General features: G+C 37.9%; 6 protein-coding genes and 1 pseudogene across 6 annotated transcripts; 3 read left to right on the forward strand and 4 right to left on the reverse strand.

The window, feature by feature from the left end:
• Positions 1-2,665: 2,665 nt before the first annotated feature.
• LOC122749764 (NACHT, LRR and PYD domains-containing protein 3-like) lies at positions 2,666-67,943 on the forward strand. Its single transcript, XM_043996282.1, has 11 exons — positions 2,666-2,680; positions 10,518-10,775; positions 19,121-20,759; positions 23,605-23,820; positions 28,918-29,088; positions 34,017-34,187; positions 48,296-48,466; positions 53,652-53,822; positions 58,620-58,790; positions 59,297-59,467; positions 67,659-67,943. Exons 2-11 carry the CDS (start codon positions 10,520-10,522, stop codon positions 67,750-67,752), a joined length of 3,231 nt encoding a protein of 1,076 aa, XP_043852217.1. The 5' UTR covers positions 2,666-2,680; positions 10,518-10,519; the 3' UTR covers positions 67,753-67,943.
• On the reverse strand, positions 50,334-50,738 carry LOC122749765 (annotated as a pseudogene).
• Positions 67,944-78,864: 10,921 nt separating the features above from the next.
• Positions 78,865-88,028, forward strand: LOC122748018 (olfactory receptor 51D1). Its single transcript, XM_043993758.1, has 3 exons — positions 78,865-79,790; positions 84,749-84,779; positions 87,897-88,028. Exons 1-3 carry the CDS (start codon positions 78,865-78,867, stop codon positions 88,026-88,028), a joined length of 1,089 nt encoding a protein of 362 aa, XP_043849693.1.
• Positions 88,029-92,648: 4,620 nt separating this feature from the next.
• On the forward strand, positions 92,649-93,602 carry LOC122748019 (olfactory receptor 51E1). The gene has a single exon (XM_043993759.1). The coding sequence runs from the start codon at positions 92,649-92,651 to the stop codon at positions 93,600-93,602; it is 954 nt and encodes a 317-aa protein (XP_043849694.1).
• An 8,944-nt stretch (positions 93,603-102,546) lies between these two features.
• Positions 102,547-103,509, reverse strand: LOC122750509 (olfactory receptor 51I2-like). Its single transcript, XM_043997256.1, has one exon. The coding sequence runs from the start codon at positions 103,507-103,509 to the stop codon at positions 102,547-102,549; it is 963 nt and encodes a 320-aa protein (XP_043853191.1).
• Positions 103,510-118,776: 15,267 nt separating this feature from the next.
• On the reverse strand, positions 118,777-119,715 carry LOC122748020 (olfactory receptor 51M1-like). Its single transcript, XM_043993760.1, has one exon. It carries the CDS (start codon positions 119,713-119,715, stop codon positions 118,777-118,779), a length of 939 nt encoding a protein of 312 aa, XP_043849695.1.
• A 12,511-nt stretch (positions 119,716-132,226) lies between these two features.
• LOC122750119 (olfactory receptor 51I2-like) lies at positions 132,227-133,189 on the reverse strand. Its single transcript, XM_043996783.1, has one exon. It carries the CDS (start codon positions 133,187-133,189, stop codon positions 132,227-132,229), a length of 963 nt encoding a protein of 320 aa, XP_043852718.1.
• Between the last annotated feature and the right edge of the window lie 10,990 nt (positions 133,190-144,179).

The following is a 144,179-nucleotide window of genomic DNA, read 5'->3' on the forward strand; positions in this document are numbered from 1 at the left end:
TTGATGGGGGGGAGTGATTCTTGGTTGTAGTCCCAGTTCTTTTGCCCTCCAGAATATCATATTACAAGCCCTCCTGTCCTTTAAGGTAGAAGCTGCTAATTCTTGTGTTATCCTGACTGTGGCTCCACAATACTTGAATTGTGTCTTTCTGGATGCTTTCAATATTTTCTCCTTGATTTGGGAACTCTGGAATTTGGCTATGATGTTCCTGGGAGTTTTCTTTTTAGGATCTCTTTCAGGAGATGATAGGTGGATTCTTTCAATTTCTATTTTACCTTTTGCCTCTAGAATATCGGGGAAATTTTCCATGACAATTTCTTGGAAGATGATATCTAGCCTTTTTTTTTTCTTTTCCTTTTTTTTTTTTCTATCATGGCTTTCAGGTAGTCCAATAATTTTCAAAGTATCTCTCCTGGATCTATTTTCCAACTTAACTGTTTTTCCAAGGAGATATTTCACATGGCCTTCTATTTTTTCATTCTTTTGGTTTTGCTTTATTGTGTTTTGGTTTCTCATAAAATCATTAGCTTCTATTTGCTCCATCCTAATTTTTAAGGAGTTATTTTCTTTTGCTTTTTAGCCTTTTGTGTGTGTGGGGGGGGGGCAGGCACTGAGGGTTGAGTGACTTGCCCAGGTTCACATGGCTAGTAAGTGTCAAGTGTCTGTGGCCACTTTTGAACTCAGGTCTTCCTGAACCCTGGGCCAGTGATTTATCCACTGAACCACCTAGCTGCCCCCTAAGGAGTTATTTTCTTCAGAGAGTATTTGTACCTCCTTTTTCATCTGGCCAATTCAGATTTTCAAGGCATTCTTTTGCTCATTGGTTTTTTGTACCTCTTTTACCATTTGGTTCAGTCTGTTTTTCAAAGTGTTATTTTCTTTAGTACTTTTTATGTCTCCTTTACCAAGTTGTTGACTTTTTTTTTCATGATTGTCTTGTATCACTCTCATTTCTCTTTCCATTTTCTCCTCTACCTCACTTACTTTATTTTCAAAGTCCTTTCTGAGTCCTTCTTTGGCCTGAGATCAATTCATACTTTTCTTGGAGGCTTTGGATGTAAGAGCTTTGAATTTGTTATCTTCTGAGGGTGTATTTCAATCTTCCTTCTCACCATAAAGCTTTTCTATGATCAGCATTTTTTTCTCTTTGCTCATTTTCCCAGCCTATTTCTTGACTTTTAATACTTTGTTAAACTGGGGCACTTCTTCCAGGGTGGAGGGTGCACTGTTCTAAGCTTTAGCCAGTTTGAGCAGCTGTTTTCAGAGATACTTCTAGGAATTTGTAAGTTTTTAGTTCTTCCAAGGTGGTATGATTTAAGAAAAGGTATGTTTACTATTCTGGCCTGTGCTCTGGTCTGCAACCAACCACAGGCCTGATTTTTGGTCCTGGATCCATGAGCAGAATCATGTTCTACTGTGGCTGCAAGCTCTTGTATGTTTCTGCTCCTCCCCTTCCTGGAACTGCCCCTGAAGATGGTAACCTGGATCTGAGTATGGGCAAAACAGCAGAGTCCTGCCTCAGTGCTAGTAAAGCAATCTCTGTAATCTCCTTCTGTCTAATTGTTCAACCCCCTTACCCTGTGTGAGCTGAATTCCAGAAGCAGTTGCTGCTGTTGCTGATTCAGAGGCTCCAGAGGCCTGCTCCTGGTTTGCTGTGGTTGTAGTTGAGACTGTGCTGGTGCAACCTGTGCTGGGCTGCACTCCACTCTCACCCCAGTACAACAGACCTTTCATGTTGACCTTTTAAGTTGTCTTTGGCTGGAAAATTATTTCAGTCTGTCTTTTTATAGGTTCTGCTACTCCAGGAATTGTCATATGGCATTATTTGAAGATATTTGAAGGAGTCTTGGAGAGAGCTCAGGCAAGTCACTGGCTTTCTTCCACCATCTTGGCTCTGTCCTATACCCCCCCTACCCCCCCCCAGCCTCCAATTCTTTGGGTGAGTTAGTCTCCAGCCCCATCTGGGTCACAAGCACCACCCACAATAGTATCAGTGTGAGTTGGGGGAATGAGATCACAAGGAGTGATTACATATATTAGTACATATATGAAGAAAGCAGAGAGTAGGTTCCAGAACCTGAAACCTAGATATAAAGATATAGGCAGGGGCATCTAAGTGGCACAGTGGATAGAGCACTGGCCTTGGATTCAGGAAGACCTGAGTTCAAATCTGGCCTCAGACACTTGACACTTACTAGCTGTGTGACCCTGGGCAAGTCACTTAACCCTCATTGCTCTGCAAAAAAAAATATAAAACAAAGCAAAAGAAAAGAAAACAAATAAAGATATAGGCAGAAGATCAGGGAGTTAAGTTCTCAGTGTGGCAGACCCCTGAATCTTGGGAGCCAAGTTAGGATCCAGGAATATCCAAGAAACTTGGGGCCTTAAATTGCTTTGGGGTTTAGTGATATGTGAAGATTTAGAATGTAGGAAGAGATGAAATCCGAACATGTTGGTACAAAAACCTTTACATTAATTTCTAAATAAAAGAACTGGTATACTAGGAAATTGGCTAGATTCCCTAAAACTGAGTGCCCTCACAAAGAATCCTGCAGTGTCATTTCTCACTTCCTCATTCCAAGCATTTTTTCACTTCCTTTTTATTTCAATCTTCTGTGTTTCCTGGAGAGATGGTCATTTCTGTCATCAACAGGATAAGAGAGAAGAAGCTGTGTGCTTGGTGAGTACCTGGTACCCTTCCTAATCCCCCAGCTATAGAACCAGTACTTACAGTCAGGGCCTGGGTGTGGGGGTGAATATTCACAAAACTCATCTACTTACATTAGGAGAGGAAACCTGGACAGATTCAGCAGAAAGTGACCCTACCTTAAACTCATTCACTTGCTTTGAACTCTTCATTTCTCCCTCTGACCTTGTTTCATTTCTTGGGCTTCTGCATTTCTTTTCAGGGCTCCCAAAGTCAGCACAGAGCAGTTATATATATTCAGCGATCCTTATGCATTGAGGAAGGATGGGGCTGCATAATGTATTAACTTTTTCCTTGTTAGTGACTAGCCCAAATGGAGATGCTGGGGGCAAGCCTAGGTTTTCATGCTCTTATGGGTGATCTTGAATCAATTGTATATTTCATTCATGGGAATTTTATTATATTTTAAACAAATTAAATGATAAATTACAATCATAAAGAGCATTATTTTATTCATTAGATGAATGAAAATTAAAAAAACCTTTTTTTAACAACTTGAATGTTCTTTGAAAAATTCAAAACTGATATTGATGGAACACAGCTATTTTTCACTTTCTTTGGAGGGACGGAGGGATAAAAATTGGAATCCAAAACTATAAATAATAATGTTTATTACTTTAAAAATTCAAACTTTTCAAATGGCTCAACTCTCCCCATTATCCTTAAATAGAGAATAATCCTTGCACCTTTATTTTCTTGACTGTGTAAAAGGTAATTTCAAATTAGATGTTGTTCTGTTAAACTTATGCTTTTCCAAGGCCAGAGAAGAAGCTTAAGGACTGGTGTCCAGAGGCTCATCCTTTTTTAATTTGAAATTTTACCTTTTTGGTCATCTTTGCTTGTATCAACCATATCCCTGGAACTGAGCTGCAGAAAATAAAGTGGTCAAAGGAGTTAAAGGGAGTATCATGTCTATATGATTTTTCCCTATATCAGTTGTAGCCAGCCGCAGTCCAACTGTTAGAAGTAGGTATTTCAAGAAGGCAAAAAAGGAAGAAGCCTGACTCTAACAGGATCTGGATCCTGACAAGCAGAAATGTCACCAGAGTGAGTGAAGGAAGTGATAGTGACAGAGTAGAAAGGGGTCCTAGAGAGGGTCCCTGTGCTATAAAGGCCATGGAGACACAAGATGAGACTCTTTGTTCTTCCTGCACAAGAGCATTGTGAAAATGATAGAGGGGAAGTAAGTATGAGGCAGGGTAAAGATGTCTTACCCTTATTCTCCTCCACATAAGTTATGAACCAGGGACACTGTACTTCTTGCTCTTCCTCCTACATTACACTCCATCTCCATCTCCTGATTCCATTCTTTTGCACTCACTTTCCCCTAGGTCACAATGCTTTCTCCTCTCCACTGTGCCTCTTAGCTTACCAGGATTCTGTCAACATTCAACTCAAATCTTATATTTTGTAAGAGGCCTTTTCTAGGCTCTCCCTACCCAATCCTCAAATTAGCTTCCATTTTCACTGTGTTTATCATGTTAATACATAGTTGTTTACAGGTCGTATCCTACATGAGAACGTAAGTCCTCAAAGACTATGTTTTTTCCTTTCTTGGTGTCCTCATCATTTATCATAGTGATTGGCACATAGAAGTGTTTGTTTTTAAATGGTGATGGTCATGGTGATAAGTAACAGTGGCACTCCTTACAGGAATCAGATATTCTCAGTGTTTGAGGATGCCACCTAGTAGACTACAGATTCAGGACAGTCACACCACAGTGAGAAGCCTGTTTCATATTAGGGTGTGGATGGGCACACGAAGCTAACCCTGTGATCTAGTCTATGTGTATTAAAAGTATATAGACCTCCTAGTTGGTCTTTCTGACTTTAGTCTTCATTATCCTTTCTTTTTGGACTAGACTGATGATTTCTTCAGTATAGGGAGCTCTCAGAAGGAAAATCTTCTTACCAATGCAGAGCAATAACTTCATTGCAACTTCAAGTCTTAGAGAGTTATTTGGAGGCAGTGAGAAGTTAAATTGACATGCTCAGAGTCACAGAGGTAGCATGTGTGAGAGGTTGAACTCAAAACCAAAGTCTTCCTGGATCTAGTTTCTTTCTTTCTTTCTTTCTTTCTTTCTTTCTTTCTTTCTTTCTTTCTTTCTTTCTTTCTTTCTTTCTTTCTTTCTTTCTTTCTTTCTTTGGCTTTCTCAACAAACATTTCTTTTATTTTTCCAATTACATATAAGGGTAGTTTTCAAACATTAATTTTCATAAGATTTAGAGTTCCAAATTTTTCTCCCTCCCTCCCTCTCTTTCCTCCCTCCTCCACAAGACTGTAAGCAGGTTATATATGTACAATCTGCAAGTTCTCTTTTTATCAGTTCTTTCTATGGGGGTGGATAGTAAGATTCATCCTTAGTCCCTTGGAATTGTCTTGGATCATTGCATTGCTGAGAGTAGTTAAGTCATTCACAATTGCTCATTGAACAATACTGGTATCACTATGCACAATGTCCTCCCAGCTCTGCTCACTTCACTATACATCGATGTTCATGAGTCTTTCCAGGTTTTTCTGGGATCATCCTGTTTCTCATTTCCTATAGCACAATACCATTCCACCACATTCATATACCAGAGCTTCTTCAATTGATGGACATTCCCTTGATTCTCAATTCTTAGCAACCACATAGAGTTGCTATAAATATTTTTTGTGCAATTTCCCCCTTTTCTCTTTTTCATGATTACTATTGTTAACTGTTTCCCTTCCATCCCATTTCCTTCCCCATGATATTTATTCTATTATCCATCTTCTTTCATCCTATAGCTCTTCAAAAGAGATTTGTTTCTGTCTGTTCCCTCCCCAAATCTGCCCTTCCTTCTTTTGCCCCTCTCTCTTTATCCCCTTTTCCTCCTATTTTCCTGCAAGGTTAGAAAGAATACTCCCAACCAATTGAATGTGTATATCTTTGAGCCAATTCTGATGAGTGTTAGGCTCATTTACTGTCCTGATTAAATAGATTACTCCACCCCCTTTGGGTGTTCATGTTAATCCCTCCTTGAGGCAACTCTGATAAGTTTGAGGTCTTTGAACCTTTTCTGATAAGTGTAAAATTCATTTACTGCCCTGCTCCTCCCCCATCTCTTCCCCACTCCATAAGCCTTTTCCTGTTTCTTTCATGTAGGATATTACTTCTGTCCTTCCCCCTTGCTCAGTGCATTCGCCTCACCCCTCAATTTAACTCTAAAGATGTCATCACGGGTGATACAGTGGACAGAGCATCCACCCTGGACCCAGGGGGATGCCAACCAAAACCTGGCCTCAGACACAAGACAGTCACCCAATGTACGACCCCAGGTATGTCCCCCAACTCCAATTTTTTATGGTTCTCTAGGGTCTTGTATTTGAAAATCAAATTTGCCTTTCAGTTCAGGTCTTTTCATCACAAAAACCTGAAAGTCCTTTTTTCCATTAAAATCACATTTTTTCCTGTGAAAGATTATGCTGTTTTGCTGGGTAGGTGATTCTTGGTTGTAACCCCAATTCCTTTGCCCTCTAGAATATCATATTCCATGCCCTCCAGTCCTTTAATGTAGAAGTTGCTAGATCTTATGCTATCCTGACTAAACCTCCACAGTATTTGAATTCTTTCTTTTTTGGCAGCTTGCAATATTTTCTCCTTGACCTGAGAGCTCTGGAATTTGGCTATAATATTCCTAGGAGTTTTCCTTTTGGGATCTCTTTCTGGAGGTGATCGGTGGATTCTTTTGATTTCCATTTTAGCTTCTGCTTCTAGAATTTCAAGGCAATTTTCCCTGAGAATATCTTGGAAGAGGATGTCTAAGCTCTTTCCTTGATCACGGTTTTCAGGTAGACCAATAATTTTCAAATGATCTCCTCTGGACCTATTTTCCAGGTCAGCAGTTTTTCCCAGAAGATATTTCACATTGCCCTCTATTTTTTTTTTTATTCATTTGGTTTCTCATAAAGTCACTGGCTTCCATCTGTTCAATCCTAATTCTTAGGCAATTATTTTCACCAGAGAGCTTTTCCATTTGGCTTTTCAAGCTGTTGAATTTTTTCTCATGTCTTTCCTGCATCACCCTCATTTCTCTTTCCATTTTTTCCTCTACCTCTCTAACTTTATCTTCAAAGTCCTTTTTTAACGCCTCTATGGCCTGAGACAATTAATATTTTTCTTTGAAGCTTTAGATACAGGGGCCCTGACATTGACATCTTCCTTTGAGGGTGCAGCTCGATCTTCCTTGTCACTGAAGAAACTTTCTATGGTCTTCACCTTTCTCTGCTCATCTTTCCTTTCTTTTACTTGACTTTTAGCACCTTAAAATGGGGCACTGTTTCCAGGCTGCAGTATCCCAAGCTTAAGAAGTCCCAGGTGGTATGATTTAAGGAGGAACAGGTTCTTCACTCACTTGGCCTGTTCCCTGGTCCATAGATGACCTCAGACCAACTTGCTAATCAACCAGCTTTGTGTGTTTGGTTGTCAGCTCTGAAGAGCCTGTGCCCCTCCCCCACCTGGGCCACTGCTACTCAAGCCTACCTCCTGGTTCCCAGCAGGGGTGAAAAACCCAAGTTCTGTCTCAACACCATCATAGACCCCTGTATTCTCCCCCCTTCCAAGGGCTCAGCCCTCTCACCAGACTGTGAGTGTAGTTCCAGTTGACACTGACGCTTCAGCTGATTCAGAGACTCTGGGGGTCTCCTTCTCTGGTGAGGCCTTCCTGGGACTAGATCGGTATCAGGCTGGCTGTGGGGTTGGGCTTCACTCCTGTATCAGCACAGCAGCTCCCTCCTTCTGACCGTCCAAGCCATCCTTCATTAGATGATTTCAGCACATTCTTCTGTGGGTTTCACTGCTCCAGGCATTGTCCTATGGCCTAAAGTTAGTTTTCATCCATTATGTGACACAATCTTTCCATGAGAAGATTAGCATTACTAAAGTATTACCATGATCCTATTACCTTTGTGCCAGCAACCATCGATGGTTCCCAGTTCAATTGGATAAAATTAAATCAATTGAGTTAGTGTATTAGTCAAAGTCATCCACACTAAGGCATAAGGTTCTGTCATACCTGCTTGCATATTATTTGTCAGAGATTAATGTTTGTCCAGCTGTACAGCCTGATGTCAACTCTACCATTGCCATCCTTACACACACACACACACACACACACACACTCCAAGAATAAGGTAGTCACTGAGAAACTCCTCATTATTGAGATTATTTCTGGTTTGGTACTCACACTTTATCAGTACCTTCATTGCCTTAGCCTCGATAGCAATAGGGAAATTTATAGGGGCAGCTAGGTGACACAGCGGATAGAGCACCAGCCCTGGAGTCAGGAGTACCTGAGTTCAACTACTCAGGCACTTAACACTAGGCAAGTGTGACCCTAGGCAAGTCGCTTAACCCCAATTGCCTCACTTAAAAAAAAAAAAAAGAAAAGAAAAAAAAAAGAAATTTATAAGAGAGGAGTTCTTTAGGGAAGAAATAATAAATTCTGTTTGGAACATGTTGACTTTGAGAGGATTGGATATGGAATGTAAAATACAATAAACATTAGTTGATGGGGTACTGTGTCTCAGGAAAGAGACTAAGGCTAGATTGATCTAGAAGTTATCTCTTTAAATACGGTAATTAAGTCCATGATTGCTGATAAAGTTATCAAGAGACAGATCCCATCACACTGATTTAGTTCTTATAGTGTGAGCTTGGGAGAACTTAGTTCTCTGAACTTCAATTTCCCCTTCTGTAAAATAAGACTGAACTGAGAAAAAAAATCTATAATTTCATCAGCTAAGGGGAAACACCCCCATCAATATATAGAACCACTATTTATTATTTAGATAAATCCTAGGGAATTTCTTGAGTGACCTTTTGTACTTCCTTTTCCATTTGGCTAAATCTAGTTTTAGGGATTTATTTGCTTCAGTAAATTTTTGAATTTCTTTTTCTTGGTTCTCTTGCATTACTTTTATTTCTTTCCCCAATTTTTCTTCTACTTCTATGATTTACTTTTTAAAGTCCCTTTTAAACTCTTCCAGTTACTCTTTTTGGGCCTGAAACCAATTTGCATTTTCCTCTGAAGCTTCAGCTGTAGCCATTTTGTTACTGTTGTCTTCCTCTACGTTTATGGCTTGATTTTCCCTGTCACCATAATAACTATCAATAGTTAAGCATTTTTATTGTTGTTTTTTAGCTCATTTTTTGTGCTTTTGTTGTGCCTTGATATTTTTATTCCTTTTGGACTCTATTCCTAAACTGTCCCAAGTTTCTGTGCTAAGGTTTTGGTAGTTTTCACTGGGTTTCAGGGCTTAGCAGCTTGTTTTTGCTGGGTTGCTAAAGTTAGCAAACTCTTCCTGTTGGCTGGCCCTGGGGGAGTGATCTTGTTGCTGTTTGGCCTCAGGAGTGATGCCCTGCTGGGTTGCTCTGTTGGTAGGGCCTCTCTGTTAGTAAGCCCTGGAGGAGTAATGTTGTTTCCAAGCTGTTCAAGTTTGGGGGGGCGGGGGGGGGGGGGAAGAAGGTCCTGCTTCTGGGTTGCTGTGGTAACCAGTCACTCTGCTAGCAGGCCCTGGAAGGGTAATATTATTGTGATCTATGAAAGGTTGGAGTCTCCTGCTGCTGGTTTGTCCTGGAAACAGTCTGTCTCCTGGGAGGTTGCAGGGGCAGGAACTTGCTGTTGACCAGTCTTGAACAAGGCTTTACTACTGGTCAGCAGTGGGTTCAAAGCCTCCCTGGTGGTCTCTGCTAGTTCTAGGGTGCCTAGTGAGTGTCACTGCTACGCCTGCCAAGGGATCTGCTGGCTTGCAGGTGGGTAGAGCCTTACTGGTAGATTGCCCCAGGCTTAGAGCACTGGTTCAGGCCCCCTGCTGTGAGCCCAGAAGCTGCTACTGCTGCTCCTGGACCTCATTTCTCTCCCACCCGTGTAAGACAGACCTTTTCTACCAGGCTCCTAGGCTGCTTCCCTGATCCTAGCATGATTCAAAGGAATTTTTATGTCAGTTTGGAAGGGAAATTTGAGAGAGTTCCAGAGGATTGCTTCCTCACTTGGCCATCTTGGCACAGGAAGTCTGTGTTTGAGCTATATCTTAAAGGGAGAGACAGACCATATGATGCTGAGAAACAGAGAGAGTACATTTGAGGCACAGAAGATAGCCAGCACAGATCTATAGAGAGTTCCACCCAGGACTGTGACCCAGATCTGAGAATGGGCAAAGCAAGAGTGTCCTTCCTTAGTGCTAGCAAAGAGACCCTTGTAATTTCCTTTTGACCAGTTGTTTGACCTCCTTACCTTATGTGGGCTGAGAGCTCCAGAAGTTATAGCTGCTGCTGTCAACTCAGTGGTTCCCAAGGCCTTCTCCTGGTTTATTCAGGCCCAGTCTGTGCTGGCATGGAGTGCACTGGACTTTATTCTACTCTATCCCATATTTGAGAGTCCTTTTCTGCTTACCTCCTAAATTGCTTTTGGCTAGAAAAATTATTTCACCTCATCCTTTTGTGGGTTCTGCCATTCTAGGAATTATTTTATGGAAATAATTGAAGGGTTTTAGAGCAATTAGTAGGTGAGCTCAGGTGAGTTGCTGACTTTTCTCTGCAATAAGGAGGTGGGGATTTATGGGGAAGAATAATTGTGGGGAAGTATTAGAAAAGGAGGGTCAGCTGTAGAAGCTTGAAGTGGAGTATCCGTGGCATGTCAGGATTTGGGCAACCCTTCCATATAAAGAAAGTTCAGCACTGATAACAACAGAGCAGTCTCACTCAGTGCAGGTCCAAGGAAGGGCCCTAGAACTTTCTCTCTTTTAGGACTAACCTTCCCTTCATGTGCCAATCTGGGTTGTTGACAGAAATGCCTTGGAATGGAAGCTGCAGACTGGTCAAGTACCTTGAATACCTGACAGATGAAGAGATGAAGAAATTCAAGCTGTTCCTTTCGCACTCTCTTCCCCGAGGACTCATGGAAAATGCTGGCCGAATTGAGATGGCCATGTTAATGGTTGATCATCATGGGCAGCAGAAAGCATGGGATATGGCTGTCAATATCTGGGAGAAGATGGGTCTAACAGAGCTGTGGAAGCAAGCAAGGGGAGAAGACCCATTGATTTGTAAGTGTAGCCAGAAGCTTAGAGCTACTCAATACCATTGCTCTCCTTTTCCACTATTTCACCCTTTCCTCTTTCTCCTCACTCATGTCCCATTCCAGTCACTATCCTTCTTCCCTGTTTCCCCCATTCTTCATTTCCCCCTTTCCTCTTCATCTTAATATACTCAGTTCTTCCTGACTCCAGGTTTGGCACACCAGCCACTGTACCATAAAGCTGCTCCTTTAGTTAGGCTGGTCTCTCTGAATGACCTAATACCTTCAGTGAAGGCTGACAGGATCATTTATGACAATTAGCAAGATAAGAGAGCAAAAGCTATAGCAACATATGTGTGTTTTCTTCTGATTGACTGTCAATGACATAGTCAGAATTGAGATTACATCATTTGGACCTCCCCTTCTGAAGCCCTCTTAACCATATGTAAGGCATGTGATTCTAGTTACAGGACAAAGGTTCTCAGAGGATGGGAGTGGCTAACAATAGTTTAAAATGATGAGATTTGACCTTTTAAGGTTAATCAAGTTTCTCTGGAAAGTGGGTGATTGGGGGCAGCTATGTGGCATTATCTAGGGCACACCAGCCCTAGATGCAGGAAGACCTGAATTCAAATTCAGCCTCAGGAACTTGACACTTACCAGCTGTGTGACTCTGGGCAAATCACTTAACCTTCATTGCCCTGCAAAAAAAAAAGAAAAAAAAAGAAAAAGTGGGTGATATGTGGCTTTACAAAGGTGGAGGAAATTACAAGACAAAAGCTTAACTTTTAGATAGTTTCTCCAGAATGTGGGCGGTGCATGAAGATTACTAGGGGAGGGGGCAGCTAGGTGGTACAGTGGACAAAACACCGACCTTGGATTTAGGAGGACCTGAGTTCAAATCCAGCCTCAGACACTTGATACTTATCAGCTGTGTGACCCTGGGCAAGTCACTTAACCCTCATTGCCTCACCAAAAAAATAAATAAATAAAATAAAAATCACTAGCAGAAGGAACTATGAAGGGGAATATTTAATCTAGCCTTATAATTTTGTATTTTATAATTTCATAGGACTTTTCTTATTGGGCTGTTCTTTCTTCAACTACTTTTATTAGAGGGGAGAAAAATACAAAAGATTTTCATATATGAAAGAGAATAGGTTTAGAAAATCTGATGATTTAAATAAGTGTTTTCAGTATTTCATCTACTTCCCTTGGGCCTTTACACAGGCTGTCACTTTATTCTAAGATTCATTCCCTGTTTACCATTTAATTTTAAAATACCTAGTTTCCTTCATAACAGTCCTGAGAGGTTGGTACTCACTAGGTAATTCTGGCAAAAGTTAACCTTTTTTTAAGTCTTAGACCCCTTTGGCAGTCTGGTGAAGCTGATGGACCCTTTCTCAGAATCATTCTTTTAAATGTACAAAATAAAACACACAGAACTGTGAGGGAAACCAACTATATTGGAACATAAGTGTGTGTATACACACACATATATGTATATATATATATATATATATATATATATATATATATATAAACACATACACATACACATACACACACAAATAATGTTCATAGGCTCCAAGTTAAGAATCTATGAACTAGAATAAAGGTCACTCCAAAGGTAGAAGAAATTCCTTATACTTCCCAAAGGCAGGACCACAATATATGCCCATGTTTCCCCTTTGTTACCTTGAGGGAGAAGGGGTTAGATAATGAATCCTATATTAAAGGAACAACTCTAATCTCAAGATGTATTATATGTGTTATAGATGCTGCAGAAAATCTTAAACAATGTGAACAGGAACTGATGAAGAGTAATGATGCTATACCAGAATCAGGTTTGTTGTGGGGGAAATCTCTTGCTTGGCAGGAATAGAAATGAAGTGATTGAGAATTCTTTCAAGCTATCATTTCCCTAAGCAACTCTCCTCCTCCACACCTTACCTATCTCACCTGCTAGGTCTAAGAGACTCAACTTAACAATTCAGAAATATTAATGTGCCCAGGGTCATTCATAAGAAATGTTTTTTTTTTCCCCTGTGTGGGTGAGGAAATTGGGGAAGAGTGAGCAATGATCAGTGGCAGTACAGAAAATATTCTGACTCTTCATGGAGTAACCAGAGGAGAGGGGATCTTCTGACCCTTGGCCCTATAGAAGTTGGGAATAGTAATAGGCCCCTGGAGGGGATAGTCCAAGGGTCATTGTCCTGAGAAATTCTCTTTCTCTTGGTTGTTCAAAAATTGTTCACCTATACATAAGTCTAATAGGTAATATATTCCATGTTCTTCAAATTTCTTGTAATATCTCCCTTTATACCTAGGTCATGTGTCCATTTTGACCTTATTTTGGTAAATGGTATAAGATATTGGTGTATGCCCAATTTTTACAAGGCTGCTTTCCAATTTTCCTAACAATTTTTTTTACCAAATAATGAATTATCATCCCCCAAATATAAGTTTGTATACTCGTCAAACACTGGGTTACTATATATGTTTGCTGCTGTAAATTGTGTCTACTCTGTTCCACTGATCTACTTTTCTATTTCTTAGGCAGTAACAGATAATAATTTTGATAATAACTGCCTTATAGTTTAATATCTGGTACTACTAACCCTCTTTCCTTTATATTTTTTCATTAATTCTTTAGATATTCTTGACATTTTGTTTTTTCCAAATGAATTGTGTTACTATTTTTTCTAACTCAGTAAAATACTTTTGGTAATTTAATTGGGATAGCATTGAATATATAGATTAATTTTGAAAATTTGTTATTTTTATTATCTTGATCCTGTCTAGCCATGAACAATTTATATTTCTCCATTTATTTAAATCTGATTTTCTTTATATAAAAAGTTTTCTTTTTTAATGGTTTTGTTCATATAGTTTCTGGATTTGTTTTGGTAGGTGTATTCTCAAGTATTTTATGCTGTCTAAAACTATTTTAAAATGGATTATCTCTAGCTATCTTTTCCTGCAGGGTTCTATTGGTGACATATAGGAATCAGATACATTTCTCAATGTATACTTCCCTATTCTCCACTTTTACCTACTTAGCTGCCTTTTGCTTTGTTTAGATGCTGGACTTCCAATGTGATTTATTATATATTGGGACTTGAAGCCATTTTGTTTCTCATGTATCTAAGAGTTCCCTCAAACAAACGTTTATTAAGGATCTACTATGTGCCAGGCACTATGCTTATGTTGAGGAAACAAGAACAAAAATGAAATAGTTCCTATCCTCAGCTTACATTTTATTGATAGAGGCAAATGTATCTTTGTAATTATCTATCTATATATCTATGTCTATGTATAGATATGGTTATCCCTTCCACATCTTGACTTTACCCATTGTAGTTTTGATGTTTCATGTGTTGGCATCAGAAATTAAATGGGGATTTTGGGGGAGTTTTGCAAATGCTACAGATTATACGAGAAGACCAGGAAACACAGAAAAGGTGTAGAAACTCAGAAATGCATTTTATATATGCATATGTATATGTATATATATATGTATATACACACACACATATATATATAATATCAACATATTTTACTTTTAATACCATAATAATTTAGAATTCTTCTTTGGCATGATAAGAGTGTCAAAAATTTTTATGCAGATTATCCAGATTCTGGGGGCACCATTCCCTTAATCCATGTGATGTATAAGGGATAACTATATCTATATATCTATATCATAAATGCATGCACACAATATATACAAGACATTTTGAAAGTTTAAGAAACAGCTGGGTAAATTAGAAAGGATTTATGTAGAGAACAGACTTAGAAACCCTGATTTCCTTCAAAATAGCAGAGGTGATAAAGGAGGACATTCCACCAATATAGCATAGCCAGTGCAAAATGTCATAGAGAGGAGATCATGTGTCATATGAAAAGCAAGGTTAGTTTGGAATAGAAGGAGAATAATGTAAAATAGGCCAAGAAAGATAAATTGGAAGCAGATTATGAATGATTTTAGGCACAGAGGAGTTTATATTTTACCCTAGAGTCAGCAAGAAACCACTGGATTTTATTGAGTTCAGCAGTGATACTTTCAGACCTTTACTTTAGGGGTAGAAATGCTTTAGCAACTTTGTTGAAGTTAATAGTAGTGAAGAGAAATTTAAGGCAAGGAGAACAGTAATACAGATAATCCAATAATATAGATGAGAATGAGAATCAGTGAAAAAAATATGAAAGAAGGTAGTCTAGCAATACCAGATCTCAAATTGTATTATGAAGTAGTAATTATCTAAACAATCTGGTACTGAGAAATAGAGAGGGGTATCAGTGGAATAGAAAATGTAGAAATTACACTATAGTAAATGAATATAGTAATCTAGTATGTGATAAAGCTAAAGATTCAAGCTTTTGGAACAAAAACTCATTATTTGACAAAAACTACTGGGAAAACTGGAAAACAGTATGGCAGAAACTAGTTATAGACCAGCATCTCATACTTTATACCAAAATAAGGTCAGAGTGGGTACATGATTTATACATAAAGGATGATACCATAAGCAAATTAAGAGAGGATGGAATAATTTATCTGCAGATTTATGGGCAGAGGAGGAATTTAGAACCAAAGAAGATATAGAGAGTAAAACAAAATGTAAAATAGATAATTTTGATTATATAAAATTAAACAGTTTTTGCACAAACAAAATTAATGTAACAGAGATAACAAGGGAAGAAGAAAACTGGGAAAGAATTTTTGAAAAAAGTATCTCTCATAAAGGCCTCATTTCCCAATTATATAGAGAACTGAGTAAAATAAATAAAAATACAATTCATTCCCTAATTGTCAAATGGTCAAAGGTTATGAACAGGCAGTTTTCAGACAAAGAAATCAAAGCTATCTATAATCATATGAAAAAATTCTCTAGATCATTACTGATCAGAAAAATGCAAACTAAAACCACTCTGAGGTATCACCTCACACCTCTCAGAATAGAAAATATAACAAAAAAGGAAAATATTGATATTGGAGGAGATGTGGGAAACCTGGGACACTAGTCCACTATTGGTGGAGTTGTGAAAAGATCCAACCATTCTGGAGAGCAATTTGGAACTATGACCAAAGGGCTATAGAACTGTGCATACCCTTTGATCCAGCAATATCAATACTAGGTTTGCACCCCCAAAGACATCCCCAAAAAGAGAAAAAGACCTATTTGTACAAAAACATTTATATCAGCCTTTTTTGTGTGTGGTGGCTAAGAATTGGAAATCAAAGGAATGCCTATCTATTGAGGAATGGTTAAACAAGCTGTGGTGTATGATGGTGATAGAATATTATTATGATATAAGAAATGACAAGGCAGGCAATTTCAGAAAGGCTCGGAAAGACTTGTATGAACTGATGTATAGTGAAGTGAGCAAAACCAAGTAAACATTGTCCACAGAGACAACAATATTGTTTCATGAAGAACTGTGAATGACTTAAGTGATACAATGATCCAAAATAATCCCAAAGAATCAATGATGAAATATACTATCTACCTCCAAAGAAAGAACTGATATTGATTGAACACAGACAAAGCATGCTATTTTTCACTTTCTTTCATTTTTTTTCTTTTATGCAAAATGACTAATATGGTCATGTTTTACATAATTGCACATGTACAACACATATTTAATTGTTTTCTGCCTCAGGGAAGGAGGGATAGAATTTGGAACTTGAAGCTATAAATAAAATTGTTTATTTTTTTAATTTTAAAAAAATACAGGTGAGAGATAATAAAAGCTTAAACCAGGGTGTTAGCAATGGGCATGGAAAAAAGACAGGTGTGAATAAAGTTATAGAGGTAGAATTTTTAAACAAAACATTTTGCCTATTGACTGGATGATGGAGGTGAAGGAGAGTGAGAGGTCGGGGGTAATGTTGAGATATAAACCTGAGTCAATGGAACCAGAAATTTAGGAACCAACAAGAGTTTATTGAGGGTTTATAGAATTTGCCAGCAAGGGAACCTGACCTACGTGGTGAAGAAACTCGTCAAAGACAAAGCTTATATGGGTTTCAATGTAGGAAGGAGGTGAATTGGGGAGGGGGTGCCTCTGTATTGGACAGAGCTTGTTGCTGGGGTCTTGCATGGTATGAATAGAGGATGTAGTATCCCTTCACTGGAAAGATGCTAGTAACAGAAAAAGTTCTTTTTCTGGGTAGTTATCTTGTAACCCCACCCTAATTAGACAGGACTATTTCAGATACTGTTTCAGGGGAAAGAAAGGTTGAAGAGGGGACTGCAATATAAACAGGGTCTGGGGAAATAGAAGAACTAGAGACTAAATGAACTTGCTTTGGTTTTCCAAGCTGCCCACAACCTCAACAGAAATAAGAAGGTTCAAATGAGAAGCAAATTTGGAGGGAAAGATGATGAGTTCTGTTTTAGATTATGTTTAATTTAAGTTGTCCATAGAATATTCTATTTGAAATGTTTAATAGTCATTTTGAGATACAGGAAAAGATTAGAACTGGACATACATACACACCTACCTACATGCATGCATGCATATATACATGCACGCACACATGCATGCATGAATAAATGTGTAGCTGTAATGGCAATAGGCATAGACATATTGGGTGGTCATCAGCATAAAGGTGATAAAACCATAAAAACTGATAGGAGTCACTCAAGTGAGAGAATGGAGAGAGAGAAAAGGACAAAGGACAAAACTTTGGGGATACACCCCTAATTAGTGGTCATGGTATGGATTGAAATTCAGTAAAGAAGTAGAACCAAGAGAGAGTAGCGTCACGAAAACCTAAGAGGAGAGAGTATCTAGAGGGAAGGTAGTATACAGGGAAGGTGGAAAACAGTGTCACATGCTTCATTGAGGCTGAAAAGGATGAGAATTTAGAATTAAAAAATCCTCAAATTTAATAACTTTGGAAAAGGTGATTTCACTTGAGGAGGTCAGACACCAGACTGTAAAGTTTTGAGAAATGAGTGAGAGGAGAATTGGAAACAAGTATGAACATCTTTTTCTATCAATTGTTTGAAAGGGAGGAGACTAATAGTTTGAAGGAACTTTAGGGTTCTAATGTGAAGTTGTTTTTCTTTCTGTTGTTGTTTTTTTTAGAATGGGAAAACTAAGGTATGTTTGTGACACCAAGGAAGAAATCAATAGATAGGAAGAGAATGAAGATTAGAGACATTTGATAATTATGGGAATAAGCTTTTCTTGTTGTTATTGTTGTTTGTCCTTCATTCTCGAAGAAGACCATGATATCAAGGTGATGTAATGACTTGCACTGAATTGGATTTAAATGAGGGAGGACTGTACAAGGTCACTAACTCACTCTTTCCTCCAGAGCCATCTGGGTCCAGTAGCAGATTCATGTATCAGGATGACTGGAAATGGTTCTGGATGTTTAAGGTGATTGGGTTAAGTGACTTGCCCAGAGTGACTTAGTAAGTGTCTGAGGTGAGATTTGAACTCAGGTCCTCTTGACTCCAGAGCCAGTGCTCTACCCACTGAACCACCTAGCTGCCCTCATTTAACAAACACACACACACACACACACACACACACACACATATATACATATATATATATATGTATGTATGTATTCTTCATATTTATGAATTGGTGCACATGCACCTGGTACAACCCATTTCCAAATTGTAATGCCAGTGTCACCATAAAAAAAAGGTCACTGCTATTGCAAAGCTTTTGAGAGTTCATTTTAAAAACGAATATGTTATGAGAAAATAGCCATTTGTAAAATGCAAATCAGTAGATGAAATAGTATGAGCAAAGAGGCAAAACTTGACTTAATGAAATAAGAAATTAAGTAAAAGATATTGATATGAAAACAAGAGATTTTTAATTTTTTTTTAAATTTAAGCAGGCTTTATTGATGACTTTTGATTTTAGATCAGTTATTTCTGGAAACACCATGTCTAATCTTAATCCCTATTCAGATCCCCTCCCTTGTAAGAAAGAAAAACAATTAATATAAAACATCAGATAGATTGACTGTGAACAACAATGTCCAAAATATTCTGGTGTGCTAGTTCCCCATTTCACATGAGAAGGCACATAGGTTTCCTTAGATGTTCTTTGGATTTGTCCCTTTTCAATTACTCAGTATTCCTTTTACCAAGCTCTTCATTTATATTGTCAAAGTCATTGTATATATTGGAAAGCCAGAAAATTTCAAAACTATAATTAAGTCTAACTCTCATGGTCTTTTCAAAATGCAATGGGAATTTAAATTTTATTCTTTAAAGTTGATATCTATGATGCCTGTTAACTTAGGTCACTTTCAAATATCACATTTTCAATCTCCCCATTTCCCCCCATAACACTACAGTTCTTGATTAATTTTGATCCTCATCATTGATTTAGGTAACAGAAGAAAGTACAGAAGGCGCATGAGAGAAAAGTTTCAGTTGCTGAGGGATAGGAACTCTCGTCCTGGGGAACATGCAAACTTACACCACCGATTCACACAGCTCCTTCTTCTCCAGGAATATCGTCACAAGGAACAGAAAGAGCATGAGCTCCTGGCCACTGGATGGCAACATGCTGAGATAATGAAGCAGAGAGGGCAGTTTTTAGTAGTGACAGCTTTATTCGACCCTGATGAGAAGACTGGAGTTCAACCACAGACAGTTGTGCTTCAGGGGGCTGCTGGTATTGGAAAAACAACCCTAGCCAGAAAAGTGATGCTGGACTGGGCAGAGGGAAACCTCTTTCAGGACAGGTTCAACTATGTTTTCTATATCAGTTGCAGAGAAATGAATCAGTTGGTGAAAAGAAAAATAAGTTTAGCAAATTTGATTGCTAATGATTGGCCTGGCTCACAGGTTCCCATGACTGAGATTATGTCCTTTCCAGAACAATTACTATTTATCATTGATGGTTTGGATGAACTTAAATTCCCCTGTGATGAGCACAGATATGATCTCTGTAAAGACTGGAAGCAGCAGTGTCCAGTGCACATCTTCCTGAGCAGTTTACTGAGGAAAGCCATGCTTCCTGAAGCCTCCTTATTAATCACTACTAGACTCACTGCTCTGGGGAAATTTAGTTCCCTATTGGAGACTCCATGCCATGTAGAGATCCTTGGATTCTCTGAAGAGGAGAGAAAGGAATATTTCTGTAGATTTTTCAGAGATGAGGATTTAGCCCAGAAGGCTTTTAGTTCAATAAAAGATAATGAAATACTGTTCACCATGTGCTTTGTCCCCCTGGTGAGCTGGATTGTCTGTACTTCTTTGAAACAGCAGATGGAGAGAGGACAAGATCTGTCACAAGTTTCCCAAACTGCCACTTCCCTGTACATGAGTTATCTTTCTAACTTATTTACCCCTGGTGAAAGAATATGTTCTAATCATACCTTGAGAGGTCTGTGCCATTTGGCAGCTGAGGGAATCTGGGGGAAGAAAATCCTATTTGATGAAGAAGATCTCAGAAGGCATGGACTAGAGGTAGACAATGTCTCTGCCTTCCTGGACATGTATATTTTTCAGAAAGACACTGGCTGTGAAAATTGCTATAGCTTCATTCACTTGAGTTTCCAAGAGTTTTTTGCTGCTGTGTTTTATGCATTGTGGGGAGAGAAGGTGGGAAGTGAGAGTCCTATTGCTGCCCATGCAAGGGTGAAAGGTATCTTAGAAAAATGCCAAGAGACTGGCTCCAGCTTTGTGACACTAACTGTGCATTTCTTGTTTGGCTTCTTGAAAGAAGAGACATCAAGGAAGCTTGAGGAAATATTCAGTTGTCAAATATCACAGGAAGTAAAATTGGAGTTACTGAAATGGGTACATTCAGAAATTGAGAAGTACCAAAAGTCTTCCCCTGATGGACAACTGCTAGAATTACTGTCCTTTTTATATGAGACTCAAGATGAAGGGTTTTTGACATTGGCAATGCATCATGTCCAGGAGATTACTTTAAATATTCGTACCAATATGGAATTCTTAATTTTAGCTTTTTGCCTTAAGCATAGTCATGAGGTATGCAGAATTCGCCTGGCTATAAAGTAAGTGTCAAAATTCTTTCTTCTAAGGATCTCTCTCTCTCTCTCTCTCTCTCTCTCTCTCTCTCTCTCTCTCTCTCTCTCTCTCCTTTCTACCTTTCTCTCTCTTCATTCCGGTCTCTACATTCCTCCAGAAGAGTCATTCATTCCCAAGAAGTGGATGCAGTGCTCTCTTCATCTGCTTAAATGATTCTCTGATTTCATTGATTTGGACAATTCTCTCCAATGATGTAAATCACAGCCTACATATGCGTAAACTGTGTGACACGTCCTCCCTTACATGAGCCACAGGGGGACCCCACCACAACACTCTGAGTGTCTTCCTCAATTTTTCACTACATTGAAAGGATATCAGTGGAGTCTTCAACCTGTCATCTATTATCTCTTGCCCTTCCCACGTGATCAACTATCTTCTTTTTAGATAATTCATTTCTCTCATGATGTATTTTATTCATTTCCTTGAAATTCCTCACTGCTTTTGTCTTGTAGGCTATTCATATTCATCATGAGCCTTCTTTGTGGTAATAATTTTCAATCTTTCAGAAATTGTAGCATAGCATAAAACAATCTTGGTATTAAAATATGAGTCTTTGCTTATGAGTGAAGTTTGGGGTCATTCAAAAGATTTTCAATTTCCTAAAGACAATTCAACTCATTCTCTTTGTTCTGTTTGATTCTAGGCCCAATACCTCAAATTGCATTGTTTGCTCCAGATATGTGTACATGCACACATGTATGTATGCATATACACAGAACACACATGTATATATGTTTGTTTATATATGTGTAGAGAAATCTCATATATGTAGAGATAACCTGTATTTATTGTCAGTATATATACAGATACAAATCTTTCCAACTTTCTCTAACAGCAAAGAAAAAAAAAACCCTTGTAATAAATATGCATAGTCAAGAAAAAATAAACTTTACAAGTATTTATTAAATAATTGCAAAGTGCCAGGCACTGTGCTAAGAACTAAGGATACAAATAGAAGTTAAAAACCAAGTCTCTCCCTTCAAGGCAGTTACTTTCTAATGGGATAAGACAATACAAAGAAGGAAGAAAACAAGAGGAAGGAGGTAATGGAGGAAGTGCCTTATTAGGGGCCATATTGGTGAGATCCAGAGAGTCAATAGCTGAACTGGGAGAGACATGAATGGTGGCAGGCAGGCACTCTGCATGTGAAAAATGTATATCTCACTCTGCTCCTTGAATTTGTCTCTCATTCATTAGGACTTGTCATTCATCAGCTTAGCTTCTATTTATGTGTCACTCCTCTTTTTTCCAGAGGCAGCATATTGTCTCAGTCACTCTTCTCAAGTTCATAGTTAAACAATTTAATTAGATTAATAAAAGTATGATAAGACTGAGAAATCATTAGCCACTTGCATCATATCATGAGGCATTTAAAACACATCTGCACTCTTATCCCCTACTGAATCCAACCTCTCAAGAGCATATTTTTGCATTCTTCAGTCACTCATGGTGAAAGAGAGAGACATCCAGGAAGTTGCCTGTCTTCACATATCCCTGGTGCACTTGGGGATGAGTCAATGACACCACTTAATTCTTGAACAGCTTTATAGTACCACAGCACCAGAATGCCATCTAGTCCAAACCTTCCTTTTACAAAGGATGTTAAGCAGCTTACCCATAATCACAGGTAATGTGTCATGTAGGATTTGAACCCAGTTCCTCTGCCCCCAGAGGCAGTGCTCTTTCCACTGCTCTGCATTCTAGCTCATCATCTCTTTTCCCTTTTACTGCTCAGAGTATGCTCATTGCTACATTCCATGCATTTCAAATTGCTTTTATTTTTTATTTATCCACATCTCCCTATTATACTATGGTCTGGACCCCTACCTCTGCTGTCCACTCAAGGCTCTAGACTTGGTTACTTCTGTTTGCTTCTGTTAGTACAGAAAGGAGTTCCCTAGTCACATGCAGCTCAATAACAGAGTGAAATATTTTCTGTTGCTTCTATTTCATTATGTCTTTCTTTGCCCAACCTTAAAACTTTTAACTCCTTAGTGTGGGGTCCTATTTCCAGGTTATACTGTCCGAAGCTTCAGGGAGTAACAGGTATTATGATTTAATGAGGGGCAGTTTCTTCACTTGCCTGGCCATTTCTCTAGTCTGTATATAACCCCAGGTCAACTTGCCAATCAACCAGGCAGCAAAACTTTGTGTGTCGTGGTTGCTAGCTCTGATGAGCCTGCACCCCTCCCTCACCTGGGCTGCCACTGCTCAAGGTTTCTTCCTGGTTCCCTGCTGGGGTAGAACATCCAAATCCCCCCTTAACTTCCCCATATGCCCCCATAGACTCCTCCTTGGCCAGCCTTTCAGACCTCTCACCAGACCGTGAACTTAGTTTCAGAAAGTGCCAGCACTGCAACTAATTTGGGGTTCGGGGGTAAGTTTCTCTGGTGCAGCCTGCCTGGGAATGGATCTATGTCAGCCTGCCCAGCTCCCCCTCTTGCAGAACTTCCAAGCTGTCTTTGGATGGAAAATAATCTCAGCCAGCTTTTTGTGGGTTCTGCTGCTCCAGGAGTTGTTTTCTGGATGTGTTTGGAGTTTTTTGGGGACTAACTGTGTCAGGAAGTTTTCCTTTGCCATCTTGGCTCTGCTCCCCCACACTAGTCTTTAATAGGTTTATTTATACATCATTTGGTGAAAACAAAGCTTTAAATATGAAAAGTCCCTGAAAGTCCTCAGTTATGTGTATGTGCACATGAGTGTACATGCTTGTGTGTGTGTGTGTGTGTGTGTGTGTAGGGATAGTTCTACCACTTTATATTGGTGATACTGGGAAGCTGTATGATCTGGTTATATGCACACAAACTGTAGGATTTTCTTACCATCAGTAAAATATCTCCATTCTCTCCCTTACAGGCTGAGGTGTTCCCATCTTTCTGCTTTCAGCTGGAGAGATCTATTCTCTGTGGTCAGCAGGAATCAGAATTTGAGACAGCTGGATCTCAGTAGTAGTCACCTTGGAGATTCAGCAATGATGATACTTTGTTCAGAGCTGAGACATCCACACTGTACAGTACAGAAACTCAGGTCACTTTTAATTACTTGCTTGTCTGGAGAAATTTGTTTTTCAGATTGGAGGTGATGAAGTGAAGGACTAAAGTTCAGGTGCTGACAAATTAAAAAGAAGAGGAAATTAGAATAGAGTTTTTTTTAAAAAGGAGGCAAGAAAAGGAAAAGTATTTAGAGAAATGAATAGAAAAGGAAAATATAATATATGTTAATTATTAATATTAAAGGATCCTAGAGATTATCCATTTTTACTCTTTCACTTTAACGATATGAAAACTGATGCTTGGTAGCATGAAACTGTAGAAAGAATATCAGGACACTTCTGGTGTTGGAGCCGAGATGGTGCAGTAGAGGAAACACTTCACCAAGCTCTTCCAATGTTCCCCTCCAAGCAACCTTATTATAATGCCTCAAATCAAATTCTGGAGTTGTAGAGACAATGAAAGGTGAGAATGATACATTCTTTCCATCCAACACAGCATAGGAGATTGAAAGGAAAGATCTGTGTCAAATTAGAGACTGATCCAAAGTTCATGTGAATGTAACATGAGTGATGTTATAGCTTCATTCCAGATCTCTCAGGTCAAAGAGAATATGCTTGAGGAAATCAAAAAGAAATCATTTAATATCAAGGATTCACAGTCAGGATCATGCATGATTTAACAGCCTCCATGTTAAGAGAGTGGAGGACATGAAATATGTTATTCTGGAAGGCATACAACTAGGATTACAACCAATAACATACCCAGAAAACTGAGTATAATCCTTCAAGGTAAAAAAAGGGAGGGTATTAAAGAAATAGAGGACTTTCAAGCATTCATGATGAAAAGACAAGAATTGAATAGAAAATTTGATTTTCAAAATACAAGATTCAAAATAAGTATAAAAGGTAAGCCCCAAAGAGAAATAATAAGGGACTCAGTAAGATTAATTACATGGGGAGATGTTACATATAATTTCTAATAACATATCATCATTAGGACAGTCAGAAAGCTTCTACATAGAGGGCATAGGAGTAAATTGATTATGTAAAAAAATGGATGGGTGATAAAGAGAGATGACTTGGGAGAAGGAGGAAGAAAGAGGAAGAATGGTAAAAATTATCTTGCATAAAAGAGGCATGCAACGTAGAGATTTTAGAGTCAAGTGGGAAATGCTGGGGAGGAGGCAATCCCTGAAGCTCTCTCTCTCATAAGGATTGATTCAAAGAGGTAAATGCACACACACACACACACACACACACACACACACAATTTGCTATAGAAATCTATTTTACCCAATAGGGAAGTAAGAGAGGAAAGGAATAAGAGAAAGGGAAGGGGGTGAGAAAAGGGGAGAGTAATGGTCAGGAGTTTCCTCCAAACAAACTTTAGAGGAGGGATAGGATAAAAAAGACAAGGATAAATAAAAGAAAATAGAATAGAGGAAAATTCACAGTAAGCAATCAGAACTATGAATTTGAATGGGATTAACATCAGAAAATAGAAGCAGATAATGATGGATTACTAATCAGAATTTAACAAAATGCTGTTTATAAGAAACACACTTGAAATAAAGATACACAGAATTAAAATAAGGGACTAGAACAAAATCTATTATGCTTGAGCTGAAGATAAAATAACAACAACAACAACAACAAAAGGGTAGCAATCATGATCTCAGAGCCAAAGCAAAAATTGACTTAATTAAAAGAGATATTCATGGAAATTATATCTTGCTAAAGGCAGCATAGACAAGGGAGTAATCTTAATAATAAACAAATATACACCAAATGGCATAGAATCCAAATTCTTAAAGGAAAAGTTAAATGAATTATAGGAAGAAATGGAGAGCAAAAGTATACTGGTCAGTGACCTCAACTTTCCCTTCCAAGAGCTACATAAATGTTGCCAAAAAATAAATAAGAAAGCAGATAAAGCAATGCATAGAGTCTTAGAAACATTAAATATGATAGACCAATAAAGAAGACTAAATGGAAATATAAAGGATTATAACATTTTTTTTTCAGCTGGATATGGCACCTGTACAAAAATTGACCATATAGTAGGGCATTAAAAACCTCACAACCAAATGTAGAAAAGCAGAAATATTAAATGCACTGTTTTCTGACCATAATGAAATAAAATAAATGCATTCAATAAAGGGTTGTGGAAACACAGATTAAAAAATATTGGGGAATAAATATTCTAATATTAAGGAAATAGTGGATCAGAAAACAAATCACATAAACAATCAATACTCTCATAAAAGAGAATGACAATGAGATACTATACCAAAATTTTTGAGATGTAGCAAAATAGCACCTGGGAAAATTTTATATCTCTAAATGCACTCATAAGCAAAAGAGAGAAAAAACAGATTAATGAATTGGATGCTTAAGTAAAAAAACAAAACAAAACAAAACAGATAAAGAACAAATTAAAACACCCAATTAAAACCAAATTGGTAATCCTTAAAACCAAAGTAGAGATTAATAAAATTGAGAGTTAAAATAATTAAACTAATAAATAAACTTAGAAACTAGTTTTATTTAAAAAATATGATAAACTATTGGTCAATTTGATGAAAAGAAAAAAATTATAACCATCAAAAATGAAAAGGGGAAATATCAACAATGTAGATTGAATTAAAGCAATTACTATAGGTCATTTTTACCTAAGTAAATGCTAGTAAATCTAAAAATCTATTACTTCCAAAAATATAAACAACCCAGAGTAACAGAAGAGGAAATAGAATATTTAAATAACCCTACCTTAGAAAAATAAATTAAAGAAGCCATTCATAAAAACTCCCTAAGAAAAAAATTTCCAGAATGTGTGAATTTACAAGTGAATTTTACCAAATATTGAAGGAACAATTAATTCTAATACTATCTAAACTACTTGGGAAAATAGATAAAGAAAAAGTCCCACCAAATCCTTCTTATGACACAAATATACTTTTGAAACCTAAATCAGGAAGAGTAAAAACAGAGAAAGCTTCAGGCCAATTTCCCTAATGAATATTGATGCAAAAAATTTAAATAAAGTACCTGCAAGGAGATTACAGCAATATATCACAAAGATCATATACTATGAAGCAAGAAAAAAGTATACAAGGAATGCTGGGCTATTCCAATATTAGGAAAAGTACCACCATTATCAGCATATCCATATCAAAAACAATAAAAATCATGTGATCATATCAATAGACAAAGAAAATGCTTTTGACAAAATGCAACACCCATCCTTACTAAAATCATTAGAAAGCATAGGAATAAGAAGGGAGGGCAGATTGGGGGAGGGGACAGACAGAAACAAATCTCTTTTGAAGAAGGATAGGATAAAAGAAGATGGATAATGAATAAATATCATGGGGAAGGAAATGGGATGGAAGGGAAACAGTTAACAATAGTAATCATGAAAAAGTGAAAAGGGGGAAAATTGTACAAAAAATATTTATAGCAACTCTGTGGTGGCTAAGAATTGAGCATCAAGGGAATATCCATCAATTGGGGAATGATGGAAGAAGCTGTGGTATATGATTATGGTGGAATGGTATAGTGCTATAGGAATTGACAAACAGAATGATCCCAGAAAATCCTGGAAAGACTCATAAACTAACGTTTAGTGAAGTGAGCAGAGCTGCAAGGACATTGTACATAGTGACAACAGTATTGTTCAATGAACAATTGTGAATGACTTAACTACTCTCAGCAATGCAATGATCCAAGACTATGCCAAGGGACTAAGGATGAAGCTTACTATCCACCCCCATAGAAAGAACTTATAAAAAGAGAACTTGTGGATTGTACATATATAACCTGCTTACAGTCTTGTGGAGGAGGGGGGAAAGGAAGGGAGGGAGGGGAGGAGAAAAATTTGGAACTCTAAATCTTGTGAAAATGAGTGTTGAAAACTACCCTTACATGTAACTGGAAAAAATAAAATAAATCTCTGTTGCAAGAAAAGAAAAGCATAGGAATAAATGGACCCTGTTTAAAAATTATAAGTAGCATCTCTCTAAAACCAAGAACACTTATTATCTGTCATGGAATAAACTTGAAGCATTCCCAGTAAGATCAAGGGTGAAGCAAGGATGCCTATCATCACCACTATTATTTAATTTCTCATTAGAAATGCGGATTATAGCAATAAGACAAGAAAAAGAAATTGGAATGATAAAAAATAGGCAATAAAGAAAGAAAACTATCACTCTTTGCCAATGTTATGATGATATACTTAGAGAACCTATCTAAAAACTATTTGAAACAATTAACTACTTTTTTTGTTTGTTTGTTTGTTTCTTGTTTTGTGGTGAGGCAATTGGGGTTAAATGACTTGCCCAGGGTCACACAGCTACTAAGTGTCAAAGTCTCTGATGCTGGATTTGAACTCAGGTCCTCCTGAATCCAAGGCCGGTGCATTATCCACTGCACCACCTAGCTGCCCCCACAATTAAATACTTTAACAAAGTTTCAGGATATAAAATAAACCCACATAAAACTACAAGAAAACCCAGTAGGAATAGATAGATGGCGCTGAAAATTTTAAATAGATTGGTGTATTTTCTAGGAAAAAAAAACAAGAATTTTACTTTCATTTTTTGGTAACTAAGAGGGAATAAACCTCCCTCTCTTCTTTACAGTGGAGCAGGTTGGGGATATCTCTGGGTATGAAACTCTACATACTACTTTGGACCTTATTTTGATGTATTGGTTAATTTTTGTCCAACATTTCCCCCTTTACTGTTATAAAGGTTTGGTCCCTGGGAATGGGAAAATGGAGGGATGTATTAGTGAAACCAGGTCATATATACATATATAAACATACACACACACACACATATATATATACATGTATATATATAATACATATATATATATATATATATATAGTATCAAGGAATTTTAAAATAAAAACTCTCATTTCTAGGCTTCATATCTTTCACTAGTAGGTGCATTTTATCTCTAACAAAATATCCAATGATTTATTCTGTCATAGGAACAAATCAGATGATGAGCCTAAATGTAGGTCCCAGAGCTTAGTGGGACAATTTCTTCCCCCAAGCATAGGCAGGAAAACAATGGATTCAAGGGAGTAATAGGGTCAGTTATCTTTGATGTGTCTCTTACAGGTTGGATGATTGCCATCTCACTGTTGCTTGCTGTCAGGATCTCTCTTATGCTCTTGGGAGCAACCACAGCCTGAAAAACCTGAATTTAAGTGTTAATTCTCTTGGGAATGATGGGATGAAACTGCTCTGTAAGACCTTAAAAAACCAGAATTGCAGTTTACAGGAGCTGAGGTGAGTCTCTGAAAGATTTTCTTTGTGAAGAGTCCCCTGTGCATTGGGGGACACATTCCTCTAGGGCAATTCTGGTTTCTCACTTCAACATCAGAAGGTCAGAACATGGTGGGGAATGTCTCTGAATCTGACAAAAGTTCCCCTGATCCCCAATCCATAGGACCAAATCCATTGACTGAGAATTCATATCATCAAAATTATAGGATTTGGAGTTACAAAGAACCAAAGGAGACTAAATCCCAGAGAGATTAAGCAATTTTCCTAAGGTTACACCACACACTAAGTAACAAAGCTCACATCCTCTGAATCTATAATTAGTTCTTTTCCTACTCTATCATGATTTCCTATTCTTCCCTTTGTGCAGAGTTTATTCTGTAACTGAGGAGATATGCATTTCTCCTAGGGCAATGAGCAGTATAGGAAGTTAGAGTGAGAGGAAATATTCTATGATATCAGAGAATTAATGGAATAAAGGTGAATTCTCTGCATTGAGCCTGTAGAGTAAGTTTATAATTAGGGGAGAATTCTACTGTTAAATATTTCCTCATAGGCTCTCTTTGTGCGAAAACTATCCTGATCTATTTCTAGTCCTGGTGTCCTCCAGTTCACTAATGTCAACATATCCCTTCCTCACTTAAATCCAATTCATTACAAGTTATGACACCACCTTCCCATTGTCATGATCCTTTTCAAGAACAAAGGACAGGGGCAGTTAGGTGGCACAGTGGATAGAGCACTGTCCCTGGATTCAGCAGCAACTGAGTTCAAATCTGGCCTCAGACACTTTACACTTACTAGCTATGTGACCCTAGGCAAGTCACTTAACCCCAATTGCCTCATGAAAAAAAAAAGAACAAAGGACAAATAACAACAGTATATGCACACATGTTGATATACTTATAGGAACATATATGAAAAATACTGTTATATAGGATCATATATATGTGTATGTATATATTTTTGTACATAATAAGAGGAATAGGTGAAAGAAATAGTCCAGATTCCTAGGTTTTGTGATGTTTAAAATCTATATCGTGCTCGCCTTAAATTAGAAGATTCAGCACCAGTTGTTGGGCATTAAACATTTATTAAAGCATACAGGTATTCACAAGGAGTTCAGAAAGTTAAGAAAAAGCCTATCTAGCCTAGAGTTCCAGCCTGGTTGGGATCTTCCTCAAGTCCTCCTCCAGGAGCCTGCTTTAATCAGGAACTAGAGCAAGCTGATTGTGGAAGCTTTTTATAGGTCTGGAACAGAGGCGGTCCTTACACACTGTTTCAAGCTGATTGGTTGGCATCATCCAAATCCATTGGTTTTGAAGGTGTTCTCAAGTTGAGTTCACAGTCTAGCTTCTGAGAACAATACCTTCTTAAGTGATAGCCAGGTGTAATTACAATCCAGTCAACTTGAAGTAGGCTAATCAGTAGTCAATCACTCTCACTTGATTCAATCAGTCTAGATTAATCTCCAGGTGGGTCTCTGAGTATCTGCAAAATCCCATTATTTCATCACATTCCCCTTTGTTTCTTCTAGGAACAGGTGTTCCTTGATGAAACAGTTTGTAGTCACAGCGGACTGGCTTGAATGTTGTATTTGGAGATAGAAAATGTGAATTTCCAAACTGTAGCTCTGCTGCTTACAAAATGTCTGGTGCTGGAATGTAGCCAAGGTGACAGAATAAAGTCATGGACTCTCCTGAGCTCTTCCAAATTCCCCTCCAAACATTTTAAAAATACTCCTCAAAATCAACTCAAAAGTGGCAGAAAAAAGAATAGGAGAGGGTGAAATAATTTTCTAGGCCAAGACAACTTACATCAGCAGGAATAATGTCTCACCAGGGGTGAGAATGGAGTGCAGTTCAGTGAAAGCCACACCCTAGCAAGCCAGCAACAGGCCTTGGGGGTGACCAAATTGGCAGCAGCACCTTCTAGAGCTCTCAGCCTACAGACAGTAAAGGGGGTCAGACAACAGGTCAGAAAGAAATTACAGGGGACCCTTTGCTGACACTGGGTGCAGGACTCTGTTTCATTGCCCACATGTAATTCTGCATTACAATCTGAGGATGAAGAGAAGGACTAGCACACTAAACCATGCAGCCACAGTGGAGTAGGGATGCTGGTCACATTTCCGTGGTGGAAAAGATTGCTTGTTCCACAAGCCAAAAAAGCAGTGACCACACCTCTCCTTAGTTCGTACTACCTTGGAAGAACAAAAAACTTATGGATCCCCAGAACTAGCTTTGAAAAGAGCAGCATGAAAAATCTGAACCTTAGGACAGTACCCTCTCCACCCCAGGAGCATAGTTCAACTTTAGCATAAAGGTAAAAATTAAGAAATAGGCTGGGAAAATAAGCAAATAACAAAAAGAGAATCTGACCATAGAAAGTTACTATGGTGACAGGGAAGATTAAAAAAACAACAACTCAGAAGACAAAAACAAAATAAAAACAGTTACATCCAAAATCTCAAAGAACAATGTGAATTGGTTTCAGGTTCTGGGAAGAGCTTAAAAGGATTTTAAAAATAAAATAAGATGGGTAGAGGAAACATTGGGAAAATTGATAGTGAGGTAAGAAATTTATGCTAACAAAAGAGTCAACAGCTTGGTAAAAGAGGCACAAAAATGCTGAAGAAAATAACATCTTAAAAAAAGTTTAGCAGATTCTACATTAAACAATCAGAGCGCTAGAATATGATATTACAGAATGCAAAGGATCTAGGATTAACACCAACAATCACCTACACAGAGAAACTGATTATAATCTTCCAGGAAAAAAAATAGATATTTAATGAAATAGAGAACTTTTAAGCATTCCTGATGAAAGGACAAGAACTGAATACAAAATTTGACTTTCAAATACAAGACTCAAGAGAAGCATAAAGTAAACAGGAAAGAGAAATCATAAGGGATTCAATAAATTTAAATTGTTTATATTCCTATGTGGAGAGATGACACTTATAATTCACAAGAAGTTTCTCATTATTAGGACCAATTAGCAGGAATGATACATAGATAGAAGGCATGAATGTGAGATTACTATGATGGGATAATATCTAAAAAAAAAAATTAGGTGAGAGTGATACATTGAGAAAAGGGGGAAGGGAGATGTAAAATAGAGCAAATTATCTCACATAAAGGGGACACAAAAGAACTTTTTACAGTAGAGGGGAAGATGGAAGGATAGCAGACAATTCTTGAAACTTACTCTCATTGGAATTGGCTCAACAAGGGAATAATAGACGTACTCATTTGGGTAAAATCTGTTTTATCTTACAAGGAAATAGGAAGGGAAAGGGATAAGAGTTTCTTCAACTGTAAAATGGAGATAATAATAGCAATTATCTCACAGAATTGTTACAAGGATCAAATGAGATATTTGTAAAGTTCTTAGCATTGTGCCTGGCACATAAATCAGTCCTTCCTTCCTTCCTTCCTTTGTTTGGGCCAAATTTAGTATGGGGAGAATTAATTGGGTGGCTTACCATAATATTGGGGTTCATAAAATAATGGGGGACCTCTAGGTTCAGAGTTTCCTTTTCTCCAAACTGCCTCTTTTTTAGTTATTTCTCTCAGACTAATAAGAAAGGAGCCTAACAGCCTCTTTTCCACAAACAAATCAGGTTTTTTTTTTTAATGGGAACAAAATTTACAACACAAGTGAAGTTAATAGAACTAGGCACAATGAGAAAGGGTATAGAGAAAGGGAAAAATATGACCCACTTCCCAGATGGTTAGAATCTAAATCTCTAGGGTAAAAAGGCCCCCAGGTACCTCGAATAAGCTCTGCTTCCTCAGCTACTCAGAACATCTTGGCTCTGGCAAAAACTGATTCAAACCCTAAACTTGTTTCCAGCTCACTTGGCCTAGTGAGACAGTCTTGCTTCAACAACACAAACTCACCACCACCTAGAATCTGTAGTTCTAAGGAGAATCGGCTTTGCAGTGTCTCCTGGTTAGGTCTGAAGATCAACCACCATCAGCTCTTCTCTCTCCCTCTACCTTCCTTCCCCTGTCCCTCTCTGACTACTCTGTCCCTTCCTGCCTCTCTCACAGGCAGGGCAGTTCTTAGCCATGCTGAGTCTCTAATTGGTTCAACATACCCCCTAGGCTGTCACCATTATAATTTGGCCAGACCCATGTGGGCATGGGGGAACTCCTAGGTGGGGGTTAGGTACCTAGTTGATTACTTTGACTCAATAAATGTTCTTTGTGATCAGAGTTCCTTTTGTTTGTTCTATTATCTCTGAAAGTACACACCCATCTTCTCTTAGGCTTTTAAAGCCTGCATCTTTTCAGTCTGACCATGATGAAGCAAAGATGGGGTTATGAAAATTCCAAATCACAATTAATTCATTACACCTTCTTTCCTTCCTTCCTTCCTTCCTTCCTTCCTTCCTTCCTTCCTTCCTTCCTTCCTTCCTTCCTTCCTTCCTTCCTTCCTTCCTTCCTTCCTTCCTTCCTTCCTTCCTTCCTCCCTCCCTTCCTCCCTCCCTCTCTCCCTCCCTCCCTCCCTCCCTCCCTTCCTTCCTTCCTTCCTTCCTTCCTTCCTTCCTTCCTTCCTTCCTTCCTTCCTTCCTTCCTTCCTTCCTTCCTCCCTCCTCCTCCTCCCTCCCTCCCTCCCTCCCTCCCTCCCTTCCTTCCTTCCTTCCTTCCTTCCTTCCTTCCTTCCTTCCTTCCTTCCTTCCTTCCTTCCTTCCTTCCTTCCTTCCTTCCTTCCTTCCTTCCTTCCTTCCTTCCTCCTTCCTTTCATTTCTTCCTTCCTGGAAAACCATGCCTGTTGACCTGGAACAGGGGCATGAAACTGGCTTTTTGGCCTAACAAACATATAATTTCTGTATTAACCTCTCTTCCTTTGGACAAATAGAAAAATGTATGGGATCTAGAAACTAACGAGGAACTTTTTTCTTTGGATGTGCACATTCCTCGAAGAATGTTCTGGTGCCATCTCACAGACACTTGTTGTCAGGATCTGTCATCAACTCTCATTCAGAACCAGAACCTTCTACATCTGGACCTGGCAGGCAATGCCTTGAAGGATGATGGAGTGAAGTTGTTGTGTGAAGCCTTGAAGCACCCACACTGTCAACTCCAGATTTTGGTGTAAGTCAATTAATCATTCAACAAGTATTTATTATGTGTTAGGCACTGAACTAGACTCTGGGGACATAAATACAAAGAATAATATGATCCCTCCTGGCAATGACCCTACAATATAAGTCCTCTCTTCTAGAAGAGGTTATGTTTTGGGGTAAAAGTAAGAGTTGGAGAACTTGAAACAAAAACATTAACAAAGGAAGGAGTTTGGAAGCAGTTTTTTCCCCCTCTTTTTATGACCAAGCTAGACCTCCTGATCTCTATGTAGGTAGTATGTTGGAACTGATACAACTGGGTCTGAAGTCAGAAAGGCCTGAGTTAAAATTTAACTTCAGACAAACGCTACTTATGTGACCCTCAGCAAGTAACTTAACCGCTAGATTCCTCAGTTTCCTCATCTGTAAAATGGGGATAATAATAGCACTTACCTCACAGGGTTATTGCGAAGGCAAAATTAATTTTGTAAAGTGATTTGTAAAGTGATTTAAGTTCTATATTAATGCTAGTTAGCAGTAGAAGTAATAGCAATAGTAACTGAAACATGCTTATGTAAATGTCCTAAATAATTCTTTTAGAGGAATTCTAGACAGTGGGTATTACCTTCAAACCTTTGTGTTATAACCAGGGCTGGATACCTCCAATCTCCATCTTTTGCCTGTCCTTGTGGTTTGTAATGGATTCATTGTTCTGAAGTTGTTTGCCCCCTCGATAGTGAAATTAGGTGTCCAAACCTCCAATTCTAAACCTCAGATTATTGAGTAACATGCTATTTATAACTTTAGTTTTATTTCCCCACTCACCAACTCCCAAGTGGGGAGAAGAGGTAGAAGAGGAAGTTAAATTAAAAAACACACATTGAAAAGTCCTAACATGAATAAATATAGAATAGGCAGTTTAATTCCTACCCTGGAAGTAAATATGAGACAATAAAAAATAATGGAATAATTACACTTGCTTGAGAGGCTAACATGAAAGCCTCATTGGGACACTTGGCTGGCTACTCATTTGTATAGTGTGGTCATATGGGTTCTTCTCTTTCTGGTACCTCCTCTCTGAGGATGACTCCTTTTTTAATACATCTATTGCTGCCCATGACACTGACTTCTGGGTCAGTTGCTCCAGTAGTTAATATCTCTGTTGCTTAGTGTCTACAACTGTGACACCTCTAACATAAATGCTGCTGTTTTTATCTGATCAGGCAGAATTAATCATCATGGCTTATGTTTTTCACACATATAATATATAAGGTACTCAAGTGCTAGGGTTCATAGATTTGTCACTACCATTAATGATGAAAATAGTTTCTTGCTTTCCCTCTTGCTCTCACTTTCCCCCTCCTTCCACTCCCTTTCCCCCACTCTCTTCCTCTTTTATCCTTTCTTCCCCCTACTTCCTCCCTCTTCTTTCCTCTTTGCTTCTTTGTCTATGTCTGATCCCTCCTGTCTTGTTTCTGTCTCTCTCTGTCTCTCTCTGTCTCTGTCTGCCTCTGTCTCTCTGTCTCTCTATCAGTCTGTCTCTCCCTTCTCTCTCTGTCTGTCTCTTGGTCTCTGTCTCCTCTGACCTGTCTCAAGGAGGGGTGCATTCCTTGAGGTTAGAACTATTTTCATAATAATACCAAGGTTTTATATTTATGAGAATTCAAATGTTTTCTATTAAATTAGATATTATGGAGTTTTAAAATAATGCCACTTTTTTGTTTTGGAAAATAGTTATTTTTCAGTAAAAATATGTTATTTTCATTGGTTATCTCCCATATCTGGAATTCTTTCTTTCCTTATCATCTACTCCTGGCTTTCTACAAGTCTTAGCTAATATCCAATCTTCTATAGGAAGCTTTCTCAAACTAGTACATTTTTTTTCTCTCTATCGATTATTTCCAATTTATCCTATAGATAGTTCATTTGTATTTATGTTTTATTTTGTCTCCCTCATTATACTGGACTGTGAGTTCCTTGACAGTCAGACTGGTTTTGTCTCTTTTTGTATGCCCAGTGTTCAGAACACTGCCTGGCACATAGTAGGAATTTAATGAATGTTTTTTTTAATTGGCAAAATGGATTTGTTACTGTTATCATAAAGTGAATTAAGAAATATATATTTAAAATATATCCATTTTGATTTTTAATATGATAAATATTAATAATTCTTCATCTTCTTTAGAGTATAAAAGGATCCTGAGACAAAAAGTTTGAGAACTGCTGTCTAAAATGTTGCCATGTCTTTAGGGGGTCTTCTCCACCCCCTGAATTAATATGGTATTTAAATTAATTCTATTAGAACTATTATAATTACACATTATATATTCCTTCATTTTATCCTTCCTTCTATTATGATGCTGATCTTAGTTTTTGTTCTAAGCAGTTGATAGCCTGACCATAGGCAATAGATAATAAATTGACTCTTACATTGCTAAATTATTGAATCTATTAAGATTTAGTCAATTTATTTTTGTGTGACCTTGTTTAATACTTTCCATGTTTAGCACCTTCTTATTATTTTCTTTAAGAAAGAATGCACAGGAAGGAGACTTATTTAGGAATTTATATATTTTTGTGATTTTTCTTAATTCTGAACAATATTTAACAATATATATATATATATATATATATATATATTGTGTAATTTAAGATTCTAAATGTGGATTCTAATCTGTTCTCCCAGTTTTGGGGGAAACTGACTAAAATCACTGATAAAACAAGTTTAGGTTTTTAAGGATTTATTGGAAAATAGAAAGAAAAAGATTGAGAACAGAATTCCAACAGCCTGGCATTCCAATCTTTCCTCAAATTTCCTGTGAAGTCCTCTGCCTCCACCACCATCCAGTCAGGAACCCCAAAAGCCCCAGAGCTCTCTGTGCAGGCTCCCTTTCCTCCTTCCTGTCTCCTCCCAGAAAATAGGAGGCTCCTCAAGTTGATTGGCTGGTAGCCTTGATAGACAGCACCCATGAACAAACGTCATTTCCTGACGCCAAGGAAAAGCCACAATGTCTCTGAGGCATTTTCCTCATGGTGGAGCTTTCCCACAGCAAGTCTCCAGTAGGTGGCATCATTCCAATCATTACAGTCCCCCCTTTTGTTCCTCAAGAAACAAAATGTTTCCTTGACGGAACAGTAAAAAGAATATAATAACTATTGCTAACTAGTAATATGTGAACAACAATATAGAAAAGGAAGAGAAGAAAGTTTTGTCCAGAGGGGCGGTTTTTTTTTTCCTCATGAACCGATGCTTTGACATTAGTCTTGCAAAGGGAGGGCCTCTGCAGAGAGTACATGTTACAGATAGTGTATATTATAACAGAAAGGAGATAGTAAAAACTAATAAAGCAAAACAGTTCATATAAAGTCTCTGAGTTCTCTTGTCTTCCTGAAGTGGTAAGATGTCATCAGGAGGAAACTGGATTCTGGTCTGGAAAGCTGAATTCTCTTCTTTAACTGTTTGAATTGCTGCATTTTTACTGAACATTAGCATAGCATTGTCAATGATCAAATTAATAAATTTCATTACATTCCCTCCTTTATATCCTTAGGCTTCTAATAGAGGGTTGAGGTAGTTATGCAATCTGTAACTTTTTACCACCATGTGTCTGGATCAAAGCTAAATTTAGTATGTGTTCATGACACCTGAAAATGTTATGGAAAGGTTATCATACCGTATCTCATGGTTCCGAGACAGCCAGTGATTGTGCTAGGCCACAGGTGAGTTCAACTGAGTGAGATAAAAAGATAAATAAGTTCAGTTAAATTAGGTTAAATTAGGAGGGAGAGAGGATGAATACTGGACTGTGCCTAGTAATTGTGCTCTACATAGTCACCATCATAAGCAAACCATGGACTTACGTATACCTGTCTCTTCTTTTGTTGCACATATATTCTCTCCAGGTCCTGCATCAGAGTTCACAGAAAGTTAGTCTCTGAAATGATAAGTTTCCATACTTCCAAAATCTCATATTAATTTCACCAAAGACAGTATGATGGTAAAAATGCGTGCTATGCTGCATAACTGAGAACATATTAGTGATATATACAATAATTCCAAACCATACCCAGAGTATAATGACATATAAATAATAAGTGAATGTAAATAGCTGATTATATTAGACATTATTACATAATCTTCTTTTAGCAAGTAAACCACATCATCTTATACATGACTTCTCTAGTATAACAGTAGCAGATACTTAAAGTAGTGATTAATTTATCAAAAAGAAATAAGACTTCAATTAGCAAGATTCAATATTCAATGTTTTCAGTGAGGTATCAAGCAATAGGGTTCAATAACCCTTCCTGGTCTTTTTTAGTTAAACAGAACAACATAAAAGAGAAAGGAGAAAAAGAAAAAAAAAACTCATTAGAACTCATGGTTCTCTCAAAAAGAGAGAGTAAAAAAAAAGAATTCTTTTAGTTTCTGAGGCCCAATGGCCTCACCCACAGCATATACTTAAAATGTCTTTGAAAAGTCACTTAGTTTACAAAATTTAGTTTTAAAGAAAAGCAAAAGAAACAAAAGTCAAAAAACAAAGCAAAACCAAAAACCAAAAAGAAAAAGAAAAAAATTCGCTAAGCACCCTTTTGTGCTCTTAAAGAACTTAAAGGTGTGGTGAATTCCAGGTCTTTTCAGTGACTTTCAAAAGTCAAAACAAAAAACAAAAAGGATTAAAAAAAAATAGGTATAGGGTAGGGAAAGGGTGGGGGAAATTGAGGTGGGCCAGAAAACTAGGCCATGTGCTTCAGTGCTTTGCCTGTAGAAGGAAATGCTTGTTAAATTTTAAGGTATTTAAGCCGCTAGAGTTTGGGGTATGCCACATTGTTTTAACTGGTTCCCCAATTCTCTGCATGCCAAAGTGGCAGGGGTTTCTGAATTGTCATTGATCTTTCTAATGCTGTCATAATGTTTGTTTGTTTTTTTTTTTTTTTTTTTGGTGAGGCAATTGGGGTTAAGTGACTTGCCTAGGGTCACACAGCTAGTAAGTGTTAAGTGTCTGAGGCCAGATTTGAACTCAGGTACTCCTGACTCCAGAGCCGGTGCTCTATCCACTGTGCCACCTACCCGCCTCCATAATGTTCTTTATGGTAGAAAATGTGGAGTTCTCTAGCATCAGTTTTGTCTGTGCCACTGATTTTCAATAAGGGCTGATTTAACTATGAACTACCACATTCAGCTGATGCTGCTTAGCAAATGCTACCATTGTATCATTTCCTTCCCACTTTCCAAATTTCTTTAATTCGTCAACATATTCTTCAAAAGGGGAGTCATTTACTCTAAAAGACTCAAACTCTTGTCTATGGTTAATCATGTAAGAAGCAGCTTCTTGTCTGTGTCTGAGATGATTTCTACAGTGACCTTCTAGCTGGTCTGCTAAAGCCCTAAAAAGGCAATTTCCATCTCCTGATACTTTACGAAGACTGAGTCCCAAAGCATTTAACTGATCAGTGGGATTATCAAATGGGAACTGCCTATTTCCTCTGAACTCTCTTTGCTCTTTAACAGTTGCTATCATTAGGGTTTTTAGCTCTTTAGCATCTACCTCAGGTCTATCTGAAATCTCTTCACCTATGAATGGTGCAGGCTTTACACGAGAGCAATGAACCCATGAGTCTTTTTCACCAATTTTAATGGCAGTAGGAGTTGTCAATAATACCTGAAAAGGTCCTTCCCAGGCAGGTTGGGTTCCACTGGTTCTCTGAAAATTCTTTACATATATTTTATCTCCTGGGTTGAAGTTATACAATGAAAAGTCTAATGGTCCTGCCTGGACCACAGCTCCTGCCTCATGGAGTTCACGTAGCCTGGTTTGTAATTCCTGTATATAGGAGGCAACAGAAGTATCACCTCCCACCAGTGATGTATAAACTGGGGAAAAAGTTTTAGCTTGGATAGGAGGGTGACCAAAAAGCATTTCATAAGGAGATATATGAAGTTCTCTTCTTGGTCTACTTTGTAGATAGAATAATGCCAATGGTAGAACATCAGGCCATTTCAAATGGGTTTCAGTACATAATTTGCCAATCATACTCTTAAGCTCTTTATTCATACGTTCAACTTGGCCTGAACTTTGCAGATCGTAGGGCGTGTGGAATTTTGGAGTCACTCCCAAGAAAGAGTAGATTTGGGATAAAATCGAATCAGTGAAATGTGTGCCTTTGTCAGAATCGATGTGGCTGGTGGGCCAAAACGAGGTATTATCTCTTTAAGAAGAATTTTGGCAACAAAGGCAGCTGTGGCTCGGGGGCTGGGAAATGCCTCCACCCACCGAGTGAGCTGATCAACTATAACAAGGCAAAATTTATAATGTCCTGCTTTTGGCATCGTAATATAATCAATTTGTAAGTGCTCAAAAGGTGTATATGCTAGAGGACGCCCTCCATAAGCTTTGGCCTTAAAAGCATACTGATTATAAGACTGACATGTGGAGCAGCCCGAGCAGATTCAAGATGCTGTATTAGTCACACCTGGTGCTATCCAGGTTCTCTTAATAGAGTCTACAATGCCTTGTGTACCAAAATGGCCTTTTCTGTGAACAGAGAGGCATACCTGGTGGTAGAATTTCCTGGGAAGAAATGGCTTACCTTCTGGAGACACCCAGATGCCATTGATCTGTTTCACCTTAAATTTCTTTTTCTACTTTTCTACTTCAGGATCATCATAGGTTAGGTTGGAAGGAATACCCTCAGAAGGTGAAAGGTTAAATGCATGTTCAGGAGCTTCTAATGCAGCAAGCTTGGCTGCAGAATCGGCTCGTGCATTTCCCTTTGAAACAGGATCACTATTCCCTGTGTGGGCAGGGCAATGTACAATGGCTAGGGAAGAAGGCAGTTTCAGGGCATCTAAGAGGTCCTTGATAAGGTCCCCACTGGCAATAGCCTTGCCCGAGGATGTTAGGAAGCCTCGTTGACGCCAAATCATACCAATAAAGTGGCATATGCCAAAGCCATATTTCGAGTCAGTAAAAATAGTGGCACTCTTACCTTTGGCTATATTACAGGCCTGTGTAAGAGCCACAAGTTCAGCAGCCTGTGCACTAAAATGGGAAGGCAGAGAAGCTGCCCAGAGGGTGTCATAATCAGAAACTACAGCAGCTCCAGTAAAACGTGTTCCCTCTCTCATAAATGAGGAACCATCTGTATAGAGGACAAGATCAGGATTTTCTAAAGGTGTATCAAAAAGATCATCACGGGGTTTTTCAGCCATATCAACTAAAGAAGCACAGTCATGCAACGGTTCCCCCGAGAATGGTAAGTTAGGGAGTAGTGTTGCTGGATTAAGAACTGTGCAGCTTTTTAAAGTGATATTCCCATTACCTAACAGGGTTATTTCATACTTAGCCAGCCTTTGATCTGAAAAGGCTTGTGTCCTGTGACGTAGTAAGAGAGCCTCCACTTCGTGAGGGCATTGCACAGTTAGAGGGTTACCTAGGACCAAATCAGAGGCTTTTTCTACCAAAAGGGCTGTGGCTGCCACTGCTCTAAGGCAAGGTGGCGCTCCAGCCGCTACAGGGTCCTGCTGAGTTGAATAGTAGGCTATAGGGCATTGGTTAGGCCCCAGTGATTGAGTCAGAACTCCAGAAGCCACCCCCCCTTTGTTCATGCACAAAGAGAGTGAAAGGCTTACTATAATCTGGTAGTCCTAGGGCAGGTGCTGATAATAAGGCCCGTTTTAATTCTTTTATGGCTGAGAGATGCTGGGGATCCAACTGTAAAATGTCTGGGACAGAACTTTTTGTTAGAGCTATGAGAGGTTTATTAATTTCACCAAAAGAGGGTATCCATTGTCTATAGTACCCAGCTGCTCCCAGAATGGCTCTTAATTGCTTCTTAGTAGAGGGGGCAGAAAGTTGTTGAATGGCCTGGACTCACTTAGAAGAGACAGAGCGAGTTCCAGCAGCCAGAATAAATCCTAAATATTCCACCTGGGGCAAACACCATTGTACCTTTGACTTGGACACTTTGTGGCCTCTCTTGTGCAGCTCTAGTAGTAAGTGACAGCTATCTTCTTGACAAATTTCAGCATTGGGGGAGGCTAAAAGTAAGTCATCAACATATTGTACTAGTGTGGAGCCTTTAAAGGTAATGGAGGCCAGATCCTGCTGTAAAATTTGGGAAAATAATGTGGGACTGTCTATAAATCCCTGTGGGAGTCTAGTCCAGGTCCACTGTCTATTTTTCCAGGTAAAAGCAAATAAATATTGGAAGTCCTCACGTACTGGTATGGAGAAAAAGGCAGAGCAGAGGTCTACCACTGTGAAACATGTAGATTCATAGGGAATGGAAGAAATTATGGTAGAAGGGGGAGCCACTATAGCATGTCTAGGGATAACATAATTATTAATTGCTCTAAGATCTTGCACAAAACGATAAACAGGTTTACCATCTGGCCCAGGCTTGGGTTTTTTAACTGGCAAAATGGGAGTATTGCATGGAGAGTGATGACATGGAATAATAATACCCTGGCTTTTCAAAGCCTCAATTATAGGTGTGATCCCTTCTATTGCTTCCCTAGACAATGGATACTGTGGAATGGAGGGGGGTGGTCCCCCCTTAACTTTAAAGGTAACAGGCATGTCAGACTTAAGGAGCCCCACCTCATTAGGGGATGAGGCCCATAAAGACTCAGGAATGTCAGAGGGAATTTTGGATACTTCCCCTACTGTTCCTTGAGCTTCTGTAAGTAAAATTGTTAATAAATGAACAGTATCCTCTGGCAATTGTAGAGAGACAGCCCCATCTGGAGCACAAGATATGGTTGCTCTAAGCTTGCAAAGGAGATCACTACCTAATAAATTTACAGGGGCATCAGGCATGAGTAAAAATGAATGTTCTACTGTTAAGGGCCCCATAGATACCATGCGAGGATTCAATTTTGCCACTCTCTGGCTCTTTCCTGAGACTCCTACTACATTAAAAAATCCTACAGGTCTACACCCAGCATCTGGTTTGCTTACTAATACTGATTTAGAAGCTCCTGTGTCTAGCAAACAGTCATAATACATGTCCCCTACTTTGAGGGTCACATGAGGTTCATTACTCTGGGGAGGTGAATGGACTGGCACAAGTGCATTCAAAAAATCTGGATCTGGGAATATGTTGCTTTCATTATCTATGTTCCATTCCTGCCCTTCCTCTTGTCAATCCTGTGCCCCCCTTTGAGGGAGTCCATGGTTACCCTGATTCTGGTTCTGTCCTTCTGTTCCTCCCTGATAGGGTCTACAGTTATTCTGATACTGTCTCTTTGTATCGCCCTGAAAAGATTTATATCCATTTTGATTCTGCCTGTAATACGGCCTATAATTACTCCGGTTGTTTCCTTTCTGATAAAAGTTTCCAAAATTATTTCGATTTCCTCCAAAGAATTCCTCAAGTCTCTCAGTCATTGTCCTCTTAAGGTCTTGTTTTCTAGTTCTACATTCCCTCAAGAAGTGTCCTTGTTTTTTGCAGTACTCGCAAAATTTAGGGGGTTGATAACGATTTTCAATTTTCCAGTTTCTCTGCCCTGTTGTTGCCTGTACTAGAGCTAAAATGTCCTGTCTGTTCCTTTCTTCTCTCTCATTTCCTTCATAAATATATGTTGCTATTTCTTTAAGTCTGTCAGGACTCAAACTATTCCACCCAGGACATTGCTTTTTAAAATATTTCCGAATTTCTGGTAATGACTGGTTTACAAAATGAGAGCAGATAATATGGGCGTCTCTACTGTCTAATGGGTCTAGTCTAGCATATTGCCTGGCATACTTACACAGCCTCTCATAAAATCTATTAGGTCTCTCATCAGGTCCCTGAACTATATCTATAAATTTTTGCCAGTTATCAGTCTTTCTAATACAGGATTCCATTGCCTTCAGCAATGTTTCCCTTGCATCTTTCAACATATCCAAAATGCTTAGGATTATTGGGGTCCCAGTCAGGGTCTTGAATAGGCCACCCAATATCAACCTTTCCTGTGGCTTCCAGGCTGTTTGCTGCAGCTACTATATCTGCTCTTTCTCCTGGGGACAATATTGTTTCCATAAGGTCAGTAACATCATTCCAAGTGGGCTGATATGCTCTAAAAATTGCTCTAAACTGCCTGATAACTGCTGTGGGATCTTCATCAAATTTAGGAGTGCTTTGTCCCCATAAAGCCAAATCCTTGGGTGTAAAAGGTGTGTATTGTCTGAGCTTACGTATAGTACCTTTTTGACCATGAGCGAGGATCTCTTGAAGGGGAAAAATTTTTACTTTCTCTGTCTCCTCTACAAGGGAATCATTTCTTTCTTTCTTTATTTGTTTGTTTGACATGGAGGAAGTAGAGGGCGAGGGAATAAGAGTTGGGTCATTTGGAATTTCAGTCTGAATGGCCTTGGATTGAGTTGTATTATTGGGCGTTTCGGTTTGGGAGGACATGTCTTTCTGCCAGTTTATTGTTTCAGTTTGGGAGGCAAACTCAGATGTAAACTGGGGCCTGGATTTTCTTCGTCTTATATTTTTAGTATGATAATTTTCGCTTGCTCTGGCCCAGATTTTCCAATAACGTAAATGTTCAGGTGGACATCTACTTAGGGTTCTTTGCAAATGCCTCAATGTTTGGGGATCAAATGACCCATATTTGGGCTATTCTTCCTGTAATTCCTCATGCCACATAAAACACAGTCTGATAAGCTCTCCTCTGGTCATGGTTCTATTTAATCTAAGTTTTCCCTCATTCCAATCCATAAGTAGCTTTCCTAATGGGGAATCCCGGGGAATCATCTTTATTCTAATATTATCTAGGGCATGCCAAATTCTCCATACCACACCACAAAGCCCCACAAAACCACAAAGAGTAATAAAAATATATTCAAATTCAAACTGGCCAACATCTCTGATTAGTGAAGGTAAAACTAGAAAAGGGGTACTTAGGATGTTTAAAAGATCCATTTGAAATGTAAAACAGCCTATACTTGGTAGTTCTTTCCAATTTAAGGGGACAGGGGAGGGGAAATCTTACCCAATCAGAAGATCAGAAGATGAACGTTCGGTTTTCCTCTTTGTGGTCAGCCAAACTGTGTAATTTAAGATTCTAAATGTGGATTCTAATCTGTTCCCCCAGTTTTGGGGGAAACTGACTAAAATCACTGATAAAACAAGTTTAGGTTTTTAAGGGCTTATTGGAAAATAGAAAGAAAAAGATTGAGAACAGAATTCCAACAGCCTGGCATTCCTATCTTTCCTCAAATTTCCTGTGAAGTCCTCTGCCTCCACCACTATCCAGTCAGGAACCCAAAAAGCCCCAGAGCTCTCTGCACAGGCTCCCTTTCCTCCTTCCTGTCTCCTCTCAGAAAATAGGAGGCTCCTCAAGTTGATTGGCTGGTAGCCTTGATAGACAGCACCCATGAGCAAACGTCATTTCCTGACGCCAAGGAAAAGCCACAATGTCTCTGAGGCATTTTCCTCATGGTGGAGCTTTCCCACAGCAAGTCTCCAGTAGGTGGCATCATTCCAATCATTACTATATATATATATATATACATATATATATATATTATTTAACAATATATATAGTATTAAACAATATATATAGTATTAAACAATATATATATATATATATATATATTTACCACACTTCTTTGTATTCCAAATTGCATTGAAGTCACTATATATCTAAGTCTATATTGACTTAGTCCTGTTATAAAACATTTTGAAAGCAAAAATATGTTCCAACAGAATTGATATATTATGGAACAATTTGAATATAATTCAAAGTTACTTATATTTGATTGCATCAATGAGAAATAGAAAATTGCACAAAGCTGAACCAACTACAAAATGAAAACACACACACACATACATACACACTGAAACTCTACTAGTTGTCCTACCCATTTTCATAAGAAAATTGCAGTTCTTTTTCGAGGTAAAGTACCAAATATATTACACAACTTCTGATGCAGTAGGAGCTGTAGGTAGGGAAAAGTTAATCTGCACTGTGAGACCACAAGCTCTCTCTTGTTTTCCACTCCATTTCCAGAGTTGGTATCTACTTTCCTCCCTCTCAATAAAGGCCATCAACTTAACCAATGTAGGGTTGAATGATAACTGTCGTTCAGGATGAGTAGCAGCCTTAGGCTATTAACACAACTATTATTTATTGCAAAATCTACATTTGTGTATTTCTTAAGCACTTAACAAGTATAAAACTGTGCTACCATTTTCATTAAATTCCTGATTGTGTGTGTGTGTGTGTGTGTGTGTGTATCACTGATGAAATTTTTGAGTGTTGTGCTCCTAACTCTATTTTGCCTTAGTAAGACCTAAAGTTATTTTAGTGTTATGAGAGAATTATTTCCTCTTTGAATTCATGTGCTGGATAACTGCTGCCAAATATGTATTTACCGCAATGAACAAATTATGGAGCTAAAACCTAGATTTTATGATTATGCTCAAGTATAAGTTCACGGATCAGAAAAAACCTGAACCATCATGAAAATTTTGACAAGGGTTTTCATAGGCAAAATTACATCAGAGTGACAGAGAAATCATTCATTTACATATTATAATCTTATATATTCCTTTTAGGACTTAAAAGCTAAGAAGATAGATCAATCCATAATCTCATACTTTCCTCATTGTCACAAAAGATGAACAAGCTTAGTTTAAAAGAGTCATGATATCATACATCCCCTAAGGAAATAAACTTAATCCAACAAACTTTATAGGAAAACTAAGTCAAGTTATAGATTAAATTATAAGTAGAGGATTTACAATAGGCTGATTGAGGAAGATGATTTACATGTCAATAAGGACCCAGAGACAGTTGAGATTCATTCTCTGTCTTCTTACTTGAGAATGTTTAAGGCTCTTACATAAATTTTCACATTCCATGGGACAGATATTGGTCAGGCAAAGTTAATATTAATCAAACAATGCAGGAGGAATAAAATAAAAACATAACAATAGAAGGAGGTTTTTAGGAATACATATCTTGAGTTATTTAAGAACTGACTGGATTTGAAGGGTATTTTCAAATTCCCTGTAGAATTTCTTTCTTTCCTCATCCTCTTCAACAGATATTGGAGATAGCAATTATTTTCATGGTAGGCTGCTCCTGTAGGCTTATCAAGAGCACTAGAAGGATAATCAACTATGGATGAAATTATATTTCTTGTTGTCATTGTGTCTATGATGAAAACACAGTCAACAAATACTTTATTTACCACACTTATGAGCTGTCTTTCCATTTAATTGTGACTTCTTTATGTTTTCTGGCCTCATGAAAATATCAATATGGGGTTAGGCATGATAGCCCATACTTGGAGTCCCTGCTGCTGGGACGGCTGGTGCTGCTGGATTGCTTGACTTCAGAAGTTCTGAGCTGCAGGAGGGCTAATGCCCATTAGTTATCCACACTAAGTCTGAAACCTATATGGTAAGCCTCTGAAAGTGTAGAGCTACCAGCCTGTTTCAAGAGGGGTAAAACAAATCAACTTTAGTAAAAAACAAAAACAAAAACAGAGCAGGTTAAATATTCCGTACCTATTAGTGTTGGAATCAAGTCTATGAATGGTGGCTGTGCTTCCAGTGTAGACAGTCTAACCCCCCCCCCATTAAAAATTAACAGGGGAGTTATTCCCATCATAATATTATTGGGTCATAGATTTAGAACTAGAAGGAACTTCAAATGTCTTCTAGTCAAATGCCCTCATTTTGCATATAATAAAACTACATAACAACTATTTAGCTGTTGGAAAATAATCCCACATTAAATATACAAAAGTTAAATTAACATTTGCAAAAAATCCTGTGTGATTCATGTTACCATCCCTTCTCTCATCTACCACTCTGATACCATTCCTTTGGAAGTAGAAGGGAATGCTAAAAGGATTGAGAGCCATGTTATATTTTATCTGTTTCATGCATCACCATAACAAAAACATTCATCACATAGTGGCCAACCTTCTGTTTTTGCTTTGTCTGTACCTCAACATGAGAGAGGAGAGAGTAAACATTAAAATGAAGGACTCCAAGGTTTGGAGTAAAGAGAGACTATCAGTTTGATCCTATACTAAATGGCTCTAAGAGAAAGTCCTTTTCTAATACACAAAGGTAAGGAATGTATCACAGATATAGATAAAATCATGGAACCCTTTTGTCTGTCTCTTACAGGTTGTGGAAATGTCATCTCACCTCTGTTTCTTGTGAATATCTCTCCTTTGCTCTCATCAGCAACCAAAATCTGACCCATTTGGATCTAAGTGGCAATGACCTTGGTGACAATGGGATAATGCTTCTATGTGAGGCCTTGGGAAACCAGTATTGTAGTATAAATTCACTGCAGTAAGTCCTTATGAATTTTTCTCATTCACTTGTTCATTCATTCATTCAATAATACCACTATATGTAATAAACTGTGAAATGCTCTGTAAAAATAAAAATATATAATATAAAATGCCTTTCCTTAAAGAATTTACAGTGGGCTAGGACTATGCAGGATAGAACATATACACAATTGAAAATAATAAAAATTAGTATGTAATGCTTTCGAATGCAATTCAAATACAAATGCATAAGAAATAATAAGTGCTAGGAGAATAGATTAGGGAGACATTACTAAAAGCAGGTTCATATAGACTGACAGATGAATTCACTTTGGAAATGCAGAAGGATGGGCAGTTTGTCAATAGGATGAAGGGGACATTAACAACACAATGGAGCAGAGTGAAGAACAGAGAGAGTTTGAAGAACTCAGGGCTTGTCTAGAGAATGTCCTGGGCATGTATAGGAACAATTTCCTGATTGTTTAGATTGGCTGGTGCGCAGCATACTAGGGAGAACATATCCCATGCACAAGCATGTGCTAAGCTTGCAAAGGTAGATTGGGACTACATTATTGAAGGATAGAGTAAACAGTTTAAATTTAGAAGGTAATCAGGAGCCACAGAAGCTGTGGGGGGAGGGGAAGAAGGGTGAGAGCTGCAAATGTTCTGACCTAGTGTATGTTAGATAGAGTTATTTTTGTACTTGATAGAAAGGAATGAGGTAGAGGGCACAGATTAACATAAACAGCAGAGGGTGGCTGGCTGAAAGATTAGTGTAGAAGGTTCAAGGGTCAAGGTATCAAGCCCTTGTATCCATCTAGGGGTCAAAAACAAGTAAAAGGAAGGCTTTTTTAATATTTTACCTTTTGTATTATCACTAGTACCTTGGTGTATATGTTGTGGGAGAAGGCATGGGAGGCAGTGGATGATTTGGAAAGATTCTATGAGACAGAGAAACACCATTATTGCACTGATGTTGCAGGAAGCAACAAAGAACAAAGGGAGAGAAGCTGAGAGGTTAGGGCTGTGGACTAGTTTTGTTGTTCAGTCATTTCAGTTGGGTATGACTCTTCATGAACCTATTTAGGGGTTTCTTTGGCAGAGATACTGGAGTAGTTTGCTATTTCCTTCTTCAGTCCCTTTTACAGATGAGGAAACTGAGGTAAACAGGGTTAAATGACTTACCCAGGGTCACATAGCTAGTAAGTGTCTGAGGCTGGATTCGAACTCAGGTCTTCCTGACTCCAGATCCTGTGCTCTATGTATTGTACTACCTAGTTACCCCTATACTATATAGCTATAGATGTGGATTATAGTAATTTGTTAGCTATAGTGTGTGTGTGTGTGTGTGTGTGTTATATGTTCTAACAATACAATGTCAAAAGCCAGTATTAGGAAATCAAATTATACTTAGGTACTAGCAATAAGGGTATGCATTGGGTTTAGAGCAATTCAATGCCTAGGGACACAGAATTTGGAAGCTGAGGTAAGCTAATGGTAAATTAGGTAGAGCAACCAGGAAAAAAAGTCTGGCCAAGTGACTATGAGCCTAATCCAGAGGCTTGGGAATAGTTACTAACCTAAAAGTCTACAGCAGCCAACCAAGCAAAGCAAAAAAGCAGTCTAGGCATCTTGCTAAGAACCAGCAACAAGAACATCTTCAACCATAAGCAGCTTTATGTCCCATGCATGAAGAATCTTACACAACCTTTGTTGTTTTTGGTTTTGTGGTTTTGTTTGTTTGTTTGTTTCCTGCTTCTCAGCTAAAAGGAGACTTTATTGATATCACAGTCCCATTAAACCAGGAACAAGGCCTTGTTACAGCACACTACTATAGAGCACTTAAGTCAGAGGAACCAAACCAGAATCGGTCCTGAGGCTGGTCTTTATTTGACCTTCTTCTTGGGGAGCAGATTGTTGGTGTGGCTGCACTTCTTGCGGCAGTTTTCAGCGCAGGGGTGCAGGTGGGCATAACACTTGTGGCAGATCATCTTGTCACAGTTGTACTTCTGAGCTAGCTGGTGAAGGGAAGACTCGATGATACCCCCACCCCCCAGCCCCACCCCTCCGCAGACACAGCACCAAGTGCAGAGTGGATTCTTTCTGGATGTTGTAGTCAGAGAGAGTCTAACCATCTTCTAGCTGTTTTCCAGGAAAAAATCAGACATTGTTAATCTGGTGGGATACCTTCCTCATCCTGGATTTTGGCTTTGACATTCCCGATATTATCGATAGTATCACTGGGTTCAACCTCAAGAGTTGCCCGTCAGGGTCTTCATGAAGATCTGCATCTCTGCAATGCTGCTCCACGGGGCTTGGCACCTCACTGAAGAGAAAGAAAGAACCATTGTTGATAGACTGTATAAGCCTGTTTAAGGACAGGAACCAAACACAGGGCACTGCTAACCCCAAACTAGGTAGGTAGGTAGGTAGGTATATAGGTGGGTAGGGAGGTAAGCAGGTAGGTAGTTAGGAGGTAAGTCAGCCCACAACTTTGAAAAACCAGTAGGGGTCTGAGATGAAGGAAGATCCTAACAGAAATGGCACGAATGAATGAAAAGTTATTGAATAAACTGGTCTGGGGCCTCAGGTTGTCTGGAAAGCTAGTGCAGCTAGATGGCAAAGTGAATACAGAAGTGTACTTGTAGTTTGGAAGACCTGAGTTTATATTTTGCCTTAGACACTGACTAGCTATGTGACCGTGGGCAAGTCACTTGACTTCACCCTGTCTCAGTTTCTTTTCTTCTTAATAATAAACATTTTTATTTATAGTTTTGAGTTCCAAATTTTATCCCTCTTTTCCCTTCCCTAAGGCAGTACTCAATCAGATATGGGTTATACATGTGAAATTATGTAAAATATTACCATATTAGACATTTAGTACAAGAAAACTTGAATAAAAGAAAAAATCAAAGAAAGTGAAAAATAGCATGGTTCAGTCTATGTTCAATCAATATCAGTTCTTTCTTTGGAGGTGGATAGAATGATTCATCATTAGTCCTTGGGGATTATCTTGGATCATTGTATTGCTGAGAATAGTTAAGTCATTCACAGTTCTTCATCAAACAATATTGCTGTCTCTGTGCACAGTGTTCTCTTGGTTCTGTTCACTTCACTGTATATAAGTTCATACAAGTCTTTCCAGGCCTTTCTGAAATCTTCTTGCTTTTTATTTTTTATAGCACAATAATATTCCATCACCATCATATACCAAACCTTGTTTAGCTATTCCCCAATGGATTGGCATTCCTTTGATTTCCAATTCTTAGCCAACATAAAAGGAACTGCTATAAATATTTTATACAAATAGGTCTTTTTCTCTTTTGGGGGATGCCTTTATGGTATAAACTTAGCAGTGACATTGCTGGATCAAAGAATATGCACAGTTCTATAGCCCTTTGGGCATAGTTCCAAATTGCTCTTCAGAATGGTTGGATCTTTTCACAACTCCACCAAGGTTTCCCACATCCCCTCCAACATCAAATATTTTCTTTTTTTGTTATATTTGCTACTCTGATAAGTGTGAGGTAATACCTCAGAGTTGTTTTAATTGACATTTCTCTGATTAATAGTGATATAGAGCATTTTTTCAAATAATTATAGATAATTTGGTTTCTTTGCCCGAAAACTGCCTATTCATATCCTTTGACCATTTAACAATTGGGGAATGACTTGTATTTTTATTCATCTGACTCAGTTCTCTATATAATTGGAAAATGTGGCCTTTATCAGAGATACTTTTTCAAAAATTTTTTCCCAGTTTTCTACTTCCCTTGTAATCTTGGTTACATTAGTTTTTTTGTGCAAAAATGTTTTAATTTTATATAATCAGAAATATCAGTTTTACATTTTGTTTTACTCTCCTTATCTTCTTTGGTCCTAAATTCTTCCTCTAACCACAAATCTGACAAATAAACTATTCCATGCTTTCTTAGTTTGCTAATGGCATCATCTTTTATGTGTAAATCATATTATTTGAATAAAATAATACTTATATTAGTATATGGTGTGAGATGTTGCTCTATACCTAGTTTCTGCATACTGTTTTCCAGTTTTCCCAGGAGTTTTTGTCAAATGATGAGTTCTTGTTCCAAAAGCTTGAATCTTTGGCTTTATCATATACTAGGTTAATACAGTTATTTACTATAGTGTAATTTGTACTAGTCTATTCCACTGATCCCCCTCTTTATTTCTTAACCAGTACCAGATTGTTTTGATAATTACCACTTTATAATACAGTTTGAGATCTGGTACTGCTAGACAACATTTCTTTGTACTTTTTTCACTGATTCCCTTGATATATTTGAGTTTTTGTTTTTCCAGATGAATTTTGTTATTATTTTTTTTTCTAAATCTATAAAATATTTTTGATAGTTTGATTGGTATAGCACTAAACAAATTAACTTAGATAGGATTATCATTTTAATTAAATTGGCTCAGCCTACCCATGATCAATTAACATTTTTCCAGTTGTTTAGATATGACTTTATTTGTGTGAAAAATGTTTTATAGTTTTGGTCATATAGTTCCTGGCTTTATCTTCCTGCCTCTGTTCCTTTATCTTTAAAATAAGGATAATAATAGCACCTACTTCATAAAATTGTGAGGATCGAATGAGATGAGATGTGTAAAAATAATTTATAAACCTAAAAGAACTTTACAAATGCCAGCTATTGTTGTTGTTATTGCTATTATTGGTCAGCTAGGTGGCACAGTAGATAAAGCAGTGGCCCTGAAGTTGGTAAAACCTAAGTTCAAATATCACCTCAGCCACTTACTAGCTCTGTGACTCTGAGAAAGTTATTAAACCCTAATTGCCTTAAACATACAGGGCCATCTCTAGTCATCCTGATGTATATCTTTCCACTGGAGCCAGATGGTTCTGGAGGAGAGAGTGAGGTTGGTGACTTTGCACAGCCCTCTCTCACTTAAATCCAATTCACTGCAAGTCATGACATCATTTCCGAAGTCATGGTCCTCTGGGAATGGAGGACAAACAACAACAACATTGTTATTATTATTAATTAGGGGAAAGATTCTTAGCTGCTGAATGAGGGGGTCTAGAAATTAAAAAAAAATACAACAAAGAAATGAGTCTGATTTTGTCTATGAGCCTAAACTGCAGTGGATATGACACTTCTTAGGGAGAGGCAAGAAAAAAAAAGAAGATGAAATAATTTCTTGTGTGTCTCTCTCTTCTGCAGGTTGAGGAGTTGTGGTCTCACTTCTTCTGGTTGTCAGGATCTCTCCACTGCTCTCAAGAAAAACAGAAGTGTGACCCATTTGAACCTGGCAGATAATGCCCTGGGGAATCATGGAGTGACACTCCTCTGTGAGGCCCTGGGATATCCAAACTGTCTCCTACAGGAACTGAAGTAAGTCCTCCCATAAGGCCATTGTGTCAAGAGCCTTAGATATTTCAAAGAGACTAAAAGCATAACATGAATTGAGGAAAGACGGTGAATGTCTGAGGAAGGATCAGGACTTAGGGTCCCATGGATTTTCTAGGAGGACAATGTGTAACAGACCCATTTTATCTCTGAAACTTTGTGTCAGCACAGTGAGCTCTCATATGTATCATCTTTCTTCTGGAAGGGGGTTAGAGGTATCACTCAAGTTCACATCCCTATTCTTTATACCAGGCTTATTATAGTAACTACCTGGCCTCAATATATCTCTTTCCTCAATGTTATTGTTCAATCATTTCTGTTGGGTCCTATGGAATTGAGACCAGGAAATAAAAATCTTTTTTTTTTTTGTTTGTTTGTTTGTTTGTTTTTTTCTGAATAATATGGAGATCTATAGTGTTGATGGTCAACCAGTTAAGTGAATTTTAAACAGATTGAATTACCACATAAAAGAACCATCATTAATAAGTCTTGAAGGGAGGTCTCTAGAAGAGTGCCTGAGGCATTTGCTTTAGTGTTCAATTCTTTTATAGTGATTTGGATAAATTAGTACATGAAATGATTATCAAATTTTAATGACACAAATCTAGGAAGACTTATACAACACATTAGACAACATTTTCCCGAAGGACCATATTATACTAAAAAATGATCAAATCTAATAATACACATGAAATTTAACCACTGTATATGGGTTCAACTAATCAACTGTATGTATCCAGTAGGGGCAGCTATTGCTAAAGAATGATAAAACTTGTGCAATATCAGATTGCATTATAAGAAGCATGACATAAAAAACTGGAAAAAATAGTCCCATTATATTCAGCCTTGACCATACTACTAAGGAAGTGTTTTGGTTGTGGGTGAACATTTTAAGAGGATGTTGGTTAGCTGGAGTGTCTCTAGAGAAGGCTAGCCTAGATAGGAAAGGGATTTAAAATAATAGGATTGCTTGATGGAACTGGTGAGGGCATCTAGTCTAACTCCCTCATTCTATAGATGAGGAAAATGAGACTTAGAAAGGTAAAATGAATTGCCCAAGGCCACACAGCAAAAAGAGCAATATTTGAACCCAGTTACTCTATCTCCAAAACCTTTAACTGTTTTCAACTATTTTTTTTTATGGGAGAGCCAGGGAAATGGTTAATCTTTTATTGGAGAGAAGAAAACATTATACCATCTCAGGTAAACCAATTCAGGGGCTCAGTGGCTCAACTGGGGTACCAGCTTGTAATGGGTTCCACAGTTAGGGCAATGCTGTGTCTTGCCTTTGTGAAGCCAGAACCAGATGGCTGCACTGTTGTCCTCTTCACAGATATAGCCCACTATTCACTTGTCAGTGATGGAAGGGAGCAGGTTTGGCTTCTCCTTAGTCCCTGGGGCTAATATATTGTAGGGATCCAAATCATTCCTTGCAGCCATCATAATCTCTCTCTCCAAACCAGTAGTCTGCTCTTCATCAGAAGGGATGCCTCCTCCACTTGCCATGGAGCGAGCAGCAGCCGGAGCCAGGCCACAGGCCCTCAAGGCCTGGACCACCAGCACCCTGGTGACCCACAGTAACCTTAGAGCCATCATGACTGAGACAGCTACGAGCCTGACTTCAACTATTTAAAGGACTTTCATAAAGAAGTAAGGTTAGAGTTATTCTGATTGGCCACAAAAGACAGAACTAAAAGAAATAGGCAAAATTTGCTGAGGAACAGAAGGAGCTTTGATATGTAGAAGTAAATCCCCAATTGTCATCTGGACCAACCAATACCTGAATTGGAATTCCCTTTATGGCAGTACTGACACATTGTCATGTAGTTTTTGCTGTCAGACCTCTTTGGATAGGGAACACAAACCACTAGCTACCTATAATGTTGTTGGTTTTTATTTTTTTTAAATTTTTTGTTGTTTGGTTGATTTGGGGTATCTTTTATGTTTAGATTTAAGTGTATTAGTTATGACATATCTCTAAACAAGTCTTAAATGGGAGTTTTAAGGTGACTGAATTTTCTTTGTGAATTAACAGAGTGACAATAGTCAAAAAAATCAAAGACAAACTCAGACTGTATTTTTAGAGGCATAAGAGTCTAAAATGAGGGAGACAAAAGGTGTGTTACACAATAGCTTGACAAGACCACATATGGAATTTTATGTTCAGTTCTTGATGTTATATTTTAGGAAAGACATTGACAGGTTGGAGCCCATCCAGGGAGGGACAACAGACATACCAAGATGACTGGAGCTCATTCAGTAAGAGATAGGTCAAAGAAATTGGGAAAGTTTAAGTCAGAGAAGGGAGAACTTAAAGAACACATGATAACTCTCTTCAAGTATTTGAATGACTTTTTTTTAATTTTTTTTTTTAGTGAGGCAATTGGAGTTAAGTGACTTGCCCAGGGTCACACAGCTAGTAAGTGTTAAGTATCTGAGGTCGGATTTGAACTCAGGTACTCCTGATTCCAGGGCTGGTGCTCTATCCACTGTGCTACCTAGCTGCCCCTGAATGACTTTTTAAAAAGTATTTTTAAAATATATTTAAAAAGCAATAGAATTTTTCTACTTGAACCTACAATGAATGTTATAGGTTTTGGTTTGTTTGTAGCATACAACTTCCTAACTATGGGAACCATCCAAAAGTGAATTTCACTTAATCAGGATAAAGTGGATTTCATATCAGTGGAAGTCTTCAAAGCAAAAGTCTTCTGCTTTTACCACTTTTTGAAATTTCTGTAGAAAGGATTCCTGTTGAAGTGTGGACTGGATTAGTTGATCTCTCAAGTACCTATTTTTTTTTTCAGGTCAATGAGGATTAAGTGACTTGCCCAGGGTCACACAGCTAGTAAGTGTCAAGTATCTGAGGCCAGATTTGAACTCAGGTCCTCCTAAATCCAGAGCCAGTGCTTTATCCACTGCACCACCTAGCTGAACCCTCAATATAATATATAATAGTTTACCTGTCAGATCTATGGGTGAGGAAAGAATTTATGACCAAACCAGAGACAGAGAGCAAAACAGAATGTAAAATGGATAATTTTGATTATATTAAATTTAAAAGATTTTGCACAAATAAAAGCAATAAAACAAAAATTAGGAGGAAAACAGAAAGCTGGGGAAAATTTTATAACAAGCATCTCTGATAAAAGCCTCATTTCTCCAATATATAGAGAAGTGAGTCAAGTTTATAAGAATATAAATCATTCCTCAATTGATAAATGGTCAAAGATATAAAAAAGCTGTTTTCAGATGAAGAAATCAATGCTGTCTACAATCTTATGAAAAAATACTCAATCATTATTGATTAGAGAAGTTCAAAGTAAAACAATTCTGAGGTACCACCTCACATCAATCAGATTGGCTATTATAACAGAAAAGGAAAAAGATAAAAGTTGGAGGGGATGTGGGAAAATTGGAATACTAATGCGTTCATATATAAACTATAAAATTGCTTACCATCTTAGGGAGGGAAGAAGGGAAGGAAGAAGGAAGAGAATTTGTAATTCAATTTTTTTAAAATTAATGTTAAAAATTGGTGGAGCTGTGAACTGATCCAACCATTTTGGAGAGCAATTTATAACTATACCCAAAAAGGCTATAACACTCTGCATATCCTTTGATCCAGCAATATCACTATGAGGTCTGTATCCCAATGAGAATTTTTTGAAAGGGAAAATGATCTATTTGCATAAAAATATAGCTGCTCTTTTTGTGGTGGTGGGGAATTGGAAATTGAGCTGCTGCCCATCAATTGGGGAATGGCTGAATAAGTTGTGGCTTGAGATTATGATGGAATATTGTTTTGCTAATGACGGGCAGGATAATTTCAGGAAAGCCTGGGAAGACTTACATGAACTGATACAAAGTGAAGTGAGCAGAACCAGGAGAACAACGTACATTGTAACAACAATATTTCATGATGATCAACTGTGAATGACAGCTATTCCAAAGAATTTATGATGAAAAATGCTATCCACATCCAGAAAAAGAAATGATGGAATCTGAATACAGATCACAGCATACTATTTTTCACTTTATTATTTTCATGGGCTTTTGGGGAGGTCTTTTCTTTCCACAGCATGACTAATATGAAAATATGTTTTGTATGATTACACATATATAAACGATATCAAATTGATTACTATCTCAGGGAAGGAAGAAGGGAAGGAGCAAGGGAAAGAATTTGGAACTCAAAGTTTTTTTTAAATTAATGTTAAGGGGGCAGCTAGGTGGTGCAGTGGAGAGAGCACTGGACCTGGAGTGAGAAGGACCTGAGTTCAAATTTGTCCTCAGATGCTTGACACTTACTAGCTGTGTGACCCTGGACAAGTTACTTAACCCCCACTGCCCCACAAAACAAACAAACAAAAACAAAAACAAAACAAACGGAAACATAAATTAATGTTAAAATTGTTTTATACATAATTGGGAAAATAAAATATTATTCAAAATAAAAATATTTTTAGAGATAAAATGGAAACTCACCTACCAAAGGCCTGGTACCTAAAAGCACAGTTTGAGTTCTAATAGTATGAGGGGAAAAATGACTAAAGTTCAGGTTTTCTAATTTAATAATGGCAAAACAGTAGAAGAACTGGGCCAGGGCACTTGGGTGATGTCTCATTTTCTCCGCTAGGTACCTTCTTAGGAATAGGAAAAGGAATAAGGCTATTAGTTTCATATTAGATACAAGACTATGTACATAGGCTCCTTTCTAAGGTGAAGGAAAATAAAAGTATGCTTTATAACTTTACCAGATATCATGTGTTTCTCTCACAGGTTACAAGGTTGCAGTTTTTCTGAAGCTTGTTGTTGGGATCTCTCCTCGGCTTTGAAGAGCAACGAAAAATTAACTCATCTGAACCTGGGGGGTAACACCTTGGGTAATGATGGAGTAAAACTTCTTTGTGAGGCCTTCAGGCAGCCAAGCTGCAGATTGCAAGAAATAAAGTAAATCACCACCAATTTCTTTAATTCATAACTACTTCTACTTGAAATTAGGGAAGAGGGGAGTCCCAAAGACCAGCATGATTCCAGTCATTCTGGAATGTATATGGAAAAGTTAGGGGATGATATTTTAGCCTACTCACATTCATTAGGATATGTTGTAAACTGTGATGGAGATGCTAACAGAATTAGTAACAGGATTAGCAGACACTTTCCTTCCCTAAGCCTTCATAGCTGCTGTAGGAATCCAGCTTGTTTTGTTTTGTTTTTTCTTAATCAGTGATCATTTCCCCTACCGATTTCATAGGTTCCATTATTTCCTGCCAGGTCCCCATTATTCCCTTTATAATTACTTAGGTCCAAGTATTTACTCAACATAAGAGAAGATACAAGGGTCTTATGAGGGGAAAAAATGTAGTATTATGGTCTGGGTTATGGTGAAGGGTACTACATTGTGGATATTAATTCCTTCTGATAGTTACACTTCCTTCTCCCCTTTTATCTGGTAGGCTATGGAGATCCTGTTTCACTGCAGCAGGCTTTCTTCATCTCTTTGCTGTACTCAAGAGCAGCCACAACTTGACTCATTTGAATATTGCTGGAAATACACTGGGGGATGATGAGGTGAATCTATTGTGTGAGGCTTTGAAACACCCAAATTGCAACCTTCAGAAGCTGATGTAAGTTTTAGTCTGTTCATAGAGGAAGAGGTTGGGGAAAGGGGCTGTTGCTAAGAATGCAAAATTTGAATCAGGAAGAATACAGGGTATCTGTGGTAGATTCATATTCTTGTCTTTTATGAATGAAATCCTGAATAACAGATTTTCCCTTGTTATGAGAGAAATAATCTCCTTTGTGAGTTCATGCTATAGGTGACTACCACAAACCACACAGAATTTATAGAGGTAAAAACTAAGGTTAGATTATGCAAATCCACAGGTTCAGGTCTCAGATTAAAAATAAACTGAATGAAAATTAGGATTCTAAAGAGAATTTTTGATAGACAACATTGTATCCAAGTAACAGAAACAATTGTTTTTACATATTGCAATCTTGTACATTCTTTTAGGCCATAATTTTTTTAAAGACAGATTCATATGGGGCAGCTAGGTGGCACAGTGGATAAAGTACTAGCCCTGAATTCAGTAGGACCTGAATTCAAATCCTGCCTCAGACTCTTGACACTTGCTAGCTGTGTGACCCTGGGCAAGTCATTTAACCCTCATTGCCTAGCAAAAAAAAAAGACAGATTCATAATCCCCTGCTTTTTTCAATGTCATAAAACTTGAACAACCTTTGTTAAGAACAGTAATAACATCATACATCTTTTAAGGAAACAAAACTGTAGTTATAATTCAGTCATTCAGTAATGTCCAATTTTTTATAGCTGCTTGGATCATAGCATACCAGGTCTTTCTGTGCTCTACTATCTCTCAAACTCTGTCCAAGTTCATATTCATTGTTTCCATGATACTATCTATACATCTCATCCTCTGTTATGCCCTTTTCCTTTTTCCTTCAATCATTCCTAATATCAATGTTGTGATGTTTAAAATCTATGTTGTGGTTGCCTTAAATTAGAAGCTTCAGCACCAGTCGTTGGGCATTAAACATTTATTAAAGCATACAGGTATTCACAAGGAGTTCAGAAAGTTAAGAAATAGCCTATCTAGCCTAGAGTTCCAGCCTGGTTGGGTTCTTCCTCAAGTCCTCCTCCAAGAGCCTGCTTTAATCAGGAATTCTCCAGCAAGCTGATTGTGGAAGCTTTTTATAGGTCTGGAACAGAGGCGGTCCTTATACACTGCTTCAAGCTGATTGGTTTGTGTCATTCAAATCCATTGAAGGTGTTCTCAAGTTGAGTTCACAGTCTAGCTTCTGAGAACAATACCTTCTTAAGGGATAGCCAGGTGTGATTACAATCCAATTAACTTGAAGTAGGCTAATCAGCAGTCAATCACTCTCACTTGATTGAATCAGTCTAGATTAATCTCCAGGTGGGTCTTTGAGTATCTGCTAAATGCCATTATTTTATCACAGTGTCTCTTCCAATGAGTCTTCTTTTCTCATTATGTGGCCAACATATTTAAGGTTCACCTTCAGTATTTAATCTTCCAATGCATAGCCTGATGTGTAATTTGAAATTCTAAATGTGGGTTCTAATCTGTGCCCCCCCCCCGAGTTTTGGGGGGAAACTGACTAAAACCAATGATAAATGAGTTTAGAATTTTTTAAGGGTTTATTGAAAGATAGTAAAATAAAGAGAAATATTGAGAAGAGATTTCTTATAACCTGGCAATCCTAGCTGTCCTAATCTCCCACTTCTGAAGTTCCCTGCCGCCATGCCAATGTCTCACAGCCAAAGAGGAAGCACAGTCTCACCAGCCTCTGCTTCCTCCTTTATGTTCGCCTCCCAGAAATGGGAAGCTCCTCAAGTTGATTGGCTGGTAGCCTTGATAGACAGTACCCACAAGCAAAAGTCACTTCCTGATGCCAAGGACCTTGACCAAATGGCTTGCCCTCAGAGGCCTTCTCCTCATGGTGGAGCTTTTCTACAGTAAGTCTCCAGCAGGTGGCATCATTCCAATTGTTACACTGAATTAATTTTTCTAAAGTCTTGACTGATTTTATATTCTTGCTGTCCAAGGGACTCTCAAAAGTCTTCCCAGCACCATAATTCAAAAGTGTCAATTCTGTCATGCTCAGCTGTCCTTACAGTCTGACTCTCACAGACATGCATTGCTACTGGAAAAAATACAGCTTTGATTATACTGACTTTTTTTGGCAAGTGGATGCCTCTGATTTTTAGGATGAAGTACAAATTTTCCATAGCTTTCCTTCCAAGAAGCAAGAATTTTTTTAAAATAGTATTTTATTTTTTTCCAATTACATTTGAAGATAGTATTCAACATTCATTTTTGTAATATTTTGAGTTCCAAATTTTTCTCCCTCCCTCCCTTCCTTCCCCACTCCCCAAACCAGCAAGCAATCTGATATAGTTTATACATTACAATCATCTTAACCATATTTCTACAATAGTCATGCTGTGAGAAAAGAATTAGAAGAAAAGGGGAAAATCACAGGAAAGAAGAAACAAAAACAACAATGAAAAAAGTGGAACTAATGTGCTTTGATCTGTATTCAGACTCCATAGTGTTTTTTCTGGATGTAGAGAACATTTTCCCTCATGAGTCTTTTGGAATTGTCTCAGATCATTGTATTGCTGAGAAGAGTTAAGCATATCACAGTTTATCATCACAAAATGTTGCTATTACTGTGTACAATATTCTTTTGGTTCTACTCATTTCACTCAGCATCAATTCATGTAAGTCTTACTATGTTTTTCTGAAATCTGTCAGAGAAAGCATCTTTTGATTTCATGGTTGCAGTCACCATCTACAGTGATCTTTAAGACAAGAATATAAAGTCTAACACTGCTTCCATTTCTTCTCCCTCTATTTTCCAGAAAGTGATGGGACCAGTTGCCAAAATCTGAGTAGTTTTTTTTTGTTGTTTTTTGTTTCAAACAAACTTTTTTTTTTTTTGGAGGGGCAATGAGGGTTAAGTGACTTGCCCAAGGTCACAGAACTAGTAAGCATCAAGTGTCTGAGGCCAATTTTGAACTCAGTTTGTCCTGAATCCAGGGCCGGTGCTTTATCCACTGTGCCACCTAGCTGCTCCCTCAAACAAACTTTTTACAAACTACTCTTACACTCTCCTAACTGAACTTGAGAGGTAAACTAAATCAAGTTGCAGATTAAACTACATTTAGAAGGTTCACAAAAATTTGATTGAGGGAGAAGGAATTTACATTGTCATCAATCATTCCTCTGGCTTCTTATCTGAGAAATATTTGAGGCCTTAAATAAAGTTTCACATCTCTTGACACAGATTTCAGCCAACTCAATAACTTCTTAACTAGAAGAAATGATTCTGACACCCATTCCTCTTAATCTCCTCTTATTTGAGTGGAGGCAAAGTTTTGGAAATACTCCCCACCTCTCAATCCCCTCCCCCCCAAATTGTAAAGAATCTATGTAAAAAAAACCCAAAAGAAATAAAATTTAGCAGTCAATAAATTAATTCTGAAAGGGGTGAGGGTGGGAAATTATAGGACCAAATTGGTTTACAAGTAAATTCTATCAAATATTCAAATGATAATTAATTCTAATAGTATGAAAAATTTTCAATAATAAGAGAAAAGACAATCTGTTTCTGTGATACAAAACAGATAACAAAAACACGAACAAACAAAACAGGTAGAAAACCACAGACAACTAGCTCTAGTGAACATTCGTGCAAAAGCTTATATAAAATATTTACAACTAGATTATAATAGCATATTAGAAAGATTATATACTATAGTCATGTTAGGTTTACACCAGGAATGCCAGGTTAGTTCCACATTAGGAGACCTATAAAGATAAAAAAAACCTGTTGATAATATAAATAATAAAAGCCATATGATTTTGTGATTTGTTTTTCTGAAAAGGCTTTTTAAAAAAATCCAGTGCTCATTTCTTTTAAAAATATAGAAATCATAGTAATAATTGGACTTTTACTTAATATATAAATAGTAGTAACAAAATTCAAGAGCAAATGTGTTATGTAATGGGAAAAAGTTCAAGGATTTTTCAGTAAGTTTAGAGGTAAAGCAAGGATTCCCATTAAAATGACTATTATTTAATATAGTGCTAGAATTGCTAGTTCTAGCAATAAATGTGATGAATCAATTTGGATGAAGAGCAGCAGTGACATGAGGATAGAAGTTAACAAATTGTATTACCACTCATTAGGGATGAGGATAATGAATGCTAAGAGAACTATCTAGCTGCCTGGCTTCAATCATGACTGGGCCACAACTGAGGGCAGCACAAAAAGGAGTAGCTTCTGAATGTGGGATCATGCAATTGTTTTCATACTCTAATTGAAGGATACAGAATCCATCAGAACTAAAAATTAAATAAATTTTTGATAAAGAGCTGGCTGGCACCAAGAGGATCCTGGTCACCTTTTTGAGAAGTATTTCCTTATCCCTCTTAATTCTAATCTCCCCTCTCCTGATTATCTCTTATTTTCCTGTATGTAGTCTATGTGAACATAGTTGTTTCCATGTTGTCTCCTTCATTAGACTGTGAGTTCCTTGAAAGCAGGGAATATCTTTTGCTTTTTAATGTGTATCCCCAATGCTTAGTAAGGTACCTTAAAGATAGCAGGCATTTAATAAAGATTTATTGACTGAATGACTTACTGTTAGTCATAGGGGATGATAGTTGTATAATCAGGAACAATAGGATGTTTTCTAAGTTGTCTAATAAAGGAGTGAAGATTAAAGGACAGAGATTTAAGAAGTTTAATTGTTCCAATGCAGAAAGAATTTGAGGGAAGTAATGTCATTTCTGAGTTTATTAGTCTTGGCATACATGCAGCTTGGTGAACTGTTAGCATACCAGTCAAACCATTTTTCACTGGTACAAAATGAAATAAGAAGATGAAATTAAGGTACAAGCATAAGGAATGAGGAAACAGTTCTCACTTTTTACATGGCATTATGATGTAATTAAAGATCCTAGAATATCAATTAAAATTTTTTGAGATAATGAATAACTTCTGCAAAGTTATAGGAAAAAAAATAATTTACATAAATAATTAGCATTCCTATACATAATAAACACAATTTATTATAAAGAATTAGAAAGAACAAATTATTTAAATTAACTGAAGGCTAAAAAATGCTTGGGAGAATATCTACTAAGATTTACTCAGGGACTTCATGAATCTAACCATGCAGAAATAAATACCTAAATAATTTGAGAAAGATTAATTGTTCATGGATAGATTGAACCAATATAATAAAATGTCAATATTAACTAAATTTATTTATTCAGTACTATATATATTCAACTCCCAATAGTTTATAGTTCTAGAAAAATATATAAAAATTCATCTGAATCAATGAAACTTTAAGAATATTAAGGACATTTTTTAAAAAGGAAAATGGTTTATAATTAATATTTCAAACTGTACTACAAAGAAGTAACCATTACAACTATTTTGTGCTTGTGAGGGAAAAAATAGAAAAGGAGTTGGGATGAGAGAGAGAGAGAGAGAGAGAGAGAGAGAGAGAGAGAGAGAGAGAGAGAGAGAGAGAGAGAGGGAGAGAGAGGGAGAGAGAGGGAGAGAGAGGGAGAGAGAGGGAGAGGGACCAGCGTTGAATAGATAAGATATACAAGAAATAGAAGGAAATAAAGTACCACAGAATTCGCCAAATATCCCACTTATGGGGAAGTAATAATAATATGACAAAAACTGCTGAAAATAAGACAGCAATGTGGCAGAAAATAGGTTTGGATCAATGCCTCATATTGTACATTAATTTAAGATACAAATGGATACATGATCTATATATTAAAGAACACCTCATAAACAAATTAGAAGAACATTCAAGAAATTAACTTTTAGATCTATGAATAGGGGAAGAGTTCATAATGAAATAATAGATAGGAAAAAAGACAATAAAATGGGCAACTCAGGAATTTTGGAGGATCATTCATGCCCTCTAATAAAAACATGAGAAATTAATTAATAACAGAATAGTGAACAGAAAAGAAAAAAGAAGTCAAGGAAAAGAAAGTCTTAAGAAGGTTGTCATCAAGTACTTTAAGGGCTATAATGTGGGAAAAGGAAACAGGCTTATTTTGCTTGGCCCTAAAAGATAGTACTAGTAGCAATAGATGAAATTACAGAGATAAATTGTTTCAAAGTTAAAACAAAATAGCATTACCTAACAATGTAAGCTGTTCAAAAGTTGAATGGTTGCCTCTGGAGGTAGGGGATTGCCCATCATCACAATCATACAACACTATCTAGAGTGTTACATAAGGGACTTGGGTTCAGGTACAGGTTGGACTACATGGCAGCTGAGGTCCTGTCCGACTCTGAAAGTAGATGATTTTCTGGTTCCATGCTCTATTTAAGCGCTATTCTTATTGTTGAACCTTTGTTTTTATTTTTGTTTTGTTCTGTTTTGGTGAGGCAATTGGGATTAAGTGACTTGCCCAGGGTCACACAGATAGTAAATGTCAAGTGTCTGAGGCTGGATTTGAACTCAGGTCCTCCTGAATCTAGGGCCGGTGCTCTATCCACTGTGCCACTAGCTGCCCCTGAACTTTTGTTTTCAATGAGGACTAATGACATAACAGAGTGATGTCTTGATTTGTGCACTAATTGGACTAAAGTTAGGCAGAGCTGTGAAAAGTCATAAGCCTCCTTTCAGTCATTGAAATCCAGTGACAGGAGAAAAGCCTAAATGACTAGTGATGGCCTGGGATACAGTGGATAACCTTTGCTTCTTTGATATCTGACCAAGCTCTAAGTACTCCATAGATTCTGCTCATCCACCTTCATGGCCATTGGAACAAACTGTTCTCCTATCCTGGGCTGAAGTAATATTTCAGAAAAAAGAGGTTCCTGGGGGATGCTAGTTAACCTTTATGAGGTTATACCAGTGAAGTGCAAGGTCTGGCATAGCATATCAAAAATTGCTTGATCAGGGGTGGATTATATATCTCTCATCTGACTACCAGTAGTAGATATTTTCTGAGATTCTTATCCCCAGAAGGTTGACCAATATGTTATTAAATTGTTTGGCCGTGACAATTCTTTTTTTTTTTTTTTTTAGTGAGGCAATTGGGGTTAAGTGACTTGCCCAGGGTCACACAGCTAGTAAGTGTTAAGTGTCTGAGTCCGGATTTGAACTCAGGTACTCCTGACTTCAGGACCGGTGCTCTATTCACTGTGCCACCTAGCTGCCCCCATGACAATTCTTGCAGCAGTCCATTAAAGTGTGGAGGAGATGAAACATTCATTATTGAAGAGAGTATCCATACTCATGAAATCATAGTTGTGAAATATTAAGTTAGAATTTCATCTGTTACTCTCTCCTAAATGATTTTCTCTGTAATTTAGCATCCAAGCAATCACCTTCTTTACTTGATTACTACATGTTAAATAATAGAAACCTCAACATAAATTTCATACAAGCATCAATTCTCTAGTAAAAATCTTTACCCCACTCAAGAAAAGTTTTCACTCTTTCCTTTGGCTCTACCAATCCATTTATTCCCTTCTCAAGTATAAAACTCAATTTCCTAAATCATGTTTCTTCCTGTTTTTCTTGCTTAAAACATATGTGTAAGCTTGGAACATTTGCTTCAAATGTCAATTCAGTTGTTCTTTTCTGTTTCAAATAGAATCTTAGCTTTCTGGGGCAGGAACAATTTCATTTTTGTCTTTATATCACTTTGTATCATTATGTACCTGCTACAATGATTGATAGGGATTTGCATACTTGTCAATAATTGATTAATTTAGGCCTGAGATTTTTTATTTTTTAACATAACTTGATAATATTGTAAGCAAAACCAATTTTCAACTGTCATCTCAGCAAAAATCACCTAAGCAACAATGACATGGACAAAAAAGCAGAATTTTGACTGTTCTGATTAATGCCTCAAGACTCCTACCTTCAATCTATTGTTTCTTTCTTTTCTTTTCTTTTTTTCTTTTTTTAGTGAGGCAGTTGGGGTTAAGTGACTTGCCCCGAGTCACACAGCTAGTAAGTGTTAAGTGACTGAGGCCGGATTTGAACTCAGGTCCTCCTGACTCCAGGGCCGGTGCTCTCTCCACTGCGCTACCTAGCTACCCCTATTGTTTCTTTCTAATCCTGTATGAATTCTACCCCTTGGTAGGGAAAATGTGTTTTATCTTTTTTCTTATGCCAGGATATAAGAAAGTTGTAGAGATTGAAAAAAAAAAAAAGGAAAATCCTTTTTATTAAGGAATCATTATAACTTCTATGTTGTTTTTTTATAGACTCAGCAGATGGCAATTAAGTGAAGAAGCACAAAGAATGCTGGATGACATACAAGAGAGCCATCCACATTTGAAAATTGAATCTTCCAACTGATTCAATTCAATAAGTGTTCAAAGAGTAATTGATGTGAACTAAGATCCATGCTAGTTGCTATGGCAACATTTGGAGAAAAACTACTGTGCAGTTGTCTAAATTTTGTATATATCCTATGTATTCAAATATGGATTTACAAGATTTCAGATTTTTAAATTAGAAATTAATGAAACTCAGGAAGACTTAGATGAACTAGGAAAACAATATATACTATGACTACAACAATGTCAATTGAATAAACAACTATAAAAAAATCAAAACTGTATGCCGTGTAATTAGAATAACAAAATTTGGACACAAAAAAGATATATGAAAATTAAACTCTCTCCTTTGTTTGAAGATGTAAGGAATTTAGGGTATGAAATGCTTCATACACTGATATATTGGTTAGTTTTCCTGGTCCGTTTTTTTTCTTTCACTTTCTTTTTTATTCTTAGTAACATAAGACGACTCTTTGGGTAGAGGATTATATATTGGGAAATTAAAGTTTCCTCTCTCCTCATGTACACACATATGTACATACATATACATTTTAAAGCAATGGATATGAAAAGAAAAATCCTAAAATAATAAAAATATGGAAATATAGCAAAAATGATTAATAGAACATTATCTGGAAGATTTCTAGTGAAATAGAATCAGTAGTGTAGGGATCAATTTTTAATTGGGGAGTGTTAGCTAGGTGCCTTGCCACAATATTGGGGCAAGGAAGGAGACTGGCAGCGTCCCTCAAAACAGGGGAATATTTATTTAACAAAACAAACTTAAAAAACAAAACAAAACACAAACAGGATCAGTAGGATCAAGGGAAAGGAAGTTAAATTGGGAAAGGGAAATTATACAACCTGAACAACACCACTGCCCAGGAATCAGCTGAGAACACACAGCAGCATCCTGTCGCCTTCCAGCTTCACACTAGAATGGCAGAAAACCTCCCTTCTTCCCAGCAGACCCCAGGCTGACCACTCTGATAGTCACATGACTGCCCTCACTAGGCTTCCAATCATTATAATTTTTCCAGGCCCATGTAGGCATCGGCGAGTGGTAATGACGTGAGGTGCCAGTGCCATGGCAATGGCTACAACCAGTGGGTGGAGCACCATGCAGTTTGTGGAGCCCCGGGCCAGTGCCTGTGCTGAGGTTTTTTTTAATTCTAGCCAAAAGATGGGGTCATAAAAACCTCAAATAACAATGAATTCTTTATAGTAGCCAATGCATCATAAAGTAAAGAGGAGATGAATGCCAAAAGAATTGTATTATTTCTGAAATAAATACTCATTCTAATATGGGTCACATGGACATTCCTATGTTCACATGTTTTTTGGCTCAGTTGACATGATTTGCAAAGGAGATTGATAGTTGGAGCTAGGAGTCCCCAGCTTCAGTCTACAAAAAGAAACTCCAACAGCTTCACAAATAAACAATGCCTATGTGCTGTTTAAAATCTAAATCGTGGGTTCTAATCTCCCCACCCCACCCCCAGTTTTGGGGGGAAACTGGTTAAAATCATTGATAAATTCAGCAAGAGTTTAGGCTTTTAAGGATTTATTAAAAGATATATTAGAAGATACTGAAGAGAGAGAAAGATTGAGAACAGATTCCTTATAGCATGGAAATCCTAGCTTTCCTAGCAGCCCACATGAAGTTCTTCTGCCAAGCTGATGTGTTGAAACAAAAAAGAGAGACCCAGTCTGACAACCTTAGCTTCCTACTTCCTGTCTTCCTCCCCAAAATGGGAGGTTCTTCAAGTTGATTGGTTGAGAGTGGTCTCCTGTTGATGTCGCAGTCCATAGCCTCTGAGAACACACTCTACTCAGGTTTGGCCACATGTGGCCTCAATTTAATCAATCTTAACTAGGTTCAACTTCTGAGAACACCCTACTCAGGGCTGGCCAGGTGTGGTCCCGATTTAATCATCATTAAATAGGTTCTCAGTCTCTCAGTCTCAACCCAATTCAATCAATTCCAAATCAATCTTCAGGTGGGGCTCCTAGGTGGCTGCCAAGTCCCATTATTTTATCACACTTAGTTGTTAGGAATTCAAATTCATTTCCATTCAATTAAATAAATATACATGACATGATTCCTATAAAGGTGTGTTCATTTCAAATGTTAGTAATTTTGCTGTTTGAAAAGAGTGGAGGGACAAAGTGAGAGCCAGAAGTTTTGCTTTAGTTGTACATTCTCCATCACAAAGTCTGACAAAGTGACATCTGAATTCTGATTGGGAAAACTAAGAAAAAGACACAGTGAGTCATTTTTTCTAGCCCAGAGGAACTTAGGAAGATAGTTACAAGGTCTATGGACACTGGGGTGGAGGCTGCCAGAAGCATAGCAGTAGTAGTAGTAGTGGGACAGAAGGCTATGGGTGCAGCAGAAGTGGCAGTGAGGGGCCTAGTATTCAGCAATATTAAGGGAACTAAACACTTGGGCAGAAAGAGATCCCAGAGAACTCCTGTACTAGCAATGGGAGAAGAAAACAGGGGCCACGTGGAAACTCTTTTGCCCAATTCGTACTTTTCAGTAATAGTTCCAGGGTGGAGAGGAGTAGCTGAGAGAGAACAGGCTCCTACATTTATAAGAAAGGAAAAAGTTCCAGAAACATAGCTATCTGACTCTAAGCCAAAGGACAGAGTGGGGACTCAATTCTAATACATAATCCTCCTGTAGAATAAACCAAAGTAAGAGACCAAAACAAATAGGGAGTCAGCAGTTCAGTCACTTTCAAACTGCAGAATGTCTTAGTAAGTTAACTGTAACTGAATCTAGCAGCAGCATATGGAAACAATTGCATATAATCCAATAGATCAAAGTGGGTCAGGAATTGCAGATTAGATAACAAGAGGGGAGTGAACAGATCTCTCTCCAGATCACACCACTCTGAAGGGACTAAAAAATGAGAGTAATGTAAGAAAATTATGAAAACAGAATTAACACAATGTTAAATGACATACAAATACTGAAAAAAAAATAAATCCTTGAAAATCAGAATTATCCCATTGGTAAACAAAGTCTCATTGTAGAAAATGATGTCTTAAAATTAGATGTGGCCAATCTAATAGCTCTATGAATCATAAAGAAACAATAAAAAAGGTAAAAGACAGAAAATTAGAATAAATGTGACACGTCTCATAGACAAAACAAATGAAAAAATAATTTTAGGAAAGATAATTTGAGTCATTGGATTACCATTAAGTCATAAGGGGGAAAAGATCATAGATATAATACTTTAAGAAATTATAAAGGGAAAATTCTCAGATATTTTAGAACTAAAAGGTAAAGTAGAATTTTTTTTTTGATGAGGCAATTGGGGTTAAGTGACTTGTCCAAGGTCACACAGCTAGTAAGTGTCAAGTGTCTGAGGCCGTATTTGAACTTAGGTCCTCCTGACTCCAGGGCCAGTGCTCTATCCACTATGCCACCTAGCTGCCCCCCAAAGTAGAAATTGAAAGAATGTACTGGTCACCTCCTTAAAGAACTCCTAAAATGAAAATTCACTGGAATATTATAGTACAAAACCAGAACTCTTAGGTCAAAGAAAAAGTGCTAAAAGCAGGCAGAAAGAAATCATTCAAATACTGTGAAGCCATAGTCAGGATCACACAAGAAGATTTAGCAGCTTCCATATTAAAGGAGTGCAAGGCTTGGAATATGATATTCCAGAAAGCACAGGAGCCAAGATTATAGCCAATATTAACCTACAAAGAAAAAGTGAATATAATCTTACAGAGGGGGGATGGATATTTAACAAAATAGAAGAGTTTCTAGCATTACTAATAAAAAGAAAAGATCTGAATAGAAAATTTGACATTCAAAAACAAGACTCAAGAGAAGCATAAAAAAGTAAATATGAATAAAAATAATAAGGGATTTAATAAAGTTAAACTGTTTAATTTCTATATGGAAAGATGATACATGTAACTCCTAAGAATTTTATCATTATTAGGACAGTTAGAAGGAGTCTACATAGACAGAGGTATGGGTGTGTCTATTATGTTGGGATGATAAAAAAGAAAGAAAGAATGGAAAGACGAGAAGAAAGAGGAAGAATGGAGAAAATTTTCTCACACAAAAGGGGTGTAATGATTGGAATGACTCCACCTGCTGGAGACTTACTGTAGGAAAGCTCCAACATGAGGAGAGGGCCTCTGAGGGCAGGACCGTGTGTATTTTCTTTGGCGTCAAGAAGTGACGTTTGCTTGTGGGAGGAAGAAGGGGGAGGCTGGCACGCTGGCTCATTTTTTTTCGTGTGGACTCTGGTGGAGAGCAGAGCTAGGAATGCTCTCTCCCTTTAATAGATAGATGAATCTAGGCCTTTCTCTTTCTCTTCACCAAATTCTTATTCTCCTTAATAAGTGCTTAAAAGTCTAACTCTTGCTAAAGCTTATAATTTATTGGCGACCACTCATTAGATTTTAGATAACATAGCTAGAATTTTAGCCCCCTACAGGAGCATAAAATGAAGAGCTTTACAATGAAGAGAAAAATAGGATGGGGCAGGCAACACCTGAATCTTGATATTAGCTGACCAGATTAAAAAATAGAACCACAGATACATACAGGGTTGGATATGAAAATTCACCTTACCTGGGGCAGCTAGGAGGTGCAGTGGATAAAAGCACCAGCCCTGGATTCAGGAGGACCTGAGTTCAAATTCAGCCTCAGACACTTGACATTTACTAGCTGTGTAAACCTGGGCAAGTCACTTAACCCTCATTGCCCCTCCAAAAACAAACAAACAAAATTAAAAAAAAATTTTTTTTTCAATTCTCCTTACCAGAGAAGGGTGGGGGGAGGGGAAGGGACTAACAAAACAGAGGGATTGCAAAATGGAGGGTAGATTAAAAGAGGCAGAAATAAAAACTACATAGTTTTTCAATGAGGGACCGGGCAAAAAAAGAATAGAAGAGAATAGGATAGAGGGAAATACACACCTAGGAATCATAACTTGCGATTGTAAATGGGATTAACATCCATAAAATGGAATAGCAAAATTGATTAGGAACCAGAACCCAATGATATACTATTTAAAAGAGACACATCTGAATGAGAAAGATACACACATAGAGTTAAAATATGGGGCTGGAGAATAATCTATTATTTCATTAATTACAATAATGAGACAATATACCAAAATTTGTGGAATATAGCCAAAACATTATTTAGGGGGAAAATTACATATCAGAATTCTCAAATTAATAAAAATGAGAAAGCATAAAACTAAAAAAAATCTTAGAAAAAACAACGAATTTTAAATCTCCAATTAAACACCAAAATCAAAACCTAGGACCAGATATATTAACAAGTTAATTAACAAGTTGACAATGAATATTTTTTAAAAAGTATTTTACTATTTTCCAGTTACATATAAGGATAGTTTTCAACATTTGTTTTCATAGGATTTTTAGTTCCAATTTTTTCTCCCACCTCCTTTCCCTCCCTCCTCCCCAAGACAGAAAGCAGTCTGATATAGGTTATATATGTATAATCACATTAAACATATTTCTACATTAGTCATCTTGTGAAATAAGAATCAGAGCACAAGGGAAAACCTCCAAAAAGAAGGTAAAAAACCAGTCTAAAAGTAGAAACAGTATGGTTCAATCTGCATTCATAATTTACAGTTCTTTTTTCTGGATGTTGAGAACATTTTCCATCATGAGATCTTTGAAACTGTTTTATATCATTGCACTGCTGAGAAGAGCCAAGTCTATCACCATTGTTCATCACACAATGTTGCTCTTACTGTGTACAGTGTTCTCTTGATTCTGCTCCTTTCAGTCAGCATCAATTCATGTAAGTCCTTCCAGGCTTCTCTGAATTCCTCCTGCTAATTGTTTCTTATATCAGAATAGTATCCCATTACATTCATATACCACAACTTGTTTAGTCATTCCCCTATTTATGGGCATTCCCTCTATTTCCGGTTCTTTGCCACCGCAAAGAGAGTTGCTATAAATATTTTTGTACATGTGGGTCCTTTTCCCTTTTCTATGGTCTCTAGCAGTGGTACCACAGGGTCAAAGGGTATGCCCTTTGGGCATAGATCCAAATTGCTCTCCAGAATGGTTGGATCAGTTCATAGCTCCAGCAACAATGCATTAGTATTCCAATTTTTCCACAGCTTCTCCAACATTTATTATTTTCCTTTTTTGTCATATTAGCCAATCTGATAGGTGTCAGGTGGTACCTCAGAGTTGTTTTAATTTACATTTCTCTGATCAATAGTGATTTAGATCATTTATTCATATGGAAATATATGCCTTTGATTTCTGTTCATCTGTTCATATCCTATGACCATTTCTCAATTGGGGAATTACGTACATTATTATAAATTTTATTTAGTTCTCTCTATATTTTTAAAATGAGGCCTTTATCATAAATACTGGCCATAAAAATTTCCCAACTTTCTGCCTCCCTTCTAATTTTGGCTGCGTCATTCCTGTTTGTACAAAATCTTTTTAATTTAATGTAATCAAAGTCTTCCATCTTGCATAATATTCTCTATCTCTCATTTGGACATAAATTGTTTTCCTCTCCATAGATCTGAGAGGTAAACTATTCCTTCCTCTTCTAATTTATCTATGGTATCAGTCTTTATGTCTAAATCTTGAATCCATTTTGACCTTTTTTTGATATAAGGTGCAAGGTGTTGGTCTATGCCTAGTTTTTGCCATACTGTCTTCCAGTTTTCCCAGCAGTTTTTGTCAAACACTGAGTTCCTATCCCAGAAGCTGAAGTCTTTGGGTTTATCAAACAGTAGATTACTATAGTCATTTACTACTATGTCCCCTGTGCCTAACCTATTCCATTGATCCACCACTCTATTTCTTAGCCTGTACCAAACAGTTTTGATGACTGCCACTTTATAGTATAGCTTCACATTTGCTACAGCAAGCCCACCTCCCTGTGCATTTTTTCATTAGTTCCCTTCATTTTCTTAACCTTTTGACCTTTCTGTCATCAGAATGATATCATATGCATATATGAGATTATTGATATTTATCTCAGTAACCTTAATCTGACATGATCCATCATATAAAAGAACTATTCACTGAAAACTTTTCAGCCAGACATGGGTATTAATGTCTCCTCTGACTTTTGTACATAACAGCTCTCCTGAGATAATATTCATGTTTGAATGATTATAATTATGTCATACAGAACATCATGATAAAGAATTCCTTGATCACATAGTACAATATTAGAAAGGACATTTGGTTTAGGGTCAGAAGGCCTAGGTTTGAGTCTTTGGAGTAAAAAAGTGAGGGGAACCTGTATCTTCCTTCTTTTATCATGAGTAACTATATAATAGAAATGTGATTCAATTTCACTCAACCATGGAAGTCATGTTTTCCTCTTTGTCCTTGTTCTTTAAACCATATAAGCTACAATTCTTGCTTTTAGGCAGATCAAACAAACAGTCATTGTTGTAAGCTAGATAGTAATAAAGTTCTGTATTGTGGCTAGAGTTTGGATAAACTTCTTTTTGGCAAGAAAATATTTTCAAATACTTTTAATGTTTCTTATCTTCCCCATTACTCTTCTTTTCTCCAGGATATATAGTTTCTTTAGCCTATCCTCATAATAATAATGTGCAATTTTAAAAATTGATAGTATATATTTTATATCATCTTAATTTTTAAATATATCCCTTCCTTTTCTACCAACAAGTTATCTCTTAAAACAAAAAATAACAAAGAAGGAAAATTGATGTTAAGCAAAATGAAACAACATATCAATTGAGTTTGACAAAATATGGAATATTCTACACCCCAAATCTCCCATCTCTGAAAAAAATGGATGAGGATATATTTTATCAACCCTTGTCTGTGACCAGGCTTTATCAACATACTATTGATACTGTGTTCATTTTTGTTATTCTGTTCCTTCTGTTTAAAATTAACTTGAATTTTTTTTAACGAAAAGCAAGGGAAAGTTATTTTCTCACAGAGACTTAGAAGGATGCCCAGGCAGGAGATACCCTAATAGCTTTCATTCCATGGTCATTGTCTCCTGAAATATAATCTATGTCCACACGAGGGCAGCAGCATCAAGATCTTGGCAGCCCCTTTTCACAGCTCCTTCCTCATCCTTATTTTTCTCTGATACATATGGAATTTATTTAATTCTTTCTTTTTTATTTAAGAAAAGGGTTTTATTCATCCCCCACACACTCTGAATGTGATCTTCCTAACCATTACCACTTCCCTTTTCTCTTTTGCCTGCCTATATCCTTATCCAGACTCACTTCAATTCCAGGTCAACTAGAGAGCAGTGAAATATGTTTCCACTGCAGGAGATGAGAGCCGCAGCTTTGCTGGCATCTGAGCATCTCCTTCTCCCGTTGCTTTCAAAACTTATCCCTTGGGACTAGATAGGGGATGTGGGCAAGATTCCATATACTTTCCATCCCTGCCCCTCCTTGATGTCAGGGTAAGGTTTTTCTGTTTTTCCCTTGGTCCCCACAAGGTGCTTGGTTCCTGAGTATCCCTGGTTTGCTCCCTCCCCCAGGAACCTCAGCACAGCTTTAAAAACCTGACTAGGTATTTACTTCTTTCAGAAGCAGCTCCTGTTCTCTGTGGCCAGTGGTGAGTTTGACAGTCACTGAGGAAGGGGTATCTGTATAAAGAGAGGTTTTAGACAATGGATGAGACCTTGTGAAATGAACTTTACATAAAACAAGCTAACAGTGGGGAAAGGGGATTAGAAACTGCTTTGTTAAGTTTAAGAGCTAGCTCTTGAGAGAAAACAAAAGGGGATTAGATTGTGTCACATGCTGAATACTATCCTTAGCGGCAGAGAGGTCTGAGACATTGCAGGATGGGGTCCAGCTTCTTGAGGGCTCCAAACATCCTGAGTCCCATGGTAAGCTGTCAGGGACCCATTCATCATCCCATCACAGGGCAATTTTGCTAAGCTATTTTTTTAAACCTATACTAAAATTCTCCTTCCCCACCTCTAAGGTAAAAAATAAAAATAAATAAGATTTCATGGAATCATACATTGGAAAATAACTTGGATATCATCAAATCCAGCCCTGTCATTTTATAGATTAGGAAACTGGAAATGAGAGAGGCTAAGTAATTTTCCTACAGCTAATAAATAACTAAAGCAGGATTAGAACTCGGTTATTCTTGACTCCAAATTCAGCATTTTATTGCCTTTACCTCTTATCTGCCTTCCCCATAAGCACTTCCAAACTTGGGGGCAGTTGGAAAAAAATAAGGCAATGGGCAACTCTCCTAAAACTATTTGAGGTTTCAATAGGGTAAGACTTTCTGAAGGAGGGAACTGGAGTCCTAGCTCTTGCTGCTCTGTCTCAAGTTCCTTCCTCTAAAGTACTTCTTTGCTATTCCAGTTTGGATATATGGTCTCTGTATGCTAGCACAGCTCCAGGGCCAACAGTTTTGTGTGTTAAATTATGGGCCTTAGCTCTATCTTGACTTCCAAAGGATGGTAATTAATTCCAGGGCTTCCAGGTTTCTCTCCTAATGAGTGAAATGGGTAGTATAGGTCCAGAGAGAAGATAAGGATTAACAGAGAACGTGGGCAGGTAGAGCAAGAGAGATGGAACTTATTGTAAATTGGTTGCTATGAAATGTTTATAATTGCATTATATTAAAGTTTACAATAATTAATTATTAAGGAACTGCTAAATGGCTAAGGACATGATAGAATTTATTAGCTTTGGGCTAATTTGTCTGAGGTAGACCAGGTCATTTGTTTTATCCATATTATGTCTTAGTTATTAACTGGTTGGAGGACATAAATGACCCTGAGATCTTGACTGTAGACTGGCCCAAAACAAAAGGCCTCAGAGTAAACCCCTCATTGTAAATAAAAACTCTAATGCAAATTGGAAGTTGAAACCCAAATCTTAGCCAGAGATTTAGAGTAAGCCACAAATTCAAATTCTTATCCTAATCATGGACTGAGCTCTTGATAGAGACAATGTAGTGTTTGAAAAGTTCACTGGATTTGGCATCACAGGACTTGGATTCAAATCTCACCTCTGTTATTAATTAATTAATGTATTTATTTATTTATTTATTTATTGCAGGGCAATAGAGGTTAAGTGACTTGCCCAGGGTCACACAGCTAGTACGTGTCAAGTGGCTGAGGCCAGATTTGAACTCAGGTCCTCCTGAATCCAGAGCTGGTGCTTTATCCACTGTGCCACCTAGCTGCCCCCACCTCTGTTATTTATAATCTATGTCACCAGAGACACAACTTTTACAAGCCCTAATTTCCTCATTTATTAGAAAGAGAGGCAGGAAGGGAGGCATAAAGGGAGGGAGGCGGGGCAGCTATGTGGTTCAGTGGATAAAGTGCAGGGCCTGGATTTAGGAGGACCTGAGTACAAATCCAAACTCAGACACTTGGCACTCATTAGCTGTGTGACCTCAGGCAAGTCACTTTACCCCCACTGCCCTGCCAAAAAAAAAAAAGTTAAAAATTAAAAAAAGGGAAAGAGAGAGAGAGAGAGAGAGAGAGAGAGAGAGAGAGAGAGAGAGAGAGAGAGAAAGGGCTTCTAAGGTCCCTTCCAGTGGTAAATCAATGATAATATGATTTGGGCCATGAACTGACCTCTAACCCTTACAAGGGAATGAGGAATGAATCCTTGAATCCAACCACAAAATGATATATCTTAATTAATTGCCTCACATATGTAATTAGTCACCAGTAGTAAGATTTTAGATAATTTAATACAAATCAAACCCCACTTGCTTGTGATATCTTTTTAAATATACATTAGAGTTTCAGAATTCTTCATTGAAATGGATCATACATTACTTTGCAAATGGCCGAGACACTTTAGTAGAGGTGCATACAAATCTCTATCCCTTCCAAACATGTAGGGTCAAGCTATTCTTGCAACTGTTTATCAGATGACTTGGAGTAGGCAAAGATTGTAGAGTTCTGAAAGGATTAAAGTCCATTCCAAACCAAATGTCTTTTACTTACAGGTTTCATCTTCTGGTCTATTTTGTCTGCTCTCCTCTGATTCCTTTCCAAGTCTTCATCTGATTACTACCCTGACCCTGCACCTCCTTATAACCTGCCCTTATATATCTATTCTGAATTATCCTTTCCCCTGAGTACTTCATTATGGTGATCTTAAATGATACACTCATCCACCCAGCATCCTTCCTTCTGGTGGGTATCCCTGGAATAGGATCCAATATTCACTTCTGGATGGCTTTCCCACTCTGCTTTATGTATGCCTTGGCCACTTTGGGCAACCTCACCATTGTCCTCATCATCCGTGCTGATCAGACCCTTCATGAGCCCATGTATCTCTTTCTGGCCATGCTTTCCACCATTGATATGGTACTTTCTTCTGTTACCATGCCCAAGATGGCCAGTCTCTTCTTCACAGGAAGCCAAGAGATAGAATTTAACCTTTGTCTGACTCAGATGTTCCTTATCCATGCACTGTCAGCCATGGAATCAGCCGTACTTTTGGCCATGGCCTTTGATCGTTTTGTGGCTATCTGCTACCCTCTGCGCCATGCATCTGTGCTTACAACGCCTGTTGTGGGGAAAATTGGGCTAGCAGCACTCGCCCGTGGTTTTGTCTTCTTTTTCCCCTTACCTTTCATCTTGAAGAGGCTGTCCTATTGCCGCAGTAATACTGTCACCCATTCCTTCTGCCTGCACCAGGACATCATGAAGCTGTCCTGCACAGATACCACAGTCAATGTCGTCTATGGACTCTTCATCATTCTCTCTGTCATGGGAGTTGACTCACTTTTCATTGGCTTCTCCTACATTCTAATTCTACAGGCTGTGCTGGGGCTGTCTTCCCGGGGAGCTGCCTTCAAGGCCTTCAACACATGCATCTCCCATCTCTGTGCAGTTCTGGTGTTCTATGTGCCCCTCATTGGCCTGTCTGTGGTACATCGACTGGGTGGTCCTACCTCACTGGTCCATGTGGTCATGGCCAATGTTTACCTTTTGCTTCCCCCTGTTGTCAACCCCATTGTCTATGGGGCCAAAACAAAACAAATCAGGGTTAGGATTCTCCACATGTTCCAACATGATGCTGGGTAAGTAGGGGGACTAAATGTTATCTCAGAGAAGAGAACAATTCTCAACTACATATCACAAGGATATGAGAGATTTGATGGATCTAGTAGGATAGCTTGGAGATGGAACCATGCAGGCTGTTAACCACTTCTGTTCATTCTTTTCGAAAACCCATCCTGGATTGATGAGAGGGTAACTGGCGGCTTTATTCCCTTGGATGGTGAATTTTATAACTATCTTATTCATAATCTGAATATGGAATTCTCAGAGTCTATCCCTGGATCTCTCCTATAGTATGCCCTCCCTTTCACCTACAAAGTGTAAAATACTTACTATTGATCTATTTAAGATGTATTTCACTCATATTTTGTTTATATCATAAAATGAAATATTATATGTAGTGTACTTTACAGGCATATAAATACACAATTTCTGTTATTGTTAATTATCATTAGAATTACAATGTAATAATTAATATTGTATCATTCTAACTATGTGTTCTCTATGTAAACATTCCACTATTTTCTTTTGTAGAGACAACATTTGAGTTCCTTTCTTTGTAGAGCTCCAGAAACAATAAAATGCTTAATAAACACTCTGTATAGCATTGATGATTATAATTATCAAAGATGGAAGAGAAGAGCAATGGAAATCCAGTGTGTCTTTTACATATGGATTTGGGATTATAAAGAAATCAGGAGAATAGAATGGGAATGGCCTTCAAAAATTCTGAAATTAATTAATGAGCAGTAGTCTTTCCAGGGAAATAAGGGGGAATCATGTTACTTCATACTGATGACAGTTGAAAGATTTAAAATCTTAAATTTTAAGTTCAGCTTAAAGAAAAGAATGTAGTACCTCCCACTACCCTAGTCAATAAACTCCAGTGGCTCCTATCAGCTCTGGGATCAAATGTAAAATTCTCTGTTCGGCGTTCAGTGTTAATTTATAATGATCCCCTTGATTTTTTTTTTTTTTTTGGTGAGGCAATTGGGGTTAAGTGACTTGCCCAGGGTCAAACAGCTAGTAAGTCTTAAGTGTCTGAAGCTGGATTTGAACTCAGGTCCTCCTGACTCCAGGGCCAGTGCTCTATACATTGCACCACCTAGCTGCCCCAATCCCCTTGATTTTTGCCAGTATTTTTATACCTAGCCCCTCCCTCATACTTTGATCCATTGATAATGGCTTACATTCTGTTGCTCAAACATGACACTCCACCTACTGACTCTGGGAATTTTTCTGAATATCTCCCATGCTTGAATTGGTTTTCTTCCTTGTCTCTGCCTCCTGGCTTCCTTCTATAAGAAGCCTTTCCCAATCCCCTTAATCCAAGGGGGGGTGTTATTCCTTCTGAGATTATTACTGTTTTTTTTCCTGAAAATAGTTTGTATATAGTTATTTCTATGTTGTTTCCTCCATTTAGACATTAGCAGGAACTATTCTTGACCATTGTGTGTATCCCCAGAATTTTAGTACCTGGCACATAGTAATTGCTTACTTGATAAATGCTTATTGACTTTACCTATCTTAATAGCCTGTCAAGTAGGTTCTATGTTTCCTAACAGGGTTCAAAGACATAAAGAAGCATACTTTAATTCATATTGAAGAATTTTGAACTAATAACTTGTTAAGGGGGCAGCTAGGTGGCACAGTGGATAGAGCACTGGCCCTGGATTCAGGAGGACCTGAGTTCAAATCCAGCCTCAGACACTTGACACTTACTAGCCGTGTGACCTTGGGCAAGTCACTTAACTGTCTTTGCCCAACCAAAAAAAAATAGCAATAACTTGGTTAAAATTTTTTTTTCATTGCAGGGCAATTGGGGTTAAGTGACTTGCCCAAGGTCACACAGCTAGTAAGTATCAAGTGTCTGAGGCCGAATTTGACCTCAGGTCCTCCTGAATCCAGGGCCAGTGCTCTATCCACTGTGCCATCTAGCTGCCCCTGAGCAATAACTTGATAAAAAAAATATACCAGCCTGTCTTGAGAGGTCTCAAGCTACCCAGCAATACAAGGCCATAGATTTAGAGCTGGAAAGGACCTTAGAGACCTTCTAGTCTAACCCCTTTTTTGCAGTTGATGAAACTAAGGCCTAGACAGGTAAATTGGCTTAACCAAAGTCACTCATGTAGTAAGCAGCAGAGTCAAGATTCAAACCCTGGGATTTGATTCTAGAGTCAATGATCTTTCTGTACAGCTAATCCACATTCCTGTCCATTTTTTTCACTATTTCCCATGATATTCTTGACTTTTTGTTTTTCCAGATGAATTTTATCATTATTTTTTCTAGCTCTCTAAAATAATTTTCAGGTAGTCTGATTGGTATGGCACTGAATAAGTAAATTAACTTAGGTAGAATTGTCATTTTTATTATATTAGCTCGGCCTATCCATGAGCAATTGATATCTTTCCAATTTTTTAGATATGATTTGATTTGTGTGAAAAGTATTTTGCAATTGTGTTCACAGAGTTCCTGGGTTTGTCTTGGCAAGTGGACTCCCAAGTATTTTATATTATCTACTGTTACTTTAAATGGAATTTCTCTTTCTATCTCTTGCTGCTGGAATTTGTTGGTCATGTATAGAAATGCTGATGATTTATGTGGATTTATTTTATATCCTCCTACTTTGCTAAAGCTGTTAATTGTTTCAAGTAATTTTTGAGTTGATCCTCTAGGATTCTCTAAGTATACCATCATATCATCTGCAAAGAGTGATTATGCTTTTGTTTCAGCCAAATCTGTCAAAACACATTTTTACTAATGTAAAATTCTTCCTGAAGAGAGAGTCTGGCCAGTCTAGAGAGAGAGGGTCTTTCCTACTAAATCTGAAAATACTTCCTTTCCTAGAACTAATATTTTATAGTAACAATGAAACACAAGATGAAGAAATTTCATAATAATAATAGTCAGTCAACAACAACTTGTCCATGCTTACACAATATTTCAGGCTCTGTACTAATTGCTGGGAATAGAAAAAGAAGCTGAAAGAAATCAGCCCTTAAGATGCTTATATTCTAATACAGGAAGACAACACATAAAAGGAACCAAAAAAGGGGTTTGTGGAATGAAGAGACTCTGCAGCAGGACATTATGGAGGAGTCCTAATTGCAGCTTGGTGAAAAATGAACACATGGTTTGATTGAGCATCGTACAAAAATGGAGGTTCTGGGAGGAGCCATCCAGGTGACTTAGAATATTTCCAAGGTATCAACACCATCATCAAAATGTTATTGGGATCAAATTTTTTCTGGGGCATAATAGAGGAGTCTAGTTTATAGTTTATTAAAAAATGAAATAAAGAAAAATATGCTGTTTCAGTTTGGTGTTTTAGACTTATTTAAAAGAGATCAATATTAATGTTGGTACCCAGGCTTGGAGATTTGCTTTTCCACCTAACCATTATTTCTGTGTAATTACTGCCTTTGGACAATGATAAACAAAAATGACTCCTCTATCAGTTAGGTTAGCAAAAAAAGACATTCCTTGTCTTCTTTTGGTCAACCATAAAAGTCTAGTTTGAGCCCATACACCCCCTCTGTTCCCTCTAATTTCCATGGGGACATAAGTTGCCTACCTATTTAGATTAGTTCTTCTATTCAAGGAGTTTTATTAGGGATGATTCAAGGGAAACCATGAACTTAAGTTCTACGACACTGTCACAACATTAATTCCCAATTGTTATGACATAATTGAGGTCTTGGAGATGCTTACTTCTACAATATTATCATTACTATTATCATTGTTACTGATGCTCCTACTATTCCTACAACCACTAAATCAAATCAAATAAATAAGTATTTGAGCATCTATCATATTTCAGATATTGTGCTAAGCTACCATCACTATTACTCCTCCAATATCAGAAGCAATGAGATGGGCCATGGTTTTAAAGAGCCACCAGTGAAGGGGAGAGACCTATTGACTTGAGTGGGAGCTTAGAGATAATCTAGCTCAACCTTCTATAGGACAATGGTTCATTTCCTAGATGAAACTTATAAATATTGCCTGAATCCCTTCTCATATTCTACCTTAGAGAACTATTGGTTTAGTGGACAGAGCTCTATATTAGGATTCAGATTACCTTACCCAATTCTGCCTCTAACTTTATGTATGATCCTGGCACAGTAGGTGTGAAATAAATACTGGTTGAGGTTAATTGGATTACCATTTCTTTAAACTGTGTCAATAACATAATTTATTGAATCTCTCAAAAAGGCTTGAAAGTGGCAAAAGAACACTTATAGGTAGAATTTAAAACTATCTTTAGTTTCAAGGTACTTAGTCTTAAAATCAAGTAAGTCTAATAGAAAACCACTTTTTATTCTCAAGAAACATCATATTATTTGTTTTTTGTTTTTTTTGGGGGGGGGTTGTTTTGTTTTGTTTTGTTTTTAGTGAGGCAATTGGAGTCAAGTGACTTGCCCAGGGTCACACAGCTAGTAAGTGTTAAGTGTCTGAGGCTGGCTTTGAACTCAGGTACTCCTGACTCCAAGGCCCTTGCTCTATCCACTGCGCCATCTAGCTGCCCCTGAAACACATCATTTTTAATGTTAGTTGGAAAGAGGGTTAAAGGAAGAAAAAAGGATTCATTTTTCTTAGATATTTGGTAATTTAATGTTTAGAGTTCAGGGGGGAGTCTGCTAAAAAAAGGTCTACTCCCAAGGGACTCCATGATAGCTCAGACAGACACCACTTTCCATAGCCCCAGAGAGACTGTAGAGCAGAGGCTTAGATCCCAGGGAGGTGGAGAAAATGCCTATCCTGCTTCTATTAAAGAAGCTATCAGAGCCAGGTGGACTGCCAGAAAGAAGACAGCAAGCTTCAGGATTGAGAGCAGCTAATGGACCATTCTAGGGTTATCTCATATATCTCTTTACCTCCAAGTTGTCCTTCTCTTCTGGCTAAACACTTAGAGGTAGGAAAAGAGGGTCTCTTGGGCCAAAAGGGAGAACCTCCTAATACTCTTGTTCACACACATACGTCCCAGTTTTGGGTTTTTTGTTTTTTTTTTTTTTGGTCCTGGAATTTCTATTTCTTGCATGGGGCAATGAGGGTTAAGTGACTTGCCTAGGGTCACACAACTAGTAAGTATCAAGTGTCTGAGGCCAGATTTGAACTCATGTCCTTCTGAATCCAGGGCCAGTGCTTTATCCACTGAGCCACCTAGCTGTGCCACCTAATTTTTTATGCAGAATATATTCAACAAATGGACCAGGAAGGGAAGAACACCCTATTCATGTGAGCTAGGAGTTCTCTGCTGGACTGAGTATATCCCCAGAGAATACTCCCTCTAATTTTTGCCTTCCACACTCTCCTCCCAAGAGGAAACACAGAACTGAAGTTACACATTATAGACTCATTGTTATGATGTGAGACCAGTGATAAATAGCCCAGCATCTGAGAGGCCCAGATAATAGCCAACCCACAACTTTCTATTGAGAGTGTGAGGAAAAGAAGACTTCTCCTGATTTCTCTACAGCTTAGGTGAGTCTAGGGGAAAAAGGCGTTTCTTACAAGGCTTTTGTGGCAAGTGGTGGATAAGGTGAGGAGGGGGGAGCATGGAAACAGTGCCCATAAGAGGAAGAATGAAAAAGTGGTCAAGGTCAGTATTTGGTACTTTTAATCTTAGTATAGAGGGCAATGATAGGAGGAAAGGGATTAAACACAGTCTGATCAGCTACTTAAATGTAGAGATTCAAAAGGAATTTCCAAAATTATTTTCTAGACCAAGGTTTGTTGATATGCCCAAGAAGAGCCTTGAAGAAATGTGGCTAATTTGCATTTTTAGTCTATGGTCAGGGTCAAGGCTCAAGATACAGCCTGAATAGCCTATGATAGCTAACATTTGATCTCAATCTATGGGGTGGGAAAGACCCAGAAAGAAGATGAGGATGCATAAGGTCAATATGTATATTGAGAGATCAAGATGATACCACAGTTCTTCAGAATCTTGACTTTTAGGAGTATGTCTGGCCCAAATAATTTATCCTTCCTCTTTCTTTCCACTGCCCCAATCTTGTTCTTTCTTCCCTTGACTATTTGTAAGAAACTTTCACTTGCCCTTCAAGGATTAGCTTAATGAAAATCAAAGAAGTGCTTCATACTTCAGCAAAAGGATTCTGGGAGAGAAATGATCTTGAGTTAAGGAATGAGACCTTGTGACTACTGCCTTCACTGGTTTGCTACAATTGCCACATATTTTCTTAAGGCTGGATGTGAGGACTTCTGAAAATTCCCTTCTTGTCAGAGGAGATCTGACTTCCCCACCCAGGCCCATGAAGAAAGATTCTGAGATTTCCAAGTATTTCTAGAATCTCCTCTAGGAACATTCTCTTCCATATATTCCTAGCAGAGATGATTTAAGTACCTGTAACCCCTTGCCAATGTTACCATTGGTAACCTAATCAGCCATTTTATGAAACTGAATTAAGAGAAGCTCTTAGTTTCACTGAGTTCAGCTAATATGCACAAATGAGATTTCTTGGTCTCCTTTCTCATCCTCTAGGAAAACAAAACAAAGGGAGATCTACCCTCCCTGAACTTGGGATCTCCTACTTTCCATCTGGATTTATAATTCATAGGTCCATGGACTCAAAGAATCTTAAAGTTAGAAGTTATCTTGGAGATCATTTATCCTAGAGGTTCTTAACCATGTTTTTTGCATCATGTATCCCCTTTGATAGTTAAATGAACTTTATGGACCCCTTCTCAGAATGTTTTAAATAAATAAAGTAAAATATATAGGATTTAAAAGGAAATCAATTACATAGAAATATAGCTACTAAAATATTTAAAAGTGTAAAATCCCCAGATATACAACCCTTGATTTTAGTTCAATCATTCATATATATATATATATATATATATATATATATATATATATGTGTGTGTGTGTGTGTGTGTGTGTGTGTGTGTATACACATATGTACACACATACATATATATGTATATATACATATGATTGGTGAAACTAAAGTCCAAAGACATAGGTGATTCAGTCAAGGTCACCCATCAAGTTAGTACCAAAGCTAGAATTAAACCCTAATGTTCTCAGTATTCCATCCAAAGTGTTCTTTCCAATCCACAAATGCAGGCACACTTCCAACCCCATTTGAACTTTTTGTTCTCTTTAATTATGCTGCTGTTCTTCTGGCCCTGATTCATCATATTTAAGAAGTTAAGAAAAAATAGAGCACATATATTTAAGTTCCAGTTCTTGGCACTGACTTGCTGTTTAACATGAGACAAGTCACTTAGCCTCTATTATACTCAGTCTCCTTAGTGGTAAAATGGGTATGACTCTACAAAATTTTTGTGACAATCAGATAAGAAAATGGGTATCAGAATACTCTGAAGAAGTTATGGAAACAGTACAAACATGAAAACCTAGACTGTGGAAATGAACATCCCACAAATGCTTGCCACCACACAGGGTAATGTAGTCATGGAGTGGTCATTTACCACTGGAGAAGGTTGTGGGATGCCAAACACACTGAGAAGAGAGAAGAGCAAATAAAGAGGTGGGAAGGCCTTGGGAAGGGGGGCAAGAATCCCGTGGGACTAAGATTTCCTGTCTCAGTGTCAATGGACTGAGACTCTTGTGACTCCATCTCTGAGGAAAGGGCTCATAGGCAGACTTCCTATGGAAGATTGTCCCTGAACCAATTGTGAGTTAAACTGAACCATGTGACAACTTAAATCTTTCAGAGAAAAGTTTAGGAAATATCTGCTTTCCAGGGACTGGGAGGGATTTAGAGGATTTTGAATAACATTTTTTCTTGTTCATCTTAATTTTATTATACTTTTTTTTTTGGCAGGGCAATTGGGGTTAAGTGACTTGCCCAGGGTCACACAGCTAGTAAGTGTTAAGTGTCTGAAGCCAGATTTGAACTCAGGCACTCCTGAATCCAGGGCTGATGCTCTATCCACTGCACCACCTAGCTGCCCTTATTATACTTTCAATAGCATGCTCTTCATTTCCTGTTCCCTTCAGACCAACTAAGCATCAGAAAAAGACCTTTAAGTTGTGAATCTTCTGTAGGCCAGCCAGTTGGGGGGGAGGGGGTCCAGTAGAAAACTTATTCCTCTGTGAAGAACTGTTCTGAATCAGTATGGGGTCCAACTCTGGAAGCCAATTCCAAGCCTAAGCCCCATCTTGAGTTCTCATAAAATTACAGAACTTAGACCAAACAGGGATCCTGGAGGTTTAATGGAGAAACTGAGGCCCAAAGAGATGATGTGACAGTCAATTTCATGAGGGTGGTGAATATTAGCGGACAGAGCCAAAATTGGAACTAAAGTCTTATGACTCTAAGCCCAGAGCTCTTTATAACTCAGCTTTATAATGCTTCTCCCTTTCAACCTCTACTGTATCTTATGTGTACCTAGTTATTTACTCATCCTCTCTCCCATTAGAATGTGCAGGGACCATTTTGCTTATTTTTGTGTTCCCAGTGTTTAGTTCAAGGACTGACACATAGAAAATGCTTCATAAGTGTTTGTCAGAAAACAAAATTGTTTGTCAGTAGTTGACTATTTTCTAATGTAATCCACATCCCAGAGTTGCCAGAGGATAATAATCTCTCTCTTCTTCCAATACATTCAGTGCACATAAATAAGCGATATAAAACAGGAAAATTCTCGAGTTTGGATATAAGGATTTCGTTTCTGCCTTGGTCTTGTACATTGGCACTGCAACTAACTCAAAAAGAATAGGGTTTTTTGTTTGTTTGTTTTCCATAGCTATGATTTCATTGGTGTGAAAAAGGATTGGTTACAAAACTCTCTCTACCAATGACCATCAGAAATTCTTCTGCAGAATTGCTATGGGATAATCAAGGGTTGAGAATTGCTCAGGGTCCTATATTCTGAGTGTGTCAAAGAAAGGTCTTGATCAGAGGATAAGTCCAGCTCTCTATACACTCAATCTTGCTGTCTCTCAGGGAGACTAGGACTATAAACATCAACCTCAAAGGGACATCAGAACCTACTAAGTTCAGGCCTTTCACCTTACAGAGGAAAATTAGGCCCAGGGAATTTAAGCAATTTGCTCAGAGCTATATAAGGAATAAATATGAGAGGCAGAATTTTGATTCCAAACCCAGTGCTCTTTACCTGTTTTGGTAATTATTTGTGAATTGGAAAATCTATAGATAGTAGAGTTGATCTAATATAGGTTACTTATTTATGTATATATGTGTATACTGTAATTGAGAATTATTCTACAATATTTGCAGAAGGGAATCAGACATGTTTATGGAAATATGAAAGTGGGGAAGAGGAGTTGGTATGGGGAGCTATGTTGAGCTTGAGGCTCTTTCAAGACTTGTGAATGAAGATATCCATCAGCTTATTGGAAATGTATGATCAGGGGCAGCTAGGTGGCACAGTGGATAGAGCACCGGCCCTGAAGTCAGGAGGCCCTGAGTTCAAATCTGGCCTCAGACACTTAACACTTACTAGCTGTGTGACTCTGGGCAAGTCACTTAACCCCAATTGCCTCACAGAAAGAGAGAGAGAGAGAGAGAGAGAGAGAGAGAGAGAGAGAGAATATAGCCCAAGACCTATAAGCCAGGGAATTTCCCTTCAACTTGTGGCAAATTTCTAGAATATCTTATTCAAAGGCTGGTTAATGAACATCTGAGGAAGCAGTGATCCCAAAAAGCCAACCTGGTTTCACCAACACTAGGTCATTCTATACTAAATCATTTCCTTTTTTTGGATCGAGTTACTCTATTGTTAGGTAAGATAAAGTCTATTGCTATAGACTTACCTAAATTTTGCCAGACTCTTCCCAAAGCCTTCCTGTACAAAGGGCAGAAAGTAGACTTGCAGCTCATTTCACTTTGGATCTGCAGGTCTACCTGGTTTCAGTTCCATGGAACAAGATGCCCCTTAACACTTACTGGCTGTGTGACCCTGAGCAAGTCACTTAACCCCAATTGCCTCACCAAAAAAAAAAAAAAAAAAAAAAGGAAATGTATGATCAGAGCTCAGGAGTGATTAACACTGGAGATAATAGATTTAGAAAACCTCTGTATAGAGGTGATAGCTGAAACCATGGTACTGTGAGGAAGTGGAGAAATTCAGTATAGTTCCATGTTTGAAGAAGTTTGATGATGGAGTAAAGGAAAGAGAATAGGCTACAGTGCTGTGGGGAGGTGGTTATTAGACTGTTGTTTTGGTGATTATTGCTTTGAGAGATTTGGGAATGAGTATAGGCAGAGGGGAAAGAAAAAATTGCAAGAAGAAGTTGCCGATGAAAGAAAGAGAATGAGTAATGGATGGACCAAGGTCCTAGAAAATATAGTGAAGACAGGCCCAAGTTATAGGTGGTTTGGGCTGAGATAGGGTTTTAAATTACAGTTACATTTGGTATTCTGATATGTTAGAATTTGATGATTGTGGTTAGGATTAAGAACATAGGTAGTTCTGGATTTCCAGATAAGAATAGATTTGGGATGAAGATTAGATCTAGCAGAAGGTTAAGGGATACTTTTAAGCTAAAGATTAGGTTTGAATTTGTAATTAAGTAAAGCATTAGAATTAGGTTAAGGATTGTTTGGGGGGGTGAGGTGGATATTAAGACTATAATGAGAATTCCATATAGTATATTGGGTTTGGGGTTAGGAGTAATATCATAAAATCATAGATTTAGAGCAGGAAAAGATATTAAAGATCATAAGGCTTAAAAATCAGCATTTTATAAATGAGGAAAGTGAGGCACAAAGAAGTTAAATGCTTTACCTGTCATACATCTAGAAAGTATATGAGGCACGGTTTGAACTCAGATCTTCCTCACTTGATTCTCAGTACTCTATCCATGCCACCTATCTTAAATCTAAGATGATGGTCCTAACTGGCCACCCAGTTTTGGACAGCACCCCATTCTAATTGGTATTCACTCCATACTTTTTCTAACTTGTCTCCATGTTGGGCTATCTCATCCATCTTTACCATATAGTTCATTTAAGGATTTGAATTAATTTTAAATTTAGAGCTTGGATTAGGATTAAATACAAGGATAATATTAGGTCAGGAATTGGAATTATAATTATTATTACTGCTTCAAATCCAACATTAATCCTATAGTAACATTAATGAGCATTATCTTCATTTTTTCCTCATCTAGCTCTAAATTTAACTTTTTGTTGTTGTTGCTTTTGAGTTTTCATTTCCTTAATTTACCTTGTTTCCTCTTTATCGCTCCCAGAGAGACAACCCCAAATTGAAAAGAATTTCTTTTTAAGAGAAAAAATATATTTAAAAAACACAGGTAAACTACCAATTGAAAAAAAAGAAAAGAGATGCAATATTCCATACTCTCTTGCACATGAATTTCTTTTTTAGAGGGTTGTGAAGGCAATTAAGGTAAAATCTCTTGCCCAGGGTCATGCAGTAAGTGTCTGTAGTCAGATTTGAACTCAGATACTCCTGACTCCATGGCTATTACTCTAGACACTGAACCACCTAGCTACTTCCCACTTTCACAATTACTTGTGAAAAAAAAAAAGTAAGTAGAGTTATCTTTTCATAGCTCTTCTTTGGGGCCAACCCTGATCTTTGGAATTTTGTATATTCATTCCTTATTGTTTTGTTGTTCTTTTAATTTATGAAGCCATAGTCATTGTGTATATTTCCTTGTTTCTCTGTATTCATCATATTAATTATTTCTTACATCACAGCAATATTTCATTATATTTCACGTACCTTATTTCTGTTTTAGTCATTATGAAAATGATGGGCATCTACTTTGTTTCTTGCTCTTTAATGTTATTTTTTAAAGTGCTGCTGTATTGTATATACATGCAGTATATACATGTATAACAATGGCCTCCTTTAGGTATATGTTTAACAGTGTAATTTCCAGGTCAAAAAGTATGAATGTCATTTGCATATTTCTACATTAGTATCCATAATGATAAAATCTTAAGATTTATAAAATATTTTTCTTATCAGTCAAGTAACAGAAATATTGTCATACCCATTTCACTGATTCAGAGACAAAGTCTCATAGAAGTTAAGTGATTTGTTCAGGTCAACTTGGTAAGATACAAGCCCACACCATTAATATAGCTAATATATTCCTATGACCATGTAGTTAATCATGTAAGTACTTTCAGACTTTTCTGATTTGCATTGAGTTTTGTATGTTAAGAAACTTATAAAATTAGGATGGAGTTTGTTAAAGCTCAGTATTATAGCTAAGCTCCCAGTGATATAACTGTCTTTTAGATAAGACTATAGCTCTTACTGTAGCTAGGTGGTGCACTAGGTAGAGTGCCAGGCCTGAAGTCTGAAAGACTCATCTTCATGAGTTCAAATTTTGCCTCAGACTTAACAGCTGTGTGACCTTGGGAAAATAACGTAATCCTATTTGCCTTAGTTCTTTATATGTAAAATGATCTGGAGAAGAAAATGACAAAACATTCTACTATCTTTGACAAGAAAACCCTAATGGGAACATGAACAGTTGGATACAACTGAAACAATAACATAATTCTTACTATGTTTGAGTTTTTGTTTTCTTCTTGTTTATTTTAATATGGATCTCAACAACCTTTAGATTAAAATTAGGGTTAAAATTCTAAGTCATGATGAAATTCAGAGATAGGATAAAGTTTAGGGATGAGTTCAAAATTAGGGTTGGATTCCAATTAAGGCTAGATTATTTTGGAGTTAAGTTTATAATCCTCACTTGTCTTGAGTTCAGAGTTTGGGTCAGGGAACAGTACAGCTATCCATTTTGGTCAGGATAACTATGAATTTGGTATTTCAAAGTTTCTGACAATAGTCTTAATTCATTAACTTTGTATTCCAGATTTTCCTGGATTGGCCCTGTTCCTGACCTGCCACCTTCATCATGTTATTTCCCAATGGTAATGACACAAGAGCCACCTACTTTATCCTAATTGGTCTCCCAGGTATAGAGGCAGCTCAGTTTTGGCTGGCCTTTCCCCTGTGCTTTCTGTACCTCATTGCTGTGTTGGGCAACCTCACCATTATTTACATCATAAAAACAGAGCGGAGCCTACATGAGCCCATGTACCTTTTCCTATGCATGCTCTCTACAATTGATATCCTTATCTCTACTTCCTCCATGCCCAAGATGTTGGCTATCTTCTGGTTCAATGCCACCACCATCCAATTTGATGCTTGCTTAATACAGATGTTTGCTATCCATTCCCTTTCTGGCATGGAGTCCACTGTACTCCTGGCCATGGCCTTTGACCGCTATGTGGCTATTTGCCACCCTTTGCGCCATGCTGCTGTGTTCACTTCACCCCGTATTGCCAAGATTGGCTTGGCATCTGTGATTCGAGGGGCAGTCCTCATGGCCCCATTGCCCATTTTCATCAAGCGCCTCCCCTTTTGCCATTCTAATATCCTTTCCCATTCCTATTGTCTTCATCAGGATGTCATGAAGTTAGCATGTGCTGACATTCGTGTTAATGTGATCTATGGCCTCATTGTTATAATCTCTGCCATTGGTCTAGACTCAGTGCTCATATCCCTCTCATATTTATTCATCCTCAAAACTGTATTGGGTCTGACACGGGAGGCCCAGTCAAAGGCCTTCAGCACCTGTGTTTCCCATGTCTGTGCAGTCTTTATCTTCTTTGTTCCCTTCATTGGCCTGTCTATGGTGCACCGTTTTGGCAAGAGGACTGGCTCTAACTTACACATTATCATGGCCAATGTTTACCTGATAGTACCTCCTGTGCTAAACCCTATTGTCTATGGTGTGAAGACTAAGCAGATCCGCCAGCGAATTATACAACATTTTTACTCAACTTCTGGCACTTCACATTTATAGATCCAGGTCCTCTCCTGGTATTTCCTGTGGTGGGGCAGGGTGTTGATATTTAAAGCCTTTAATAGTTGGACCCAAGTCTGCTTTTATAGGATTATTTCACATCACTTTCTCTCATAGCCTTGACAGTCAAGTCAAATGGCATTTCCTACTTCCTATTCCCTAAACTCATCAATTAACCTCTCACCTCCACACCTTTCCATAGAGGATCTCTTATGCCTGGAATTCATGCCATCTTCTTGAATCCTTAACAAGCTATAAGGCTCAATTCCAGTGCCACCACTGAGGAGTATTCTTTCATGATCTTCTTAGTTGGGGATGATCTTCCTCTTCTTGAATGATTTTGTGCTTCCTCATAAGTGAAATTACTCTATTCCTCCCAAGTAAAATTTGAGAGTAGGGATTATTTAGTATATTTTCTTTATATTCCCACTGCTTTGCAAATAATCAGCACTGACTAAATATTCATTCAGTTAAATTAAGGGGAGGTAAGATAGTGATTAAGAGGCAAACAGAAATTAAGCAACTTGCCCAGGGTATAAGTGTCTAAGGACAGATTTTAACTTAGGTCTTCCTGATTATATGCTTGGCACCATATCCATTTGGCCACATAGCTGCTTCTGGCAACAAGAAACTCCATGGAAATGAAGGGTGGCAGGACTATTGTTAGTGACCCCCAAATCTAGCCACTCAGCCAGTTTTATAATTGATGCTTGGCAAAAGATTTAAAAAAAAAACTTGGCCTAGAATTAGGTTGAACAACTCTCTTATTGAATTGAATTAATTTAGAGATGGATTATGCAGTAAGTACTGGATACTTTTATTTTTATTTACTTCCAATTACCTACAACTCTATTATTTTTATAATTCTCTGTACTACTATATCCACTGGTAAATAAAACCTCTATAAGAAAGATATCCTGGGCTTTTTTTAATCTATTAGCATAAGGAATAAAGGTGAGGAGATAATTCTAGAACCATGACATCCAGGGATGTGGTCAAGTCTTTAGCAGCAAAAGACAGAATCAGGTCAAGTGAACAAGTATTTATTAAGAACTTAAGAACCAAACATTTTACTAAGTAATACAAATATAAAAAGAAAGGGAGGAAGGGAGGAAGGAAGAAAGGAAGGAAGGAAGGAAGGAAGGAAGGAAGGAAGGAAGGAAGGAAGGAAGGAAGGAAGGAAGGAAGGAAGGAAGGAAGGAAAGAAAGAAAGAAAGAAAGAAAGAAAGAAAGAAAGAAAGAAAGAAAGAAAGAAAGAAAGAAAGAAAGAAAGAAAGAAAGAAAGAAAGAAAGAAAGAAAGAAAGAAAGAAAAGGACAGTTCTTGCTTTCAAGGACCTTACATTCTAATAAGGCAAGACAATATATAAAAGGAAGTTTAAAAATTCTGGGGGTGGGGCTTGGGGTGGGAGGGCACTGAGGAAAATACCAGGCTGTGGGTCATGCCAGAGAAAGTCTGGAGAGTCAGTAGTGGAACTTATAAAGGGTGGAAGAGATAGTTGACCTAGGTGTATTCCTTAAAATGTAGGTTTTAGGAGAAACCAGCCATTCATATTAAGAGGTCATATGGTTGGAGAATTTTTTCAGTGTTAGAAATCCAGGGGTGTTGTGAATTTCCAGGGTAAGAGAGACAGAGACAGACAGACAGACAAACAGACAGAGATGCAAAGAGAAAGAGACAGAAACACAGAGACAGAGTGGGACAAAGAGACAGGGACAGATGCAGGGATAGAGAAAGGCACAGAAAGAGATAAATACAAAGACAGTCAGACAGAGAAGAGACAGAGGATAGAGACACACAGAGAAAAAAACAGTCAGAAAGACAGAGAGAGATAGAAGCACATAGAGAGCAGAGAGGGACAGAAACAGAGAGTGAATAGACAGAGAAATGGATAGAGGAAATAAAGAAAAACAAAGACTAAGACAGACTGAAAGGAAAGAGAAACTGAGAGGAAAGATTGAGAGACAGACAGCAACAAAGATAGATAAAGAGAGACAGAGAGAGACACATAGAGAGGAGAGAGAGGGAGAGAGAGGGGGAGAGAGAGGGAGAGAGAGAGGGAGAGAGAGTCTGAGAAAAAGACATATAGAAGAGAGAGGGACAGAGACAGAATGGAGACACCAATGCAGACAGAGACAGAGACAGAGATGACAAGAGGAAAGGAGAGAAGAAAAGAGTGAAGAGGGAGAGAGAGGGAAATAAAGAATTAAGTGCTTACTATTTTCCAGGCATTATACTAAGCACTGTATCCACATACCTGGGAATACAAATATAAGGAAGAGAGATAATCCCTGTCCTCAAGATGCTTAGATTCTAGTGAGGGAATTTAAAAAGGGAACAAGGAAATTAGATGGAGATCTGGCTCATGGCAATATAAAGAAAAGTTCATTTTTCTTATTCATTCTCCACCCAGCTGCACTGTTCTGGACTCCCATCATGTTCTAGGAATTTCTTCACCCTGAAGGATCATTTCTACTATGAAACTCATACCTTATCAGTACCTACTGCCCTTGGTGTCCTTTCTTGTGATTGGAGGATATAGAGCTCCTCCCAGAAACTCCATTCAAGGAGGGATCCAAGTTAGCCACATCTTCATTTCCAACCTGGCTGCACTCCTATGGACTTCTCCATGATATGAAAAAGAATTGTTTTAAAAAATACACCAATGTCATCTTAGGCAACAGAGAGATATAATGTCCAGAATGATGTCTCTCTTAATGTGGCCTAAGATGACATTAGTGGATTTGACTGACTTATTATACTATTGACTCATACTTTGCTTGTGGTCTATTAGATCCGCTGGATATTATTTTTTCTCTTTTATACAATTCTTTTCTTACAATTTCATACAATTACAGACAAACCAATGTTCTAAAGATGTTTAATCTAGAAAAAAGAGGACTTCATGAGTAATAAGTGTATGGCAGATTAAGAGCCTCCTTTAAGTATTAAGTATTGAATCAGATACAATATGATATAGTAGATAGAGTTTTGTAAAGAGTTAATTGTTATTTGAGGGTTTTATGCCTTGGCGCTCACTGACTGGCCTGGGACTCCGCAAACTGCATGGTGCTCCACCCACTGTTTGTAGCCAGTGCCAGGGCTCTGGCACCTCACCTCATCACCACTAGCCTACGCCTATATGGGCCTGGCAAAATTATAATGATTGGAAGCCTAGTGAGGGCAGTTATGTGACTGTCAGAGCGGCCATCCCACTGGCTGGGGCTGTGTGGAGTGTTTCTAGGTTTGGGGGAGGAGAATTGGGCATTCTAGGTGGAAGCTGGAAAGCCACAGGCGTTCTGCTGTGTATTTTCAGCTGATTCCTGGGCGGTGGTATTTTTTCAGGTATTATAATTTCCCTTTCCCCATTTTATTTCCTTTCTCTTGATCCTACTGATCCTGTTTGTGTTTTTTTTTTTAAGTTCGTTTTTGTTAAAATAAATCTTGTTCTGTTTTAAGGGAGGCTGCCGATCTCCCTCCTTGCCCCAATATTGCGGCAAGCCACTTAGCTAGCACTCCCCAATTAAAAATTGGTCCCCATAATTTTAGGCTTAAAAGAAGGAAATCTAGCTTTGTATCCTACTTCAGATATTTACTAGTTGTGTAACCTTGGTTAAATCACATAGCCTCACTGATCTTGTTTCCTTGTTGGAAGGTAAAAGTTTTACTGTCAATCACATAGAGGGGTTGCCATGAAGAAAGTGCTTTCCAAACCTAAATATACCACAGAAATGTGAATTAGTATTCTTACAGAAGGTAAATCAGACTTTTTCTGTTTGGTCTCGAAGAGCAGAATTGCAAGGCATGAGTAGAAGGTTTAGAAAAGCAGATATTGGCTGCAGGTAATCCTAACATTTAGAGTTTTCAAAAAATAGAAATGACTTCCTTGGAAGATTTCCATTCAATGCACACTTTAAACAGAAACTAGATGATTCCTTCTTAGGGATGTTTTAGAGATTTTTGTTCAGATATGGGTTTGACTAGATGATCTTTGAAGTCCCATCCAACTCATATTCTATGAGAGAGTAATGTTTAGCCTAGAGAAGAGAATACTTAGTAGGAGAGAAACTGAGGAATAAAGAAAGGCAGAATCAGACATCTTGGCCACCAAGAGGAACAGAGAAACTGAGAACTCCAGATAAGGTTACTTGCTCCATCTCTTCCCTTCCTTCGAATTGTGTTTGCGAATACAGGAGTGGTCTAGTATAAGACATATGAGATAAATATTGGGAGATAACCCTGTGGTCAGTTGACTTCTCTTTCCTTCTTCAGAGAAACTTCATTTATAAATACTTTCATGGAAGAAGAAAGGGAAAGTTTAGAGTGTGGAGCAATTAAAGGAAGTTTTTTCTGTCTATTCTAGGCCATCCTCAGACAGTGTTAAGGACCTTGAAGAAATGGGGAGCATTAGGAATGGACCCCCAGTTCTTTTGATCCCATTTCCTGCATTACACCAACCAAAGACATAATTAATTCAGGAAACTCTTGAAAATGCCTTCAGTCACTCAAATTCATCTCTTCAACGTGAATCTTGAAGAAGCAAAATTGATCTTCTCTATGCTTCCCCACATCACTTTGATCATCTTGCCTCCTACATTTCATTTTTACACTCCCTCTTGCTTTGAACACCCTCTTCTCTCTTCTCCACCAATCTATAATAAGTACACGCACCTTCTAAATCCAGATTCCCTTATTCCTGTTGCTTATATTTGCTATCACCAGCATTGTTACCAGTTGGTCCCTTCCTAATTTTGCCCAATTCCCTGATAATTTTCATAGTCATTCTCATGTCCATCATCACCATTCTTTCATACTTCAATTCAAAGATGAATTAGTAATTCTATTGCATGTAAAGTATTGTGCTTAGTACCACAGGGAGCAGAATGTGAAAAGCTCCTGATAGCTGGTTTCATGGAGATTAAATTTTAGACATACTATTGTAAAAAAAAGTATATTATCAAACTTTAGCTTGTTTCAACATGTACAGTCATTTAAGAAACAATTATTTAATGCATTTTAATAAATGAGTCTGTACCTCAAAACAAAACCCCATCATTTAATGTCAATAATTTCCAGTGGTGGTACATAATTATGACTCATGGTACACCCCAAACTCTGAAAACTGAAAAGTGAACTTGATTTAAGTGATTCATGGAAGAAAATTGGCATAAAATACACTAAGCCACAACTGTATGATTAGAAAAAGAGATGGGTCAGTCATGTTATACAAGTGAGGGAGAGTTAATGAATAATCTAAGTGCTGCACTGGTAGCCACAAAAATGTCAAAAGACCTAAACCAAGATTTTCAGTATCTTGGTGGATCTACTTTGGAAATTATGGAAAGACATTGACAACAATCACAAAGAATGAAAAGGGGTAGTAAGGTTATGATCTCACCTGTTGGAAGGACTAGTGATATTGAGGTGCTCATGCTCTTATTGGAATACTGAAGAGATATAGTGATCAATTCTATTAAAAGTTTAAAAGGACTCAGTTTAAAAAAAAACTTAGTATTTTGGGTCCCAGTGTATTTAATAATATAAACATCTAAAGCTTTATTTATACAATTCATACACATAATTATTGTTCATTTTAATAGCTCTTAAATTCTTGAAGGATTTTCAAAGTTATAAAATGTAACTGATTATATTGTTACAAAAATGAGTTAAATAATTTTTTTCTAGATAATGAACTATAAGTATTTCAGCTATAGTAGTAATCAAGTCTGGTGTTAATTCATGTTAACAACAGAGTCACTTGAAAAGAATCGAAACCATTTCTACAATTTTGTTTCCTATCGTTATCTTTCACACTGTCTTCACAATTTTTTAGGATATAACAATTTAAATCCCTTTCATAATACATGACCACTCATGTACAGGTTGATGTTAGTATGAATTCATTGAACTACTCACAAAATAATCACAATAGTTGTTCATAGCAGGCAAATTCCAGTTGACCTATTGACCCAGTGAAGTGAAGAAACTTGCCCCTGATGACATAATAAATGATTGTGTAAAACCTTGGTCTTCTGTGTTTTCCAACAGTAGCATATTTTCTCCATAGGCATCAGTGAAATCATCTCCATGATTATCTGTATATTGACATCATCACTGTCATGATCACAAAGTATTAGCACTTAATTGAGCTGGACATAGACTGAGTGTTATACATGGTTACCTGCTCTGACAGCACACTGATATAGTTGTTCATGCACAAAACATGCAGATATTGAAAGATCAGTATTAGATGTAAACATGTATGAATACTGAAGTATTTCGTTCTTGATTTAGTAGGGAACAGATTTTTTTTTCCTGGACTTGGAATTACAAAGGTTTTCTTAAAGGAACCTATAATGGTTTCTTAGAACATGGAAAAGGGGCAAGAAAAAGCATCTATTAGGTGCTTACTATGTGCCAGGCACTGTGCTAAGCACTTTATAATTATCATATCATTTGATTCTAACAATAACCCTTTGAGGTATGTGGTGTCATTATCTCCATTATAAAGTTGAGGAAACCAAGACCAAAAAGGTTGTCTTTGATTTGTGTAGGATTTGATATGTCTAGGATTGCAGAGCTGCAACTTAGACTTGGAAAGTCGCCTAGAACACTGAAAAGTTAAATGGGGTTATCAAAGTCATACAGCCTGTTTGTATCAGAAGTGAAACTTTAGCTCAGGTCTTTCTGACTTCAAGACCGGCTCTCTACAAAATTGCCTCTACTTAACAAATGAAAATAACAACCCACATTTGTAAATTCTTTGTGTACAAAGCATATCACTATAGTATTTCATTTGACTCTCACAATAACCCAGTGAGATATATAGAGTATATATGAAAATTCGTATCTGTGAACTCTGGTGGTGAACTTGGCAATAGACTGGGTCAGGATAACATAACTCTTGACTTCTAGAAAACCATCCTTCTAACAGGCTCTCCAAAGAGGCCAGGAGAAAGATTCAAAAGGTCATGCCAAGAATAAAGTTATTGCGGAGTTCATGATACAAAACCATAATTAGCCAAGCCCTTTGGTGTTTTCTGTGTTCAAGTACTCAGGTAGCTCACTGAATAGCAGAGTACAAGAGGCCCTCAGGGAAAAACATACCATGAGGGAACTCTGATACAAAGGAAGCCTCTTAGGGAGACCAGACCCTTCAGGCCCAAAGTGCTCTACTTCAAAGCAGTCTTGCTTTCTTACCTTTTCTCTTGTTAAAGTAGTCATTTTTCCAGCCACAATGGAAGAGGTGATTTAGGAAGACAAGCTTTTTTATGTATTGTCTGTAAGCAGCACTAGTTAAGTAAAGGCCATGTTGTAGAGAGCTGCCCTTAAAGCCCAGAAGATCTGAGTGGAAAGCAGATTAGAGTTATTGGTAACCACTGTTACATATCTGCTTTCATGCCTTCCTAATTTTAATAACAGGCTAAATGCTGCTGTTTGTCCTTCAGTCTTGATGAGGACCAATGACATCTGGAATTTGATGTCCTGACTTGCAAGCGAATTGGATTTAAGTGAAGAAGAGCTGTGCAGTCACCAGCCTCACTCTTTCCTTGGAGCCATATAGCCCCGAATGCAAAAGGAGACCTTGGCCTTTTTAAGCTAAGGTCTTTTCCAGGTCTCAGTTTGTCTGAGGAAATAACTTTAACTTTAGTATGATTGTTAGCTCCCTGAGAACAGGGGCTATCTTTCACTCTTTTTGAATCCCCAATGCTTAGCACAATGCCTGACATATAGTAGGTACTTAATAAATGTTTGACTAATTGATAGCATGCTAATTACAATGTTATGTGATTACCAGAACCCATGGAAGTATTGGTGTATTGATTGGGATCATGATAATGGGTTACAAGACTATGAGTGGGCTAAACTTGTCAAACTTGAAGTTAAGAAGCTCTTAAGACCTGAGAATAGTGACATTGGAAAGAGATCTCATTCCAGACTGGGAATAGGGAGTAAGAGAACTATAGGTTAGCTCTAGTATCCTGAATAGGACTGAGCTCTGCAACATGGCCTAGGGGAATTTTTCACTGGGTGGGTAATTAGCATTTTAATTCCATACATTGTGTAAAGAAGTTGCAAACTAGAATTTTTTCCTTATAGATAATAAAAACCTGGCCTCAAATCCTTCAGTTGACTTGAATATGGAATGGGAAAGAGGGACAGGTGCTTCATATCTGAGTCAAACAGTAGTGGCAGCATATACTAAGGAATTAGTAGGGCTGTGAAACACAGGTAGGGTTTTCAGCCGAATGAGTAATCAGACATTGGTCCTGAAGACAAAAGAGTGTCACACTAGTCTGTATGTAATTTGCCCTGAGATTATACTGGTTATGGAGACCAGTAAGTCCCTGGGTTATTTTTGTTTGTTTGTTTGGTTTTGTTTATTTTTGTTTGTTTGTTTTTAGAAAACTACAACAAAAGTCTAGATTTATGGCATATTATCAACTGTATTTTATCAATGAGGGAATTTTGGCCAAGGGTGGTGAAATGCCTTAATATAATTAATAAATATGAGATCAGACACTTGAGTGTATATCTTCTGCCTTCAAGACCAAGACTCTTCATTATGCTCCCTCTCAATTTTATATCTTTGGGCTTCAGATGACTTTATGCTGGAGGATAATGCCTCCATTGAACCATTAATTGGGCTTGTGCCTTGTCTCATCCATTAAACTGGGTTTACAGAATAATAAATTTTGAACTAGAAGGGAAATCAAAGAACATCTAGTTAAACCTCTTAGAGTTGCCTAAATGTTTGAATTATTTCTCTACAATCAGATTTGGGGTCTCCCTGTGTTTTTCCATCTAGTTAAAGGCTGGAAAAGAACTTTTTCTACCCATTGTGCTAACTGCTTGCTCACTGTACCCACTCTACTAACCCCACCATCACTATCACCACTACCATCAAAGGATCTCTAGGATCCTATCATTATTCCCTGACCAAATCACCCCTGGTCCTTTCTCCTTAGCATTTTGAGGAGTGCCTCCCTTATGTGCTTGGACTTAACACTGTAGATGATAGGATTGAGAACAGGGGGAACAATCAAATAGACATAGGCAACAAGGGCATGTACAATGGGGGGTGCATGTCTACCAAAGCGGTGGATCATGGACACTCCAATCACTGGGATATAGAAGACCAAAACAGCCAGAATATGGGAAACACAGGTGTTGAGGGCCCGAATCCGTTCTCGAGGAGAGGCCAGACCCATCACTGTATATAAGATGAGTCCATAGGAGAGAACAATTAGCAAGGAATCGATACCCACTGTAGATAGCACTACATAAAGCCCATATAGAATATTGACAGTGATGTCAGCACAGGCCCGCTTCATAACATCGGCATGAAAACAGAATGAATGGGACAGAAAGATTTTTCTAGGGCAGAAGTTCAGCCTCTTGAGCAAGAAGGGGACAGGAAAGAGTGAGACAGTGGCACGGGCCACAATAGCCATTCCAATTCTTCCAATAACATTGTTGGTAAGGACAGATGCATAGCGCAGAGGATTAGAGATGGCCACAAAGCGGTCAAAGGACATGGCCAGCAGCACTGAAGACTCCACAACAGAAAAGGAATGAAGGAAAAACATCTGGACCAAGCAGGCATCAAAGGCTATGTGGCGATAGTCAAACCAAAGCACAGCCAGGGTGGTGGGAAGTGTGCACATAGTAAGACCCAGATCAGTGAGAGCCAACATAGACAGGAAATAATACATGGGCTGGTGCAGACTAGGAGTCCTCCTCACAGCTAGCAGAATTAGGCAGTTGCCTGTGAGAGCCACAGTGTAAATGGAGGAGAAAGGGATGGAGACCCATCTATGCACAGCTTCCAGACCTGGAATGCCAATCAGTAGAAAAGCAGATGGCTGGAAAAAGGAACTGTTGTCATGGGAGTGGAAGAGGGACATCCTTGGAGTGCAATAGGAGATTCTTAAAAGATCACACTTCCTCAGTCTGTCCAGACAGACCTGGAAAGGAGGTAAAATGAAAGTCTATTTTTTTCCCATGGGGATATAGAAGAGGCCCTACATATGTTTCTGAGAATCCAAATATTGGAACTTAGACCCCCCTGGAGTTATAAAGCAGTATTTAAGGGCCTCACAATAGATGACCCCCATCATGCATCTTGGAGTTAATATTTGGAATGCATTCCCTTTTTAGATGACCTAGGCTAGAATTAAAAACTAAGCCAAAAAAGTTTCAAAATGGAATTGGATAAATTTAAGAATGAAAGAAGTCTGATGGTTTCCCAAGAGAAGCTTCCAGGGTTAAGTCAACTTCAGCCTTTAGAAGGCCACATCAGAGAAGGAAACCATGGTTTAGAACAAGCTATCTTGGAGCCCTTGACATACCTAGAGTCTTTGGTTAGGCACTAGGGGCATAGAACTTAGGGATGGACAGAAGTTGGACAGGAGTGGGGGGATTGGTTGCTTCTAGTGGGCTTCAACTCATGGTTTGAGTCTTACAGTCAAAGGATTTCTGAGGCTATGAGGCTTCATTTTCTTTCTGCTGTTATTGGACTTAAGGCAGCTATGAGTAAAGGAATATCCCCTAGGTAATAATAACTCCAGTTTATATAATACTTTAAAGTTTTCAGAGTGTTTTATATGCATTATCTTGTTTGATTCATTATTATGGTCATGTTACAGATGAGGAAACCTGAGAAATTAAGTTAATTGCTCAGGCGTCACACAGATAATAAATCTCTTAGATGAGATTCAAACGCAAGCCTTCCCAATTCCAATTTTAATGCTCTATTTAAAGTTTCACACTTATTTCTAGGAGACAGAGTATAGACCTTCTTTTCTTCCATTTCCTTTCTGTTCTTGTCCCTCCCTAATGATAGGATATCGCCTGTACTGACAGGGATCAAGAACCGATAGTATCATAGTAAGATATACAATGCAAATGGAAAAAATGATAACCATAGGGCAGTTATATGGTGCAGTGGATAAAGAACTGGCTCTGGATTCAGCAGGACCTGAGTTCAAATCTGGCCTCAGACACTTGACACTTTACTAGCTGTGTGACCCTGGGCAAGTCACTTAAACCCTCATTGCCCTGCAAAAAAAAGTGATAACGATAAAGCAATGAAATTAAACAGTACATAAATGATAATGGGCAAGTCTGGCTCCAGAGAAGAGATACTTTCCTTGTTCCTTTGCAGAAATGGATGTCCATAGATGTAGAACATTACATATGTATATTTTTTTTCCTGATGAGTTAATTAGTTCTGCTAGAAATTTCTCCTTATTCCTTTCTCTTTAAGAAAAGAAAAATGTTATAAAGAATGGCTCAACAGGAATGGGGAAGGAGTGGGAGAAATATAGAAGGAAATGCAAATTTTATGTAAGGACAAAAATACCAGTAAAATTTATTTTTTTAAAAAAAGAGAAATATGTGACATTATCTACCTTAGGATTCCTTTTCTGCAAGGTTTCTTACATATGTTCTTCTCTCTTCTCCCTGCAACGGGCTTTAGTTTGGGATCATTGTCTTTTGGCTAGACTAGATGATAAGTTTAATCTTCCAGTCCATTATACACATGCTGCCAGTATAGTCTTCTGGACCACATCTATGTTCACAAAAACCTCAAAGGGATCAGATTGAAAATAAAATAAAATAAAAACCAAAGTTTTATCCTGGGGTTTTAAACCCTCTATATCCTAGTACTATCATGCTTTACTAACCTCCTCATTTTATTTCCCAACAACATTTAATATTCATTGAGCATCTACTAAACACAGAACATTTTGCTAGCTCTAAGAAGATACAAAAATGGAAAATGACACAATCTTGACTTCTATGTTCTTTGTATGTTTTGGTTTCTGTACCTTCATACTACCATTATTCAAACGTGTATCTATGGTTTTCCCATAGTTACCAACCCAGAATTCCACTTATATAAGAGGATAATAGGTCCCCAGGTTGGGGAATGTCCTGCTGTCTTAGTTTTCTCCATTCTTGTACCAGTCACCAAGGCTAGGTTGAAAAACATCTTCAAGTCCATCTATGCCTTAATTCTCCTGATTCAAGGTGGCTCCTGGGACCTGAATCTTTGTATTACCCAAAAATTTGCCTTAGCCCACAATTCTAATTCACTCCCCAGCTCAGAATTTCTCATAACTTGCAAAAGGAAGATAATTTAAATGGGCCATTTCTTGCCCCTCCATTTCCTCCTTCTATCTTCTCCTCACCACATTGGGTAGAGGGAAATAACCTGAGAGGAGCAAAAATATAATGGGGACCCTGGGTGATTCACATTAAGGAATCAATCAAAGGCATCCCTAACTTTAAAGTGTGAATAGTTCACTCTTATATTTGAGCAGAATCATCTTTCTCAACTGAGTGTAGCTTTGGACAAGTCATATAACCCCTTTTGTTCTCAGCTTTCTCATCCATAAAATGACTTGCTAATAATAATTACCTACCTAGGTTATTGTAAAGATTCAATGAGAAAGCAGATATGAGAGTACTATACAAAGTGTATCTATTTTTAGGGTATTATAAATTGTCATCAATTTTGGTATAACTCTTCCCTTCCCTTCGGTTCCTTCTCTTCCTACTTGTACACACCCTCCAGATTCATAGTTACAGTGAGTAAGAAGTAGATATGAAGTAGAGTGAAGAGGAGCTGAGAAGGAAGATCAGCATTATACATTTATCTAAACTCAATCTATAGAGACAGATAACTATCTATCTTATCTATCTCTAAATATCTAATTTCTATTTCTGTTAGATAGACTTTAAAATAACTTTATCGTAGGTCAGATCCCAGCCCATGGTCACTAACCTCAGCTATATAATAATGGTTAGATGCTGCTGTTCATCTTGCCTTATCCAGCCACTTGCACAGCCAAAGATCACCTTTGCTGGTCCCTTATACCTCTGTTAAGGAAAGCTCACCTGGAAACTGCAGTCCCCTAGAGAGCCTATGAATCTCTGAGTAGGTGAGGGCCTCAGAGGAAATGCACTTTGTTTGGCTGAGTCCTTTTGCTATGGATTTTTAGGTGGTGCCTAGGGTGAGATAGGAACTGGCAGGAGAATTTAGGGGACTGCACAGGTGCTAAGGTGGTAAAGAACAGAGGTAAGATGAGAGAAGAGAAAGACTGAGAAAGGAAAGGAAGATGGGTAGAACAAAGGAAGGAGAAAAGGAGGAGGGAGGAGGATAGGAGAGTTTAATACTTAAGAAGGGATAAGGTTAAAGAAGGAGAATAGAGATCAATAAAAAATATAGTACAAATGTATAAGACCAAAAGGCATTCCCTAAATGGATAGGGAACCAAAAAACATGGAGAAACAGTTCTCAAAAGAATTACAAACTACTAACAATCATATGAAATATTGCTCCAAATGACAAATGATAAGAGAAATGCAAATCAAAACAATTCTAATGGTTCCCCTCCCACCTAGCAATTTGGGAAAGATGAAAATGATTTCAATGTTGAAGGGGTTGAGGAAGGAAAAAAAAGGCTAATACCCTATAGGTGAAGTTGTGAATTGGTCTAACCATTCTGGAAAGCAATTTGGAATTATACTAAAAGAAATTTCATATCCTTTGATCCAGAGATCATATAGATAGGCATATAAACAAGGAGGTCAATGATAAAAAAGAAAGTCTCTGTATATACCAAAATATAATATCAACTTAAAAATTGTTTTTGGTAGTGTCAAATAACTAAAAATAAAGCTGGAACTCACTGGGGAAAGACCAAATGAATTGTGTTTCATTAATATAATAGAATATTACTCTGCCATGAGACATGCTAGATATGATCAATACAAAGAAAGAGGGCAAGATTCCTGAACCAGTCACAGTGAAGTAAGCAGAACCAGGAAAATAAAGTATACAATGATTAATACAATATAAATGAAAATAACAGTAATAGCAAACTAATAAAAACTGAATCATGTCACATTATAATAACCATGCTTGGGCCTAAAAAAAGATATTAAAACACACCTTTTGCCTTTCTTGAAATGATTTGCAGTTGGAAAAGAAAAGTTGAAAGGTCAGTCATTCACTTTTGTACATCCAGAGTCATCAGGTCTTCTAACTACAGAGTCAATAAAGGGAGTTAATGCTTTTAAACTAGAAACACAAATGATCAGAAGCAGGCCCCAAAACTCTCACATGGTCACCTAGAATGAAGAATATCAACTTTGTGTATGCTCCATTGGATGGACTCTATTTGCAAATTCAATGTGACTACCACTATTGTTATGGTAACTCAGTTATCTGAATTTAGGAAGAGAAAAGAAAACCCACACATAAGATCTATAGGTCCAAAGGACATTTAATAAACAGATATTATATACCAAACACTTAAGAGGACTAGAAAAATGAGAATGTCCTATGTTCAAATATGCATCAAAATTGAGGTGGTTCTGTGAACAGCTTCCAAGATAGCTTCTGAAATTACCTTTTTGTGCAGAAAAAGTCCCTCCTCTGATCTATGTTATGGATGCTACCTCATTTTCATGGTTCTAAGAAAGTAATTGGTGAGGAGCAAGGTGTTATTTGTTACCTTTGTTTCCAAATCCAGACTTTGGGATTTTTGAGTAGGCCAAAGATGGTAAAGCATATTTCACAGGATGAAAGCTGTACTAGTGTCTATGTGATCAAGGGGAAGAGGGTGTATTTAGTTATCAGTTATAGTCAAGTGTTGAGACATTCAGGGACAATAAAGCCTTTCCTGTACCTCTCACATCTGAATTAGGGTCATTCACTGAAACAAGTTGAAGGAGGGCTCATTGTGTGAGTTCTAGGAAATTTTTTTAAAGATATTTTTATTTATGTCTTTTGTTTTAACACTGCTGACATTTCCACCTATATCGCTCATTCTCTTTCCCAGGGAGATATTTCTTTCAATGAAGAGTTTAAAAAAGAGAGAAAGAAGAACAAAAAATAATAAAAATCAATGGACACATCCCTAAAATCATGTTATATTTAGTATCACAGGGATCTCTGTGTGAATTCTTGGAGTTCTAAGGTGAGGAAGTTTCATTAATTTCTACTCCTCATTTAAATTCCCCCATGTGTTGTTGTTTGTTTTTTTGGTGGGGGGGGGAGGAAGAATCATAGGATTATAATTTCCCCCACACACTTTCTTGACATGGATTAATAAAGGGGATGAGGATGATTACACTTATGATATCAGGTGGCATGAGGGCATTTAATAATGCTCAATCATTAGCATTTATATAGTGGTTATTATGTGTCAGATACTGTGATAAGCATTTTACAAATATCTCATTTGATCCTCCTAACAACTCAGAAGTAACTACCATTATTTTCCCCATTTTACAGATGAGGAAACTGAAGGAAACAGAGGTTAAGTGACTTGCCCAGGGTAACACAGCTAGTAAGTGTCAGAGGCTAGATTTAAACTTAGGTTTTCTTGAAATCAGGTTTGGCACTATATGCACTATGCCACCTAGCTGCCCAGATACTCATCGATAGCAAGACATTCATCAATGAAGTTATAACTTGGGAGGTTGGAGGACATCTTTTTTCATTTGTTTTAGGGGAAAAGGAAACAAAGAAAAAAAAGAAATAAAATTTGTTAAATATAGAGTTACCAGCCAATTAATAGTGACTTGAACTTTCCCCAGGAAATTCTGGTTTTAAGTTGGCTTGCTATTGCTTAGATGAAAGCTTTGAATTGTTTTCTCCAGTGAAGCTCAAAGTACTTCTGATGGAATTACTTATAGCTTTTTTTTTCCTTTGGGAAATGGAAAAAACGGGGAAAGAACACATTTTTATTAAGTGCTTATTATGTGCTAAACTCTATGCTAAGTGATTTACAAATACTATCTCATTTTATCCTCACAACAACCCATTGAAGTAGGTGCTGTTATCCCATTTCTACAGGAAACTGAGGCAGAGATTAAATGACTTACCCACTGTTATACACCTAGTAAGTGACTGAAGCTGCCCCCGAACACAAGTTTTCTTATTCCAGTTCCAGTTCTCTATCCACTGCTTCACCAGGCTGGGATTTTGCACACAAATACCAGCTCAGAATCTATGGTTTGCACTTGTGGGTTTGGCAAGGGAAATCAGCTTCCGATACACAAATAAGATCCAAACATGGGAGGGAAAACCTCAGTTATTAATATAACTATGTGTAAATGTATATATGTATATATACACATATATATATAATATTCCATAATAAGCAATATCAATCCAAATGTATTCTCAAGAGGAAAAATGACACTCAAAGTTATGTAAGTTATTCTAATTATTTCTAATAAGCAAATATATTCTTAGAGATATTTAGGGATTTTATTTATATTTATTTCTAGAGATCTATTTATATTTTTATAGATTTTTATTAAAACATTTTAGGGGCAGCTAGGTGGCACAGTGGATCAAAGCACCGGCTCTGGATTCAGGAGGACCTGAGACAAATCTGGCCTCAGACACTTGATACTTAACTAGCTGTGTGACCCTGGTTTTCCCCTAAAACAAATGAAAAAAGATGTCCTCCACCCTCCCAAGTTATAACTTCATTGATGAATGTCTTGCTATCGATGAGTATCTGGGCAGCTAGGTGGCATAGTGCATATAGTGCCTGGTTTAAGCAAGTCACTTAACCCTCATTGCCCTGCAAAACAAAAACAAAAACAACAACAAAAAAGTTATATATTTATAGAGATAGAAATTTAGATAAGGAAATTGAGGCACAAAGAGTTGGATATTACTGAGCAACAACAAAGGGTATTCTAGGTTCTAGGCTTCCCTTTCAAAGGGTAGTACCCTTCCAAACCCCCTGATTGGCTGTGTTTCTTTACAATCAGCAAATGATCCCCTCCTGAAGTACTGCCTATCAAATTGGAGGCAGACAGAAAGAAGCAACAAGGAAAGGTTGTTTATAAAAGCAGAAGGAGTCCCAAAGGAAAGGGTGGGGAAGAGTAACTTGGGTGGAACTTTGTCAATGGAGGGATATGATCTCCACAACAAGCCTATATTACTATCTCCATTTTACAAATAAATAATTGAGTCTCAGAGAGATTCTGCGACCTGCCCTAGGCCATGAAACTAGTAAACGGTTGAATTGGGATTTAAATCTACATCTTTCCTGATTTTCTGATTCTCATCTTTTCCACTACATCAAGTAATTTCCTCTATGATATTGTCTTGCTGGGAATATATGTTGTGTGAAAATATTTTCCTGTGTAATTAAGAAATCACAGCATGAACCCTCCATGTATGGAGATTTAGCCACCCCATCTCATGCCCCAATCTTTGGCTAGCTGCAGTCCCGCCTGGAAGGCAGGAATTGACCTGATCAACCCGTGCTTCTTCCTACCCCAGTAGCTGCTCTGAGTCACAGTGAGAACTGAGGCCTAGTCTGATGCACTGGGCTGACCAGGCCAAAGTAAACATGGCCAGGAATCAAGCCTAGAATTTTATGACCCTTGATCCCCAGAGACAATGTTTCACTGGGGAAAAAAGAATTCTCTCACAGAAACAAGTGCCTGTGTAGCTCTCATGACCTCATGGGTCTGGCACAGCTCAGGCCAAAGGCCTCGGGGCAAGTTGGTTTAGCTGCAGCAGCTCCCAAGAGGCCTTCTCCTCCAGGAAGTCTTCCTAAACAGAGAACATCCCTATGATTCCCTCCTCCCTATTTCTAGATCAGCTCAGTGCCCAGGACAATCCCTCTATCTTCAGTGCCTGAAGCAAAGGAACCCTTCTGGTTAGAGGGATAGGGGATATGTTCTAGATTGCCCAGTGGACTTAATGTCCTGGTTCAGCATCGTTTTAGACAGATAGAGTCAGTAGTCTTCTTGTCCTACACTCACAGAATCACAGATTATTAGAGTTGGAGGGAGAAAAGAGGCCATTGGAGCGTACCTGCGAAATAATCCCTACCACCTTATGCGTGATGAGTGGTTGTCCAACCTTTTCTTGCACATTCTCTCCCTTTCTGCCAGTGAAAAGGAATTCATTACCAACAGAGGCAGACTATTACATAAGACAAAGGGAATATGTCAGGCACTGAACTAAGCATTTTACAAATATTATCTCATTTGATCCTAAACCTTTGGCATATTTCCAGTAGTTAAACAGCTTTTCCTTATGTCAAACCTAAATCTTCCTCTTACAAATTGTATCTCTTGTCCCTATTTTTGCCCTCTGGTGCCAAGTAAAACAAGTTAACATGTCATTCACATGACAGTCTTTCAAATAGATGCAGACTTCCACCATGTCTTTTATTTCCCATACCAAACACTCCCATTTCCTTTAACCAATAATCATATGACATGACTTCAAGTCCCTTCACTACTTTGATTAATTTTCTCTAGATGTTCTCCAGCTTAATCATTCTCCTTTCTAAAATGTGGCAGCCATACCTGAAAACAATGCTTCAGAATCGATCAGACCAGTCTTATGCTTCGAGAGTGGCAACACTTTGTGTGAGGGGAAACATGTGGGCCCTGTGCTTCAAGAGTCTTATGTATGAGGCAGGAAATATAACCTTTTATCAGGGAAGCCCCTGGCCTTAGATGAGAGACGTGATCTGGGCCTTTGGATTGGGGTGGGATTCCATTAATATGAAGGGTTCCTTTTCTTTGGGAGTCTGATATGAGGGCATAGACATGTTTTTTTTCCCCCTTTGGGTGATCCTTAGTCTAAGGTAGAAGAAATAGCTTCAGCCCAGGAAGCATCTGTTCTAAGCAGGAATATATGGTCTCATTCTAGCATTGTTTCCAATCTGAGCAGGAAGATATGTTCCTAGTCTGAAAGAGGTGATGAGAAACAGAACAAATATAAGGTATCCTATACAATAAGGACACTCATTGTTTAACAATGACAATGTTTGACAAAAGCTTACAACTTCCTAAAATTTCATCTCCCTATTTCCCCACCTCTAAGAAACCATACTGATTTCTTTGAGTCTGTGGTTACCTTGGCCACTTCCCTTCCCTTTTTTGGGGTCTGTTTTCCCATCTGCAAAATGAGGGGGTTTGACTGGATAATCTGCCCTTTCAGCTAGAAACATCTTTGAGAATGAAGATTCTGAGGCCCATCCCTGGGAATCTCCACAATGGAGGGTCAATTTCAGTCTCCTGGGGGTGGGTAATTCTATGCTTAATGGCACACTATGATGTCTGCACTGGCAGCCTCTTCTCAAGGACAGGGAATTGAGCTGAATCATGCCAGTGACATTGGTGGGGGGCGGGGTTCTGTCCTCAATTCACTTCCCTTTTCTTGTTGCATTTTCCTTTGGCAGATCTCATTTGATTTAGCACTTTCATGCAGATGAATACTACTCTGTATCTCTAGTCCTGATTTCTTCTGTGATCCTGACCTTTATCTCACGTTGCCTAAAGGTATCTTATGAACTTCTATCTTATGAATTTAACAAGCTGAATTAAAACTGAACTAATTCCACAATGAACTAATTCTCTTCTCTTAATCTGTTCCTTTACTGGACTTCAGTGTTTATTAACATAAACATTTTCATCCTGGTTTTCAGTTTTCTAAAATTGGGATTATGTTTGTATCTTCCCTTAGAGAAGTAGTTAAGGCATGAGGACAAAGTGCTGGACCTGGACTGATGAAGAATAGGGCTGAAATCCTAACTCCAATATTTATTAGCTTTGTGACCATAAACAAATCATTTAACCTTCCTGACCCTTTTTAATTTGACTTAATATAGTTTATTAATCTACTTTTGTTGTCCAGTTCTTTAGCTGTGTGACCCTGGGCAAGTCATCTATCCCTGTTTGCCTCATTTCCTCATCTGTAAAATGAGCTGGAGAAGGAAATGGCAAACCTTTCCAGTATCTTTGCCAAGAAAACCCAAAATGGGGTCATAAAGAGTCTGATCCGACTAAAATGACTAAACAACAACAAAGAGACATCTAGAACTTTTAAAATATGATGAAAGAAGGGACAAAAGGGGGGAAAAGACATGCAAATGATACTTGAACCAGAAATGAAAATGTTACTTGGTTCCTGCTTCAGAAGTGGGGAAGTTAATATAATTGAAAGAAGCACATGGCAGAACTCAGAGAACAAAAAGGAAGACTCAGGACCTTTATCAAGGGACTAAAAAAGGTTGAGATTTAAATTCTTCTTCTTGAGAAAGAATACCTGGCCAAAAGTCAGGCCAAAGTCAGACCCAAAGGGGTTATTTCTAAGAATGATCTAATATATAATGAGACTATGTGGTCAGCAAAATCTCAGTGTACCTCTGTCACACAATGAATTATTTCATCTTGGAAGGCAATGGCATTCAGCTGATGGGAGAATTAAGTGGATCCAATGCCTATGGGATCAATGCATTATCAAGGTGATATACAGTGAAGGTCTCTATTCAGGTTGTAATACCTTCATGTTATACTTTCTTGTGTGTTTCAGTTTCTGGGATTATACTCTGCCTATATGTGTGTTTTGGCCATTATTTCTATGGACTAGGTGATCAAGGTCCATCATGAAACTTATACAATCATGAAGGGAGCATACTGGGTACAGGGAGTTAAGTTGTAATGAGTTAGAGAGAGGAAGGTAGTTGATCCTAATAAAGATTTTATTTACATAAATTTAGAACAACCAGAATGAGGAAAGAGATATCACGAAGTTTGAGTTCAGTTCTTGATACCACATTAAGAGAGAATATTGGCTCATAGGAGAATGTTAGAAGTATGATAAGGCTAAAGACTATGCCACATAGGCCTGGTTGGCCTGAAGCCTAGTGATGGAAACACTTTACTTGGAACATACATACTACTTTCAAGCATTTAAAAATATTGCATTGGGGCAGCTAGGTGGCACAGTGCATAAAGCACCAGCCCTGAATTCAGGAGGACCTGAGTTCAAATCTGGCTTCAAACACTTGACACTTACTAGCTGTGTGACCCTGGGCAAGTTACTTAACACTCATTTCCCTATCCCCCCAAAAATATATTGCATGCCTTTGAGGTCTTTCCCAGTTCTAAAATTCTGTGACATTGTGACTTTATTCTTTTTAATGTCTCCTCTCACTGTTCCTGTAGCTTCTTGGTCAAACTACCCAATTGTTATTCTTAGGCCATTGTGTGAATGTGAAACTGGACTGGGAAGTGCCTTCCACTAGGGGTTCTAAATCTAATTTGTGTCCTCGACCCCTTTGGTAGTCTGTTGAAGCCTATGGATCCCTTCTAAAAGTAATATTTTAAATTTATAAAATAAAATAGGATTCAAAGGAAATCACTTATACTGATATACAATTATCATTTTTTCAAAACCAATAGCATAGGCCCTTGTTACCTTGCACATAGTAAGCAAATAATAAATGTTCACTAAATTGAATTAGGTACTATACAACTAAGGGACTTCCAATATGACACGAAAATACAGAGAGGCCCTGACCAACAGCCTTCAATCTAATATAAACACATAGACCCAGTCCTCAGGTGGCTCCTACTCACTAATCTGTTAAAAAATTTTTTTGAGTGGCTCCCTATCAACTGATTAACATCAACTAAATTTGCTTACCTAGTATTCAAGGTGTTCCACAATTTACTGCTAGCTCTCCTTTCCAGGCTTATCTCTTATTATTCTGATCTCTGAACTCTACCCTCCAACTAAACTGGATTTTTCTATCTACCTTGGCAGGCTTGGCACTTTATCATTCCAGGGTTTGACTCATGCCATTTCCTATGCTTGGAATACTTTTTTTTTGTCTTTGCATCCCTAGGACCTATCCCTGGCATACTATAGGCACTGAACAAATACTCGTTACACTGAATCCCCTCATCGTTTCTCCTATGCCCTTTTATGTGTGTATCTCCTTGAAGGCAAACTGAAATGGCACCTCTGCCAACAAGCCTTCTCTGATATGCCCTGTCAGGGGCAACTTTCCCTTTTCACATAGTACTTCATTTTGCATATCTCCAGTATGCTCCTGTGTTATTTTGTATGCTAGCTATCCATAACTTCTTCTCCTCCTAGACTAGAAACTTAATGGTGCAGGGATTATGTTAGCTATTTTTTATCCCTTCGAATATATATTGTTCTGAATATAGAAGTTTAAAAAATGTTTATTGATTGAATTAACTTTTATTAAATTGGCCTTCATGTAGACTGTTATGGACCCCAGCCTAACAAATGCTGCCCCTCATGAACCTCTTCTCCAGCCTGACACAAACATACAGACCCTGTTTCCAACACTCTTTGACACACAGAGACACCAATCTCATGGTACCCAAACTGATACTGATGCATAAATCTTGACACAGGGACCTGAGTATAAGTGGACCTTTAAAAAAAAAAAAAAGTTGATGGGTTCATGGAAACCATGAGTTTAAAATAAGCAGAGGAAATGATGGAATAGATACTGGAAGGACTATGATTTATAGCATTACTGTTTCCTATTTTTTTTAAGTAATAGGGAAGTGAGTGAGAGAGAAAAATAAACTTATTAATTGAAAATTTTCAAAACAAAAAATACAGTTTAATTGGATATCTAGAGAACTTCAATTTGGACCACTTTTAACCTCTTTTTCAGTGGCTTTTTTATCTTCTTAACATTCTTTTAAACTACTTTTGAAATTACTTATATCAAGGAGTATTTGAATACACATATATAAAAATACATGTGCATAAGTATATTTTGTTTTTGGGTTTTTTTGTTTTTGTTTTTTTAGTGAGGCAATTGGGGTTAAGTGACTTGCCCAGGGTCACACAGCTAGTAAGTGTTAAGCGTCTCAGGCCAGATTTGAACTCAGGTACTCCTGACTCCAGGGCCGGTGCTCTATCCACTGCGCCACCTAGCTGCCCCTGCATAAGTGTATTTTGAAAAAAAATAGCTTGTTTGAGCCTTTGCATACCAAGTGAAAGCATTGCACCCGATAAGGAATATAATTCTCTGGGAACTTAGAAGTTCTCTGTAAGAATCTCAAAGCTAATTTTATATCCTCTTCACTCAAAAGAGCTTGCCGCTTATTCAAGAGGCCTCCCTCTGTATAGCCTTTCCTGTATGATTACCTCCCATTGGTCCTGTATATATCTTGTGTAAACAGAGCTGGTTGCATATTGTCTCCCTTACTAGAATGTTAACTTCTCAAGCTCAGGAACTGTGTTTTTGCCTTTATATCTCCAGGGCTTAGCAGAGTGCCTGACACATAGTAGGCACTTAATAAACGTTTGTTGTTGTTGTTGATGATGATGACAGCTTTGTCCCAGATAATTCACCTGAGAGCAAATTGCCCCAGGTCTACATTATAGTCTCCTTGCTCACAACAATACCAGCTAGTGGAGTAGGAATTTAGGAGGCTAACCAATTATTCTCCAGTTCCAACAAGATCCTGACCTATAACAGTGAACAACAAATAAACAGATAGGTCATAAAAAAACAAATTGTCATTTTATGGAATGAAGAACATTCAGTATGTACCTAGAGCATGGAATTTCATGACGTCTACAGGTTTAATATAGACAGAGGAAAATCATCCCACCCATGGCTCTGGAAGGGCTTCCTGAAGTAGGTGGACTTTAAAGAATTGTTTCAATGAATACAAGAATGTGGAGCATTTGTATTGTTTTGAGGCCACAGTGTTCTGGGTATAGATTGGCCTGGGATTGGTCCCTTTTCTGTGATATCCCTGGGGAAAGGGCTGAGGAGGGTAGTTTTTTCCCTCACAAAATAGTAGTAGGCTTCCACAAGTCGCAGATGACCATGGATCAGCACCTTGAAGATCCACAGGCCACAGTGTGGCTGTGCAGTCTGATACGGGAGCTTCACACAATAGTCACAGCAAACACAGGAGGGCTTCATAATTAGGAATCTAAATGTTCGCATCTGCTCATGTCACCCCTTCCTATTCCATTAATTCTAATGGCTCCCTATTTCCTCCAAGATCAGATAAATCCTTGTTTGGCTTTGAAAATCCTCCATAACCTGGCTTCTTCACACCCTCTGATCCAGTGAGACTGGCCTTCTTGCCTTGTCCATGTCACATCAGGTCCTGACTCTGGGCATCACTGTCACTCCCCCATGCCTAAATTCTTTCTCTCCTCAACTTCCCTTCTGGCTTCCTTGACTTCTTTCAAATCCTTGCTAAATCCTCAGCTCAGGTTAAAGGCTTTTCCAAGAAGTCTTAGTAAGTCCTTGAGTTTAGTATGTCTCTTCTATGAAATTATCTCTGATTGATTCTTGTTTGCACAAAGCTCTTTCCATGTTTTCTCTTCTATTAGAATGTGAGTGCCTTGAGTGAAGAGGATTCTTTTTTGCCTTTTCTTTGTTATTGTTGTTGTTTTATTTTCCCAGCACTTAGCCCAGTTCCTGGGCCATGGTAGGTGCTTAAATATGTGACCCATATTTAATGACTGATTGATTAACTATCTGGTCAGCTAGACCAGATCATCTGATCCAAAATCCTTAAAATTGTTTCTTGATTCTGCTTAACTTCTCTTCCCTCTAATGAACATAATGTTGTTTTTTTTTTCAAGTCAAGGTGACTGATTTCCTTCAGAATGACTTTTTTTTTTTTGCGGGACAATGGGGATTAAGTGACTTGCCCAGGGTCACACAGTTAATAAGTGTCAAGTGTCTAAGACTGGATTTGAACTCAGGTACTCCTGAATCCAGGGCTGGTGCTTTATCCACTGTGCCATCTAGCTGCCCTTCAGAATGACTTTTTGATCTCTGCAAGATGTCCATGGTCTTAATCCTGGGAGTCGAACATTTCAGAAAGATCAGCATTGATCTTTAGAATATTTGCAAAATCATTCCTAGATCTTTCTCAAACTCCTTCTTTGGTCCAGCAAATCTTATTAAACAATAATCCCTTTCTTGCCAGGCTGAATCTGCAGGGGAAAGGATGATACAATAAACACTTGATCTCACTCTTTCTGGGCAGGATTGCTATAATTATTCCCCTGCAATTGGACATGGGGAAGTGAGAAGGATAATCCAGGGGTTTTTTTCCTAGTCCCTTGGAAAAGAGGATTCCATCACCTCTTCATTTACTCACACAAGAAACTGAATAATAGCCCTCTCTCTGAAGAAGTCCATATTGGTGGACTGACCTCAGTCCATCCTGATGCATGCTCATGCATATATGTTACCAAATGTCTAGTTGTATGGGAGCAGCAAGAAACATGAATTTGGAGGGGATAAGGGACCTCAACCTCCAATGAGAACCTGAATCTTGATTCACTTTGGAAAGTCTGTGCCCTAGGAATGTGGCCTCTTTGGCCTGGAGGCAACCCTTGAAGTTAAGGGACAACCAAGGACACCAAACAGCCCATGCCGGAGCCGATGAGACTGTATACCATAGACAAGGGGATGGAGAGCAGGGGATGCAAGAAGGCCAAGAGAGGCAAGGCTTCCTGGAAGTGATTTAGGGAATAGGACTGAAGCAAAAAGAGGTCCATAAAAAGCAAGGAGGGCACAGAGGTGGGCAGAAAACGTTCTCAGGGCTTTGTGCTGCCCAGCAGGAGATACCCTCTTCAACACTTCCCAGAGGACCAAACAATAGGAGATGGCAATGAGGACTATATCCATACTGGCTGTAATGAGCATAGACACAGCTGGGTAGGTCCAGCTGAGCCCTTTACAGGAAAGCTGCAGCACTTCTGTTGGGAAGCAGAAAGGGAGGGACAGATTATGAGCGCTACAGGAGGATATCAACAAAGGCGTGGGTAGTAGTGGGATGGTAGCCCGAAGGATGAAAGCCAGACTGGTCCAGGCAAGGCGGCTGGGGGTGAAGAAGGCCAAATAGTAGAGAGGATGACACACAGCTAACCAACGGTCCAAGGCCATGGCCAGCAGCACAGAGGACTGCCCAGTGGAGATGGCATAGAGGCAGCACATCTGGAGGAGGCATACATCCCTAGAGATAGTAGGGACTGAGAGCCACAGAGCATCCAGGATTGTGGGCAACATAGAAAGGGCCAGACCCAGGTCTGTAGTAGCCAACAGAGCCAGGAGCAAGAACTGAGGTTGGTGCAGGTAGGTGTTGGCACAGATGGTAAGAAGGATTAGACCATTTCCCAGAAGAGTGGCACTATAGGTCAAACCAAGGATGGTGAGGAGTCCTGGGCCTCCTGGCCCTGGGAGGCTGGGCAGGAGGAAGGTCAGTACACCAGAGTAAGTATGGTTGTGGGTAGACATGGCATACAGGCAGGGCCTGGTCTTTGTCCCTTGGAATATAAAGCAAATCAGGAGTACCTAAAAATAACAATTATAGATATTTCACAGATCGTAGGCTCTAAAACTGTCAGGGTTCTTAAAGATTATTTAATATAATTCCCCTCATATTATACTCAAGAAAATGGAGGCAAAGAACTCTTAGGACCCTAGATTTGGAGGTAGAAAGGACCCAAGAGGCCATGTAGCCCAACTCCCTTCTTTTAGAGGTAAGGAAATTAGGCCTTGAGAGGTTAGGTAACTTTTCCAAGAGCATACAGGTGCCAAAGCTGAGGATAGAACCCAGGTCCTCTGATTTCACACCCATGACTCTTCCATTATGCTTCACACTTCTATAAGCATGTAACCTGTCCAAATTACTTTTCCATTTAGAATATCAGTATTATAGATAAAAACAACTTTTGTTGTATTCCAACATGATCCCTGAGGAGTAAATCAAACAAAGTTAACTCCCAGTATGGTTAAATGACATAGAAAAACACTCACACTATATTTGTTAAGTAATTCTAAATAAGACTAAAGTCATTTTGTGGGTGTTGATAGAGATATGATGAATCACTGGCTATGGAAGGATTAAATTCCTATTCTCCTAACTCCCAGCAACAGGGGTTTACCCTAAGGGTCTCTTGCTTCCTCAAATTCTCTACTCTCAGAGACTCAGTTTTATGATTCCATGGTAGGACTGAGTGGAAGTGCTTTCATTCTGATGGAGTTCAAGGTTTCAGAGGACATCAGAAAAGGGATACATTGAGTTAGGGATGGGGTAGGGGATGATTTATCCTTGGAAAGGCATTTTGGAGTTTGTACGTGATTTTACCATCCAACTTCTTTCTTCCCCTACATACACATATCCTTCCTCATTGTGGTATGGTTCTAGGCTTTATTTCCTGATCCTGGGAACACAAGGGGAGGAGACGTGAGTATAGGAGGAAATTTTAGATGAGAACAGTGGGGTCTGAGGAAAAAAAACAACAACAACATTGAAGTGTATATTAAAGAGTGTTCTAAGGGAGAAAAGTCTAAATATCAACATTCTAAAATAGAATTATCTAACAAAGAGCATTCTAAGAGGGAACACATAAAAAAGAAACATTCCAAGTATCATCATTCCATCATGATAAATAAACAAACAAACAAACAAATAAATAAATAAAATGAACATTCTAAAGAAGACAATTCTAACAAGGAACACTCTAGGAAAGGTCTTTCTAAAGAAGTGTATAAGAACAATATATGTAGGGGCAGCTAGGTGGCACAGTGGATAAATCACTGGCCTTGAATTCAGGAGTACCTGAGTTAAAATCCGGCCTCAGACACTTGACACTAGCTGTGTGACCCTGGGCAAGTCACTTAACCCCCATTGTCCCACAAAAAAAAAAATAAGGAACAGTATATGTTTTAAAGAAACACTCACATAGAGAATACTGCTCACAGTAAGGGAAGAAATTTGTTGATGACAATGACTTTTATTTACAGTAACATGTTCTAATCCCATTCAGTCTTTCAGATTAAGTCCAGTGCTATCTCCTCCATGAATGCTTCCCTGAAATGATATTTTTCTTGTTTCTTTGACTTCAAATAGCCCTTTGTTTGTACTCTTTTCAAGGAACTATTATGTTTGGTTTGTATTATCATTATTTACATGTGTGCTACAAAAGTACTAGATTACAGATTCCATGAAGTCAGGGGCCACATTTTAGTTATCTTTATATTCTCAGTGACAATTACAGGAATTCGTACATGTAAGTAATTATAGCCTGATGAACTGAATTCTTTGAAGGCATACATTACCTCTCTTACCATCACCTCATTTATCTTGGTTTTATTCATTCATTTATCATTTTTGCTTTATCTTTAACAGTCCAAAAATAATTCTTCTTGTTGCAATAATTGTTAAAAGTTCTGCCTTTGGCCATGATTTTTATCTCATCTATCCCAAGCAGTAGCCTTATGCCTACTTTGATATCTTTTGTTTCTTTATCCTTAAGTTTCATTGCTATCTTCAATTTATTGTGGGGTCAAACTTCTCCTGACACTATCACAGGACCAGATAATTATCCTCTATTCCTAATCCTTTTCTTGATCTTGTTTTCATCTCCTATACACAGCTTTTAAAAAGCTAAATGTATTAATGATGTCCCTATATATGTACCTCAATTTTTTAAGCGGCTTTCCCTTTTACCTTGTCTTGAATAGCTGCATTTGTAACATTAAAATTTCATTATCTGTTATTATATAGATATGTATATATATGCATATATATGTATATATATGCATATATATATGTATATATATAATCTATATCAGATTACCTGCTGTCTAGGGGAGGGGGGAGGGAGGTGAGGGAGAAAAATTTGAAATTAGAAATCTTATATAAAGAAATGTTGAAAATTATCTCTACATGTAACTGGAAAATAATAAAATACTTTTATTTTTTAAAAAATCATTATCAAACATTATTTGCTATTGTTGGCTCAATTTTTCCTTGTAGAGTTTTAGGCTATGTGGTCCTACCTATGTCCTAAAGTCACTTACAGTCCTTATCTCTTATGTGATTAATGACAATTATAACTAGAGTAACTTACATTGCTGTGGTATTTTAAAGTTTATAGACCACTTGATCACAATAACTCAGGTACTCAGGCAAATAGATGCCTTTTGGAATCCTTGTTTTATTATGAATACATTACGCTGCAACCTTGAACCTTATAATCAGCATTCCTTCTTCTTCAACTGAAACTGAAAGCTGCCCCCTCCAATGGATACCACTTGTCTTGCAATAGCTTACATTGTGTATAGTACTATATGGTTTGTGAAACACTTGACATGCTATTTCACTTGATTCTAACAACATTATGAGAGTTACAAATGAGGAAACTGAGTCTGAGACAGTTTAAATGACTTGCCCAGGATCACAGAGTTAGTAATTGACTGAGGCAGGAGTCAACCTCAGGTCTTCCCCACTTTAAGATCAACACTATCCACTGAGCCATGTAGACTTGCAATGATTTATATTAGAATGCATTTCTTCTTATATTCACAGGGCTAGGAGAAAAATGGTGATTCTCTTTGCTCCCTACAGATGCTTCTAGATCAGACTTTCCTATTTTGGGGTACACAAAATGACTACTCCCTCCACCATACTGTCCCAATTCTTGTCATCAATAGACTTCAAGGATTTGATAATCTAACAGTCTTCCTTACCATGTAATCCCCATATATTATCCCAAAGAACTTTGATATTCATGTTGGTATACCATCCAAAATTCTGACTATATAATTCTTAGTTGATCACCCTTTCCATGTCCCACAGTCCCCATGGGCCTTACCTAGAGCCTAAAGCTAATGTAGAGAGCCGGGTCACCAGGAAAAACAATGGCATGGATCCACCACTCATACTGACTGACTGAAGGTCATGGAGTATTTGTAGTGTCTCTCTTTTAGGCCCTCCCTCAGGGACACTGAGCTCTACTTCACTAATTTGCTACCTAGGGAATCATTATATAAAATAAGCGTCAAGAGACTCAATTGAAAAAGTAATAACTGATCAATTCTTTCATTTTTAGGATGTTGGATTCATTCCAAAGAATTTTCTTTTTCACTTTTTCATTAGTTTCATTTGAGTCCTATATACCAGTGAAGATGAAGATTGGTATACCTATTTTATGGCTAAGGAACTAATGTCCTTTTAGGTTAATTAACTTGCCCTAAGTCACAGAGGAAGAGCAGCTAGGTGGTACAGTGGATAGAGTGTTGGGTCTGGAATCAGGAAGATCCGAGTTCAATTGTTTTTTTTTTTTTTTTAGTGAGGCAATTGGGGTTAAGTGACTTGCCCAGGGTCACACAGCTAGTAAGTGTTAAGTGTCTGAGGCCAGATTTGAACTCAGGTACTCATGACTCCAGGGCCAGTGCTCTATCCACTGTGCTACCTAGCTGCCCCCCCAAGTTCAAATTCTGATTCAGACATTTATTAGCTGTGTGATCCTAGGTAAACCACTTAACCCTATTGCCTCAGTTTCCTCATTTGTAAAATGAGTTGGAAAAAGAAATGGCAAACCACTCCAATATCCTTGCCAAGAAAACACCAAATGGAGTTACAAAGAGCTGGACATGACTGAAACATCCAAAGAACAAACACAAATAACAAGTCACAGAGGAAGTCAGCAAATGAATTAAAAGCAGAATCTGGGTCTCTTGATTCCTCACAATTTCTCATTTCCTCTATTTCATGATACTTTTATGTTGTTCTAACTCCGAACAGACTTCATTCATCTTCTCACTCTCCCTAACTCCACATGTTGCTAAATATTGTTGGTGTTCACTATTACATCTTCTATCGATTTCTTTCCCTAGAAAATTGTAATTGTCTTGTATGTGGTCTCTCTGACTCAAGGATCTATCTTCTCTAATACATCTTTAGCCTCCAAAGTGATTTTCCTAAAGTGCAGGTTTGACCATGGTACTCTCCTGCTCAGTAAACTCTACTGGATTTTTGTTGCCTCTAGAATCAGCTATAAATTCTTCTAATTTGTATTTAAAGACATTAAGAGTCTGGCTCCAAATTACCTTTCCTTATTTTTCAGTTTCAGTTAGTCAATAAGCATTTCTGAAGGGCCCAGTATGTGGCAGGCACTGGGTTAAACACTGTGCCTATGAAGAAAGGCAAAAGCCAGATCCTATTCTATCTAATGAGCTCACAGTCTAACTGGGAAGACAATAAGCATTCTCCTTCACACTCTTCAATATAGGCAAATTAGTGTCCTTGCTGTATTTCACACAGGATAACATTTGTCCTATTTCCATGACTTTGCAATGGCTATTCCCTGTTGATGTCAAGTACTCCTTTATCTCCACTTCATAGAATCTCATTCACTCCAAAGATCAGTTAAAATGCTATTTCCTACATAAATCCTTTCCTAAATCCTTAATAGCTGATAATGCCTAACTCTAGCCCCAATTACTTTTTTTTTTGGTAGGGCAATGAGGGTTAAGTGACTTGCTCAGAGTCAGTGTTTGAGGCCAGATTTGAACTCAGGTCCTCCTGAATCCAGGGCTGTTGCTCTATCCACTGTGCCACCTAGCTGCCCTTTAACCCCAATTACTTTAAAATTATTTTATATACATCTCTCTCTGCAATATCTTGCATCCATTTCCTTCTCTTCACTCACACAACAACCAACCTGGTTCTAGCTCCCATTACCTCTGCCTCTCTCCTAGATTATTGCAAAGGCCCTCTTAATTTGCTTTTCTGACTCAGGTTTCCTCCTGCTCCAATCTATTCTCTCCAAAATTGACAGTGACTTCCGTAAACACCATTCGTAATCATGTCAGCTCCCATCACGATCAGCAAATTCAATTGACTCCCTATTACCTCTAGGATTAAATAAAACTCCTCTGTTTGGCATTGAAAGCTCTACACCTTTCCTATCTTTCAACTATCATTAACACTGGCCCTTCCTGCTGTTCCTCAACTAAAATGCTCTTTCTCCATTCCATGTCTTTGTAGTGGCTATTTCCTACCACTTTAATTTTCTCCCCATTGCTAATTAATTCGTTTATTTGCTTACTTGTTTGTTCTCATTCATTCATTTGTTTTCTTGTTTGTTGCTTTACAGTGTCCTGTTTGTTCCTTTCCACAGACACTTGATGAAGATATTTCCTTTGTGGTAAGATTTTTCCCCCCAGGCACAAAGATCTTCAGGACATAGACCAGGATCCTCCAAAATGTCTAATGTCCATAGGTTTTATCTTTTCTTTAAAGAAAACTAGCAACTGTTACATATGGTTGCTTATTTTTAACTTTGAAAGTTAGCATATATGCCATAAAAACATTTTGACCAATAACTGCTAGATAATTATATATGAAGTTTTCTCCAGCTGATAAGAAGTAGTTAGGTGGCAAAGCAGATAATCAATCAAAAAACAGATAATGAATCAATCAATAAACATTTATTAAGTGCCTTCTATGTGGTAGGCACTGAGAAATGAGGCAAGTAGACATACTAGCATGTTAGTGTAATAATCCAGTTGTAAGATGATGAAGGCCCACACAACACTGGTGATAGTATCAGAGGAGAGAAGGGGACATATTTATGGAATCCACAGGTTTTGGCAACAGATGAGATATAATGAGGAATCCAGGATTACTCTTAAATTGCAAACCTGAAAGACTGGGAGAATAGAGCATTGGCATCAAGAAGTCCTGAGTTCAAGTCAAACCTCAGAAACTTACCAAATTTGTGACATTGGGAAAATCATTTACCTTTTGTCTCAGTTTCTTCATCTATAAAATGAGGATAATAAATGCCTCTATCTCATAGGGTTGTTGTAAGGATTAAATGACACAGTATTTGTAAAGTGCTTAGCATATTGGTGCCTGACATATTAGTAGGTGCTTAATAAATGCTTATCCCCTCCACCCATATGATCATAGTCTAAAAAACAAAACAAAACAAAACAAAATTTAGGGGCCCCAAAAGACCTTGAGCTGTACCTTCTCTCTCTTCATGAAAGGGCATAGCTGCTTTGTACCTGTACACACATTCTAGACTAGGTTCAGTCTTAAGGGAGCCTATTCGCTTAGAAAAGAAATCAGGCACTTTTTCTTATACTCTTTGTCTAAGTGTACCACATTCCCAGAACTCTTTGGAAAAAATACTTAAAATTTAGGTTTTGGTTCTTGTCTGTGATTACACTAACTGGTAGAATAGAAAGGCACTCAAAGTATAATTTAAATGAGGCATGATTCAGCTACTTATTTCCTTTATACTATATTTAAAACAGAAAGTTTTCACTAGTGTTTATTGACCAAATACTTAAAATAGTATTCAGTAGTTGATAACATAACTATTATTATATTTTGCTAGAAACTAAACCATTTAAACCACAAGTCATTTGTTAGGACTTCTGAAGAATCATTTTTCTTTTTATTTTGGCTTGTACAATCTAAACAACTCCCTCAGACTCCATATATTTTGGCAAAACAAGCCAAGGCTGGGACTCAGAAGATTTGATAATTTCACAACTCACTCCTAAGCAAGACTCCCCAAATCTCCCCAACTTTATCTGGATAATAATAACAATAATAATAAAAAAGTACAGGGGGCAGCTAGGTGGTGCAGTGGAGAAAGCACCAGCCCTGGATTCAGGAGGACCTGAGTTCAATTTCGGCCTCAGACACTTGACACTTACTAGCTGTGTGACCCTAGGCAAGTCACTTAACCCTCATTGCCCCACCCAAAAAAAAAAGTACATACAGAAAATAAACCAGGATTAAGAAGGAAAGAAGGTTGGGGGCAGCTAGGTAGAGCAGTGGATAAAGCACTGGCTCTGGATTCAGAAGGACCTGAGTTCAAAACCAACCTCAGACATTTGACACTTACTAGCTGTGTGACCCTGGGCAAGTCACTTAACCCTCATTTACCTGCCCAAAATAATAAAATAAAATAAAATAGCTTTGTTTAAAAAAAAAAAAGGAAAGAAGGCTCCTGGTAGCTATGAGACAGGGGAGGAGGAGGGAGAAGTAAAAAATGAATAAATTCACCAGTCCCTAGAAACAGTTAGGTAGGCAAAGTCAGAGAAATGCCTAAATTCTGTCCTGGCAGACATCTGGTATTCTGTCCTTAATTAGAACACTGATTCTGATTAAAGCTTCTCCAATTGTATATGATTATAGGCAATTAGAAATAGTAATGCTTTTCACCTATAATTGGTTCACTGCTGGTATGAATAAGCACACCAGAGCCCTTCTCTTCTCAGAGTTTAAAGGTTCTAAGGATTTTTTCACTGTGGGTAAGCATCCCATGATTCTTCACTACTTCCTTCCTGCTGGCAAAAATTGCATTGGCCCTCAGCCTTCATGCTCAAGCTACAGAAGCGAGCATGAAGGGTAAAGGTAATCCTGCAGTGTAAGGTAAAGAGTATCTTTTTTTTTTTTTGGTGAGGCAATTGGGGTTAAGTAACTTGCCCAGGGTCACACAGGTATTACATGTCTGAGGCCGGGTTTGAACTCAGGTCTTCCTGACTCCAGGGCCGGTATTCTATCCACTGTGCCGCCTAGCTGCCCCAAAGAGTATCTTTTGATTGTGTGTCTACTACTTATAAGTAAAAGCTATGTATTAACAAAGTGTGGATTCCTTTCCCTTTTAGAAGAGAAAGTAAAAAGACTGCTTTTCTAGTCTTCCTGTTTTCAAGAGAAAAAAATCTCCCTGGAGAGAATAACAAATCACACTTACATAGCACTTTCAGGTTCATAAAATATTTTCTTCACAATAGGATTATGAAAGTCTCAGGTGTCATTATATGTATTTTACATAGGAGGAAACTGTGGCTCAGAGAATTTTGAATGATTTGTCTGTGATTGCATTGGTAGTGAATGTCTAGGACAGGATTTTAATTAAGGCCTTCTGATATTAAATCCAGCAAGTTATATACTGTGTCATGGTAGATTTCAAATCCTGCCAAGAAGGAGAATTACAAAGAGAAAATGAAGAAGAAAATGTATCTGAAGAAGTTGATAAGAATCTTTCAACATGGAGAAGGAAAGAAAAGATAATTCAAATCTGGAGCAATATAATAATTAGGAGACTTTATTCTGTATAGGTTCAAACTAGACCTTCTGAATAGGATGCAGTTTAGTTTCTTTTGCTCCAAGGGCTGATGATATGGCCCTATAGACGTCATCAGGAGAAAGTCCAGTAATAATCACAGGTATGGAGGAGGTTTGCGTGGAAGGGATTGGTGACTCCCTGATGAAATGTATGAAGACAGCAATTTTTTTTTGCCTGACATAGACATGCATATGTTTTTTTTGGAGAGACTATCTAAAATAGATGTATAAGCAATATTTATTTTGGAGATGACTTAGAGAAAATGAATGAATTTCAAATAACTGAATGACTATCATGAAGAAGAGGGTTTCGACTTCCACTGTTTGACCCTAGAACGAAGAACTATGAGCAGTACCAGAATGTTTCAGAGAAAAGTATTCTACTCCATATAAATAAGAAGTTCCTAACAATTAGAGCTACCCAAAAGTGGAACAAGGTGCTCAGAGAGAAAGTGGGTTCCTTCGTTGAAGCTCGCCAAGCAAATGCTATATAACTACTTCATGGCAAGATTATAGGGAAGATTCTTGTTTAAGTATGAGTTGAATTAGGTTATAAATAGACTTCATAACAACTCTAAGATCATAGTAGAAATTCTGAGATTCTGTTTTTAAAAGCATCAGAAAACATGTAAAGCTATAGGCCACTATTATATCCTGATGATTCTTGCTGGAATAAAGGTGACCACAAAAAGGAACTCAGAAAGTGTTGCTAGGGATTACAAAGTCTGGGGCAATAAATAGAGATTGCTTTCATTGTTGTTGTTGTTCAGTTGTTTCAGTAATGTCTGGCTCTCTGTGATCCCATTTGGAGTTTTCCTGACAAAGATACTGGAGTGGTCTGCCATTTCCTTCTCGAGTTCATTTTAGGGATGAGAACACTGAGGCAAACAGGGTTAAGTGACTTACCCAGGGTCACACAGCTAGTAAGTATCTGAGACAAGATTTGAACTCAAGGCTTCCTGACTCTAGGCCCTGCACTATATCCATTGTGTCACTTAGCTATCTCTGCCTTCATTATCCCTGCCCGTTGAAACCTGTGGTTTAATGAGAAAATGGTGCATATGAGCAGAGTATGGCTTCTTTGTTGCTATATAGAAATCTAATTTTTATGGAGTTTTTTGCATCTTAGTTTTCTTAAGCTATTCATTTTTTCAAGAATTTTCTTTGCATATCATATAGGATTCCCTGAGTAAATTATTATATATGGCATCAGTTACAGGGATAGGTTTATCACCATTTTGCCTTGGTTTATTTTAATTTCTCTTGTCTTATTTCTCTTTTTATAATTTCTGAAACTGTGATTAAAAAACACTACAGAAAAGGAGACAGTCTTGCTTTGCTCCTGTATTGATAGGTAAGTTTTTAGTGTCTTCCATTGCATATGTTAGCTTTGAGTTTTGAAAGATATTTTTAAAAAATAGTATCTAAGAAATCTTTTATTCCTAGATTTCATGGTGTTATTTTTTATGTTTTATTTATTTTTTGGCAGGGCAATAAGGGTTAAATGACTTGCTCAGGGTCACACAGCTAGTAGATATCAAATATCTGAGGTCAGATTTGAACTCAGGTCCTCCTGAATCCAGGGCTGGTGCTTTATTCACTGTGCCACATAGCTGCCCCTCATGGTGTTTTTTTGAAAGCAAAAATGAATTTTGTACTTTGTCAAAAAATTTCTGCATGTACTTGTGCTCCCAAATTGCCATAAAATCAAGTCAGGCACATGATAAAAGTGAGGGATAATAGCTGCAGAGTCCAGTTGTTTCATTGGTATGCCTGAAATGTTAAAAGATATTTAATTATAATACCTCTAGTATGTTGAGCAATGTATTTGGGATGTTGGCATTATAATTTGATCTACTGAAGAAACTCCTCATGATTACATGGTAATCAATGCATTGAAATATTGAAAAAATAATTATCAGTTATATAGAAATTTTAAAGGGATATATATATAATATATATTTAAAATCAAACTCTTTAGTGCTTTTGACTGTGGAATATGGAAGAGTAGAAAAATATAAGCCTTTATAACTGGAGGTAAAATAAAAAAATACCATTAATTTCATTAACATTGAGATTATTAGATTTTCTAAATAATAGAAATGCAACTAAAGAATATGTGATGAAATAAGTTACAGTAAGTCTTATCTAAATAATGAGTTGCCAACAATACAAGGATCTAAGACAATCCCAAAGGACAAATGATGAAGCATACTATCTATCTCCAAAGAAAGAACCAATATTGACTAAGCACAATCTAAAGCATGCTATTTTTTCCACTTGAATTTTTTTCATTTTTATTAGATTGTTCTTGTACAAAATGACTAATATGGTAATGTTTTAAATATTTGAACATGTATAACCTATATCTGAATGCTTGCCACCATAGGGAGGGAAGGAATTCAACCCCTATAGAATTTGCAATTCAAAACTTTAAATAAAAATGTTCATTAATGTTGAATAAATAAATAGATAAACAAATACATAAATAAATGATGAGTTGCAACATTGGCTATATTTCATGTAACAACCAAAATCAAGTAAAAATAAGTCAATGAATTAAAATAATTAATCTCTTCTCTGCCACTGAATATGACAATGGTGTTTTATATTGACATAGCATTTGGAAATGAAGTCTTCTCACTTTTATTTTCATTAACAACTGTCTGCAGCTGGCATGTTTTCATCTGACATTACACATAACTGAAAGTGAATATTCATAAAAATTAAGTAAATTGCTCAAGATTGCTAGGTAAATGGGAGTCAAAGACTTGAGGCTTGCTACTTTAATTCTATGTCCACTCTTTTTTTTAGAAAGCATCAGACTGCTTAAATTGCCATTGTTATAACCACTTCCTTCATTCACTACAATAACCCTTCATTTCTTATTATAAAGTATTAAGTATTTAAATGCATGAGGCACTGTTTTGAATATAATACACTGTTAAGTGTCCCACTATTAGGGATACCTGCCAAGCTAGGTATGCTTATGCAAATACAAATACACAACACATACAGAATTCAGAAATCCCATATCAAACCCAGACATGATTGAACACTGAAATATTCCTATCGCACATGCTTCAGAGCAAAGGCACTTTAATGTGAATCAGGAAGAAAAATAAATAGGCCATTTTAGGTGAGAGAAGAGGAATGTCAGACTGAGCAAAATAATTGGATTGAGAAAACTTTCCTTAGTTAATGGTGGCCCTTGTTGGTCACTTAGTTAATCAGAATAATTATGTTAGCACATACTTATAAACTCTAGATTGATCTAAAGCACATCAGACACATGACCTCATTTGACTCTCATAAGATCTTTATGAAAAAAGTAGAGGCTATTTGAAAAATTGGAGTCTTTTTGTTGGTGAGGTGGAGAACAAGAATGCTATGATCTATTCTGACTATGTGTCTTATTAACTCTATACTACTAATAATTAAACCGAGGCTAAGGGAGGTTAGGTGGTCTACCTAAAGTCACATAGCTTTAAAAAGTACCAGATTCAAGATTTAAGAATGTCTTATGCTTTGAGTCTGTAGTTTTACACATTTTTTCAATGCTAAAATCTTTACCTAACACTTGAATAATTTTTTTGACTCCTCTCACACTGGGATCATAGATTCATTGATTTAAAATTAGAAGGGACTGAAAGATCATCCAATCCAACCTATTGGAGCTCCTTGAGGATGGGGATTAGAATTCACCTCTCAAATTGTGACCCCTTCTCTTTTTTCCCATTCCATTGTCCTCTATTCGACGTTCATGAAAAGACTCTACAAAAGAGTTACTTTGTATATGATGATGACTGTTCACATCCTTCTCCCTCTAGTAGCTTCCTGGAATGTTGTGACTATTCCCAGTACAGATCAACCCTGACCCTCCCTCTTTAACAACTTGATCAGTGCCTCCCGAATGTGCTTTGACTTGACACTGTAGATGATAGGGTTGAGCACAGGGGGAACAATCAAATAGACATAGGCAACAAGGGCATGCACAATTGGGGGTGCATGCCTACCAAAGCGGTGGATAATGGACACTCCAACACCAGGGATATAGAACACCAACACAGCTAGTATATGGGAGACACAGGTGTTGAGAGCCCTGATTCGTTCTTGGGGAGATGCTAACCCCATAACTGTGTACAAGATGAGTCCATAGGAGAGGGCAATTAGCAAGGAATCCACAAATCCTGTGGACAGAACCACATAGAGCCCATATAGGATGTTGACAGTGATGTCAGCACAGGCCCTCTTCATCATGTCAGCATGGAAACAGAATGAGTGGGAAAGTTGGACTTTCTCAGGGCAGAAGTTCAGCCTCTTCAGCAGGAAAGGCACAGGGAAGAGAGAAACAGTGGCACGGGTCACAATAGCCATTCCAATCCTGCCAATGACACTGTTGGTAAGGACAGATGCATACCTCAGGGGATTAGAGATGGCCACAAAGCGGTCAAAGGACATAGCCAGAAGCACTGAAGATTCCACCACAGAGAAAGAATGGAGGAAAAACATCTGGACCAGGCAGGCATCAAAGGCTATGCGGCGATAGTCAAACCAAAGCACAGCCAGGGTGGTGGGAAGTGTGCACAAAGTGAGTCCCAAGTCAGTGAGAGACAGCATGGACAGGAAGTAATACATGGGCTGGTGCAGACTGGGAGTCCTTCTCACAGCTAGCAGGATCAGGAAGTTGCCTGTGAGAGCCAGAGTATACATGGAACAGAAGGGAATAGAAATCCATCCATGCACAGCTTCCAGTCCTGGAATGCCAATCAGCAGGAAAGCTGATGGTTGGAAGAAGGAGCTGTTGTCATGGGATTGGAGAAAGTTCATCATCGAAAGACAGAAAGAGTCTCTGAAAAGATGATACACTCTGACTGTACACACAGGTTCAGACAGAAGACAGAATAAATGACTACAAATTTTTATCAGAAATGCAGAAGGAATTGTAGATATTTTCCTCAGGTCCAAGATACTAAACCTTGGGTTTTAGGAAATGGTCTAACTATCCTGATGAACAACCATCCTGTAGTATACATCTTGTAGTTATTATGTGGAACTAATTTCCTTAACAGTCGTCATAGGGGAGGCATTTAAAAAAAAGATTCCAAATAGATTTCAGTAAATTGCAGAGTGAGAGATGTCTAGGTGCATCTTCAAAGGAAGTTTGGAGGGCTTAGATCCCATCTCAGTCCTGTAAGGGTCATGGATGTCAAACAGTTGGTTAAATATATTTTAGCATTTATTATTATGTAGCAGTTATTATTTGATAGCATTTATTAAATACTTACTATGTGTTATATACCATGATAAGCAATGGTCATACAAAATGGGTCTATGGATCATGGTCATGCAAAAGCAAAAACAGTCTCTGACCCCGAAAAGAACACATTCTAATGGGGGAGACAATGTCTAAATCAGTATACACATATAAGATATACAGAGTGCAGATAGAAGATAACCTTAGAAGGGAAGGCTCCAAAAGCTCATGGATGAAAAGACCTGCAGAAGTTGACATTTCAACTGAGTCTTTAAAAATTCCAGTGATTTTAAGAGCTAGAAACAAAGAAAGAAACATTGCAGGTTTCAGAAAAAGACTGTGCAAAAATGGGGACATGAGGTGTATAAGAAAAAGCAAGTAGATTAGTATAGATATACTGTAGGGTGCATGGAGTGGAATAATAAAAACAACAACAAAAAAAAATAATCACATCTCTATAGTGCTTACTATGTACCAGCCACTGTGCTAATCTCTTTAAAATTATTATTTCATTCCATCCTTAAAACAACCCTGGGAGACATAAACACAAATATAAGATGACTTTAAATATAGGGAGAGGACTGGTTGTGAAGAGTTATAAATGCCAAATGAACAACAACTTAAAACAAACTTTATGCTTGATTCTGGAGGTAATATAAACCACTTGAGTTTATTGAGTAGGCAACTGACATAGTCATCTCTCCTTGGGGTAGCTAACTATGGAGTGCAGGGTGTTGAATTTGGAGTCAAGAAGGCTTGAGTTCAAATACTGCCTCAGACACTTAACTCTGTGATGCTTGACCAAATCACTTTTCCTCTCTGTGCCTCTTTCATCATTTTTAAAGTGAAGATAAGAATAGTGCCTGCTTCCCAGGGTTGTTGTGAAACCAAATAATATAATATATGTAAAGTACTTTGCATACCTTAAATCTCTATCTAAATGGTGGGATTTATGATTATAGTTATCATGCTTCAGGAAAATTCACTCAGCAGCTGAGAGGTGGATGGATTTTGATAGGAAGAGACTTGAATCAGGGAGACCACTTAGAAAGTTATTGAAATGTTTCAGGTGAGAAATGATTAGGGAGGTGTACAAAAATTAATTATTAATAACTATATTTAATTTGGAAAATTTTATATAATTGGACTTCTGAAAAATTATGATTATTTGAAAAATTATAGGTTTAGAAAAATTATACTTGGGCCGTAAATCCCTTCATGGTGGCCATTCAAATGTGAAAATATTTTAAATTATTTGCCTGATTTGAGGGTCTAAAGCTGACTGGAGGACTAATCTGGGGACTTTTGACTAACTGGCTATCTGACTGCTGTTAATTTAATGTGGGCCGTTTATAAAGTTCCACCACACTGCTCCACTCCCAAATTTGATAAGCAAAATATTAAGAAGCCTCTTAAATAATCAAAGCATAGTTTATTTATGAGATACTATTTAAAATTAAGAATACAGGGAAATAAAATGTACAACCTGACTGCTTTCCTGCAGTCTCTTTCCACTGTGTCTCTTTCCCACCTGCTGCACTTCGAATTTTTTTAATACAATAAGGGCCTTAGCCACCTCTCACCTCAGGGTATTTTCACTTGCTCAGCTACTTTCACTAACTCTGCCTGTACCCTTTCACTTTGTAAATCCCCCTGCTTTTAACTTTCCTCTCCTTATTGCCACCACTGAACCCCTGTGTTTCTCTCTCACCGACCTTCTGTCTGTCTGCTCCATCAGTCTGCCCTTCGGCATCTCTTTTCCCTGCTCCTAGTCCTTCTCGTCTTCTCCTGCATCCTTGTAGCCCCGTCTCTAGTCTGCCGTACTCCAACCTTTCTAATCTTATCAGCCGCCCCTTAACGCCTCGTCTCGTCTGTCCCCCTCAGTGTAACTTCCAGGTCTCTATATATCTTTCTTTTCTCCACTCAAATCTCGGGGCTTCCTGCGCCCCCATGGACCAAGCTAATCTGCCAGCCAGGGCTGTGGCTGGTGGGGGGGGGGGTGCGCTCCAGCCTCACGTGCCTCAGCACAGGCTATCCAGGATCTTTCAGATATAACTCTGCTCAGGTCGGAGGGGGGGGGGCTTTTTTTTTTTCCCCCAGCTGTCTGACCTGGCGTCTTGTACAGCCCACGGGGCTTTTTGGCTCAGCTGAAGCAGAGGGGGAGGGGCACCAGCCCCTCCCGCACAGAAGAGACCCTGAGGGCCTAAGGCTTTCTAATCTCAGTCCAAAGGTAGGGTCCCCAAATCAAAATAAATTTCCACAGAGGCAAACCATGGACTAATTCAAAACTGCCTGAAGACCTTGCCAGAAGCACAGTCCCTTGCCAGGCACATGGAACAGCACCTGCAGACTGAATCCCAGGGATGTAGGAGTGGCCTTCTAAAAGAACTGAGACCCTGGTTTGACCATTCCAGCAAAAGGATCTCTGAAGCTCTGGGATGAGAGGACCAGAAAGAAGCTTGATCTTCTTCCATTTGTAGTGTTTAGTTGATCTTACTGGGGAGAAACCAAACCTGGAGAGAGAAGTCAACCAGTTTCTAGAGCAGTGCCTGGCATCAAGTAACTATTAGCAAATATTTATGGAATTCAATTGAATGATCTCGCCTTTCCCTTATCCTACCCCTCCCCCATCATGTGTTTCTCTCACCTTTCTGGCAGTGGTATAGCAGAGAATAGAGACTGAGGGAGTCACTGAAATATGTGAACTTATCTATCTGTCAACTCCATCTCTACAGTGTATTCACATCCTTTTCCTTTTTCTCTTTTCCCATGATCATCACTCAAGTTCAGCCCCTCATTAGTTCTTGCATGGACTAAGAAAGAGGCCCCTCTATCATCTGACCTCTAATCCAGGGGCTTTTAAGTTGGGTTTCCTAGAACTCCATGTGATTCATGGATAGAGTTCTAGGATTTGTGGAATTGAATGAGAAAAAAAATATATGTATATATATATATATGTGTATATATATATACATATATATATATATATATTATCACTAAACACTCACTAAAATTTTCATTTACTTCAGTTATTTAAAAACTTTTCTCTGAGGAGGGGTCTCTAGGCTGCATTGCACTGTCAATGACACAAATGGGCCAGTGATACAAAAACAGAACCACTCATGTTGGCCATCCTGCAAATACAACAGGGTGTTCTTACAGATAACTGCTTTAATAACATCATCCCTCTTGCTGAAAAAACCTTAGTGATCACCAATGTTTTAAAGTCCTTCCACATTTTGGCCTTATTCTCCTTCTCCAGCCTTCTCTTTTTACTCTTTTACAATATTTAAGAAACATGTCTTATATATCTAATGAGGGCAAAGCTCTTTGTAGTTATTGGAGAAACAGAGAGTTAAAATAAGGCAGTCCTAGTCATAAGAACTACACACCATAACCTCTCTGGACCTAGCCTCCATATGTTTTGGTTTCTACTGCTGTGTCTTTGGCCAAGCAATTTCTTCTGTGTGCCCTGCTCTCCCCTCCTCTCCATCAATCCATGTTACTCCTCCCCCCCACCCCCTTCTGACCAATTTCTGTCCAAATGTACTGCCATGACATTCCTCCAGCACTGAACCTAGGACTCTGCCCCTGTAAGAGTTAAGTCAAGACACTTCACAAAGCAAAGGAGATTCATTCTCCTAGTGGGGGAAGTTTTTATTATTTCATTTGTCCCTTTTCTCTATACCAGTCACCAAATCTAAATTTAGAAATGACTTTAAATACATTCAAATCTTAATTCTGATTAAGATTTGCCATTGGAATCTAAACTTTTATATGATTCAAATGCTTCCTTAGCTTCATGATTTCAAAAATTTCTCCAACACAAACTTTCCTAGAATGGTCATAATTGGTAGGTGATAAAGATAGCAATTAGTGTTCTTGATTAGAATAAGGATAAAAAGGTAGATGGGGAGTTTTCTCAGTTCCTTCTCCTTAGCATTTTCCCTCTTTATTTAAAAGAGAACCGCTAATGAAGACACAAGTCAAATGCAATGGGGATGAGAGAGCAAGGAGAGATAAATATGGATAAATTCACTTTCAGGAAATTGCCTCTCCACAGGAGATTCCAAAGTCCAAGACTGAGAAGTTATAGTGAATTGATCCATACAAAATATCTTTTGCATGTGCCAAATACTTTATCTAGTACCAGTTTCCCCTTCCTATTTCTGTATAACAAATAGTAATTATAATAATATATAAAAAGCTACCAAATATAAAGCCTTTTAAGATTTGCAGATTTTTATATTTATCAACACATTTGCTTTGATCCTTATCACAACTCTATAAAGTTAGCGTTATCATTATCTTCATTTTACTGACTAGGAAATTGAGGCTAAGATGTTAAATTATTTTCCCAGAGTCACACTGTGAATGTCTGATTGTGGATTCATATTCTATCTACTATGCCATCTAGCTGTTTCATATAACCACTTTGGTCCTTACCTTTCTCATGTGTAAATAGGTATCATAATAATCACTGACCTGCTTAGGTTATTTTGAGGATATAATAAGAAATTAGGCATGAAAATACCTTGCTAAATTTGGTTATCTTTCAGCTGTGGTCTTGTCAATTATTATTATGAATATCATTCACATCTTCCTCCCTAGCTACCCTCTTGACACTTACTACTCCTACCCTTATATTCTTCTTATGTAATCCTAGTTGGGCTCAACATATTCTTCTCCTTTAATCGCATAAAGGCAGAAAAGGAGAAACAAAGAGAGGGGAGTGAGAATGAAGCCCTTTGGCCACATACTCATTCAAGGGTAGGGAGGAAAAGATTTTAATAGTTTATACAATCCACATTATACTAGGCAAGATATCTGCAAGAAGGAGTAGAATTGGAAAGACAATCTCTGTCTGTGTATCTATACACACATACACACACATATATATCTATCAATATCTATCTATAAACATATGCAAACACATATACATGCATACATACATACATACATATATTCCTTTCTCTCCTTGGGTGGAACAAGAGACTGTTCCTTCATTGTTCTTATCAAGAATTCCACAGGCTTATAGGAAAGAGAAAAGGGCATAAAGAGAAGAAATGGAGAGAGAACAAAGGGGAAGATGATTGAGGAAGGTATCAGGTGCCTAGAACTTCAGGAAATGGAAAATGATGAAGCCAGAAATGAAATAAGGTTGGAAAAAGCTTTGACTTTTGCTCAATCAAGCATTTTACTAAGTACTGACAATGAGCCAGCAGTGGTGCTAATTGCTATGGATAGAAATGAAAAAATAAAACCTAGTTCTTTCCCATAGAGAATTTCTATTCTACTGGAGCAATAAAACACATTCACTGATGAGTAAATGCAGGGCATATGAAAAATTAAATACAAATAAATGTAGAACAAGGAGACATTAACAACTTTTTGTATCAGGGGAGGCATATTATTTTGAAGGATGTGGTACTGGAGTCTAGTTACTTGTGGTACAGAGTACAACATTGTGGATTCCAAGGGGTAGGAGTTAGGATGGAGAATTTCATAGAAATGGGGAATAGCATATGAAAAGATAAGGAAACAGAAGACTTAGTTTCTTATTTGAGGAAAAGCATGTAGGACAGTTTGGCTGGAGCGAGCACAAAATGGGAGAAGTGGTCAGCCAGCCAATTAGCCTTTAGTAGCATCCACTATGTGCCAAGCATCCACTGTACCAAGTACTTGGCACACAAAGAAAAGCAATAGATAATCTAAAGGAAATCCCAGTCTCATGGAAGAGACAACATGAAAAAACCATGTACAAATGAGATACAGATATCCACCCCCATAGAAAGAACTAATAAAAAGAGCACTTGTGGATTATACATATATAACCTGGTTGCAATCTTGTGGATGGGGGAGGAAAGGGAGGGGGGGAGGGAGAAAAATTTGGAACTCTAAATCTTATGAAAATGAATGTTGAAAACTACCCTTACATGTAACTGGAAAAAAATAAAACAAATGTTTTCTGTAAACAAACAAACAAACAAAAAACAAATGAAATACAGACTGGATAAATTGAAGATAATCAGCAGAGGGAAGGTACAAGCATAAAGGGGAATTGGGAAAGACTTCCCATCAAAGGTAAGACTTTAGCTGAGATTTAAAGTAAGCCAGGTGAGCCAAGAGGTGGAGATGAGAAGAGAGAGTATTCCAGACCTAGGGATAGTCGATATTGCCTTCTTCCTGAAGAATCTGTAATATGGAAGCTTGAGTAATAACTGACAGGATTTAGAAGAAATTGTTTGGGTTTTCATAAATAAAGTAGAATATTTTATTCTAAAATAAAGACCAAGAAGACTGAGATGACCCATAGAGAGTTTAGTTAATTCAAAGTTGTTTGGGGGGCCTTGAAAGCATTCCATGAGGGACACTTGTTGACTCCTCCTCCTTTCTACCTCTAGCTACCTCTCAGCTACCTACTCACCACTGACTGTCTCAATTGACTGCTTTCAAAAGATCTACAAAATATCCATCAAAATGATTGTCCCAGAATATGAGACCATGTTTCTGGTAAGAGAAGTATGTGGATCTTATAAGGACAGTCAATTGTAGCTTACTTTTGATTACATTAAACCATGTATTATCTAGACAAAGGATTCTTAATCTGGGATATACTGACCCCCTAGGTTTCTGGATATAGATGTCAGGAGGTCGATAAACTTGGATAGGAAAAATACATTTTCATTTCAGTATAATTGAATTTCTTTGTAATCATATGCATTTTATGTTATGCCTTTCAAAACAATCAGTATTCCATGGATTTCACCAGACTACTTTTAAAAGTAAAAAAAAAAAAATTTAAAAACAGGGTATAGGCCCCTGATAAATACTCTAGTATTTATCTAGTTGCTATTTTCTACTAATTCTCTTTCTTAAACACCTTCATCATGTACAGGCCAATGGAATGAGGAAAATATCTGAACAGATTCATTGTTTATGAGTAGTTCCTGTTAAAGAGGGTACTAAATAAGGTACTGAAGAGGGAAGCACTAGGCTGAGCCAGTAAACTTAAGGTATTTTCCATGGATGGCAATTATCTAATTCTATCATTCTGGAAAAATGAAGACATAGCTATTGAGATTTGTGCAGCATGTCACTAACCTCAGTTTTTACATAATAGTCAAATGCTTCTGTTTTTTCTTATCCAGCTCTGAATTCAGCCAATAAGTCTATTCTGCCTATCCCTTATAACTCCGCATGAGAAAGCCTGGATGGAGCCTCCAGGCCCCTGGAGATTACAAAGTTCTGGAATAGGAGTCTCTGAGTATGACAAGGTCTCAGAGGATGGGTCGTCTGCTTAATGTGGCCATTTATGAATGATTTGTCAGGTGTATTCAGGTGGGAAGGGAATAGAGGAGGACTCTGAGGTGGGGAGAATGTTAAAGGGTTGTTCCAGTTGTATTTCCAGTGCTTACTGCAGATGTGCTTTGCACATAGTAAGCACTTCATTCTTTTCAATTATTAATTCATCTTACCAATTATAGGGTCACCTACTAATAGCCTCCTGGGAAATGTGAATTTTTAGAAAAGAGATCAATGAACAAACCAAGAAATCAGTCTTTTCAGAGCCCCTTGGAGACTCATTCTTGTTCTCTGCCCTGTGGTAGGGTGAAGAATTAATATATAGGGCATGGAGAGCCTGTCTTCAGGACCTCCAGTATTTCAATCACAAAGACATTGCCTTCAGAGCCCCTAGCATGACAGATACTCTTTTATAAGTAAGGTTTCTTTGGGAACCTTTAGGTAACATGGGTCAGAAACATTTTATGTATTGATCTGTGCCTTGTGGTCCAGTAGAACCTTCTTGAAAAGGGAGAAGTTTTCACAGAATAAAGATCATAGGACAGCTAGGTGGCCCAGTGGATAAAGCACCGGCCCTGGATTCAGGAGGACCTGAGTTCAAATCCGGCCTCAGAGACTTGACACTTCCTAGCTGTGTGACCCTGAGCAAGTTACTTAACCCCCATTGCCCCCCCCCACGAAAGAATAAAGATCACAAGGTTAGGGGCATCCCTACTTTCTGGGTTCAGACCTGTGTTGAATGTCTTAGTAATAGGGTGGTGATAGAGTGGGACTAATTTTAAACCTACCAAATGGCCTAGAAAAAAGAGAAGAGAACTAGGGAAGATTATTGGGAAGAATCTTGAGAGTAGTATGACAGTCTTGGCTAGTCATCCCAATATATGATGTTGAAAGTGTGTAAGATAGGTGCAATTCTTAATTGAAACTTGGCAGATGCCTTGAGTACACAAGTCCTGGAACCTATTAATATCCAATCCAATGCAATTAAATTTATTAAGTATTTATTAAATATCCACTATGAGAAAGGCATGAGGTAGGCACTTGGGTTTATAAAAAATGCAAATAAAATTCTCTAACCTGAAGTATCTTACATTTTACTCAATGTGGGCTTATTTACCTATGAAGAAAATGGGACTTAGAGAGGTTAAGTGACTTTTTCCAAAGTATCACAGTAGTGATTGAGAAAGCTGTGATTTGCAGACCTAAGACTACAAGTCAGTATTCTCATCACACCATTGGGTCCCTTAAGATTGTTTAGAAATAGGATGTTGAACACTAGATTACGTTTCCACCAGTCAGGCAAAATATGTATTCTATGATTTCTTGGGATTTGCACATAAATTTTGAAATTACTTCCCTCTTGTAAATATATACGATTGTTTGCCCTTCATTCTTGAAGAGGACCAAAATCACATCACTATGTTGGAGTCAAGGAACAGTGTGTCTGACTGTGGCTGATCAGACCAAAATGAGCTCAAAAGGTGCTGCCATGGCTGGGGCACATATAGTTGATATGGACATTTGGAGTGAAGATGTCTTTAAATTTTCACATCTCATGTTTCTTTTGAGCTAATGAAATTCTGCTTCACTTATAGAGCACAATGCCTTGCCAAACCTCACTACAGCTCAGGAGTGAGTAAAGAGGTCCTTGTAAAAAGGGTACATGCTGGAAGAATAATTATCCACTGGCAGCAAATTTTGGGTAGGGGGAATACAAAGGAAGGTGCTATTAGGGGGTGCAAATTAGGAACAAGGACTGGTTAGATTCTGAACTTGTATAGGGGTGTGTGAATAGAACAGGGGCACTAATCTAGCTTATATTCCTTGTGTGAGAATTGGAATGAGCTCTGGCCTGAAAAAAAAGCATGTGACTTTGATGTCTGGAAGTGACCTTTCTGGTTTTTTGTTTTGTTTTGTTTTGTTTTGGTTTTTGGTTTTTTGGTGAGGCAATAAGGGTTAAGTGACTTGCCCAGGGTCACACAGCTAGTAAGTGTCAAATGTCTGAGGCCAAATTTGAACTCAGGTCCTCCTGAATCCAGAGCTGGTGCTTTAGCCGCTGTGCCACCTAGTTGCCCCCCTTTCTGGGGTTTCGAAGGTCAGAGTGGCATCCAGAAGTTATGTCTAATGCCTGTGGGTCTTGTCTATCAAAGTTACCAGCCAATTAGCTTGGAGCTGTGTGTGTGTGTGTGTGTGTGTGTGTGTGTGTGTGGACAGCCCTGTTTCCAGTTTCACAGGGGGCTTCTGGGAGGAGCCATGGAGAAGAGAGGTCTTTCGGTTCTGGACTTGGGCTTGGTGGGAGGACAGAGGCCCACTCTTAGATCTAGGTAGATGAAGGTTGTTTTTTCTGCCCTCTCTCTCTCTTCACTAACTTCTAATATACTTTAAGAAATAGTTAAAAGTCTAAACTCTTGCTAAAGCTTCTAATTTAAGGTGAGCACTCATTAGATTTTAGACATCACAACTAGAATTTTAGACCTTACACTTGATAAGCTTCAGCAGTTAGTGAGGTCATATTGGTCACTTAATTATTCAGAATGATAAGGAAAACTAATACTTATTAACTTCTTGTGGTTACAAAGCACATCAACATGACATCTCACTTGAATCTAATAAGTCTCCAAAAAAAGTAGGAAACATCAAAAACTGGAGAATCTTGTCAATTCAGCGTGATTATGTTGGTATATGTTATTAGTTATATTTTTTAGTAACTAAAATAAAGGAAAGTTAAGGGCCCTACCTAAGGTCATACACCTAGGAAGTAGCAAATTAGAAACACAAGCTTATGGAGGTTCTTTTTTTTTAATTTAGAATTTTATTTTTCCCAAATTATATGTAAAAACAAATTTTAACATTGATTTTTAAAACTTTGTATTCCAAATTCTCTTCCTCCCTCCCTCTCTAACCCCTCTTAAAACTCAAGCAATTAAATATAAGTTATACATGTGTAGTCATGCAAAACATTTCCACATTAGTCAGATTGTGAAAGGAAACAGACAAAAAAATTAGAAAAGGGAACTAACAAAAAAAATTATGCTTCGATCTGTACTCAGATACTACCAATTCTTTCTCTGTAGATGGATCACATTTTTCATAAGTTCTTCAGAGTTGTCTTGTATCATTGTATTGCTGAAAATAACTGTCATTCATAGCAGATCATCTTACAATATTGCTGTTATTTTGTATACAGTACATTTCACTTTGCATCAACTCATGTAAGTCTTTCCAGGTTTTTCTGATAGCATCATGCTCATCATATTT

This window comes from Dromiciops gliroides, chromosome 3 (genome assembly GCF_019393635.1).
Source record: "Dromiciops gliroides isolate mDroGli1 chromosome 3, mDroGli1.pri, whole genome shotgun sequence".
In the NCBI taxonomy this organism is placed as follows: domain Eukaryota; kingdom Metazoa; phylum Chordata; class Mammalia; order Microbiotheria; family Microbiotheriidae; genus Dromiciops; species Dromiciops gliroides.

Excerpts from the sequence above, each read along its gene's own strand:
- LOC122749764 (XM_043996282.1), top strand. The coding sequence starts at position 10,520 with ATGCCTTGGAATGGAAGCTGCAGACTGGTCAAGTACCTTGAATACCTG. Across the intron at positions 53,823-58,619 it reads TGTCTCCTACAGGAACTGAA|GTTACAAGGTTGCAGTTTTT; the intron begins GTAAGTCCTCCC and ends TTTCTCTCACAG. Across the intron at positions 58,791-59,296 it reads TGCAGATTGCAAGAAATAAA|GCTATGGAGATCCTGTTTCA; the intron begins GTAAATCACCAC and ends TTTATCTGGTAG.
- LOC122748018 (XM_043993758.1), top strand. The coding sequence starts at position 78,865 with ATGGTGATCTTAAATGATACACTCATCCACCCAGCATCCTTCCTTCTG. Across the intron at positions 79,791-84,748 it reads GTTAGGATTCTCCACATGTT|TCTTGTTCACACACATACGT; the intron begins CCAACATGATGC and ends ACCTCCTAATAC. Across the intron at positions 84,780-87,896 it reads CACATACGTCCCAGTTTTGG|TATGGGGTCCAACTCTGGAA; the intron begins GTTTTTTGTTTT and ends GTTCTGAATCAG.
- LOC122748019 (XM_043993759.1), top strand. The coding sequence starts at position 92,649 with ATGTTATTTCCCAATGGTAATGACACAAGAGCCACCTACTTTATCCTA.
- LOC122750509 (XM_043997256.1), bottom strand. The coding sequence starts at position 103,509 with ATGTCCCTCTTCCACTCCCATGACAACAGTTCCTTTTTCCAGCCATCT.
- LOC122748020 (XM_043993760.1), bottom strand. The coding sequence starts at position 119,715 with ATGTCTACCCACAACCATACTTACTCTGGTGTACTGACCTTCCTCCTG.
- LOC122750119 (XM_043996783.1), bottom strand. The coding sequence starts at position 133,189 with ATGAACTTTCTCCAATCCCATGACAACAGCTCCTTCTTCCAACCATCA.